The 144,179-nt window shown below is 38.9% G+C and overlaps 9 protein-coding genes, 2 long non-coding RNA genes and 2 pseudogenes across 11 annotated transcripts; 3 read left to right on the top strand and 10 right to left on the bottom strand.

Moving 5' to 3' along the window:
* The first annotated feature begins 1,330 nt into the window (after positions 1 to 1,330).
* Positions 1,331 to 2,410, top strand: LOC137938523 (gibberellin 20-oxidase-like protein). Its single transcript, XM_068783476.1, has 2 exons — positions 1,331 to 1,686; positions 1,780 to 2,410. The coding sequence occupies exons 1-2, from the start codon at positions 1,331 to 1,333 to the stop codon at positions 2,408 to 2,410; spliced, it is 987 nt and encodes a 328-aa protein (XP_068639577.1).
* Positions 2,411 to 6,836: 4,426 nt separating this feature from the next.
* LOC137938955 (transcription factor EGL1-like) lies at positions 6,837 to 12,706 on the bottom strand. Its single transcript, XM_068784087.1, is given in 10 exon segments — positions 6,837 to 7,502; positions 7,971 to 8,405; positions 8,880 to 9,296; positions 9,298 to 9,768; positions 9,873 to 9,929; positions 10,326 to 10,340; positions 10,490 to 10,586; positions 11,083 to 11,337; positions 11,875 to 12,156; positions 12,280 to 12,706. Coding segments are annotated over 9 exon segments (1,959 nt in total). The 5' UTR covers positions 12,015 to 12,156; positions 12,280 to 12,706; the 3' UTR covers positions 6,837 to 7,430.
* Positions 12,707 to 20,681: 7,975 nt separating this feature from the next.
* Positions 20,682 to 23,350, bottom strand: LOC137938522 (receptor-like protein EIX2). The gene has a single exon (XM_068783475.1). The coding sequence runs from the start codon at positions 23,348 to 23,350 to the stop codon at positions 20,720 to 20,722; it is 2,631 nt and encodes an 876-aa protein (XP_068639576.1). The 3' UTR covers positions 20,682 to 20,719.
* Positions 23,351 to 26,198: 2,848 nt separating this feature from the next.
* Positions 26,199 to 36,007, bottom strand: LOC137938521 (putative receptor like protein 25). The gene is made up of 2 exons (XM_068783474.1): positions 35,312 to 36,007; positions 26,199 to 26,294 (listed from the first exon to the last, which is right to left on the bottom strand). Exons 1-2 carry the CDS (start codon positions 36,005 to 36,007, stop codon positions 26,199 to 26,201), a joined length of 792 nt encoding a protein of 263 aa, XP_068639575.1.
* Positions 36,008 to 43,779: 7,772 nt separating this feature from the next.
* Positions 43,780 to 46,287, bottom strand: LOC137938520 (receptor-like protein EIX2). Its single transcript, XM_068783473.1, has one exon. The coding sequence runs from the start codon at positions 46,285 to 46,287 to the stop codon at positions 43,780 to 43,782; it is 2,508 nt and encodes an 835-aa protein (XP_068639574.1).
* A 5,951-nt stretch (positions 46,288 to 52,238) lies between these two features.
* Positions 52,239 to 56,620, bottom strand: LOC137938710 (transcription factor EGL1-like; annotated as a pseudogene).
* Positions 56,621 to 65,142: 8,522 nt separating this feature from the next.
* LOC137938519 (putative receptor like protein 25) lies at positions 65,143 to 67,865 on the bottom strand. The gene is made up of 2 exons (XM_068783472.1): positions 67,739 to 67,865; positions 65,143 to 65,681 (listed from the first exon to the last, which is right to left on the bottom strand). The coding sequence occupies exons 1-2, from the start codon at positions 67,863 to 67,865 to the stop codon at positions 65,143 to 65,145; spliced, it is 666 nt and encodes a 221-aa protein (XP_068639573.1).
* Positions 67,866 to 74,465: 6,600 nt separating this feature from the next.
* On the bottom strand, positions 74,466 to 77,673 carry LOC137939540 (uncharacterized). Its single transcript, XR_011109952.1, has 4 exons — positions 77,347 to 77,673; positions 76,121 to 76,165; positions 75,180 to 75,231; positions 74,466 to 74,984 (listed from the first exon to the last, which is right to left on the bottom strand). It is a non-coding gene; the product is annotated as an uncharacterized lncRNA (long non-coding RNA).
* A 2,522-nt stretch (positions 77,674 to 80,195) lies between these two features.
* LOC137938518 (uncharacterized) lies at positions 80,196 to 82,835 on the top strand. Its single transcript, XM_068783469.1, has 3 exons — positions 80,196 to 80,611; positions 80,696 to 80,779; positions 80,867 to 82,835. Exons 1-3 carry the CDS (start codon positions 80,196 to 80,198, stop codon positions 82,833 to 82,835), a joined length of 2,469 nt encoding a protein of 822 aa, XP_068639570.1.
* A 348-nt stretch (positions 82,836 to 83,183) lies between these two features.
* Positions 83,184 to 83,612, top strand: LOC137939541 (uncharacterized). Its single transcript, XR_011109953.1, has 3 exons — positions 83,184 to 83,254; positions 83,393 to 83,417; positions 83,567 to 83,612. It is a non-coding gene; the product is annotated as an uncharacterized lncRNA (long non-coding RNA).
* A 3,373-nt stretch (positions 83,613 to 86,985) lies between these two features.
* LOC137938517 (receptor-like protein EIX2) lies at positions 86,986 to 97,444 on the bottom strand. Its single transcript, XM_068783468.1, has 5 exons — positions 95,012 to 97,444; positions 94,857 to 94,947; positions 87,388 to 87,443; positions 87,212 to 87,268; positions 86,986 to 87,114 (listed from the first exon to the last, which is right to left on the bottom strand). Exons 1-5 carry the CDS (start codon positions 97,442 to 97,444, stop codon positions 86,986 to 86,988), a joined length of 2,766 nt encoding a protein of 921 aa, XP_068639569.1.
* A 15,363-nt stretch (positions 97,445 to 112,807) lies between these two features.
* Positions 112,808 to 121,113, bottom strand: LOC137938516 (receptor-like protein 49). Its single transcript, XM_068783467.1, has 5 exons — positions 120,948 to 121,113; positions 118,536 to 120,859; positions 118,394 to 118,471; positions 113,692 to 113,806; positions 112,808 to 113,517 (listed from the first exon to the last, which is right to left on the bottom strand). Exons 1-5 carry the CDS (start codon positions 121,111 to 121,113, stop codon positions 112,808 to 112,810), a joined length of 3,393 nt encoding a protein of 1,130 aa, XP_068639568.1.
* Positions 121,114 to 130,793: 9,680 nt separating this feature from the next.
* Positions 130,794 to 138,414, bottom strand: LOC137938515 (putative wall-associated receptor kinase-like 16; annotated as a pseudogene).
* Between the last annotated feature and the right edge of the window lie 5,765 nt (positions 138,415 to 144,179).

Below are 144,179 nucleotides of genomic sequence, written 5' to 3'. Positions count from 1 at the left end.
TCCTAGTTGATAAGATGAATAATCCATTCATCTTAGTTGACTTCACACGAAACATTTAGAATCTCTCTCTCTCTCTATTGACTTATTCCTCTATATTTTACACATTGATCTGCAGAATTTTCAGTGCAGGAAACAGAAATGGGAAACACCTTCGATAAAGGAAAATAAAATGACAGAAGAATCATTTACCCTTGAATCAATTCATTTGACAAAATTTCCTGTTATTCTGGCCTTGGTGCGTTCTGGGTTACTTTTTCTACTGTTCCTAGTCACAGGAAATTCGTTTCCTATTTCCTCTAACTTTTTTCTGTACGATAAGTGGAATCGAATAAAAAATTCCCCATATCCTAAAACCAGCACAAGAACTAGAAGATTTTTAGAAAAAAACTCTTGTTTATACTTCTCTTTGGTTTTAACTTTCTGTGGGAAATAATTCAATTTCTTGTGCCAAAAGCAGAGAAGAAAATATCACCATCATGGAGTTGGGGGTCAGAACTTCCTTTTCCTGGTTTTCTGCATCATATTATGATCAGGGCTCCTTATCCTCCATGGATGGGTTATAGCACAGAAGCAAGTCAGTCAGAGATGGCCCATCAAGGCTGCACAGAGACTGATACATTATTAAAAGGATCCAAAAGTTGATTCATTCTGATCCAAAGTATGGATCCATTCTCATAAAGAGTAAAAAGGGTAGGTTAATTTATTGTTTGATCTGTGGATAGTTGAAAAAATTTAGAGTTTCTGTCAGGAGGAGGCTGCAATTTCTAGAAGAATCTAAGCTCAATGCCCCATGCAAATATCAGCATTTAACAAAACCAGCAAACTTCCTTCATTCCTGCCTTCCTGCCCCTCATTTTACCTGCAAGTTAAATCAATCAATTCCGCTTCTTTTGACTCTCTTTCCCGACCAAACACAACCCCCCTCCAATCTCTCTCTCTCTCTCTCTCTCTCTCTCTCTCTCTCTCTCTCTCTCTCTCTCTCTCTCTCTCTCTCTCTATTATAAAGAATGCCAGGAGGTAAGTGTTATATCTTCTCTAGGCTTCACTGTCTTCATGGTTGTGATTCAAAACTACAGGAAAGGGTGAATTTGGTTTTCATAACCTCCCTTGAAGGGAGTAAAAAATCCAAACATGGGCTATTTTTTATTAAACATTCCCAAATGGAAAAAGTACAATTTGATCAGATCTTAATTTTTTTTTTCTTCTTACACTGTCTTTTATGACACGGTTCTCTCTCTCTCTTCTCTCTCAGCCATCTCTCTCTTCTTCCCATATATATGGCATCTCCCATCTGAAGAAACCAACCAACTTTCCTTCTCTGTGATCAACAATGACTGAACCAGAAAACTCCCTCCAGCTCCCCACATTGGACCTCTCCCAGCCCTTGCATTCCGCGCTCTCTTCCCTCTGTGAAGCCTGCCAAGAATGGGGCTTCTTCAACATCATCAACCATGGCATCTCAAAGCACCTTCTTACCAACCTCTACTCTCTCTCCAAACATCTCTTCACCCTTCCCATGGAGTCAAAACAGAAGCTCGGCCCTTCATCAACTCTCAAGACCTACACTCCCCATTTCATTGCCTCCCCCTTCTTTGAAAGCCTCAGAGTCTCCGGGCCGGACTTCTTTGCCTCTGCAAAGGGCTCCATTGATATCCTCCTCTCCGACCCACCATATCTTGAATTCTGGTAACACGCTTCCCTGTGCACTTCACCTCTGCGCGTTGCTTCCCATCAATCGCTGTGCTGAAAATCTTCCTCTTCTCTTTTTGTTTTTTGTAGTGACCTGTTAGAAGAATACTGTACCGGGATGACAGAATTGTCAAAGCGAGTAATGGGGATTGTTCTGAGATGTTTAGGTGATGGATTTGAGAAGAAGTTTTCTAAGTCTGAATTTGGTTGCTGCCAAGGATACTTGAGAATAGTTCATTACACGCCACCGATTAACGTGGAGAATGAAGAGGTTGAAGGGCTTGGGATGCACACTGACATGAGCTGCATAACAATTCTCAACCAAGATGAGATTGGTGGCCTACAAGTGAGATCTAAGGAAGGCAAATGGATGGACATCAAACCCAAAGAAGGGACTCTAGTCGTGAACATCGGTGATTTGCTGCAAGCTTGGAGCAATGGGAGACTAAGGTCATCTGCACACAGGGTTGTGTTGAAGCACTCAGTGACTCGTCTCTCTCTTGCTTTCTTCTGGTGTTTTGAGGATGACAAAGTGATCTGGGCGCCTGAGGAAGTTCTGGGTGAAGGGAAAGAAAGACTGTATCTCAAATTTTTCTGTTCAGATTATGTGAAATTCAGAGAAAACTCAGAGAGAGGAAGATTTGACAAAGTTGGCTATACCGTGGATGATTTTGCATCAATTGTGACTTCTGAGCTGATTGAACCCCCCGATGATTCATGAGATAATTCAGTTCATGTTGATTGAGGATAACCCTTCTTGGGTTAATTTTGTATTGATTTTGATGTTGTACTGTATTGTTTTTGTGATGTTTGAGGCCCCTGGTGATGGAAAGAAAAGCTATGCTGAGAGTGGAGAGTAGAGGAAATTAAGAGAGGGAGGTTGAGGTTGGTAGAGAGGGAAATTGCATTATGAGTCATGTTGGTCTCTGGTGAAGAGATTGATGATATTCTTTTATTGCACAAAATAAAAAAACTAAGAGCAACTGTAATATAGTTGAACTTCATCATTCAACTTGTACATGCATTTATCTATTACATTATTTATTGGTCTGGGCTGTCATTCCCAGTGTTTGGTTTGTTTATTTTTTTGGTCAACACTCCTCTCTCTCTCTCTCTCTCTCTCTCTCTCTTTTAGTTAGGAAAAGAAAAGAGCATTGCTCACTCAAGAACTAAGAGAGAAAGAAAGAACAAGGAGAACAAGAGAAGAAAGAAGAAAAGATAAATCAATATCCAAACATATATTTCCATAAATTCTTGTAGTTGACATTCTTTTAATTATACAAGTAATGCCATGCCACTCCCTTGATCAAACACAAGTTAAAAATTTCCAAAGTCTATTATCCAATTAGCATGTTTGAGATTCTTGTAGGAGAAAGGCTTTGTCCTTAGGTGGGAATCTAAGCTTTGTACATCATCATAGTGTTTTCTATTTGAAAATGTCTTCTTCTTCCCAATCATTGTAGACTACACTTGTATTTTCATACTTTTATTTCAATAATTCTTAATGAGTTCATATTTTCCACCCATTTACATGTATAGATCTTAATGACTTACAAGTTAGTTGAAGTGCAAGTTGAGAGTGGTAGTGTCCTCTTTTAAGTGCAAACAAGCCATACCATCCTCTATTCAAAAGCATACTTGAGCTCTTGGTGAGAATTAAAGTCGATGCAATTAATGTATATGTAACACCATACTTTGCTAAGTATACATTTTTTATGGTGTTAAAAATCAATGTTATAAAATCCAACCCATCATTCACCTCACAAGTTGTAGGTCATATTGAACTGGATTAGTTATACTTGGGTCAATCGGGTTTGACTATCGGTTGACCACAAATATGATGTCATCTAACATCGTAAGTTTGTTTTAAAATTTTCTTAAAAAGATAAAAAAAAACTCTCATAGGTAGAGCTATTCCCTTGATTTGCATGAGAAAGAGGCAGTTGCCCTAGCCTCGCCTCGATCATGCATGACAAAGAGAAGGGTGGGAGCCCTTCCCCACCAACAAAAGATGGAGAGAGAGAGAGGGGAAGAGTTTGAGCATCTTTCATAGACAGCTTATTAATTTATTTGTCATAATCAAACTCTTTAAGCATTATTAACACATATCTAATGCAACAAAAAGTCGAAAGAAGTGTAATTAAGTTCTTAACCAAAAGCAGTTGAGTAAGGAGTTTCTCTTTAACATCCATTAAGACTGAAGATGTTTAGAATGATCAACAATAGTCTTTGGTAAAAAAGAATTAGCTTAATATAAACACTAGATTTAGGTATATTTAAAATAATGGATTCATTAGAGAGAAATGTCATGAAAAAATAGGTAAAAAAAGAGAAAAAAATAGAGAACCATCCTTTCGTCTCCCTATTAATCGATATTAAATTCCATAACTTCTAATTTTGTGTGTAGAATGCTCAAGATAACATCAAATACATCTGCCTTATTTATCAAAGGATTAGAAAAAATCGGTCGGAATCTCTTGTGGGAATAATTTGGAAGATAATCCAAAACCAAAAGTATTGGTATATTTTTCATAGAAAAGAAAGAAAGTAAACACCAAGAACAAGAAAATGGCTTTCCAATGAACCCCTTGTCAACTTTTTATGCTGCTTCATAGCTTCAAAAACAATCATAAAGGTTTCCTACTTCATGGCCTAGCAACATAAGTCATGGATGTATTTAAAAGCTTGTCAAAGCTGGCCATTTGCTATTTTTGAACTATACAAATGCAATAAACAAATACAAGTGCACCCACAAGTTGCTAAGCTTAGGTTGTTGCATTTAATAGCTCCAACCCCATCTCATGAAGACAAAAAATACTTTTTTTTTTAAGCTGAAGATTATTTTATGAAGATGTTAATGAGGCATCTCTAACCTGTGAGATTATAAGTGAGCCCTTGAGAACTCTTCCATGTATGCTACAACTTATATTGAATCCCTAGCTTACAACACTTTCATTCTCTTTGGTTTGTTAGAGAATCTCTCCTTGTTTTAAGGGTCCTAAAACCCTAAAGCTTAAATTAATAAATGAGGTTCATCTTATTTCGATTGTGATCCATATCGAATTTGCAGGTGAAATGTAACAGATTTTGGCGACAATCGATATAGACGATGTATTATTTGATACAAGTTGTTGGAAGTTTACTATTGGACATTTGGGTACCAGGTATCGAAATTGGCTTAGGTGAGGATATTAGGGTTTAAGATAAAACCCATTTTCACAAAGGCAACATCTCGAATCAAATGAAAACAACCTTATCCTTATACAAGTGAAAATCACTTGATCCCATTTCTCCTCACGTGGGAGAAGAAGTGAGTTTATTAAGAAACAAGAAAGATAGATATTAGACTAACAAATTGCATTTCATGATGGACAAGTGTGAATTTTCAATTGGTGTGATAGCCTTATGTGGGTCTGACATGGCGATTACATGGCATCCACGTCAATAACAATCTGAAAATCTTTTTTTTTTTCTTTTTTCTTTCCTTCTTAGAGAAGAACAAAGAGTGTGATGGTAGTGTAATGCATGGGGAGGGAGGAAGGAAGGGACGAAAATGAAGAAGTAAAAAAAGAATTTAGTTTTTGCTTCGAAACTAAGGTATATATCAATTGTTACCGAAGTTAAGGGGCCTATTGAAGGAACCTCTTCTTGGCATATAAAGAGAACGAGAGCGCTCTTTCCATTTTTTTGCAAGGGTTCGATGCTCCCCCACCTCCAAGGGGGCCTTCTTCCTCACCAATATATGAAAAATAAGGAGAATTTTGCACCTAATGGGAAGTACCTTATGCCTTGCAATGTTAAGGTCTGTTTGGTACCCCCTAGAAAAGAAAAGAAAATAAATGAAAATGATATTTTGACCATTAAAAAGGATAATTTGATAATTATCTCATTTTTACTAATTATTTTTGAGAATAATAATGGTCAAATTCTCATTTTCTCTTTGCTTGTCGAAAACATTCCTTCCTTTTTGCTCGCAAGGGGTCAATGATCAAACATTCGCCTCATGGGGAGATAAAATTAGATAAAAATAAGGAGAGAAGTAGGGGTAGCGATCTAATTCCTAATAATGTAGAGGATAGGTGGGTAACCCCCACCTTCCTCTCTTCCCCCAATTTTTGTACCGACATGCGAGATACCTTGCCTTGTCCATTACCAGCCCGATATACAGGCATAAACTCGTAATGGAGTACATAACATACAAACTCGCATTCACTCAATGAAGCACAACTATGTTTTAGTCTAGAGACATATATTCTCTAATACCATCATTAGACCATAATGACTAGCTATTAAGGAGGCTATTGTTTAAGTTATAACCCATTACTATTTCCTCACATCTATCCATATGAGAATTTTTATTATTCAACTAATGATGGGGACCCTTGTTTTGCTACTTGCCATGTTCTATGGGAACAAAAATTTTATGTCCCAACTTACAAATTGTTGGAAGAAGTATTGAGTTTGTTAATTAACATGCGATACATATACGATAAAAGATCGTATTGTCGTTTATTTTAACAACATTTTACAGCCAATTGTGTACAATACATGCCACATTTGGGACAAATATCCTTTATGCTTGTATGATGTTGTAAGATGTTACGGCCTCAAAATCCAAAACCCTAATATATACATCAATTGCCAAATCCTCTCCACAGGCTCTTTCTGCAGGTTTCTTTGCTGATATCTCATTTTTCACTGGGTTCTGAAAGACAGTTCAAGAATTGCTTCAGTCAGAGCTGAAGGAAGTTTGGCACGTGCATAGTCTCCATCACTTCCTTCTGAGGTCATAATTGAAGGCTTTCCAGTAGGGTAGAGATGGAGGAACATCAAGTAAGGCAGAGATGGGGAAAGGAATTAGCAGTAGCAGCAGGCACCAGGAAACAAGCAAGGCCAGTCCCAGCTGCCACCAAGGAGGCCCCAGTGATATCGAGGGTGAAGAGAAGATGAAGCAATCCTCACTGGTGAAGAAGAGAAAAATAATAGACAAAATTTTGGTGCACTTTGCATGAATGAAATTTACTAAATGATGCCCAATGAGTACTTGTATCAGTGCTATGTGAGCAGGTGGTCAACCAGAGGTTCTCAATTCATGAATAGTCTTGTAGATCCTTAAGAAAACATTTCAACTATCTGACCCAAAAATAAAGAAACAAGTAATTCAGTTTCTCCCCAAGTACATTCTACCATCTTGTTCATGGTTTGTGATGCTACATGTTCATTGCAGAGAATCCAAGCGTTTTTATCATACAAAACGTCAAACAACAGCCACAAACTTTCTTTAAGAGAGTCGCTGCAACTCTCCCACTGATAATAGAGGACTTTCATCAGTAACTAAATCGAACCCCTTGACCTCACATCTTCCTACCTCTCATTCTTCAACATGTACAGTCCAAAAAACCTTTGGTATTTGGTCCAATTACCAATGATGATAACAATATGATGAGATAAATAATTATACATCCCTTATAGCACATTAGTCACAGCAAATACAGGTGACTATGTATTGAGTTTGGTGTGGCAACTGAACTTTCATTTTCAAATGTCCGGAATTGCTGTGTAAAGACTTCTTAGACTCGAAAGTAACCCTCGTACACTCAAATGGAACAGAAAGAACAAAGAAGTCTGAAATTATTTTAATATGCGATATGGCAATCAGGACAAGGTAGCTAGAATTGTAATACACCATGCAACCTTAGCAGCATTACTTCATTGGCAGTCCCTGTAGAACATACTGAACATCAAAACTTACCGATTACTCTCTGTAGGGCTTGTTTTATCATCCATGCTGATTCCACTGCTGCTCCTCTGAACTGGATGGAAGAAAATTTGTGTTACTCGATAAAAAAAAACACAAAATGAAAAACCAAATGATGCCATTAACAAGCCACTAAGTGAGAAGCTCATGAGGTGATTCAACCAGGCAAACATATTGTACAATGATAACCAGACAGCTCTGGGAAAAACTCAGCCTACTACTTGAATTGAAACATCAGACTTTTAAGTAGTTCTTGTCTTTTCACCACTAAATGGTTTATCTTTTGACATTTTGTCTTTTCCACCCTCAACAGTTCAGGTCTTTTGGAATTCCATCTTTTTTTACCCCTGAACAGTTCCAGGTTTTTTGAAGGTTTAATTTGGAGTAATTGTAGGCACACATTAACAGTTTATTGAGTTGCCCTGGATGAAGTCTTTCATGGGCTTCTCTAAAAAGAGCGACTTGACATCTTTCTTTCAAAGGTAAACAGGAAAACTTGGGCTTTGCTCTCAAATATTCAGACCTTAGATTTGAGCATCAGAGCAAGAATCCCATCAGTAGTTGATGACTGGACTGAGTGAGCATCCAAATGAAGACTGCTTATTGCATCGACTATTTCGAGTAACAAACAATCCCTCCATGGACATCTTAGTTCAACTGAGACCTCTTTGTCAACTATTGTAACTGTTACGTCAGCCAAGCCATCTTTAGATACCACCCAATTGAGTTCTGCATCTGCTTCATCAATGTCAGAGGCCTTTCTCTTGTTTATGAGATTCCTTTTTTCATTAGCATTATGTCCACAGTTGTCAGATGTTCTCTCAACTACATCAGGGTGTTTCCTTCTTTCTCTCGGTTCAGAGGCTGCAAAATCCTTGAAAGCTTCCAACTCGTTGACCCTTCTTTCAAGCTCTCTAAGGTACTCAATAGTGTCCCCAAGGATGGATGCCTTATCAATCTGAAAAATAAATAAATAAATATAAAAATAAAAATATGATAATAAAAAATATATTAGCCTATTTGCTCTTTTGGTGCAGGATCTTGAGCTGGTTGAAGTGAAACAAGGACAGATCTGTTTCAATGTCCAGCTAACACCATCTAGGATTACTAACCTAAGGTTAGAAGTATCCCAAGTTCAAGTTTCATCTGCATTTTTGAGTCATCACAAAAAGGGTACTTGTTAAGAACTATCCATGATGGAAGAAGTGGGCTCTCCAGGATATGAAATATATCCTGTAAACTGGGTATGGCAACAATATGCCACCACTTGAATCCCACAATAGAAATCACTGTTGATCTCCTAGTAACATTCCACAACTTCTGATAAAAGAATAAATACACTCTAAAAGACTTCTGCTAAAAATATCCAATACATGAATGCTGAGAGCAAACATTAATCTAACATAGGACAAGAGATGTCAGTTTCAATTACCTTGCTAATAGAAGGAATCAGTGACAGGAGAATCAGAAATTTTTCGTTCAACTTCTCTCTTCTCTTCCTCTCAGACAAAACATGGTTACCACTGTAACCATACCCTGTGGCACCATTCTCATGCTGAGACAATAGGGACTTGCCATGCATCCATGAAACTTCAACTAAAACCCTTTTCAGTATCTTCTGTGATGTATTACTACAAATCTGCAGCACAGGGCCGTCTAAGTCTTTCCTCCAGTATGTCAAGCTTGAAGAACTAGAAACATTTAAAAGGGCAGGCTTAACAACCAAGTGTTCAGAGTTTCTGAAAATGACTGCCAGAGTCTTTGAATAGTGATAGTCATTTGTTTCAAGATCCAACAAGCTAAATCTAGTGTGGTTGCACTCTTGAAGTTCTTGTAAAAGAGCATTAGATGTTTTCGCAGGAGGCAGCTTTTTCAACAGCAGCAAAGGATTGAGATATGCAATCACTTGAGTTTATATTGCTAAAGTCATCATCCATGTATTGCGAACTTTGGACTTGAGAATGTCCCTTTATACCCTCTGCCATAAAAGAATCTTCGGTGTCTACATTAGCTCCACAATCAGTAGAAATATCCTCTGATGAACCAGTTTTTAACTCATCATTCTGTATTTCTTCAATTGGATTCAATTCTACTTCTTCTTTAGGTGTGAACTGATGAGAAAAAGTTGACGGATAATCCTTGGACTCCATACCACATCCAGGTACTGAATTAAGCTTCCCATGGTCAACTTCAGCATATATCTGGTTGTCTTCTTTCTCAACATTCCTGGGGCTGAATGTAGATTGCTCATAGCAGAGAAGCTTTGGAAACTCTAGAAATGTGGTGGTGATTTGTTGAACGAGAGCAGGATCCCCTGAGAACTTTACAGAGACAATTACAATCAGATAAGACCATTTACAAGACCCAAAAAATGACACTCACTAAAGATCACTAACCATCTAGATGGAGTGTATAGTCTTCTCACCAGTTCAGTCACACCTAGTTCCAGAACACCACCCATAAGAGGAAAGCATGCAACCGTCTTCAAATTGTGGAAATAATAGTTACAGAAGATATATTCACAACATGAAATGGAAAATACGAATGCCACTAAAACTCTTTAGATTGTATGACATATTTCCACAACCAGAACAGAGTGCAGTCATCTCTCTCTCTCTCTCACTCAGATAATGCATCGTTTATTGGTGTAGGTACAAATACTAGGTTGAAGCTAACAATGAACTCACCAATCGGACAATCCTAGTCACAAAATGAGACACCAATGAAACATAGTACTTCAAATACTGAATTCATTATTCTATTCAGTTCAAAATTGCATCAGCTGTGTATTGCATGATTTGACTCAAACTCATCTATAAGTGCTCATGAACTCTTTAAAATTTACATTTAAAACTTCCTAATTTAGAAGAGTAAATACCTGAATAGATGCACTCTGAGGGTGAAATTGAGAGCCAATGGATCATTCAAGACAAAGAAAGACCACGATAAGATTAGATTCCTCTGCCATTTTTCAAGAAGAAAATGTTTTCACTCAAGACATTCACTAAAATTAAAAATGTAACTGTGCTGACGGATCTCCACCTTTGCTAGAAGGGAGCGTGAGAAGACTTTGCTTTCTGCTAAGTGGGCATTGCATAGCCAGATGTGTTGACCGTTTGCTAATGCTCTTCCTGGCAATCTTTTTGGAGGAATAAAAAATATGTATAAAAAGTTACTCAATGGAATGAAAAAGAATTTCATAAGAATAAGGCCTGAAAACAACAGAAAATATATAATGTAAATGAACAGATAAAACAACACAAACAGAACAAGACAAAACAGAGTCGCTGTTGTTATAATTAACAGAAGCAGGAAACAGCAGTAGTATCCCTCAAATACTAAAGCATCTGAACTACTATAGTCATATAAATCAGATGCTGCATTACAACCAAATAGATATGCATTAGAGCTCATTCCCACGACCCTAATACTAATCAGGAGCAAGAAACAGCAGCAGCTGTTGGTCAGTCTCCCTCAAATAACTATGCACTTGAACTATTATAGCTCTATAAATCAGATGTCATGCCACCCATAAAATAGATAAGCATTTGACCTTTTGTCCAAGATTTTATCAAATACCAAATAAATGGGTTCAAATTTAACCAGCAGAGACCAAAAATGGAAGAGAAGATTACCCTTGTCCAGGATTAAATGTGAAGGACATGCAGACCAAATAATACCACTCCGAGTCAGTAAGATCCTCAGGGGATAAAGCAGTAGAAGGCCTCTTGGCTTCTTGATTGTTGTCACCAGCTGAAAGAGACCGATAAAGTTCCCTCAGTTGCTCACATCTCTGTAAACCTATTTGGTCAACATTTAGTTCCATTGGTTGAAATGTTTTTCTCGTCTTGATGTCCCCATTATAGTACCCATCACTCCATTCTAGCATCCTATAAGATCTCATTGTAAACAAAAACAAGTCAAGAAGAGAAATACCCAGAACCTCGTCACAATGATAGCAAATGTTTAATTTTTATAGAAACAGGAGAGAAAGCAAAGTGGCTTTCGTGGTATCTCACAGAGTGGCTGAAAATACAAGAAAACTAAACTTAACAGCAAAACGTGAAATTTAAAAAAAGAAAGAAAGAAAGAATGTGCTAGTCCAAAGGGAACTCATTTTTTTTTTCCTGAAATAAATCATTACAGAAATAATTGATGCATTGGGCTGAGAATCATTTCCACCTCATCAGTTCACATTCATTACACATTCTCTAGTCCAAGTCTGTGTTATTTAAGTACCAAAAGAAATTAAAAAAGAAAAGAAAAACGAGATCAAGAACAAACACTACTCACATTATATAATTCACCTCTAACTAATATACACCAACACCGAACCAGCGTCAGTGATTAAAGACTGAAACCGAAGAACACAAAAGGAAAAAAAAAAAAAAGGACTATTAAACCTTAAAATTTTAAGGATTGCATACCCCTGCTGTCTTGCAGAAATCGACCAGAAAATTGCATAACTCCACTGGACACTCCTAACGGCAGCTGCAAGCTTTCTCCTGAAGTGATCTTCTGGCACTTCTTCGTGGTTCTGGAGTCCAGCAGCCATTCCCCAACACATAATAGTCTTTAAGTAAACCAAGAGAATCTATACTCCCCCACGAAATGGTAGCAGCAACAATAGCAGGGAAAAATTCATTTCACATTACCACAAACCAAAACCCAGATATGATATCTTGCGACGGAGGTCAATGGTTGCAAGTCTGGAAGCAGTATATTGGTTCAAGCTAATAGGTTAAATTGACTCAAAACAGTCTGAAGACATAAGGGAATGAAATGGAGTTTCATCGGCTAAATAATAGAAGATCTGTAATTTCGATGCTTACTTGTTTGCTCTTCGTTCCGCTCTGAAATGGGTCTCAACTATTCCTCCAAAAGAATGGAGCCCGCAAAAAAAAAAAAAAAAAAAATCTGTTTCCAGAAACGGGAACGGAGCAAAAGATCCTACTCATAAAGGACCATCTTCATTAATCACAAGAAAACTGTAATATTTATGACGAAAATCTAAACATTCAAGAAGCACCAATGGTCTCTGTTTACGATCTTCACAAGGGAGGACCCATAATGAAATGCTGTTTTTTTCTTTTCTTTTGGTGGTTGTTAATTGAAGATAAGTGGAAGAAATAATGCTAAAACAGATTAGATTAGCTAAAACTGTAGCAAAGAGAATTATATTCGTCCTGAAAGGCTGAAAAAGAGGATCGTGCCTTGCATGTGGGATGACACGAGAGGAAGGGTGGCCGCCGCCAGCCCCTAGCCGCAGCGAATTTCAAAATTTTGAGCTGTTAATTTCAGCGGCAGCAGTAGGGGTAGTAAAATGATGAATTAATTGAAGACGGTGAAATTTCGTCAGAAGAGAGACATTCTTGAACCCCCGTTGATGAGAGGGTCCCCGAAGAGGCACGTGAGGATCTCCTCTGTAAAAATCCTTGAATCCCTTGGCCTGAGCACCATCAAAAGTTTTCTGATTAGGTACTCACTAACCAATGTACACCGGGAGAACATAAAAGTTTTATATTCCAAGCACAGAATATAAAAGGTCCAGTTTTCAGACCATACAGGCACCTAGCAATGCAAAAACGAAACATGACAAACTCCATGGGAGAAGCTCTTTTACAGATTTTCATGCTGAGGAATTCTCACTGTACAGCATCCCTCTGTAGCCTTTTCATTATTTGCACGAATTGAGTAACTAGCTCGTCGGATTTAATGCCTCACCTCCCAAAAAAACAAAAGAAGCTCGCACAGTCAACAGCAGACAAAGAAAGGGCGATTGCGACTTCCGACTTTTAAGAGCTTGGCACTTTCTGGCGTGGCTGAAAAGAGCCGCCGATCACTCCTCTCCCTCGCTCTGTTTTTTCCACTCTTGCCCACGTGCTCTGCTCTTGTTCATCTGTGTGAATTCGCAAGAATTTCAATGAATAGGAAGTTGCTTTTGTCCACAACACTCAGAGTAGATGGGTACCGTAGATGGGCACCGTCAGAGAGGTGGGCCCAATCTTCCGTTGCATTTACTGCACTTTAATCAAATAAATGGATGCCTTCCATTTCTGTTGATATTTTTCTCTTTTCGGGACCCGAGGCCGTTAGGTATATGACCAAATTCCTAAATTGGTTAGAAATAGGGAGGATTTTGGATATATAAGTGTGTACACTATCTTTATTGGTATGAGGCCTTTTGGGGGGAAAACCTAAGAGCAAATCCATGAGGGCTTAGGCCCAAAGTGGACAATATCATGCCAATGTGGAGATAAATAGTGTCCATATGGACGTGTCTTGATCCCAACACGGTGAAGAGGAGTTGATCTGGATAGAGCATACTCTCGAAACAGGTGGTACTCCATATAAGGCGTGTGTTTCTAACACATTGGAGTGGAAAATCCAGGTTGGTAGAGAGTAGACGAATGGATGATTATTTAAGGGGAGGTTCGGTGGTCCTTTGTTCGAGGGGAGTATTGTTAGGTATACGACCAAAAGTCTCATATTGGTTAAAAGTGGGGAGGATCTTGGATATATAAGTGTGGACACTATTTCCATTGGTATGAGGCCTTTTAGGGGTAAAGCCCAAGAGCAAATCCATGAGGGCTTAGGCCCAAAGTGGACAATATCATACCAATGTGGAGATAGGTAGTGTCCATAGACCTTACAAGTGGTATCAGAGCTATGCCCTAGAGTTAGCCATGGTGGATGAGATCCTTTGAATGTCGAACGAAGGTGGTGGGCCTCAATTTAGATTGTGAAGGGATCCGTAGATGTATTCTATTAGACAAGTGGTGTGCTCTGGATTCTTCATGGACAAGTCTTGGTACCAACACAGTGAAGAGGAGTTGATCTAGATATAACAAACTCTCGAGACAGGTGGTACTCCATGTAAAGCGTGTGTTTCAAAAGCATTGGAGTGGAAAAATCCTGGTTGGTAGAGAGTGGACGGATGGATGATTGTTTGAGGGGAGGGGAGGTGGTCTTTTGTTCTAGGGGAGGATTGTTGGGTATACGACTAAAGTCCCACATTGGTTAGAAGTAGGGAGGATCTTGGATATATTAGTGTGGACACTATCTCTATTGGTATGAGGCTTTTTGGGGAAAAACCCCAAGAGCAAATCCACGAGGTTTTAGGCCCAAAGTGGATAATATCATACCAATGTAGAGATAAGTAGTATCCATATGGACGTGTCTTGATCCCAACACGGTGAAAGGAGTTGATCTGGATAGAGCATACTCTCGAGATAGGTGGTACTCCATATAAGGGGTGTGCTTCCAACACATTGGAGTGAAATATCCGGGTGGTACTCCATATAAGGCGTGTGCTTCCAACACATTGGAGTGAAAAATTCGGGTTGGTAGAGAGTAGACGGATGGATGATTGTTTGAGGGGAGGTTCGGTGGTCCTTTGTTCGAGGGGAGGATTGTTAGGTATACGACCAAAAGTCCCACATTGGTTAAAAGTGGTGAGGATCTTGGATGTATAAGTGTAGACACTATTTTCATTGGTATGAGGCCTTTTGGGGGTAAAACCCAAGAGCAAATCCATGAGGATTTAGGCCCAAAGGGACAATATCATACCAATGTGGAGATAGGTAGTGTCCATAGTCCTTACAAGTTAAAAGTGGGGAGGATCTTGGATATAAGTATGGACACTATCTCTATTGGTATGAGGCATTTTGGGGGTAAAGCCCAAGAGCAAATCCATGAGGGCTTCGGCCCAAAGTGGACAATATCATACCAATGTAGAGATAGGTAGTGTCCATACTTATATATCCAAGATCCTCCCCACTTTTAACCAATGTGGGACTTTTGGTCGTATACCTAACAGAGGCTACACGGAGAGTGTAAGCTGCTGTGAGTTACAGAAAGAGTAAGCTCGGAACTCTCAGCGCCGAGAGAAAAACAGAGATGCTCGGGACTCTCGGCGCCGTGAGAAAAAATGAGAAGCTTCGGTCTTCTCGAAAGTCGGCGCCATTGCCGGAAGAGAGGGTGTTGTTGTGCAACACCGTTGCCAGAAGAGAGGAGCTCTGAGACTCGCTGTTGTTGCTGGAAGAACTCAGGACTCTACCTATCAGAGAACAGAGTTGTTGTTCGCTATTGTTGCCGGAAGAACTCGGGACTCGACCGATCAGAGAACAGAGTTGTTGTTCGCTACTGTTGCTGGAAGAACAAATCTCTCGGGACTTGAGGCTACGGCGAGAAACAAAGAGTGTGAGCTATTGTGAGTTACAGAAAGGGTATGCTTGGGACTCTCGGCGCCGGGAGAAAAGCAGAGAAGCTCGGGACTCTCGTCGTCGTGAGAAAAAAAGAGAAGCTTCGGTCTCGTCAGAACTCGGCGTCGTTGCCGGAAGAGAAGGCGTTGCTGTGCGACGCCGTTGCCGAAAGAGAGGAGCTCTGAGACTCGCTGATGTTGCCGAAAGAACTCGGGACTCGACCGATCAAAGAATAGAGCTATTGTTCGCTGTTGTTGTCAAAAGAATAGATCTCTCAGGCTTGCTGGAACAGTGTATTGTTGTGCGCTGTGTGAGCGGAAGAAGAGAGAGTCTATGAAGGGCAACACATTTTCTGAACAGAGAAGGCTCGAGAAGGCTCAAGCGACACCAACGCTGTCGCCGGAGAAGAGAGAGCTGTGGAGGCTCAGGACTACGGATCTCTATGTTGGTGTGTGAGGCAAGTGGGAGAAAGCTTGGGACTCAAATACAAGAGCTTTCTCACTGTTGCAAGGTTCGGCGATGTGCTGGAAGAGATTGGCTCGGGTTTCAGCACTATTGTCAGAAGAGAAGCTCTCTAGACTTGGAAGAGTGAGGGCTTGGACTGGTGTTGTTGTCGGAAGAGAAACTCTCTGGACTCGGAAGAGTGAGAGCTCGGACTCGGTGCCGTTGTTGAAAGAGAAGCTCTCTCGACTCCGAAGAGTGAGAGCTCGGACTCAGCGCTGTTGCCGGAAGAGAAGCTCTCTTGACTCCGAAGAGTGAGAACTCAGACTTGACGTTGTTACCGGAAGAGGTCAGGTCGGGACTCAGCGATGCTGCTAGCAAAGGCAGCACGGAGGCGTTCAGGTGCTGCTGGTAGAGGTAGCAGGGAGGCGTTCTGGTGCAGCTGGTAGAGGCAGCTGAGAGGCATTTCAGTTACTGCTGGTAGAGGCAACAAGGAGGTGTTTTGGTGCTACTGGTAGAGGCATCATGGAGACGTTTCGGTGCTGCTGGTAGAGGCAGCAGGGAGGCATTCCAGGTGCTACTGGTAGAGGCTGCATGGAGGCTTCCTGGTGCTGCTGGTAGAGGCAGCAGGGAGGCATTCCAGGTGCTGCTGGTAGAGGCTGCATGGAGGCTTCCTGGTGCTGCTGGTAGAGGCAGCAAGGAGGCGTTCCAGGTACTGTAGGGAGGTGTTCCAAATGCTGCTAATAGAGGCTGCAGGGAGTCGTTGCTATGAGAGACAATGGGACGACGTTGTTACTGTAACTAAGAAGCATCTCTATTGTATTGTGATTCTTCAAGAAGTAATAAAATCCTCTACAGCTCCTGTGGATGTAGGCAATTTGTCGAACCACGAAGAAAAAATCTGTCGTGCGTGATTACCGTTTATTCGTCTTATTATCGTCAGTTTTTTTCCCCTAACAACTGGTATCAGAGTTGAGGTTCGGGTATAAGGAAAAACGATGGCTGGAGAGAGATGAGAAGATTGTGTACAAGGACAAATCCAGTACAGTTGCTGAAGCAACTTCTCAACAGTCCGAGTACGTGAGATTGGATCACCTACCAGAGGCCACCATGTAGTGCAGAGAAGTGAGTGACGGGGAGAGTGGGTCCAGTGCACCCACTCTTATTATTCCGTAGTCAGATCCAGAGTCATCCACTCCTGCAGCTACAATTCGAAGAGTTACGAAGAAACCTTGCAAGATGAAAATTCCAGTAAGTGGGAGCTGGCCAAGAAGGGTGTTACCCTTGAGAAATTGAAGTTTTGTGTAACTTCAGTTAGTCTTATAGCATGAAGTCCGGGGCAGTGAGTTACAGAGGTGGAGGATATCATATCTGAGGAAGAGGGCGATGCAGTTGGTGTACCAGTCTCCAAGTGGAAGAATTGTTGAGTGGTGGAGTCTGGGTCCAAAACACTCGAGTAGATGGGCACAGTCAGAGAGGTGGGCCCAAGGGACCCTGAGGGTCATTCTTCTCTTCCATTGCTTGTGCTGCACTTAATCAAAGAAAGGAATGCCTTTCGTTTCTGTTGATATTTTTCTCCTCTCGGGACTTGAGGCTACGACGAGAAACAGAGAGTGTGAGCTGGTGTGAGTTACAGAAAGGGTAAGCTCGAGACTCTCGGCGTCAGGAGAAAAACAGAGAAGCTCATGACTCTCAGCGTTGTGAGAAAAAAAAGAGGCTTCGGTCTCGTCAAAACTCGGTGTTGTTGGCGGAAGAGAGGGCGTTGATGTGCGATGTCGTTGCCAGAAGAGAGGAGCTCTGAAACTCACTGCTATTGCCGGAAGTACTCCGGACTCGACCGTTCAGAGAACAAAGCTGATGCTCGCTATTATTGCCGGAAGAACAGATCTCTCGGGCTTGCTGTAACAATGCGTCGTTGTGCGCTGTGTGAGTGGAAGAAGAGAGAGGTTGTCAAGGGTGGCGCTATTTTTGAACAGAAAAGGCTCGAGAAGGCTCGAGCGACGCCGACGTTGTTGCTGGAGAAGAGAGAGCCGCGGAAGTTCGGGACTTCAGATCTCTATGTTGGTGTGTGCGGCAAGTGGGAGAAAGCTCAGGACTCAGATACAGATGAACTTTCTCACTGTCGCGAGGTTCGGCGCTGTTGCCGGAAGTGAAACTCTCTGGACTCGGAAGAGTGAGAGCTCGGACTCGGTGTTGTTGCCGGAAGAGAAGCTCTCTGGACTCGAAAGAGTGAGACCTCGGACTCGGCGCTATTGCTGGAAGAGAAGCTCTCTGGACTCGAAAGAGTGAGAGCTCGGACTCGGCGCTGTTGCCGGAAGAGGTCAGGTCGGGACTCGACGGTGTTGCTGGCAGAGGCCGCAGGGAGGCGTTCAGATGCTGTTGGTAGATGCAGAAGGGAGGCGTTCTGGTACTACTGGTAGAGGCAGCGGGGAGGCATTCTGATGCTGATGGTAGAAGCAACAGATAGGCGTTCTGGTGCTGCTAGTAGAGGCAGTAGGGAGGCGTTTCAGTGTTGCTGGTAGAGGCAGCAGGGAGGCATTCCAGGTGTTGCTGGTAGAGGCAGCAGGGAGGCATTCCAGGTGTTGCTGGTAGAGGCAACAAGGAGGCGTTCCAGGTGCTGTTGGTATAGGTAGCAAGGTGGCATTCCGATGTTGTTGGTAGAGGTAGCAAGGAGGCGTTCCAGAACGAATAAAAAAACGTATTTATCATCGGCAACTCCAGTCTTCCCACAACGAATTCTCCATAAAAAACAGCAAGAACATGGTCTTAGATAAGCAGAAGAAAAATATAAAAAGAGGGGAGATAACGAGGATCGGTTTCAAGATCTCTATGGGAATGCCTGATTAATAGCGGAGAAGAGATCATGCGCTTCCTATTCGTGGATTCATTCTTGGCCGGGGCACGGTGGAGAAGCTCCGTTCTGCCCAATTTCCTCAAAGTCGTCCTCAATGATATCGAATGAATTTGCCAGGAGGAATCCGCCAATGAGACCGAGAAAGAGAAATGTTTCGATGGGTCTGCCCGATTGTTGACGAGAGTATCCATCTCCCTTGTTAATTTATTTATTAATTAATTTAATAAAAAAAATTCTTAAATGATTTTATAAAAATCAACCCAATCATTAAATGCTAGATGGGGATCCCACTTGCCCATAATTGAGTCTAGTTAAACCCGGGTTGGAGAAATGGGGTGGGGTCCTTCCAATTAAACATAGTTAATTAATATTTTGATCGTATTTATTAGTAAATGTAATTTCCACAAAAGATTAAACAAATTGAAAATAAATTCCACCATGATGGTTTCAATTATTTTTATTTAGAAATTCGACAAAAATTGTTTCCACCAAATTTTGTTTTGGTGGACAATATTTTTTTGTCAAAACAATATTTCTCAAAAATACTTTCTTTTGTTAAAAATATTATTTCAATCGAAAAGTAATTCTACCGAAAGAAAGTATTTCTTGCCATGTACTTGTCATAACTCTACTACCAAAAAATAAATTTTCAATGATAGAGTTTTCTTTTATTTTTTAGTTACTCTACCAATGAAATATTATTTATGCTGGATATGGTGACATCTATCGAAGAAAAAAAAAACTCTTTTTCTTGTAGTGTTATATTTAATTATGTAATTAATTATTTTAGGTTTTAGTTACAAAGCTTTGCTAAAAACTAGACTTGGTCAAGGTACATTGCATGGTTGAATCAGAATCAATTGACCTATCCAATCACGATTTTACAATAAAACATTTAACAACATCTCATAGGGCAATTGGTTAGTCTAAACTAGATTTATTATAGAGCATTCAACATCTTCCTTTTAATTGATTGTTGATTTTCGTCATTGGCATGGACTATGTGGCCATGGACTCGTCTAATAATCACCTATATTTTAATTATACATGCTCCATATTTCTTCCATGGAATATCACCATACGCTCTCTTGGGTGTTGTATCTTTACTTTGCTTGGTATTCCTTCTTCCCTTAGGCTCCATCAGAAATAAACTCACTTTTGGGTTGCTCAAATCTCTACTATTAGAAGAAGAATAATATTTATAATTGTCATTATTTCGATACCAAAGAAGACTTACATTATTACATTTTGTCTTTTAAAAATTTCACTAATATTTTAATAAAGAAAAAACCAAAAAATGTCACTGTATTTTGAAAAACCCTACTAAATTATAATGATAAATATATAATTGAATGACATTTGCATATGAAAAAGGATGAGTTACAAAGAAAAGAAAACAAAACCACATCCTATGAAAAAAAATTTAGCTTTGACAATATTATGTTTATTTCCAACAAAACTAAACTTACATACCATTTACAAATCGAAAATACATAATTCTCCAAGACCTTTTGAATAGTAAAATTCCAAACACACTTACGAAGTCAATTGCAAATCCAAGAGCAATGCCAACATAGATCCATCTCATATCAGACCCGTCTCACAATATTCCAACAAAACCAATCTTGCAAACCATCTACAAATCGAAAATATATAATTCTCCAAGACCTTTTGAATAGTAAAATTCCAAACACACTTACCAAGCCAATTGCAAATCCAGGAACAATGCCAACATAGATCCATCTCATTTCAGACTCATCTTCAAACTCTTCATCACCAAGGTTGGACAGGAATTTGATCCCTCCCATCACTTTTACATTCTTTTCTCAATGGTTGTCCACAAAGACCTTCATTACCCATATAATTCGATTCATCAAGGGTATCAAGTTGATTACCCCTTGGAATTATTCCAGACAAATTATTGTATGAAAGGTTGAGATGACTCAAAAATGTCAGACTAACAATAGCTGGAGGAATCGATCCAGAAAGATGGTTTCTTGACAAATCCAGATTTTGTAATTGATATAGCTTCCCAATGCTCTGTGGGATCTTCCCGAAAAATTGATTCCCCGACAAGTTCAAAGCAATCAAACCAATAAGGTTTCCAACTTCTTCTGGGATTGTTCCTGACAAATTGTTGTTTGAGATATCTAAAGCAATAACCAATGAAAGAGTGCTAGTGAATTCATACACAAACCCATTGTACGACACATCAACATTTTCTTTGTAATAGTTGCTCCCATAGCCAAGTGTATTATTTGTAACATGATTGGTTCTCATGGCTGCTAAATTTGTTATACCTCTAGGAATGGCTCCTGTCAGACGATTATGTGACACATCAAGGACTTGCAAATAACCCAAATTCCATAGTTCCGGGATAGTTCCACTAAACATGTTGGACCTTAGTTGGAGTATTCGAAGGTTAGACAACCTTACTCCAATCCATCTCGGCAAGCTTCCACTAAATTCATTCCCACTAAGGTCAAGAATTTGCAAATCAGTACAATTTTTCAAAAACGAAGGAAATTCTCCCGATAACTTATTCTTCTCAAGGTGCAAGTTTTCTATATTCACAAATTGAACAGAAGACCATGGAATATTGCCAGATAAATGGTTTGCCTTCAAATCAAGCACCTTGAGAGATCCACAATTAGCCAAAGTTGGGGGCACGCCTCCAGTGAGATTGTTATGGGAAAGATTAAGAATTTCTAAGCTCTCCAACATACCAAATAAAGGAGGAATGACCCCAGAGAATTGATTATATGAGATATCAAGAAATTGGACAGGGTTTGTGAGAAAAGGTATGGGACCTGTGATCTTGTTGTAGCTCAGATCAATATATGCAAATGTATAATTGTGAAGTGTAATGTATGGAAGTGAACCTGAAATATTGTTCATACTGAGGTTCAAATAATAAAGTGGAGAAGTGATGTTCCAAAACCACAACGGTATATTACCAACAGATGTTCGGGAGAGATCTAGGTAATCCATGTTTTTTTGAGTTTGAAGCCATAGAGGAAATTGTGGGCCAAGATGACAAGATTGAAGGTAGAATTCTCGAACTTGAAATGGAGGAAGCCAATCTATAGGAAGACGAAACTCTAATGAATTTTGCGACAGGTCTAGGACGATTAAGTTGCTCAGATTTTGGAAATGATTTTCAAGTACAACACCTTCCAACATACTATTTACAATGCCAATCTCTTTCAGAGGTGACAGTTCTCCCAAGCATGCAGGAAGGGGTCCAGGAAATCTACTGTTAATGATGTGTAACTCAGTTAGATTTGTTAAGGAGCATAACCAATCAAGCTTTGGCGCAATTGAATCTTCAAAACCTTGTAAGAACAAAGTTTGCAGGTTGTGTAAGTTTCCCATTGGGCTTAGAAAACCCTTCGTGATTCGATTCCCTCCCAAGTGAAGACTAGTAAGAGTAGTCATATTACCAATAGAGTTTGGGATTTCTCCGTATAGCTCAACCCCATATATAACCATCTTCTTAATATTCTTCCAACTGCCACTGAATAGATTTGAGCAATTTACTGTGAGGTTATAATTATACAACAAAGAGAGCTCCTCCAAGTGAGGCAACACTGCAAACTCTGAAGAAATATCACCGTAGAAGTCATTAACACCGAGATCAATTGACACAAGTGCCGTAATATTAACTAACCAATTAGGAAATTTTGAATGGAACTGATTTGAAGAAAGATCCAAATGACGCAGTTGGGTAAGATTGAGAAATGAGGGCGTTGGGGGGAAAGTTGAAAGAGAAGCACTCCACATTTCGAGTATTTGTAGGGAAGAAAGTGAGTTAATTACATGAAACCAGCGAGAACCTACCATGGAAAGATTAACACCATCCATCCCTACGTGCTTCAAAGATGGCATATTTACTATCCAGTCAAGACTATCTGCATACAACGTTGATCTCAGGCCGGAAGAAACACCCAAAGACTCCAGATAAGAAAGATTTCCAAGATGGAAAGGAATTTTCCCGCTGAAGTCTGCATAGGACAGGTTCAAATGCCTCAACTCTTTTAAGGAACCGATAAAGTCCGGAATTTTAACTCCATCGAAAGAGTTATCACTCAAGTCAAGCTGTCGGAGATGTTTTAGTTGCAGCAACACTGCATCGATCTGGCCACTGTATGGACCGTGAGAAAGATTAAGTTGGATCACGTACCCTGTTTCAATGTGGCATGTAACACCTTTCCAGTTGCAGCAATCCTGAGTAGCATCCCATGAGGCAAGAAGATTGGATGGATCGATGAGCTTGCTTCTGAATTTGGTAAGAGCCTCTCTCTCCACATCGAAGCAACCCACTTGCGAAGAACTGATCCCCTTGCATAAGATACCCAGCAAGAGAAACCCAACAAACAAATTCACAATTAAAGCCGCCCTCATCTCTTCGACACTAACTCCCTTCCCCAGCTGCTTCTTTCTCCTGTCATCTCTTTATAGTTTGTATAGAGAAGGTTTCTGTTTCCGAACACGAGGTTCAGCCGATCAGATTTCTGTGGTAGGGAACGTGTTGCACACTCTGCTGTCCCCTCCTTTCTCCATATGACGACTTTGACAAGTTAATGCTGAATAGTCTTGAAAGGAACAGAGAGGAAGCGACTGAAGGAAGTTGAATCCATTAAATGGGTGTCCAAAAGGTAGATTTGCGTTTTATTTTATTTTATGTTTTTTATTTCATGACGAAGATGAAAAGAAAGAATCCAGCGGCTATTAGACTTCTTGATAGAAAGACCGCAGTGTTCTAAAAACATAAATGTGGAGTAAAACGAAATCCATTTTAGTTGCCTCTAACGTATCCATATAAAAAATTCAAATATCTTTATTAGATTAAGAAAACATTCAAATAAGTTATAATCAAATCTTGGTTCCTGGTTCAAGGATATTGTACTTTTAGTATATTTAATAGGATTTACGAATTTTGGTCATTCACTTGTGAAAATGTATCTTTTATAAAAATTCTATTTTTAAAATTTTAGTTTTGGAATATAACTAGTACCAAAAGAGATAAATAAGTGGAAACATAAGACTAGTTATCATATGAAATGGAACAATTGGCTCATGTAAGACTATCAAATTAAAACAAACATTCAGAGTATTTTGTGACTCAAAGTTACAAAATAGAATAGATAAAAAAAAAAAGTAATATAAAAAAATAAGCCCTTCAGGTAATTATAATTTTCATTACATAATTACATAATATTGTTTTTTGTAAACATAATTTTTAACAAAAAATACTTAAAACTAATAGGGAAGAAACAACATAATTTTACTCTAAGATTGGTTATTAGCGGTCATTTTTTTCCTTCGTTGCTCCATGAGGTAAGAGAAAAGTTATGGACCCGAAGGGAAGAACACACACCAAATGTTTTGGATTTTTTGAAATGTGTCACCTAGTTCAAACTTTGAGATATATCATTTTGCCCCCTATAAAATATATGATCGATCACATATATAAGGCCACTAATGACGACTCAACCCCATCGAAATCGAATTTAATAGGGATAGAACTAGGCTAGACTCGAAAGTCTGATATGTATCGATTACCCAAAAATCCAATTCATACTATTGATATATGGGAAATTTACAGCCCTTGATATCTCAACATATATGTATCTATTACCTAAAAATCTAATTCATATTATTGATATATGGGAGATTTATCGCCTATGACTGTCTCAATGGACCTGACAATACTCTCATACTTTTTTTAAATTAAAATTCTTAAAAACTCATTATTTCCAATATATTCTAATAAAAATCTACATACACCATTTTGAATACGATAAGTATATAAGTGTTTGTTTGAATTAGGGTAGAACTTGAGAATTTTATCTCAGAAAACTTTAAAAAACATGTGCATTAGTTTAGAACATCCACATTAACCTCTAGATTTATGTGGTAGAGAACATGTAGTTGACAGAACAGTCTAATGGTAAAATAAATAAAAAAAGCCCGTAAATCTCTCTCTCTCTTCCTTTTATCCTTCACCCAAAGCGAAGACGACTTGACAAGTTGGGGCTGAAGTCTTGCAAGGAATAGATTCGAAGTGACTGCATGTAGTTGATAGAACAGTCTGTAAATCCCTCTCGTGCTTCCAAACGACGATGATGATAAGAAAGAATCCTCATAAGTCTGATTCGGCTATTATAACTGGAGACTTTATGGCGTTTTAGTCGCCCTAGGGAGAAGTTAGACTTGACTAACTTATTGAAAAAGCATAATTATAGACTCCGAGAAGAGATTGCGGTCCACCAAAACCATACATCTAAGTCTTCCAAGACTTACTAACGTGTAGAAAAAATGCATAACGAAGACTTTGGAGTCAAAGCTATTTGATCTCTCTCTCTCTCAACCGTTTGCAATACGTTCACCAAAACCATACATCTAAGTCTTCCAAGACTTACTAACGTGTAGAAAAAATGCATAATGAAGACTTTGGAGTCAAGCTATTTGATCTCTCTCTCTCTCAACCGTTTGCAATACGTTCACCAAAACCATACATCTAAGTCTTCCAAGACTTACTAACGTGTAGAAAAAATGCATAACGAAGACTTCTGAGTCAAGCTATTTGATCTCTCTCTCTCTCAACCGTTTGCAATACGTTCACCAAAACCATACATCTAAGTCTTCCAAGACTTACTAACGTGTAGAAACAATGCATAACGAAGACTTCTGAGTCAAGCTATTCTCTCTCTCTCTCTCTCTCAACCGTTTGCAATACGTTTACTTCCTATACTAAGTAAGATTTGTTTCTCTTTCGATCTCTCTCTCTCAATCACACTCCAAATCGAAATCAAATTTAATAGGGATAGAACTGGGGTGGGTTCGAAAGTCTGATATGTATCGATTACCCAAAAATCCAATTCATATTATTGATATAAGGGAGATTTACCGTCTATGATGACTCAATCAACTTGACAATACTCTCATACTTTTTAAAAAATAATTTTTTTAAAAATTCATTATTTCCAACATATTGTAATAAAAATCGACATACACCATTTATACATCACTAGAAAATGTGCATTAGAAGAAGTTCAGATCATACACATTTGAAAGTTCATTGAGACCGTGTTGGACACTGGTGTCCCTCCTTTCTTCAAATGAACGTGTTGAATAGTCGACGTGTTGGACACTGGTGTCCCTCCTTTCTTCAAATGAACGTGTTGAATAGTCGACTGCATGTAGTTGACAGATGTAGTTGACAGAACAGTTTAATCTCTCTCCTCCTTTATCCTTCACCCAAAGCGATGACGACTTGAGAAGTTGGTGCTGAAGTCTTGAAAGGAGCAGATTCAAAGTGACTGCATCTAGTTGACAGAACAGTCTGTAAATACACAATTATACATCACTAGAAAATGTGCATTAGAAGTCAAGTCCAGAGCATACACATTAGAAAGTTGATTACCTCTAGATTTCTGTGTAGAGACCGTGTTGGACACTCTCGTGTCCCCTCCTTTCTTCGAATGAACGTGTTGAATAGTCGACTGCATGTAGCTGACAGAACAGTCTAATCTCTGTCCTCCTGTATCTTTCACCCAAAGCGATGACGACTTGACAAGTAGGGGCTGAAGGCTTGAAAGGAGCAGATTCGAAGTGACTGCATGTAGTTGACAGATAGAACAGTGTAAATGCCTCTCTCTGCTCCCTCTCCTGCTTCCAAACGACGATGAGATGATAAGAAAGAATCCTGATAAAGAATTCTGATTCGAGTATTATAACTTGAGACTTTATATGGCCTTTTAGTCGCCGTAGGGAGAAGTTAGACTTGACTAACTTATTAGAGATTGCAGTCCACCAAAACCATACATCCAAGTCTTCGAAGACTTACTAACGTTTAGAAAAACATGCATAACGAAGACTTTGGAGTCACCCCAGGTCTTCCATACAAAGACTTTGTGGTCACTGTTTTCAGGTAAGAGAAAGGTTATGGACCCGAATGAAAGAACTCACCCCAAATATTGCTTTAAATTGACATGGAAGTTTTGGATTTTTTGAAATATGTCACCTAGATCAAACTTTGAGATATATCATTTTGCCCCCTATAAAATATATGATCGATCCCATGATGTATAAGGTATGCATCCAGCCCTGGTTTCATAAAGACACCAGTGCAAGGATTCTCTCTCGGAGAATCCTATAAAGGGTATGACGATGAAACTTCCACTCGGGATGGAAAACAGACAACAGCAGTGGCAGCTTTCGGCAAAAAAGTTCTCACGCCTACAATGCCAAAGATTTTGTGATAACTGTTGCATTCTTCTAAAAATAAATCTTCCAACTGCTGTTAATAGATTCAGAAAATCAAATGTTGGAACTAGAGATTGAAATTAATCCCTCCAGCAGGTTTCCAGCTACGTTTTTTTAAACAGAGGATCCAACTAGCGATGAAGGAAATCTTGATATTGAAGGGCCCTGGATTGAGCGAAAACATGAACGACCCGATCGAGAACAGAGTAGTGGGCAGAACCTTGACCACGAATTGCTCGAGAGGTAACACGGCCACCTGGGTAGTCACATGCGAGATCATGAGTGGCTAGCAGGTGCAGGCTCTACACTTCAAACAATTCCACTTGCCATAACAGGCCTTCGCAAGGCCATGAGCCTGGTAACTTATCAGATGATGTCAGACACGGTAACAACCACCTTTCAAGATGCCGTCGTGAATGCCTTTGCAACATCCTTCATTCGGATATCTTCGTCGACAAGGGTCGATCGGGTAGGCAGAGGCGGGTAGCACAATTGCCAAATTGTGTCTCACTAGAGGAGAGAAAGTTTGTTTGATCTTCAAGAACATAGCAGAGAGAAGCAAACACTAGATCAGCAACAATCTTCTTCTCTTCTGGTGACAAGGGACTCACTCGTAGGAGTGCTACGAACCAAGCCGGCTCGTGAGCGGCTCGAGTTCGGCTCGGTCCCGGATTCCTTATCTCGAGAAATCGGCTCGTTTAAATTAATGAGCCAAACTTTGAACATAGCCAGGTTCAGCTCGTTAATTTAACGAGAGGCAGGAATCGGGGTGATTTGGAAGTTTGTCTCGGGAGGGGGGGGGGAGGCGATTCGGGATTCGGGGGGATTTGCAAGTCTGTCTCGGGACCGGACGCCGACCGCTCCCGTCTGTTGGTGCCACCGCCACCCCCCACACCACCCGTCTCGGTAGCACCGAGACAACCTAAGTTCAAGGGGGAAAATTATTTCCCCCCTTGGACGCGTCATCCCCGTGCAGCGTCCGTGCGAACTTGCACGTGGGCTTTAACACGGAAATTTTTTATTAAAAAAAAAAAAAAACTCTTCGTCCTATCCAAACTATGTCATTCCATCCAACCCAGCCGCTACCCTACCCTTCCTTCGGACGATGCAATTCCGTCCACCTTTAGTGTCGTTGCTCTTCCATCGGACGAGGCAATTCCGTCTACACTAATCGTTTTCAGTGCCATTGCTCTGCCACCTAACGATGAAATTCCGTCCGTACCAACTGCCTTCAATGCAACTGCTCTTCCACCTAACGATGAAATTCCGTCCGCACTAGTTGCCTCCCATGCCACTGCTCTGCCACCTGACGATGAAATAATTTTAATATTTTTAACGACATTAAGTAACTAGTAGTGAAAGAATATTTTTTTATCTGACAATAACTAATTTTATTTTTTTGTTTTTATCATAGGTGGAGATTTTGCTCATGTAGGGATGTATATTATTTTCTAGCATGAAGAGAAATAACTATAGTTAGTAAATTTATAATGGATTTATAGATTTTATTTGGGTGAATGTAAATTGATAGTGATATTTCATTTAATTTTGTTGTGTTTGATTATTGTATGGAGTTTATTCATAATGTTATGCAATGTATGGAGTGTTTAGATTGTTTTATGGAGTGTATGGAGTGTATAAAAAATTTCATGGAGTGTTTATGGAATGTATAGACATTTTTATGGAGTGTTTATGCGGGTATTATGTATATAGATTATGCCCAATTTGAAGTAGAGGTCATGCCAAATTTTATACAGGTATTATATATATAGATTATGCTCAATTTTAAGTAGAGGTCATGCCCCATCTTATACCCAATTTTATGTAGAGGTCATGCCCAATTTTATGTAAAATGTATGCATAATTTTATATATAATTTATTTGATATATATTTTTTGAAAAGTTTTAAATATATGTTGAAGCTCAAGCTCGGCTCGAACTCGATTAAATTTTTTGGGCTCGAGCTAGATAACAATTGTAGGTTCGAGACGAGGTTCGGCTAGAAGCTCGGCTAGAACATAGGCAGGTTCCGGCTCGACTCGACTCAATGCCACCCCTACTCACTAGATCATAGAACCAAGCAAAAACAAGGGCACGAGACAAAGAGATAAAAGAAAAAAAAATTGAAATTCTAAAACACCATAACTACGGATTAGCTCATGGAGAAAGTATAGACAGATATTGGGGAGAAAACTGGAAGAAGAAAAGGGTTATGGATTTATATCCTAACCCTCCCCCCTAGGGCTCAATTTATAGATGAATAAAGCTACAATATTATAATTATACCCATAAAACAAATTAATTACATCAATGTCATTTTTATGACATTACTCTTTATTTACCATCATGCCTCCACATGTGGGCCTTCTCCTTGGTATGTGGGTTTTGAGCCCATCTTCTAACACAATTGCATGTGTGGGCCTTCCTTGGATGTGTAGGCCTTCCTTGGTTGTGTGGGCTTGGACATACCCATCTTCCAACACAAAGCTTTGTTCATTAGCACCAAGTTGAATGTTTGTCCAGCCTCCAAGTTCAGCTTGAGGGGGGATGAGAAGACACATGCACATCCACCGGTTTCTATGCACAAGAAGTCTCATGAACGTCCTCCATATTCCATGCACAAGATTCTCAACCTCCATGATGGACGGAAGTCAGTTGTCATGATTAAATGTATGAGTTTTTTATCATCAAAATTAAGCCACTTAGAGGGATCTTTTGAGTACTTATTCCAACTTAAACATCCAATAGTTTCATTAATCTATAAATTAAGCTTCAGATGGAGGGTTAGGAAATCAAGTCCATAACCCTTCTTTCTCTAGTTTTCTCCCAATGGTTCTCTCTCCCTTTTCTCCATGAGCTAATTTCATGAAGTCCTAAAAATGAACATGGTATCAGAGCTTTGATTTTTAGGACTCGTAGTTATGGTTTCTTTTTAGAATTCCAAATCTTTTTTTTCCTTTTTTTGTTATTTTCTTCCCCAAACTATAGCCTTTGATTTTTCAAGTAGGTTCAATTTTTTTTTTTTGAAACTTTTTGCATGCCATCTTTGCTCGATAATCCTTTGGAAAAACATAAAGCACGTTGTTGTTGCTTCTTGATAAAATCCCACTTTGTTTGCTTCACAAGGAGGCCCATCATTTCACAGATTGAGACGCAATGAGTCAACGTTTATTTATGGAAGTCGTATTGATCTACATCGCCGGAGAAGACTGGTTTTTGTTTCTCGTGTAGAGACGAAAAAATATTGCTACCGTCAGGAGTCATATTGTGTTCTTGAGTTTGTTTGGCCGACGTCCGACTACCCCAGTCTCCACCGAGTTACTGAGTTGTTGTCCATTACAACTTCCGCTGCAAGGAGAGAAAGAAAGTTTAATTTGCCTCTGTTCAGCGCCGTGGGGAAGAAGAACACTCTGTTTCCGTTTTATTAAATCCGTCGAGCATTCGAGAGTATCTCTTCGTTTCTGTTCTCTGGTTTTCCGGGTTGGTTGTCATCTCTGTTTGGAAGGTTCTGCATTGCTGGTTTTCAAATATTGCCGACGTCGTCAAAATCTTACCTTCGACGTTGTCGGGCTATCATGTTCATGATATCACGTTCTACTTGATTCTCGGTGATGTCTCTTATTTTGGAAAGTTCTCTGGTTCCTCGGATATATATTCCAATCTCTCTGCTCAAGTTCTGGAAAGTTGCCTTCCAAAGACGTCTCTGGTTTTCCGCTCTTTTCGGTCGAGAGGAAGAAGAAGATATTGATGAAAGATTTAATGTTTCCTAAGTTAGGAAACGTATTAAATCCGGGTTGAGCGCCTGCTTCAACCCAGCAATCAGATCGCTTTTGCACCAGTATTTCGAGTTAAATCGGACTGAGTCAACCCGGTTCGGGTCAACTCAGTGAGTCAACTCATACTCAACCCACTTATTTTCCTACCTCGATATACGTGTCCAATTTTATACATATTTTGGCATGACTCAGTAATTTTCTGGCTAGATTATTATTTTGAAGAATTGACAGATTATTCCTTGGTCAACATATTATTTGGTACAAATATTTGCCTTAGATTATTTCATGGGTCAATTTCACAAGGATTATTTTGGTTCGTATTATATAGGCCCAAGCCCATTACAACTGCTGTTATTGTGTCTCTTTGGATAAAACATTATTATTGAAGGAGAGGTGGCCTAAGTATCTTTCTCATACCATAATTTATTTGACTCTAAAAAATATTGCGGTTGGGACACCATGAGAGTCGGTGCCCGGATTGGGACACCATCATTTTTTTTTTTACTCTAAAAAATATTGCGGTTGCGACACCATGAGAGTTGGTGGCCGAATTGGAACACCATGATGGATGAGTTTATTACAACATATCATTTTACTTCCCCCCATTAATGTCTTTTATTACTCCTACCACTTGAGAGACGTTGTCCTGTGGAGTGACAGGGTGATGGAGGAGTTTTTTTTACCCTTCAGCATATAGACCCACAACCTACATTAATAGGAGTGGCACTACCTATAGAAGATAGGAGTTTGTCGAACATCCATCATGAATTATTTGACTGGATTAAAGAGCAATGTCATACGACTTAAAGTGATGCTACTCTCATTTTTCTTATGCCAATTGGGCCTCATAAACGAGAGCCCCAACGTGAGGGGAAGTGTTGGAAGATATTGAGGACTGTCATTTTATAAAAAAAAAAAAAATTTATACATCATTTGCAGCAAACTAGGAGTTCATGATGTTCTCTCACCCCAACTTGAGGGGGAGTGTTGGAAGAGGGCCCAAACACATACAACCAAGGAAAGCCCACATATCTAAGTGTGTTGGAAGATGGGCCCAAGCCCATAAGACCAAGGAAGACCCACACAACCAAGAGATGTAAAATTATGACCCATAGATCAAGGAGAAGGCACATAGGCCCACATACAAATTCTTGGCCGGGGCACGGTGGAGAAGCTCCGTTCTGCCCAATTTCCTCAAAGTCATCCTCAATGATATCGAATGAATTTTCCAGGAGGAATCCGCCAATGAGACCGAGAAAGAGAAATGTTTCGATGGGTCTGCCCGATTGCTGACGAGAGTATCCATCTCCCTTGTTAATTTATTTATTAATTAATTTAATAAAAAAATCTTAAATAATATTATAAAAATCAACCCAATCATTAAATGCTAGATGGGGATCACACTTTCCCATAATTGAGTCTAGTTAAACTCGGGTTGGAGAAATGGGGTGGGGTCCTTCCAATTAAACCTCGACCCTTCTCCTTTCCCACACGTGCGTGATTACTGACCGCATCAAGGTCTATTTGAAACCTCAAGAAAAGAAAAACAAAAAAATAAAAATTTAATTATTATTTTCATAAAAATAATTAGTGAAAATAAAAAAATTACTTTTTTTACAAACTATTTTTAATAATAATAAAAAAATTCTTTTAATAAAACATTCAAAAACATCTCATGGGCCAATTAGTTAGTTTGATCCAGATTTATAATAGAGTATTGAACATCTTCCTTTTAACTGGTTATTGATTTTCATGACTGGCATGGACTATGTGACCATGGACTCGTCTTATAATCACCTATATTTTAACTATACAAGTTCGATCTTTCTTCCATGGAATATCACTATACGCTCTCTTAGGTGTTGTATCTTTACTTTGCTTGGTATTCCTTATTGTCTTAGGCTCTATTGGAAATAAACTCACTTTAGGGTTACTCAATTCTCTACTATTAGAAGAAGAACAATATTTATATCTGTCATTATTTCGATACCAAAGAAGATATACATTATTATTTTTTGTCTTTTGAAAATTTCAATAATACTTTAATAATGAAAAAATAAAAAGAATATCACTATATTTTGAAAAGCCCTACTAAATTATTATGGGAGAGATATTATTGAATGATATTTACATTTGAAAAAGGATGAGACACAAAGAAAAGAAAAAAAAGCCATATCCCATGAACATTTTGTAAGTTTTTACTATTTACAACAAAACAAATCTTGCAACCCATCTACAAATCAAAAATACATAATTCTCCAAGACCTTTTGAATAGTAAAATTCCAAACACACATACGAAGCCAACTACAAATTGAAGAGCAATGCCACCATAGATCCATCTCATTTAAGATCCGTCTGATAATAGTTATTGAGAGAAGTCAAAAACTCGATCCATGTAAGAGTATTGAGGACACAAAAGAACAATTTTGTGTTTAATTTGTCCTACTGAACACTTTGTTCAAGTGTTTTTCATTAGAAATTATAGTAGTTTTCAGTCCATTCGTCATCTATTTTCTTTCATAAGAAAGAATTGGACATATTATGTGTTTTTATGGTGGTATCGAACAGAACCGATTCTCGAATAACTCAATCTTTGCTTGGAGCCAACTCAGTTTGATTCGAATAAATCCGAACTCGAATCAAATTCGAGATCGGTTTTCGATTTGTTTAAGTAAACAAGTCAAACTCGAACTAGCGGCGATTCAATTTGCAAACTCACAAAAAAATGGAGAGCTTCTGAGTTTCATTGTAACCCTAGCTTCTATCTATTGAAAACAATATGTTTCCACAATCATATTTAAGAGATGTATCCAACCCCAGTATTCATAGTCATAGTGCCATGAGATCTTAACTTCATCAACCAACTAGAGGTCAAATTGTTTTTTATTTAAAAATTGGATTAAAAAATTAGGACTATTTAGATGTCAATTGTTAGCCTTCAAGAACTTGTGTTTGCAATATTTAATATCATTTTTAAAACATAGTTACATAATATTTTGATCGTATTTATTAGTAAATTTAATTTCCACAAAAGATTAAACAAATTGAAAATAAATTCCACCATGATGGTTTCAATTATTTTTATTAAAAAATTCGACAGAAATTGTTTCCACCAAATTTTGTTTTGGTGGACAATATTTTTTGTCAAAACAATATTTCTCAAAAATACTTTCTTTTGTTAAAAAGATTATTTCAATCGAAAAGTAATTCTACCGAAAGAAAGTATTTCTTGCCATGTACTTGTCATAACTCTACTACCAAAAAATAAATTTTCGATGATAGAGTTTTCTTTTATTTTTTAGTTACTTTACCAATGAAATATTATTTATGCTGGATATGGTGACTTCTATCGAAGAAAAAAAAAACTCTTTTTCTTGTAGTGTTATATTTAATTATGTAATTAATTATTTTAGGTTTTAGTTACAAAGCTTTGCTAAAAACTAAACTTGGTCAAGGTACATTGCATGGTTGAATCAGAATCAATTGACCTATCCAATCACGATTTTACAATAAAACATTTAACAACATCTCATAGGGCAATTGGTTAGTCTGAACTAAATTTATTATAGAGCATTCAACATCTTCCTTTTAATTGATTGTTGATTTTCGTCATTGGCATGGACTATGTGGCCATGGACTCGTCTAATAATCACCTATATTTTATATGCTCCATATTTCTTCCATGGAATATCACCATACGCTCTCTTGGGTATTGTATCTTTACTTTGCTTGGTATTCCTTCTTCCCTTAGGCTCCATCAGAAATAAACTCACTTTTGGGTTGTTCAAATCTCTACTATTAGAAGAAGAACAATATTTATAATTGTCATTATTTCGATACCAAAGAAGACTTACATTATTACATTTTGTCTTTTAAAAATTTCACTAATATTTTAATAAAGAAAAAACAAAAAAATGTCACTATATTTTGAAAAACCCTACTAAATTATAATGATAAAGATATTATTGAATGACATTTGCATATGAAAAAGGATGAGTTACAAAGAAAAGAAAAGAAAACCACATCCTATGAAAAAAAATTTAGCTTTGACAATATTATGTTTATTTCCAACAAAACTAAACTTACACACCATTTACAAATCGAAAATACATAATTCTCCAAGACCTTTTGAATAGTAAAATTCCAAACACACTTACGAAGTTAATTGCAAATCCAAGAGCAATGCCAACATAGATCCATCTCATATTAGACCCGTCTCACAATATTCCAACAAAACCAATCTTGCAAACCATCTACAAATCGAAAATATATAATTCTCCAAGACCTTTTGAATAGTAAAATTCCAAACACACTTACCAAGCCAAATGCAAATCCAGGAGCAATGCCAGCATAGATCCATCTCATTTCAGACTCATCTTCAAACTCTTCATCACCAAGAGGTTGGACCGGAATTTGATCCCTCCCATCACTTTTACATTCTTTTCTCAATGGTTGTCCACAAAGATCTTCATTACCCATATAATTCGATTCATCAAGGGTATCAAGTTGATTACCCCTTGGAATTATTCCAGACAAATTATTGTATGAAAGGTTGAGATGACTCAAAAATGTCAGACTAACAATAGCTGGAGGAATCGATCCAGAAAGATGGTTTCTTGACAAATCCAGATTTTGTAATTGATACAGCTTCCCAATGCTCTGTGGGATCTTCCCGAAAAATTGATTCCCCGACAAGTTCAAAGCAATCAAACCAATAAGGTTTCCAACTTCTTCTGGGATTGTTCCTGACAAATTGTTGTTTGAGATATCTAAAGCAATAACTAATGAAAGAGTGCTAGTGAATTCATACACAAACCCATTGTACGACACATCAACATTTTCTTTGTAATAGTTGCTCTCATAGCCAAGTGTATTATTTGTAACATGATTGGTTCTCATGGCTGCTAAATTTGTTATACCTCTAGGAATGGCTCCTGTCAGACGATTATGTGACACATCAAGGACTTGCAAATAACCCAAATTCCTTAGTTCCGGGATAGTTCCACTAAACATGTTGGACCTTAGTTGGAGTATTCGAAGGTTAGACAACCTTACTCCAATTCATCTCGGCAAGCTTCCACTAAATTCATTCCCACTAAGGTCAAGAATTTGCAGATCAGTACAATTTTTCAAAAATGAAGGAAATTCTCCCGATAACTTATTCTTCTCAAAGTGCAAGTTTTTTATATTCACAAATTGAACGGAAGACCATGTAATATTGCCAGATAAATGGTTTGCCTTCAAATCAAGCACCTTAAGAGATCCACAATTAGCCAAAGTTGGGGGCACGCTTCCGGTGAGATTGTTATGGGAAAGATTAAGAATTTGTAAGCTTTTCATCTTACCAAATAGAGGAGGAATGACCCCAGAGAATTGATTGTATGAGATATCAAAAAATGTGAAAGAGCTAGTGAGAAAAGGTACAAGACCTGTGAACTTGTTGTAGCTCAGATCAATATACACATCTTCTGTATAATTGGCAAGTGTAATGTTTCGAAGTGAACCTGAAATATTATTCATACTGAGGTTCAAATATTGAAGCTCAGAAGTGATGTTCCAAAACCACAATGGTATGCTATCCACAGATGTTTGGGAGAGATCTAGGTAAACCATGTTTTTTTGAGTTTGAAGCCATAGAGGAAATTGTGGGCCAAGATGACAAGATTGAAGGTAGAATTGTCGAACTTGAAATGGAGGAAGCCAATCTATAGGAAGATGAAACTCTAATGAATTTTGCGATAGGTCTAGGAGGATTAAGTTTCTTAGATTTTGGAAATGATTTTCAAGTACAACTCCTTCCAACATACTATTTACAATTCTAATCACTTCCAGAGGTGAGAGTTCTCCCAAGCATGCAGGAAGGGGTCCAGGAAATCTACTGCACACTCCTAAAGCGCAGCGAAGGTTTCCCGGGTCTCGTCTCAGTGAGCTGCGAGGGGATCTGATTCAAATCGATGAGATTTGCGTTTTTTTATTTATTTCATGACGATGATGACAAGAAAGCCTCGTGTATCTCGATTTTGCTTTATGGCCAAATGTCTCTCTCCAATATTGTGATCAATCAGAACTTTAGCTCTCTTTCCTTCTCTCTCTACTTCAAATTGACAACGATCACAAATATTCAATAATTTTCAATAAACATGACCATTTACCCTCTTCTTAGTTTGACCATTACATGTTATCCATACATATGTTGTGGTCCAACCTTACAACGATCTTTAAGACAAGTACTCATTCCTACCCTTAGACCCCTCACCTTCACTTTTCCTATCAGTTCCATTATTTTCTTTAGACAATGACACACCATATGCAATCCTCATAAATACTAATGAGGTTAGTGCAAATTGACATGGAGAAGACAACCTTGATTATTTTCTTATAGACTATGGACCACTAGCTTTGAGAATATCAACTTGTTTCACACACAAATAAATAGTTCATGTATAAAGATTGAATAATTGATGAACATATTAGTCTCAATATCTTCATTCTCATGGTTTTGATGATAATAAATAAATTATAAACTAATAATATGCATTAAAAACAATTTAATACAACAAAAAATACAAATAAAAATCCTCAACAACACCATTATTCAAATAGAGAGTCTACTCTACCAAAGCACATATAATAAAATATAAAAAGAAATAAGACTTTTTGAACATAGGGATTGTTCAAACAAGGATATTTTTCGAACAAAGTGAAAAATAAAATGTTAAAGGAGGTTGTGGGAATTTCACTGAGGGTAGTTTGGGAATTTCACTCTTGTAAAATGGTTGCCCTAGTTTTCTCTTTATAATGGAGGGCGTCGCTATTAGGGTGTTATGATCATCATCCGAGGAGCATCCCGAGTTGCAGCCAAAGTGATTAGAGAGTGGTTGATATTATACCTCCAGGACCAGAACTTCTTGTTTCGGAGGGTGAATCCATCAAGCTTGATCAACCATTAACAAGTAATCCTAATGTGGGGGGGTTTGGTCAGGGAGATGCAGAAATAGTACTTCAAGATCCATTACGTGTCCAAGGTTTGTTGTTCTTCTTGGCATCTGTTACTCTGGCACAAATCTTTTTGGTTCTTAAAAAGAAACAGTTTGAGAAGGTTCAAACACCTATAAGTGTCCGTGATTTCTCTTTGTAAACTATTTCATCTTCATAGTGGATTACTGCAACGGCGGAAGATAGGACATAGTATCACCTTAAGGCAAACCTGTATAAATCTTGTTGTTTTATTCTTGTCTTTGTTTTTCCTTCTTCCGCGTTTATTATTGTTACTCTCATTAGTTTGGAATTAAGGCATCTAGTTCCTAACATTCTTAACATAATCCTGTAGTTAATTGTAATGTTTTCCTAAAAGAAAACTATTTAGAGGTGTTATTACCTGAATAAAGGAAAACCAGTTTTAGGACTAATAATATGAAGGCCCAATTATCTTGGGAGAAAATCACTAGACAAAGATTATCACGTCTTTTAAAAAAGAGGAAAAATTATCATGTATCAATGAATTAAAGAATAATGGGAATGACTTGAGAAATGCAAGCACATGGTGTTTTATTCATAATCTAATAGTCAATTTAAGCCATTAACATTACTTTTATAGTGCTCCTACACTAAAAAAGAAATAAAGAATGTTGGCTCACATTCATTTGGACCTTAATATAAAAGAACGGACTAAGCTTACCTACCGGTCAATCAATCAAACTTTATCTCTCTTTCCTTCTCTCTCTACGGAACTACTGGACTTGCTACCATTCAAACTCTCTCCTCTCTCTTTCTCTCTCAACCATTAGCAATACGTTTCAAATATGACTTCCTATACTAAGTAAGATTTTTTTCTCTTTCAATCTCTCTCTCAATCAAACTCCAAATCGAAATCAAATTTGTTGAATTTATTTAAAAGAGAAATACTTCATTGACTTATTATAATAAGAGTACATGAACCTCTATTTATAATAGAGGAAGGTAGTAGAATCCAATTACAATTAAACTACAGTTGTTCCAATTACACCCAAACTCTAACACTTAAAGATAAGTCCTAGCATAATTAAATAACCCAATATAAATAGAAGACTAACATGACTAAAACACCATTAAATTGAAACTTATCTGTGAGACCAACTTCCATAATAATTTTAGCTCTGTAAAACTTCTTATTGTGTAGGACTCATCATGCCATCTCGCGTGATCATGGTGGGTCCCACCAACTCATGTGATCGTGGTGGATCCATATCTTATGGGCTTGGGTCCATCTTCCAATACACTTGGATATGTGGACCTTCCTTGCTCGTGTAGGTCTGAGCCCATTTTCCCAAAGAATTTAATAGGCGTAAAACTGGGGTAGGCACGAAAGTTTGATATGTATCGATTACCCAAAAATCCAATTCATATTATTGATAAATGGGAGATTTATAGCCTATGATATCTCAATGGACTTTATAGGACAATCCTCTCATACTTTTTAAAAATTAAAATTCCTAAAAACACATTATTTCCAACATATTTGTATAAAAATCGATGTACACCAATTTTGAATACGATAACTATAGAAATCTTTGTTTGAATTAGAGTAGACCTTGAGAATTTTATCTCACAAAGATTTTTTTTATTAAAATTAAAAAAAAAAGTGCATTAGAAGTTCATAACATACACTTTTATACATCACTAGAAAATAAAAATTTAGAGACACCCAACTCGTAAAAATAACTAAAAGAAGTAATAATAATATCAAAGACTCAAAAGAAAGCAGAGTACTAATGGGAATGAGCTGGTCTTATCATGGTTTCCACCTAAAGTGTCATTATAATCATCTAGACTTTAAAACTATGTTGCCATTCACAAAAGAGACTTTCTCATCCAAATTAGAATTCCACCATCGTAGATTATTTTTCATAGCGGAATTATATTTCTATGGAAAAATAAATTTAAAAAATATTTTGAATATCATATAATTTCTCTAGTATAAATAAAGTTTTGGTAGAAACGTTTTTCTTTACCAAAATCATAAAATTTTTGTGGTGGAAAATAAATTCCACCATTATAGTTTCAATTATTTTTATTAAAAAAATTCGATGGAAATTGTTTCCACCAACATTTTTTTGGTGGACAATATTTTTTGTCAAAAAAATATTTATGAAAAAGACTTTCTTTTCCTAAAAAGCTTAATTCAATAGAAAAGTAATTCTACTAAAAGAAAGAATTTCTTACCATGTACTTATCATAACTCTACTATCGGAAAATCAATTTTTGATGGTAGAGTTTTCTTTTCTTTTTTAGTTACTCTACCAATGAAATATTATTTATGCTAGATAAGGTGACTTCAATTGAAGAAAGCAAAAACTCTTTTTATTGAAGTATTATATTTAATTATATAATTAATTATTTTAGGTTTTAGTTACAAACCTTTGCAAAAAACCTAACTTGGTCAAGGTACATGGCATGGTTGAACCAAATTCAATTGACCTATTAAATTCTGACTTTATAATAAAACATTCAAAAACATCTCATGGGCCAATTGGTTAGTCTAATCCAAATTTATAATAGAGTATTCAACATCTTCCTTTTAACTGATTATTGATTTTCGTGACTAGCATGTACTATGTGGCCATGGACTTGTCTTATAATCACCTATATTTTAACTATACAGGTTCGATATTTCTTCCATGGAATATCACCATACGCTCTCTTGGGTGTTGTATCTTTACTTTGCTTGGTATTCCTTCTTGTCTCAGGCTCCATTGGAAATAAACTCACTTTTGGTTTGCTCAATTCTCTACTATAAGAATAAGAACAATATTTATATTTGTCATTATTTCGATACCAAAGAAGACATACATTATTAACTTTTCGTCTTTTGAAAAATTCACTAATATTGTAATAAAGAAAAAAATAAAAAGAATATCACTGTATTTCGAAAAGCCCTCTAAATTATTATGGGAGAGATATTATTGGATGACATTTGCATTTGAAAAAGGATGAGTCACAATGAAAAGAAAAAAAGCCATATCCCTTGAAAATTTTGTAAGTTTTGACTATATTATGTCTATTTCCAACAAAACCAATCTTGCAGACCATCTACAAATAAAAAATACATAATTCTCCAAGACCTTTTGAATAGTAAAATTCCAAACACACTTATGAAGCTAACTGCAAATCGAAGAGCAATGCCACTATAGATCCATCTCATTTAAGAATAATCTGATAATAGTTACTGAGAGAAGTCAAAAACTCAATCTATGTAAGAGAGTAGTTTTATTGTTTTCTTGATCCTTGAGGCTGAACACTATGTTCAAGTGTTTTTCATTGGGAATTGTAGTAGTTTTCAGTCCATTTGTCATCTATTTTCTTTCATAAGAAAGAATTGGACATATTATGTGTTTTTAGGGTGGTATCGAACAGAACCAGTTCGCGAATAACTCAATCTTCGCTTGAAGCCAACTCAGTTCGATTCAAATAAATCCCATCTAGAATCATATTTGAGATCGGTTTCGATTTTTTTAAGTAAACGAGTCAAACTTGAATGAGCGGCGATTCGATTTGCAAGCTCACGAAAAAAAAATGGAGAGCTTCTTAGTTTCACTGTAACCATAACTTCTATCTATTGAAAACAATATGTTTCCACTGTCATATATAAGAGATGTATCCAACCCTGGTATTCATAGACATAGGGCCACTGAGATCTTAACTTCATCAACCAAGTAGGGGTCAAATTGTTTTTTATTCAAAAATCGGATTAAAAAATCAGAACTATCTAGGTGTCAATTGTAAGTTTTCAGGAACTTGTGTTTGTAATATTTAATATCATTTTTAATACATAGTTACATAATATTTTAATCGTATTTTTAGTGAATGCAATTTTTCACAAAAGATTAAACAAATCGAAAATAAATTCCACATGATGGTTTCAATTATTTTTATTTAAAAATTTGACATAAATTGTTCCCCCAAATTTTATTTTGGAGGACAATATTTTTTGTCAAAACAATATTTTTCAAAAAGACTTTCTTTTCCTAAAAAGATTATTTCAATTGAAAAGTAATTCTACCGAAAGAAAGTATTTCTTGCCATGTACTTGTCATAACTCTACTACCAAAAAATCAATTTTCGATGATAGAGTTTTCTTTTATTTTTTAGTTTCTCTACTAATGAAATATTATTTATACTGGATATGGTGACTTCTATCGAAGAAAGCAAAAGTTCTTTTTCTTGTAGTGTTATATTTAATTATGTAATTAATTATATTAGGTTTTAGTTACAAAGCTTCGCTAAAAACTTGACGTGGTCAAGGTACATGGCATGGTCGAACCAGATTCAATTGACCTATCCAATCCTTTTATTATAATAAAATATTTAACAACATCTCATGGGTCAATCGGTTAGGCTAATCCCGATTTTATAATAAAATATTTAATAACATCTCATGAGGCAATTGGCTAGTCTGATCCAGATTTATAATAGAGCATTCAAGATCTTTCTTTTAACTAATTATTGATTTTCGTGACTGGCATGGACTATGTGGCCACAATCTCGTCTTATAATCACCTATATTTTAACTATACAAGTTCAATCTTTCTTCCATGGAATATCACCATACACTCTCTTGGGTGTTGTATCTTTACTTTATTTGGTATACCTTCTTCCCTTAGGCTCCATTGGAAATAAACTCACTTTTGGGTTGCTCAATTCTTTACTATTAGAAGAAGAACGATATTTATAGTTGTCATTGTCAGAGTGGTTTCGTCTACTCTTGTAGGCAGTAACTTTCCTCACCTAACAGATCGATCTGTTGGGTTGTATTGGCTAGCCGCTGTTATGGTATCAGAGCTGGGCATGCCACGTCCCACGTTCAAATCCCGTGAGAGGCGGTAGAGAATGGGCGGGGTGGGTGCCAGAGTGGTTCCGTACACTCTTGTAGGCGGTAGGTTTCCGCACCTAACAGATCGGTCTGCTGGGTTGTATTGGCTAGCCGCTGTCATGGTATCAGAGCTGGGCACGCCACGTCCTGCATTCGAATCCTGTGAGAGGCGGTCAAGAATGGGCGGGGTGGGTGTCTGTAGGTGGTAGTTTTCCTCACCTAACAGATCGATCTTTTGGGTGTATTGAATAGCCGTTGTCATGGTATCAGAGCTGGGCACACCACATCCATCGTTCGAATCTCGTGAGAGGCGGTAGAGAATGGGCAGGGTGGGTGTCAAGGTGGTTCCGTCCACTCTTGTAGGCGGTAGCTTTCTGCACCTAACAGATCGGTCTTTTGGGTCTATTGGCTAGCCGCTGTCATGCTATCAGAGTTGGGCACGCCACATCCCGCATTTGAATCCTATGAGAGGCGGTAAAGAATGGGCGGGGTGGGTGTCAGAGTGGTTTTGTCCACTCTTATAGGCGGTAGCTTTTCGCACCTAACAAATTGGTCTTTGGTTGCATTGGCTAGCCACTATCAGTTATTATTTCAATACCAAAGATGACATACATTATTACATTTTGTCACTGTATACCAAAAACAAAAAAATGTCACTGTATTTTGAAAAACCCGACTAAATTATAATGAGAAAGATATTATTGAATGACATTTGCATTTGAAAAAGGATGAGTTACAATGAAAAGAAAAAAATATCATATCCTATGAACAATTTTTGAGCTTTGACAATATTATATTTATTTCCAACAAAATTAATCTTACAAACTATTTAAAAATCAAAAATACATAATTCTCCAAAACTTTTTGAATAGTAAATTTCCAAACACACTTACAAAGCAAACTGCAAAGAGCAATGCCAACATAGGTCCATCTCATTTCAGACCCATCTGACAATATTCCAACAAAACCAATCTTGCAAACCATCTACAAATCGAAAATATATAATTCTCCAAGACCTTTTGAATAGTAAAATTCCAAACACACTTACCAAGCCAAATGTAAATCCAGGAGCAATGCCAGCATAGATCCATCTCATTTCAAATTTGTCTTCAAATTCTTCATCACCAAGAAGTTGGGCCGGAATTTGATCTCTCCCATCACTTTTACAATCTTTTCTCAATGGATATCCACAAAGACCTTCATTACCCACATAAATCGATTCTTCATTGAGAGTATCAAGTTGATTACCAGATGGAATTATTCCAAACAAATTGTTGTATGAAAGGTTGAGATGATTCAAAAATGTCAAACTAGCAATAGCTAGAGGAATCGACCCAGAAAGATGGTTTCTTGACAAATCCAGATTTATTAATCGATGCAACTTCCCAATGCTCTCTGGGATCTTCCCGAAAAATTGATTCCCCGACAAGTTCAAAGCAATCAAACCAATAAGGTTTCCCACTTCTTCTGGGATTGTTCCTGACAAATTGTTGCTTGAGAGATCTAAAGTAATAACCAAAAAAAGAGTGGTAGTGAATTCATACACAATCCCATTGTATGCCACATCAGCATTTTCTTGGTAATAGTTGCCCCCATGGTTAAGTGTATTGTTTGTAATAAGATTGATTCTCATGGCTGTTAAATTTGTTATACCTCTAGGAATGGCTCCTGTCAGACGATTATGTGACACATCAAGGATTTGCAAATAACCCAAATTCCATAGTTCCGGGATAGTTCCAATAAACATGTTGGACCTCAGTTGGAGTATTCGAAGGCTAGACAACCTTACTCTAATCCAACGTGGAAGGCTTCCACTAAATTCGTTCCCACTAAGGTCAAGAATTTTCAAATCAGTACAATTTTTCAAAAATGAAGGAAACTCTCCCGATAATTTATTCTTCTCAAGGTGCAAACATTGTATATTCACAAACTGAATGGAAGACCATGAAATATTGCCAGATAAATAGTTTGCCTTCAAATCAAGCACCTTGAGAGATCCACAGTTAGCCAAGGTTGGGGGCACACCTCCAGTGAGATTGTTATGGGAAAGATTAAGAATTTCTAATCCCTTCATCTTACCAAACTGAGAAGGAATGACCCCACAAAATTGATTGTATGAGATATCAAAAAATGTGAAAGAGTTTGTGAGAAAAGGTATAAGACCTGTGAACTTGTTGTGGCTCAGATCAATATACACATCTGTATAATTGGCAAGTGTAATGTTTGCAAGTGAACCTGAAATATTATTCATACTGAGGTTCAAATATTGAAGCTCAGAAGTGATGTTCCAAAGCCATGATGGTATGCTATCCACGGATGTGTGGGAGAGATCTAGGTATTTGAGTTGTCTTTGAGTTTGAAGCCAAAGAGGAAATTGTGGACCAAGACGACAAGATCCAAGATCGAGGTATCCAAGTTGAAACAGAGGAACCCAATCTATAGGAAGACGAAACTCTAGGGAATTTAGTGACAGTTCTAGGGAGATTAGTTTGCTCAGATTTTGAAAATGCTTTTCAAGTACAAAACCTTGGAGCATACTATTTCTAATTGTAAGATGGCGAAGAGACGAGAGTTCTCCTAAGCATGTAGGAACATGTCCCGAAAATCTACAGTCCGTGATGGATAGGTTGGTTAAATTTGTTAAGGAGCATAACCAATTAAGCTTGGACAGAATCGAATCTTCAAAACCGGTTAAGGACAGAAATTCCAGGTTGTGTAGGTTTCCCATTTGGCTTAGAAAGCCCTTCATGGTTCGATTCCCTCTCTCGACTCCCAATTTAAGACTAGTAAGAGTGGTCATATTACCAATAGACTTTGGGATTTCTCCGTATAGTTGAACCCCTGCTAGATCCATCACCTTAATATTCTTCCAACTACCACCGAATAGATTTGAGCAATTTACTCTGAGGTCTTCGTTAAAAGACAAATAGAACTCCTCCAAGTGTGGCAAAGCTGTAAACTCTGAAGAAATTTCGCCATACAAGTCATTACCACGGAGGTCAATTGACACAAGTGCGGTAATATTTGCAAGATGGAAAGGAAATTTTCCGCTGAATCCTGCAGATGACAAGTCCAAATACCTCAACTCCATGAAGGAACCAAAAAAATCCGGAATTTTAACTCCATAGAAAGAGTTCCAACTCAAGTCAAGGTGTCGGAGATGTTTTAGTTGCAGCAACGCTGCATCGATCTGGCCACTGCATCCACCGGGAAAAAGACTAAGTTGGATCACGTACCCTGTTTCACTGTCGCATGTAACACCATCCCATTTGCAGCAATCTGGGGAGTCATCCCAGGAGGTAAGAAGATTGGATGGATCGATGAGCTTGCTTCTGAATTTGGTAAGAGCCTCTCTCTCCACATCGAAGCAACCCACTTGCGAAGAACTGATCCCCTTGCATAAGATACCCAGCAAGAGAAACCCAACAATTGAAGCCGCCCTCATCTCTTCGACACTTAACTCCCTTCCCCTGCTGCTTCATTCTCCCCTTTCATCTGTTTATAGTTTGTACAGAGGAGGTTCTGTTTCAGAAAACGAGGTTCAGCCGTGTTGCAGACTCTGCTGTCTCCTCCTTCCTCCTTTACCCAAAGGGATGACGACTTGAACTTCTTTAATTCTGGACGCATTGAATACATCAAATAGGTGTCCAAATGGTAAGCAAGAGAAACACAAGAGATTTGCTTTTACTTATTTTTTATTTATTTCATGACGATGATGATAAGAAAGAATCTGGCGAGACTTGTTGATGGAAAGACTCGTCTATCTCGATTTTGCTTTTTGAGAGTTCTCTTTAAAGAAAAACCGAGGTTCATCCGAATCAGATTTCAGTGGTAGAGACTTGTGTTACACACTCTCTGCTGTCTCCTCCTTTCTCCTTCACCCAAAGCCATGACGACTTACTAAGTAGGTGTCCAAATGGTAAGCGAGGGACACAAAGAGATTTGCGTTTTTTATTTTTTATTTATTTCGTGAGGATGATGACTCGATTTTGCTTTATGGCCTAATGTCTCTCTCCAATATTTGTGATCAATCTAGAGCCAATCTTGGTTCCTCGTTCAGGGCCACTGAGATCTCTGCTTCATCAATCAAACAGGGGTCAAATTTTTTTTATTCAACAATCGGATTTCTACAGTAGAGAACGTCTCTGCTCTCCTTCACCCAAAAGCCACTGCATGTAGTTGACAGAACCGTCTGGTGGTAAGCGAGGGTCGTTCCCTCTCTCTTCAAAGGAAGCCACTGCATGTAGTTGACAGAACCGTCTGGTGGTAAGCGAGGGTAGTTCCCTCTCTCTTCAAAGGAAGCCACTGCATGTAGTTGACAGAACCGTCTGGTGGTAAGCGAGGGTAGTTCCCTCTCTCTTCTCTCTGTCATGCTTCACTTCTTTAATTCATGACGATGATGATAAGAAAGAATCTGGCAGCTATTAATCTCGATTTTGCGTTAAGAGACTTTATGGGAGGATTATAAAGTCTCAATGCCTTGAGAATGTCCCTTTATACCCTCTGCCATAAAAGAATCTTCGGTGTCTAGATTAGCTCCACAATCAGTAGAAATATCATCTCATGAACCAGTTTTTAACTCATCTTTCTGTTTTCTTCAATTGGATTCAATTCTACTTCTTCTTTAGGTGTGGACTGATGAGAAAAAGTTGACGGATAATCCTTGGACTCCATCCCACATCCAGGCACTGAATTAAGCTTCCCATGATCAACTTCAGTATATAACTGGTTGTCTTCTTTCTCAACATTCCTGGAGCCGAATGTAGATTGGTCATAGCAGAGAAGCTTTGGAAACTCTAGAAATGTGGTGATAAATTGTTGAATGAGAGCAGGATCCTCTGAGAACTTTACAGAGACAATTATAATCAGATAAGACCATTTACAAGACTCAAAAAATGACACTCACTAAAGATCACATATCCATCTCGATGGAGTCTATATAGTCTTCTCACCAGTTCAGTCACACCAAGCTCCAGAACACCAGCCATAAGAGGAAATAATAGAAAAGTGCAAGTAAATGTGCAGATGTTAAGCTGAACAAACACTACTCACATTATATAACTCACCTCTAACTACTATACACCAACACTGAACCAGCGTCAGTGATTAAAGACAGAAACCGAAGAACACAAAAGGAAAAAAAAAGGACTATTGTACGTTTTAAGGATTGCATACCCCTGCTGTCTGGCAGAAATCAACCAGTGTTAGGATTTTCTGGGTTGAGAATCTCTAGATTGAGAATAGGACGAAAGGGGGAAAGGAGAAGACGAGAGCGCAGCGTGATTTCCCCAAAATTTCTTGATTCATTTACTGTTCCCTAACTTAGGGTTACATGAGAGGAATGTATAAAATTACATGGGCCCACTGGGCCCCACACAACAATTTGGTCAAACATAACAATCTCCACCTTGAACCAAATTGTATCTAAAACAAACATAACCTAAACAAAAACAAATATAAAGATACACTAGCAACATGCTAGAAACAAACTGACACCAAACTTGAACAAAACTTGAATTTTGCAATTGGAAGAGGCTTTGTGAGTATATCGGCTGGATTTGACTCGGTACCAATCTTCTTCACGACAACCTTACCATCTGAGATCACATCTTGAACAAAATGATAACGAATATCAATATGCTTCGTCTTCTCATGATACATGCGGTCCTTTGTCAAATGAATGACGCTTTGGCTGTCACAATGCACTGTAATAGGACCTTCGATAGAAGATATCTCACTAACAAACGCCTTGAGCCAAATAGCTTCCTTGATAGCCTCTGTGATTGCCATGTATTTGGCCTCGGTACTTGAGAGTGCATTGGTGGCTTGAAGTGTAGACTTCCAACTAATTACACAATCTCCAAAAGTAAAAATATATCATGTCAAAGAACGCCTCTTGTCTAAATCACCCGCAAAATCCGCATCCACAAAACCCATTAGTGCCTTGTTACCATTTCCAAATTCCAAACGAGCATCAATCGTACCTTTCAAATAGCAAAAAATCCACTTCACTGCTGCCCAGTGCCCTTTTCCAGGACAAGAGAGATATCTACTTACCACACTAACAGCTTGAGCAATGTCGGGTCGAGTACACACCATCAAGTACATGAGACTCTAGACCGCACTCGAATATGGAACCTTCTCCATATATTTCTTCTCATCATCAGATTGTGGGCTTAAATCAGCCGAAAGCTTGAAATGCACCGCAAGAGGAGTTGAAACAACCTTAACTTTCTCCATGCCAAACCGACAAAACTCTTTTGTGAAAGGAACAATTTTCTATTGGGCCGATCCCTTGTGATCTCCATCCCGAGAATCCTTTTGGCAGCCCCCAAATCTTTCATCTCAAATGCCGAACTCAATTGCTCTTTCAACCTCCTAACTTCTTTCAAGTTGGAGGATGCAATCACATGTCATCCACATTGAGCAACAAGTAGATGAACTCACCATCATTCAACTTCTTGAAATAGACACAACTATCATAATTGGAACGGTGAAAATCAATACTCACCATGAATGAGTCGAACTTCTTGTACCATTGCCGCGGTGATTGCTTAAGGCCATAAAGGAACTTCTTCAATAGACACACACGGTCCTCCTTTCCCGCCACCTTAAAACCCTCTGGTTGACTCATGTAAATTTGTTTCTCTAAATCACCATACAAGAAAGCAGTTTTCACATCCATTTGCTCCAACTCCAAATCCTGCATTACCACCAAAGAGAGCAAAACTCGAATGGAGGTATGTCTTACCACGGGAGAGAATACATCATTGAAGTCCACGCTTTGGACTTGGCTATAGCCTTTAGCCACAAGCCTTGCCTTGTATCAAAAATCCGCGGGATTTGAACCATCAATCTTCCTCTTGTACACCCACTTGCAACCCACAATCCTCTTATCACTAGGAGGCTTCACAAGAGACCAAGTCTCATTTTGTTGCAGTGATTGTATCGCGGCAACCCACTCGGCCGAATTTGTAGAAGAAATGACTTCCTTGTAAGAAGATGGCTCACTATACTCCACATCTCCGACAACTGCCAAACAATAAGCAAAATCAGATTGTCCATACCTAGTGGGTGTTCGAATTTCTCTTCTAGCTCGGTCCCTTGCCAATAAATATGGTTGTGCATCTTCTTGGCCTGCCTCATCATCATGTAACGTTGCCTCATCACCTTCTTGGACCGACACTTTGAACTCCACCTTCTTTGCAACTGTCTCATTTTCCTGAATAGTCGGCTCGAGTGCAACATCTTTTGCTTTCAACATTGCCAACTCGTTGAAAATGACATCTCTAGATATGAGAAACTTGGATGATTCAGGACACCACAATCTATACCCCTTCACATTTTCAGGATACCCAAGAAAAACACATTTCTTCGATCTAGGCTCCAAATTTCCTTCATTCACATGAGCATATGCGGGACAACCAAACACCCTCAAACTGGAATAATCGGCCGGCTTACCCGACCACACTTCCTCGGGCGTTTTGCACTCAATTGAAGTGGTAAGAGATCGATTCACCAAATGGTATGTTGTGTTGACAGCTTCCGCCCAAAACTCCTTACCCATACCCGCAGTGGAAAGCATACTCCTAGCTCTCTCAAGTAGTGTCCTATTCATCCTCTCTGCAACACCATTTTGTTGTGGAGTATTGACCATTGTCTTGTGCCGAACAATTCCTTCGGTCTTGCAAAAATTATCAAACTCCCGGTTGCAAAACTCTAAGCCATTATCGGTTCTCAACCTCTTTACTTTCTTTCCCGTTTGGTTTTCCAAAAGTGATTTCTATTCTCCGAATATGCGGAACACTTCACTTTTCTCTTTCAAAAAATAGACGCAAACCTTCATTGAAAAATCATCAATGAAAGTAAGCATGTAACGAGAACCATTACCTCTGGATGGTTCACGAGAAGGTCCCCAAAGATCCGAATGAATATAGTCCAATGTTCCCTTGGTCGAATGAATGTAGTCCAACCCTAAACCCTAAAGCCTAAATGGCCGTGGAGAAGCCCAACCTCTTATGCTTGCCAAAAACACAATGCTCACAAAACCCTAAACCCTACACCATAATTCCAGACCCTAAACCCAAAATACCCTAGAGCTTAAAAACACAAAACCCCCAAAACCTTAAAAACCCTAATCCCTAAAATACCCTAAATCCTTAACCATAAACCCTAAACCCTAATTACAAGACCCTTAAATACCGAGCAGCAAACCCTAAAAATAATCTATACACGAATCAAGAATTTAGACTATAAACCGTAACCCTAAATCCCCCAATAATGCACAAATAACCACCAATTAGGCACTGAAAATAAATTTAAATCAAATAAAACACTAATTTAATGAAAAAAAATTAGGGTTTAGGCATACCTTCTAAAATTTGGGGAAAACCGAAGCCGAAGGGTGAAATCGATGCCGAATGGGAAAATCGATGCCTAATCGAAGTAGAAATTAAGCAATCAATGCCCAAATGTCCAAAATTGAAGAAAATCGAAATGGAAATGAGGAAATCAAACGAAATCAGAAGGTATTTTCGGGGAAAGGAGAATAGCCAGAGAGGGAAGGGAGTGGGAGGCCGAAGGGGAGAAGAGAGGGAGAAGACAGAGAAGAAAGGGAGATCGGAGGGATAAGAGAGAGAAACGAGAGAGAGCGAGTCCGAGAGAAGAGAGGGAGTCACGGAGACGAGCGAGGGGGTGCGAGAGAGAGGGCGAGGCTGAGAGAAGACCGAGAGACGAGGCCGGAGATGAGAGGGAGCTGAGACGGTGGCCGGATACTAAAATACAATCGATTTTATGGCAGCAACAACGTTGGGGGCGCAGGGAGACGAGAGAGGGAGTACGAGAGAGAGGAAGAAAAAACGAGTAATGACGACGAGCAAGGGTGGGTGAGAGGAGAGAGGGGGAAAAGCCAGTGTCATGCGTCCTTCGACTCAAAGAAGATCAAACAAGGTCTTCTTTGAGATGAAAAAATTAAACCGTGGAAATGCAGGACCCCGTCATCGAGATGAAACTTCGTCGGCACTCCATCGACGACTTCAAGTATTAAAAGACATTATACCACTAACATCCTCCCTCCCCCCCCAACTCCCTTCCCCTGCTACTTCGTCCTCCTTTCGTCTCTTACAGCCGAATGAGATGGCTGCTGTCTCCTCCTTTGTCCTTCACCCAAAGTGATGACGACTTGACAAGTTAAGGGACTTCGTAGTCTTGAAAGTCACAGAAAGGAAGTGACTCCATAGATTCTTCTCTCTCTCGTACATCACTTCTTTAATTATTGATGCATTGAATATACTTCTTTAATTATTGACGCATTGAATACATTAAATAGGTGCCTAAATGATGCCATTAACAAGCCACTAAGTGAGAAGCTCATGAGGTGATTCAACCAGGCAAACATATTGTACAATGATAACCAGACAGCTCTGGGAAAAACTCAGCCTACTACTTGAATTGAAACATCAGACTTTTAAGTAGTTCTTGTCTTTTCACCACTAAATGGTTTATCTTTTGACATTTTGTCTTTTCCACCCTCAACAGTTCAGGTCTTTTGGAATTCCATCTTTTTTTACCCCTGAACAGTTCCAGGTTTTTTGAAGGTTTAATTTGGAGTAATTGTAGGCACACATTAACAGTTTATTGAGTTGCCCTGGATGAAGTCTTTCATGGGCTTCTCTAAAAAGAGCGACTTGACATCTTTCTTTCAAAGATAAACAGGAAAACTTGGGCTTTGCTCTCAAATATTCAGACCTTAGATTTGAGCATCAGAGCAAGAATCCCATCAGTAGTTGATGACTGGACTGAGTGAGCATCCAAATGAAGACTGCTTATTGCATCGACTATTTCGAGTAACAAACAATCCCTCCATGGACATCTTAGTTCGACTGAGACCTCTTTGTCAACTATTGTAACTGTTACGTCAGCCAAGCCATCTTTAGATACCACCCAATTGAGTTCTGCATCTGCTTCATCAATGTCAGAGGCCTTTCTCTTGTTTATGAGATTCCTTTTTTCATTAGCATTATGTCCACAGTTGTCAGATGTTCTCTCAACTACATCAGGGTGTTTCCTTCTTTCTCTCGGTTCAGAGGCTGCAAAATCCTTGAAAGCTTCCAACTCGTTGACCCTTCTTTCAAGCTCTCTAAGGTACTCAATAGTGTCCCCAAGGATGGATGCCTTATCAATCTGAAAAATAAATAAATAAATATAAAAATAAAAATATGATAATAAAAAATATATTAGCCTATTTGCTCTTTTGGTGCAGGATCTTGAGCTGGTTGAAGTGAAACAAGGACAGATCTGTTTCAATGTCCAGCTAACACCATCTAGGATTACTAACCCAAGGTTAGAAGTATCCCAAGTTCAAGTTTCATCTGCATTTTTGAGTCATCACAAAAAGGGTCCTTGTTAAGAACTATCCATGATGGAAGAAGTGGGCTCTCCAAGATATGAAATATATCCTGTAAACTGGGGTATGGCAACAATATGCCACCACTTGAATCCCACAATAAGCAGAAATCACTGTTGATCTCCTAGTAACATTCCACAACTTCTGATAAAGAATAAATACACTCTAAAAGACTTCTGCTAAAAATATCCAATACATGAATGCTGAGAGCAAACATTAATCTAACATAGGACAAGAGATGTCAGTTTCAATTACCTTGCTAATAGAAGGAATCAGTGACAGGAGAATCAGAAATTTTTCGTTCAACTTCTCTCTTCTCTTCCTCTCAGACAAAACATGGTTACCACTGTAACCATACCCTGTGGCACCATTCTCATGCTGAGACAATAGGGACCTGCCATGCATCCATGAAACTTCAACTAAAACCCTTTTCAGTATCTTCTGTGATGTATTACTACAAATCTGCAGCACAGGGCCGTCTAAGTCTTTCCTCCAGTATGTCAAGCTTGAAGAACTAGAAACATTTAAAAGGGCAGTCTTAACAACCAAGTGTTCAGAGTTTCTGAAAATGACTGCCAGAGTCTTTGAATAGTGATAGTCATTTGTTTCAAGATCCAACAAGCTAAATCTAGTGTGGTTGCACTCTTGAAGTTCTTGTAAAAGAGCATTAGATTTTTCGCAGGAGGCAGCTTTTTCAACAGCAGCAAAGGATTGAGATATGCAATCACTTGAGTTTATATTGCTAAAGTCATCATCCATGTATTGCGAACTTTGGACTTGAGAATGTCCCTTTATACCCTCTGCCATAAAAGAATCTTCGGTGTCTACATTAGCTCCACAATCAGTAGAAATATCCTCTGATGAACCAGTTTTTAACTCATCATTCTGTATTTCTTCAATTGGATTCAATTCTACTTCTTTAGGTGTGAACTGATGAGAAAAAGTTGACGGATAATCCTTGGACTCCATACCACATCCAGGTACTGAATTAAGCTTCCCATGGTCAACTTCAGCATATATCTGGTTGTCTTCTTTCTCAACATTCCTGGGGCTGAATGTAGATTGCTCATAGCAGCGAATCTTTGGAAACTCTAGAAATGTGGTGGTGATTTGTTGAACGAGAGCAGGATCCCCTGAGAACTTTACAGAGACAATTACAATCAGATAAGACCATTTACAAGACCCAAAAAATGACACTCACTAAAGATCACTAACCATCTAGATGGAGTGTATAGTCTTCTCACCAGTTCAGTCACACCTAGCTCCAGAACACCACCCATTAGAGGAAAGCATGCAACCGTCTTCAAATTGTGGAAATAATAGTAACAGAAGATATATTCACAACATGAAATGGAAAATACGAATGCCACTAAAACTCTTTAGATTGTATGACATATTTCCACAACCAGAACAGAGTGCAGTCATCTCTCTCTCTCTCACTCAGATAATGCATCGTTTATTGGTGTAGGTACAAATACTTGGTTGAAACTAACAATGAACTCACCAATTGGACAATCCTAGTCACAAAATGAGACACCAATGAAACATAGTACTTCAAATACTGAATTCATTATTCTATTCAGTTCAAAATTGCATCAGCTGTGTATTGCATGATTTGACTCAAACTCATCTATAAGTGCTCATGAACTCTTTAAAATTTACATTTAAAACTTCCTAATTTAGAAGAGTAAATACCTGAATAGATGCACTCTGAGGGTGAAATTGAGAGCCAATGGATCATTCAAGACAAAGAAAGACCACGATAAGATTAGATTCCTCTGCCATTTTTCAAGAAGAAAATGTTTTAACTCAAGACATTCACTAAAATTAAAAATGTAACTGTGCTGACGGATCTCCACCTTTGCTAGAAGGGAGGGTGAGAAGACTTTGCTTTCTGCTATGTGGGCATTGCATAGCCAGATGTGTTGACCGTTTGCTAATGCTCTTCCTGGCAATCATTTTGGAGGAATAAAAAATATGTATAAAAAGTTACTCAATGGAATGAAAAAGAATTTCATAAGAATAAGGCCTGAAAACAACAGAAAATATATAATGTAAATGAACAGATAAAACAACACAAACAGAACAAGACAAAACAGAGTCGCTGTTGTTATAATTAACAGAAGCAGGAAACAGCAGTAGTATCCCTCAAATACTAAAGCATCTGAACTACTATAGTCATATAAATCAGATGCTGCATTACAACCAAATAGATATGCATTAGAGCTCATTCCCACGACCCTAATACTAATCAGGAGCAAGAAACAGCAGCAGCTGTTGGTCACTCTCCCTCAAATAACTATGCATTTGAACTATTATAGCTCTATAAATCAGATGTCATGCCACCCATAAAATAGATATGCATTTGACCTTTTGTCCAAGATTTTATCAAATACCAAATAAATGGGTTCGAATTTAACCAGCAGAGACCAAAAATGGAAGAGAAGATTACCCTTGTCCAGGATTAAATGTGAAGGACATGCAGACCAAATAATACTACTTCGAGTCAGTAAGATCCTCAGGGGATAAAGCAGCAGAAGGCCTCTTGGCTTCTTGATTGCTGTCACCAGCTGAAAGAGACCGATAAAGTTCCCTCAGTTGCTCACATCTCTGTAAACCTATTTGGTCAGCATTTAGTTCCATTGGTTGAAATGTCTTTCTTGTCTTGATGTCCCCATTATAGTACCCATCACTCCATTCTAGCATCCTATAAGATCTCATTGTAAACAAAAACAAGTCAAGAAGAGAAATACCCAGAACCTCGTCACAATGATAGCAAATGTTTAATTTTTATAGAAACTGGAGAGAAAGCAAAGTGGCTTTCGTGGTATCTCACAGAGTGGCTGAAAATACAAGAAAACTAAACTTAACAGCAAAACGTGAAATTTAAAAAAAGAAAGAAAGAAAGAATGTGCTAGTCCAAAGGGAACTCATTTTTTTTTTCCTGAAATAAATCATTACAGAAATAATTGATGCATTGGGCTGAGAATCATTTCCACCTCATCGGTTCACATTCATTACACATTCTCTAGTCCAAGTCTGTGTTATTTAAGTACCAAAAGAAATTAAAAAAGAAAAGAAAAACGAGATCAAGAACAAACACTACTCACATTATATAACTCACCTCTAACTAATATACACCAACACCGAACCAGCGTCAGTGATTAAAGACAGAAACCGAAGAACACAAAAGAAAAAAAAAAGGACTATTGTACGTTTTAAGGATTGCATACCCCTGCTGTCTTGAAGAAATCGACCAGAAAATTGCATAACTCCACTGGACACTCCTAACGGCAGCTGCAAGCTTTCTCCTGAAGTGATCTTCTGGCACTTCTTCGTGGTTCTGGAGCCCAGCAGCCATTCCCCAACACATAATAGTCTTTAAGTAAACCAAGAGAATCTATACTCCCCCACGAAATGGTAGCAGCAACAATAGCAGGGAAAAATTCATTTCACATGACCACAAACCAAAACCCAGATATGATATCTTGCGACGGAGGTCAATGGTTGCAAGTCTGGAAGCAGTATATTGGTTCAAGCTAATAGGTTAAATTGACTCAAAACAGTCTGAAGACAATAAGGGAATGAAATGGAGTTTCATCGGCTAAATAATAGAAGATCTGTAATTTCGATGCTTACTTGTTTGCTCTTCGTTCCGCTCTGAAATGGGTCTCAACTATTCCTCCAAAAGGATGGAGCCCACAAAAAAAAAAAAAAAAAAAAATCTGTTTCCAGAAACGGGAACGGAGCAAAAGATCCTACTCATAAAGGACCATCTTCATTAATCACAAGAAAACTGTAATATTTATGACGAAAATCTAGACATTCAAGAAGCACCAATGGTCTCTGTTTACGATCTTCACAAGGGAGGACCCATAATGAAATGCTGTTTTTTTCTTTTCTTTTGGTGGTTGTTAATCGAAGATAAGTCGAAGAAATAATGCTAAAACAGATTAGATTAGCTAAAACTGTAGCAAAGAGAATTATATTCGTCCTGAAAGGCTGAAAAAGAGGATCGTGCCTTGCATGTGGGATGACACGAGAGGAAGGGTGGCCGCCGCCAGCCCCTAGCCGCAGCGAATTTCAAAATTTTGAGCTGTTAATTTCAGCGGCAGCAGTAGGGGTAGTAAAATGATGAATTAATTGAAGACGGTGAAATTTCGTCAGAAGAGAGACATTCTTGAACCCCCGTTGATGAGAGGGTCCCCGAAGAGGCACGTGAGGATCTCCTCTGTAAAAATCCTTCAATCCCTTGGCCTGAGCACCATCAAAAGTTTTCTGATTAGGTACTCACTAACCAATGTACACCGGGAGAACATAAAAGTTTTATATTCCAAGCACAGAATATAAAAGGTCCAGTTTTCAGACCATACAGGCACCTAGCAATGCAAAAACGAAACATGACAAACTCCATGGGAGAAGCTCTTTTACAGATTTTCATGCTGAGGAATTCTCACTGTACAGCATCCCTCTGTAGCCTTTTCATTATTTGCACGAATTGAGTAACTAGCTCGTCGGATTTAATGCCTCACCTCCCAAAAAAACAAAAGAAGCTCGCACAGTCAACAGCAGACAAAGAAAGGGCGATTGCGACTTCCGACTTTTAAGAGCTTGGCACTTTCTGGCGTGGCTGAAAAGAGCCGCCGATCACTCCTCTCCCTCGCTCTGTTTTTTCCACTCTTGCCCACGTGCTCTGCTCTTGTTCATCTGTGTGAATTCGCAAGAATTTCAATGAATAGGAAGTTGCTTTTGTCCACAACACTCAGAGTAGATGGGTACCGTAGATGGGCACCGTCAGAGAGGTGGGCCCAATCTTCCGTTGCATTTGCTGCACTTTAATCAAATAAATGGATGCCTTCCATTTCTGTTGATATTTTTCTCTTTTCGGGACCCGAGGCCGTTAGGTATATGACCAAATTCCTAAATTGGTTAGAAATAGGGAGGATTTTGGATATATAAGTGTGTACACTATCTTTATTGGTATGAGGCCTTTTGGGGGGAAAACCTAAGAGCAAATCCATGAGGGCTTAGGCCCAAAGTGGACAATATCATGCCAATGTGGAGATAAATAGTGTCCATATGGACGTGTCTTGATCCCAACACGGTGAAGAGGAGTTGATCTGGATAGAGCATACTCTCGAAACAGGTGGTACTCCATATAAGGCGTGTGTTTCTAACACATTGGAGTGGAAAATCCAGGTTGGTAGAGAGTAGACGAATGGATGATTATTTAAGGGGAGGTTCGGTGGTCCTTTGTTCGAGGGGAGTATTGTTAGGTATACGACCAAAAGTCTCATATTGGTTAAAAGTGGGGAGGATCTTGGATATATAAGTGTGGACACTATTTCCATTGGTATGAGGCCTTTTAGGGGTAAAGCCCAAGAGCAAATCCATGAGGGCTTAGGCCCAAAGTGGACAATATCATACCAATGTGGAGATAGGTAGTGTCCATAGACCTTACAAGTGGTATCAGAGCTATGCCCTAGAGTTAGCCATGGTGGATGAGATCCTTTGAATGTCGAACGAAGGTGGTGGGCCTCAATTTAGATTGTGAAGGGATCCGTAGATGTATTCTATTAGACAAGTGGTGTGCTCTGGATTCTTCATGGACAAGTCTTGGTACCAACACAGTGAAGAGGAGTTGATCTAGATATAACAAACTCTCGAGACAGGTGGTACTCCATGTAAAGCGTGTGTTTCAAAAGCATTGGAGTGGAAAAATCCTGGTTGGTAGAGAGTGGACGGATGGATGATTGTTTGAGGGGAGGGGAGGTGGTCTTTTGTTCTAGGGGAGGATTGTTGGGTATACGACTAAAGTCCCACATTGGTTAGAAGTAGGGAGGATCTTGGATATATTAGTGTGGACACTATCTCTATTGGTATGAGGCTTTTTGGGGGAAAACCCCAAGAGCAAATCCACGAGGTTTTAGGCCCAAAGTGGATAATATCATACCAATGTAGAGATAAGTAGTATCCATATGGACGTGTCTTGATCCCAACACGGTGAAAGGAGTTGATCTGGATAGAGCATACTCTCGAGATAGGTGGTACTCCATATAAGGGGTGTGCTTCCAACACATTGGAGTGAAATATCCGGGTGGTACTCCAAATAAGGCGTGTGCTTCCAACACATTGGAGTGAAAAATTCGGGTTGGTAGAGAGTAGACGGATGGATGATTGTTTGAGGAGAGGTTCGGTGGTCCTTTGTTCGAGGGGAGGATTGTTAGGTATACGACCAAAAGTCCCACATTGGTTAAAAGTGGTGAGGATCTTGGATGTATAAGTGTAGACACTATTTTCATTGGTATGAGGCCTTTTGGGGGTAAAACCCAAGAGCAAATCCATGAGGATTTAGGCCCAAAGGGACAATATCATACCAATGTGGAGATAGGTAGTGTCCATAGTCCTTACAAGTTAAAAGTGGGGAGGATCTTGGATATAAGTATGGACACTATCTCTATTGGTATGAGGCATTTTGGGGGTAAAGCCCAAGAGCAAATCCATGAGGGCTTCGGCCCAAAGTGGACAATATCATACCAATGTAGAGATAGGTAGTGTCCATACTTATATATCCAAGATCCTCCCCACTTTTAACCAATGTGGGACTTTTGGTCGTATACCTAACAGAGGCTACACGGAGAGTGTAAGCTGCTGTGAGTTACAGAAAGAGTAAGCTCGGAACTCTCAGCGCCGAGAGAAAAACAGAGATGCTCGGGACTCTCGGCGCCGTGAGAAAAAATGAGAAGCTTCGGTCTTCTCGAAAGTCGGCGCCATTGCCGGAAGAGAGGGTGTTGTTGTGCAACACCGTTGCCAGAAGAGAGGAGCTCTGAGACTCGCTGTTGTTGCTGGAAGAACTCAGGACTCTACCTATCAGAGAACAGAGTTGTTGTTCGCTATTGTTGCCGGAAGAACTCGGGACTCGACCGATCAGAGAACAGAGTTGTTGTTCGCTACTGTTGCTGGAAGAACAAATCTCTCGGGACTTGAGGCTACGGCGAGAAACAAAGAGTGTGAGCTATTGTGAGTTACAGAAAGGGTATGCTTGGGACTCTCGGCGCCGGGAGAAAAGCAGAGAAGCTCGGGACTCTCGTCGTCGTGAGAAAAAAAGAGAAGCTTCGGTCTCGTCAGAACTCGGCGTCGTTGCCGGAAGAGAAGGCGTTGCTGTGCGACGCCATTGCCGAAAGAGAGGAGCTCTGAGACTCGCTGATGTTGCCGAAAGAACTCGGGACTCGACCGATCAAAGAATAGAGCTATTGTTCGCTGTTGTTGTCAAAAGAATAGATCTCTCAGGCTTGCTGGAACAGTGTATTGTTGTGCGCTGTGTGAGCGGAAGAAGAGAGAGTCTATGAAGGGCAACACATTTTCTGAACAGAGAAGGCTCGAGAAGGCTCAAGCGACACCAACGCTGTTGCCGGAGAAGAGAGAGCTGTGGAGGCTCAGGACTTCGGATCTCTATGTTGGTGTGTGAGGCAAGTGGGAGAAAGCTTGGGACTCAAATACAAGAGCTTTCTCACTGTTGCAAGGTTCGGCGATGTGCTGGAAGAGATTGGCTCGGGTTTCAGCACTATTGTCAGAAGAGAAGCTCTCTAGACTTGGAAGAGTGAGGGCTTGGACTGGTGTTGTTGTCGGAAGAGAAACTCTCTGGACTCGGAAGAGTGAGAGCTCGGACTCGGTGCCGTTGTTGAAAGAGAAGCTCTCTCGACTCCGAAGAGTGAGAGCTCGGACTCAGCGCTGTTACCGGAAGAGAAGCTCTCTTGACTCCGAAGAGTGAGAACTCAGACTTGACGTTGTTGCCGGAAGAGGTCAGGTCGGGACTCAGCGATGCTGCTAGCAAAGGCAGCACGGAGGCGTTCAGGTGCTGCTGGTAGAGGTAGCAGGGAGGCGTTCTGGTGCAGCTGGTAGAGGCAGCTGAGAGGCATTTCAGTTACTGCTGGTAGAGGCAACAAGGAGGTGTTTTGGTGCTACTGGTAGAGGCATCATGGAGACGTTTCGGTGCTGCTGGTAGAGGCAGCAGGGAGGCATTCCAGGTGCTACTGGTAGAGGCTGCATGGAGGCTTCCTGGTGCTGCTGGTAGAGGCAGCAGGGAGGCATTCCAGGTGCTGCTGGTAGAGGCTGCATGGAGGCTTCCTGGTGCTGCTGGTAGAGGCAGCAAGGAGGCGTTCCAGGTACTGTAGGGAGGTGTTCCAAATGCTGCTAATAGAGGCTGCAGGGAGTCGTTGCTATGAGAGACAATGGGACGACGTTGTTACTGTAACTAAGAAGCATCTCTATTGTATTGTGATTCTTCAAGAAGTAATAAAATCCTCTACAGCTCCTGTGGATGTAGGCAATTTGTCGAACCACGAAGAAAAAATCTGTCGTGCGTGATTACCGTTTATTCGTCTTATTATCGTCAGTTTTTTTCCCCTAACAACTGGTATCAGAGTTGAGGTTCGGGTATAAGGAAAAACGATGGCTGGAGAGAGATGAGAAGATTGTGTACAAGGACAAATCCAGTACAGTTGCTGAAGCAACTTCTCAACAGTTCGAGTACGTGAGATTGGATCACCTACCAGAGGCCACCATGTAGTGCAGAGAAGTGAGTGACGGGGAGAGTGGGTCCAGTGCACCCACTCTTATTATTCCGTAGTCAGATCCAGAGTCGTCCACTCCTGCAGCTACAATTCGAAGAGTTACGAAGAAACCTTGCAAGCTGAAAATTCCAGTAAGTGGGAGCTGGCCAAGAAGGGTGTTACCCTTGAGAAATTGAAGTTTTGTGTAACTTCAGTTAGTCTTCTAGCATGAAGTCCGGGGCAGTGAGTTACAGAGGTGGAGGATATCATATCTGAGGAAGAGGGCGATGCAGTTGGTGTACCAGTCTCCAAGTGGAAGAATTGTTGAGTGGTGGAGTCTGGGTCCAAAACACTCGAGTAGATGGGCACAGTCAGAGAGGTGGGCCCAAGGGACCCTGAGGGTCATTCTTCTCTTCCATTGCTTGTGCTGCACTTAATCAAAGAAAGGAATGCCTTTCGTTTCTGTTGATATTTTTCTCCTCTCGGGACTTGAGGCTACGACGAGAAACAGAGAGTGTGAGCTGGTGTGAGTTACAGAAAGGGTAAGCTCGAGACTCTCGGCGTCAGGAGAAAAACAGAGAAGCTCATGACTCTCAGCGTTGTGAGAAAAAAAAGAGGCTTCGGTCTCATCAGAACTCGGTGTTGTTGGCGGAAGAGAGGGCGTTGATGTGCGATGTCGTTGCTAGAAGAGAGGAGCTTTGAAACTCACTGCTATTGCCGGAAGTACTCCGGACTCGACCGTTCAGAGAACAAAGCTGATGTTCGCTATTATTGCCGGAAGAACAGATCTCTCGGGCTTGCTGTAACAGTGCGTCGTTGTGCGCTGTGTGAGTGGAAGAAGAGAGAGGTTGTCAAGGGTGGCGCTATTTTTGAACAGAAAAGGCTCGAGAAGGCTCGAGCGACGCCGATGTTGTTGCTGGAGAAGAGAGAGCCGTGGAAGTTCGGCACTTCAGATCTCTATGTTGGTGTGTGCGGCAAGTGGGAGAAAGCTCAGGACTCAGATACAGATGAACTTTCTCACTGTCGCGAGGTTCGGCGCTGTTGCCGGAAGTGAAACTCTCTGGACTCGGAAGAGTGAGAGCTCGGACTCGGTGTTGTTGCCGGAAGAGAAGCTCTCTGGACTCGAAAGAGTGAGAGCTCGGACTCGGCGCTATTGCTGGAAGAGAAGCTCTCTGGACTCGAAAGAGTGAGAGCTCGGACTCGGCGCTGTTGCCGGAAGAGGTCAGGTCGGGACTCGACGGTGTTGCTGGCAGAGGCCGCAGGGAGGCGTTCAGATGCTGTTGGTAGATGCAGAAGGGAGGCGTTCTGGTACTACTGGTAGAGGCAGCGGGGAGGCATTCTGATGCTGATGGTAGAAGCAACAGATAGGCGTTCTGGTGCTGCTAGTAGAGGCAGTAGGGAGGCGTTTCAGTGTTGCTGGTAGAGGCAGCAGGGAGGCATTCCAGGTGTTGCTGGTAGAGGCAGCAGGGAGGCATTCCAGGTGTTGCTGGTAGAGGCAACAAGGAGGCGTTCCAGGTGCTGTTGGTATAGGTAGCAAGGTGGCATTCCGATCTTGTTGGTAGAGGTAGCAAGGAGGCGTTCCAGAACGAATAAAAAAACGTATTTATCATCGGCAACTCCAGTCTTCCCACAACGAATTCTCCATAAAAAACAGCAAGAACATGGTCTTAGATAAGCAGAAGAAAAATATAAAAAGAGGGGAGATAACGAGGATCGGTTTCAAGATCTCTATGGGAATGCCTGATTAATAGCGGAGAAGAGATCATGCGCTTCCTATTTGTGGATTCATTCTTGGCCGGGGCACGGTGGAGAAGCTCCGTTCTGCCCAATTTCCTCAAAGTCGTCCTCAATGATATCGAATGAATTTGCCAGGAGGAATCCGCCAATGAGACCGAGAAAGAGAAATGTTTCGATGGGTCTGCCCGATTGCTGACGAGAGTATCCATCTCCCTTGTTAATTTATTTATTAATTAATTTAATAAAAAAAATTCTTAAATGATTTTATAAAAATCAACCCAATCATTAAATGCTAGATGGGGATCCCACTTGCCCATAATTGAGTCTAGTTAAACCCGGGTTGGAGAAATGGGGTGGGGTCCTTCCAATTAAACATAGTTAATTAATATTTTGATCGTATTTATTAGTAAATGTAATTTCCACAAAAGATTAAACAAATTGAAAATAAATTCCACCATGATGGTTGCAATTATTTTTATTTAGAAATTCGACAAAAATTGTTTCCACCAAATTTTGTTTTGGTGGACAATATTTTTTGTCAAAACAATATTTCTCAAAAATACTTTCTTTTGTTAAAAATATTATTTCAATCGAAAAGTAATTCTACCGAAAGAAAGTATTTCTTGCCATGTACTTGTCATAACTCTACTACCAAAAAATAAATTTTCGATGATAGAGTTTTCTTTTATTTTTTAGTTATTCTACCAATGAAATATTATTTATGCTGGATATGGTGACATCTATCGAAGAAAAAAAAAACTCTTTTTCTTGTAGTGTTATATTTAATTATGTAATTAATTATTTTAGGTTTTAGTTACAAAGCTTTGCTAAAAACTAGACTTGGTCAAGGTACATTGCATGGTTGAATCAGAATCAATTGACCTATCCAATCACGATTTTACAATAAAACATTTAACAACATCTCATAGGGCAATTGGTTAGTCTGAACTAAATTTATTATAGAGCATTCAACATCTTCCTTTTAATTGATTGTTGATTTTCGTCATTGGCATGGACTATGTGGCCATGGACTCGTCTAATAATCACCTATATTTTAATTATATATGCTCCATATTTCTTCCATGGAATATCACCATACGCTCTCTTGGGTGTTGTATCTTTACTTTACTTGGTATTCCTTCTTCCCTTAGGCTCCATCAGAAATAAACTCACTTTTGGGTTGCTCAAATCTCTACTATTAGAAGAAGAATAATATTTATAATTGTCATTATTTCGATACCAAAGAAGACTTACATTATTACATTTTGTCTTTTAAAAATTTCACTAATATTTTAATAAAGAAAAAACCAAAAAATGTCACTGTATTTTGAAAAACCCTACTAAATTATAATGATAAAGATATTATTGAATGACATTTGCATATGAAAAAGGATGAGTTACAAAGAAAAGAAAACAAAACCACATCCTATGAAAAAAAATTTAGCTTTGACAATATTATGTTTATTTCCAACAAAACTAAACTTACATACCATTTACAAATCGAAAATACATAATTCTCCAAGACCTTTTGAATAGTAAAATTCCAAACACACTTACGAAGTCAATTGCAAATCCAAGAGCAATGCCAACATAGATCCATTTCATATCAGACCCGTCTCACAATATTCCAACAAAACCAATCTTGCAAACCATCTACAAATCGAAAATATATAATTCTCCAAGACCTTTTGAATAGTAAAATTCCAAACACACTTACCAAGCCAATTGCAAATCCAGGAACAATGCCAACATAGATCCATCTCATTTCAGACTCATCTTCAAACTCTTCATCACCAAGAGGTTGGACAGGAATTTGATCCCTCCCATCACTTTTACATTCTTTTCTCAATGGTTGTCCACAAAGACCTTCATTACCCATATAATTCGATTCATCAAGGGTATCAAGTTGATTACCCCTTGGAATTATTCCAGACAAATTATTGTATGAAAGGTTGAGATGACTCAAAAATGTCAGACTAACAATAGCTAGAGGAATCGATCCAGAAAGATGGTTTCTTGACAAATCCAGATTTTGTAATTGATATAGCTTCCCAATGCTCTGTGGGATCTTCCCGAAAAATTGATTCCCCGACAAGTTCAAAGCAATCAAACCAATAAGGTTTCCAACTTCTTCTGGGATTGTTCCTGACAAATTGTTGTTTGAGATATCTAAAGCAATAACCAATGAAAGAGTGCTAGTGAATTCATACACAATCCCATTGTACGACACATCAACATTTTCTTTGTAATAGTTGCTCCCATAGCCAAGTGTATTATTTGTAACATGATTGGTTCTCATGGCTACTAAATTTGTTATACCTCTAGGAATGGCTCCTGTCAGACGATTATGTGACACATCAAGGACTTGCAAATAACCCAAATTCCATAGTTCCGGGATAGTTCCACTAAACATGTTGGACCTTAGTTGGAGTATTCGAAGGTTAGACAACCTTACTCCAATCCATCTCGGCAAGCTTCCACTAAATTCATTCCCACTAAGGTCAAGAATTTGCAAATCAGTACAATTTTTAAAAAACGAAGGAAATTCTCCCGATAACTTATTCTTCTCAAGGTGCAAGTTTTCTATATTCACAAATTGAACAGAAGACCATGGAATATTGCCAGATAAATGGTTTGCCTTCAAATCAAGCACCTTGAGAGATCCACAATTAGCCAAAGTTGGGGGCACGCCTCCAGTGAGATTGTAATGGGAAAGATTAAGAATTTCTAAGCTCTCCATCATACCAAATAGAGGAGGAATGACCCCAGAGAATTGATTGTATGAGATATCAAGAAATTGGACGGGGTTTGTGAGAAAAGGTATGGGACCTGTGATCTTGTTGTAGCTCAGATCAATATTTGTAAATGTATAATTGCCAAGTGTAATGTATGGAAGTGAACCTGAAATATTGTTCATACTGAGGTTCAAATAATAAAGTTGAGAAGTGATGTTCCAAGACCACAACGGTATATTACCAACAGATGTTCGGGAGAGATCTAGGTAAAACATATTTTTTTGAGTTTGAAGCCATTGAGGAAATTGTGGGCCAAGATGACAAGATCGAAGGTGGAATTCTTCAACTTGAAATGGAGGAAGCCAATCTATAGGAAGACGAAACTCTAATGAATTTTGCGACAGGTCTAGGACGATTAAGTTGCTCAAATTTTGGAAATGATTTTCAAGTACAACACCTTCCAACATACTATTTACAATTCTAATCACTTTCAGAGGTGAGAGTTCTCCCAAGCATGCAGGAAGGGGTCCAGGAAATCTACTGTTGAAGATGTATAAGTGAGTTAGATTTGTTAAGGAGCATAACCAATCAAGCTTTGGCGCAATTGAATCTTCGAAACCTTGTAAGAACAAAGTTTGCAGGTTGTGTAAGTTTCCCATTGGGCTTAGAAAACCCTTCGTGATTCGATTCCCTCCCAAGCGAAGACTAGTAAGAGTAGTGATATTACCAATAGAGTTTGGGATTTCTCCGTATAGCTCAACCCCATCTATAACCATCTCCTTAATATTCTTCCAACTGCCACTGAATAGATTTGAGCAATTTACTGTGATGTTATAATTATACCACAAAGAGAGCTCCTCCAAGTGAGGCAACACTGCAAACTCTGAAGAAATATCACCGTAGAAGTCATTATCACCGAGATGAATTGACACAAGTGCCGTAATATTAACTAACCAATTAGGAAATTTTGAATGGAACTGATTTGAAGAAAGATCCACATGACGTAGTTGTGTAAGATTGAGAAATGAGGGCGTTGGGGGGAAAGTTGAAAGAGAAGCACTCCACATTTCGAGTATTTGTAGGGAAGAAAGTGAGTTAATTACATGAAACCAGCGAGAACCTACCATGGAAAGATTAACACCATTCATCCCTACGTGCTTCAGAGATGGCATATTTACCATCCAGTCAAGACTATCTGCATACAACGGTGGTCTTAAGAAGGAAGAAACATCCAAAGACTCCAGATAAGAAAGATTTCCAAGATGGAAAGGAATTTTCCCGCTGAAGTCCGCATACGACAGGTCCAAATGCCTCAACTCTTTTAAGGAACCGAGAAAGTCTGGGATTTTAACTCCATAGAAAGAGTTATAACTCAAGTCAAGCTGTCGGAGATGTTTTAGTTGCAGCAACGCTGCATCGATCTGGCCACTGTATGGACCGTGAGAAAGATTAAGTTGGATCACGTACCCTGTTTCAATGTGGCATGTAACACCTTTCCAGTTGCAGCAATCCTGAGTAGCATCCCATGAGGCAAGAAGATTGGATGGATCGATGAGCTTGCTTCTGAATTTGGTAAGAGCCTCTCTCTCCACATCGAAGCAAGCCACTTGCGAAGAACTGATCCCCTTGCATAAGATACCCAGCAAGAGAAACCCAACAAACGAATTCACAATTGAAGCCACCCTCATCTCTTCGACACTAACTCCCTTCCCCTGCTGCTTCTTTCTCCCGTCATCTCTTTATAGTTTGTATAGAGAAGGTTTCTGTTTCGGAACACGAGGTTCAACCGATCAGATTTCTGTGGTAGGGAACGTGTTGCACACTCTGCTGTCCCCTCCTTTCTCCATATGACGACTTTGACAAGTTAATGCTGAATAGTCTTGAAAGGAACAGAAAGGAAGCGATTGAAGGAAGTTGAATCCATTAAATGGGTGTCCAAATGGTAGATTTGCGTTTTTTTTATTTGTTTTCTTTATTTCATGACGAAGATGAAAAGAAAGAATTCAGCGGCTATTAGACTTCTTGATAGAAAGACGGCAGTGTTCTAAAAACATAAATGTGGAGTAAAACGAAATCCATTTTAGTTGCCTCTAACGTATCCATATAAAAAATTCAAATATCTTTATTAGATTAAGAAAACATTCAAATAAGTTATAATCAAATCTTGGTTCCTGGTTCAAGGATATTGTACTTTTAGTATATTTAATAGGATTTACGAATTTTGGTCATTCACTTGTGAAAATGTATCTTTTATAAAAATTCTATTTTTAAAATTTTAGTTTTGGAATGTAATCTCTCTCTCCTCCTTTATCCATTCACCCAAAGCGACGACGACCTGAGAAGTTGGGGCAGAAGTCTTGAAAGGAACAGATTCGAAGTGACTGCATGTAGTTGACAGAACAGTCTGTAAATCCCTCTCGTGCTTCCAAACGACGATGATGAAAAGAAAGAATCCTCATAAAGAAATTTTAAGGCCATAAAGTCTGATTCGGCTATTATAACTGGAGACCTTATGGTCCACCAAAACCATACATCTAAGTCTTCCAAGACTTACTAACGTGTAGAAAAAATGCATAACGAAGACTTTGGAGTCAAGCTATTTGATCTCTCTCTCTCTCTCTCAACCGTTTGCAACACGTTCACCAAAACCATACATCTAAGTCTTCCAAGACTTACTAACGTGTAGAAAAAATGCATAATGAAGACTTTGGAGTCAATCTCTCTCTCTCTCTCAACCGTTTGCGATACGTTTACTTCTTATACTAAGTAAGATTTCTCTCTTTCAATCACACTCCAAATCGAAATCAAATTTAATAGGGATAAAATTGGGGTGGATTCGAAAGTTTGATATGTATTGATTACCCAAAAATCCAATTCATATTATTGATATATGGGAGATTTACAGTCTATGATGACTCAATGGACTTGACAATACTCTCATACTTTTTAAAAAATAAATTACTTAAAAACTCATTATTTCCAACATCTTGTAATAAAAATCGACATACACCATTTTGAATACGATAAGTATATAAGTGTTTGTTTGAATTAGGGTAGAACTTGAGAATTAGAAGTTGAGAACATACACATTTATACATCACTAGAAAATGTGCATTAGAAGAAGTTCAGATAATACACATTAGAAAGTCCATTACCGCAAGATTTATGTGGTAGAGAACGTGTTGGACACTGGTATCCCTCCTTTCTTCAACTGAACGTGTTGAATAGTCGACTGCATTAGTTGACAGATGTAGTTGACAGAACAGTCTAATCTCTCTCCTCCTTCACCCAAAGCGATGACGACTTGAGAAGTTGAGGCTGAAGTCTTGAAAGGAACAGATTCGAAGTGACTGCATGTAGTTGACAGAACAGTCTGTAAATACACATTAATACATCACTAGAAAATGTGCATTAGAAGTCAAGTCCAGAGCATACACATTAGAAAGTTGATTACCTCTAGATTTCTGTGTAGAGACCGTGTTGGACACTCTCGTGTCCCCTCCTTTCTTCAAATGAACGTGTTGAGTAGTCGACTGCATGTAGCTGACAGAACAGTCTAATCTCTCTGTCCTCCTGTATCTTTCACCCAAAGCGATGACGACTTGACAAGTAGGGGCTGAAGGCTTGAAAGGAGCAGATTCGAAGTGACTGCATGTAGTTGAGAGATAGAACAGTGTAAATGCCTCTCTCTGCTCCCTCTCCTGCTTCCAAACGACGATGAGATGATAAGAAAGAATCCTGATAAAGAATTCTGATTCGAGTATTATAACTTGAGACTTTATATGGCCTTTTAGTCGCCGTAGGGAGAAGTTAGACTTGACTAACTTATTAGAGATCGCAGTCCACCAAAACCATACATCCAAGTCTTCGAAGACTTACTAACGTTTAGAAAAACATGCATAACGAAGACTTTGGAGTCACCCCAGGTCTTCCATACAAAGACTTTGTGGTCACTGTTTTCAGGTAAGAGAAAGGTTATGGACCCGAATGAAAGAACTCACCCCAAATATTGCTTTAAATTGACATGGGAGTTTTGGATTTTTCTAAATATGTCACCTAGATCAAACTTTGAGATATATCATTTTGCCCCCTATAAAATATATGATCGATCCCATGATGTATAAGGTATGCATCCAGCCCTGGTTTCATAAAGACACCAGTGCAAGGATTCTCTCTCGGAGAATCCTATAAAGGGTATGACGATGAAACTTCCACTCGGGATGGAAAACAGACAACAGCAGTGGCAGCTTTCGGCAAAAAAGTTCTCACGCCTACAATGCCAAAGATTTTGTGATAACTGTTGCATTCTTCTAAAAATAAATCTTCCAACTGCTGTTAATAGATTCAGAAAATCAAACGTTGGAACTAGAGATTGAAATTAATCCCTCCAGCAGGTTTCCAGCTACGTTTTTTTAAACAGAGGATCCAACTAGCGATGAAGGAAATCTTGATATTGAAGGGCCCTGGATTGAGCGAAAACATGAACGACCCGATCGAGAACAGAGTAGTGGGCAGAACCTTGACCACGAATTGCTCGAGAGGTAACACGGCCACCTGGGTAGTCACATGCGAGATCATGAGTGGCTAGTAGTGGGCTCTACACTTTAGAAAAACATGCATAACGAAGACTTTGGAGTCACCCCAGGTCTTCCATACAAAGACTTTGTGGTCACTGTTTTCAGGTAAGAGAAAGGTTATGGACCCGTATGAAAGAACACACCCAAATATTGCTTTAAATTGACATGGGAGTTTTGGATTTTTCAAAATATGTCACTTAGATCAAACTTTGAGATATATCATTTTGCCCCCTATAAAATATATGATTGATCCCATGATGTATAAAGACACTAGTGCAAGGATTCTCTCTCTCTCTTACATAGTTTGGACCACTAGGGCCACTCTATCAGGACCAATGGTTCATCTACCAAGTAGGGTCCAAATTATTATTTTTTTTAATTCACAATATCGAATTTAACTCTTGTGAATTGGCACTAATGACGACTCAACCCCATCTTCACAACATGTGTAATAGGATGGTAGGACGAGGTCCAATGTGCCCTAATTTGAGAACCCCAATTTAAATAGTTGTCAATTAGAATATTTCTCTAATTACACCTGAATTCAGTATTTGATTAATTGTAAATTTAAATTTAAAAAATAAAATAAAATGACATAGGCATTGTATTTTTTTCTCTCAATGCACCTTATTATTTGTTTTATTAGTAAAATGTATATAGGTAAATGGGTAATCTTACATAAATTCATAAAATGAGTAAATTACTTTCCTAAATACTTGGATATTACACAATGAAATTATCATTACCTTGATTTATTTTTTTAGAATAAAACTATTTAGAAGTCTTATTACCTGAATAAATGTAAACATATTTTAGGATCGACATTATGAAGACCCAATTATTTTGGAAGAGAATAACTAGATAATTTTAATTTTTTTAAGAACAATATAATACACTATCCATCAGAAGGTTATGCACCAAATAATACATTGACCAAGGAAATAAGTTGTCAATTAATTCAAGATAATATCACGTCGGAGCCAAGGGACCGAGTCGAGCCGAGTTAAGAGGTAGACCAATATAGCCAAGTCGCGGAAGAAATCGGTATAGAACTCAGGACTTGGACCTATATAATAGAGGCAATAAGCAAGAAATTGGGTTGACCCGACAAGTTCTGATCTGAGTTGGGGTGAATCGGCGCTCGATTAAAAACAACCTACCTAACTTGGCAGATTAAATCTGAATATATTACTTCGTCTTCCTCCCCGCGACGCTGACTTTTGAATAGAGTGGGACATTAGCAATTCGAGGTAAACTCAGATTCAGTAAGCCAGATCAGATCGAAATGTAATCCCGTGAAACTAGACGTAATCCCAGCAAGTTACGATAATCAACAACAAAGATATAATAGAAGATTCTCAAATGGTTATTTACCAAAGTTTTTGGCAAAGGAAATAATCCAGCGAACAGAAGATCTTCGGCAAATAAATCAGATTAAATTCATAACTCAGAATGATGGCAGAAATCACAGACCAACTCACATGGTAGAGTGCTTGCTAGTTTGCTGGTTTGTCGCCAAAACTCCTGAGTGAAGACGCTAGAGGTATAATCTTTCGATCGAATACAATTACGTCGAGATAGCAGACTTCTGAGCAATCAACAACACTTTTTCAAACAATTCCACTTGCCATAACGGGCCTTCGCAAGACCTCAAATTTTTTCAGGTTTAACTGATATGCATTTGAGGTCAACTCAGTCACTCAACCCGGTTCGGGTCAACTCAGTGAGTCAACTCATGCATGGCCCACGTATTTTCCTGCCTCGGTATACATGTCCAAGTTTATACATATTTTGGCACGACTCAGTAATTTTCTGGCTGGATTATTATTTTGAAGAATTGACAGATTATTTCTTGGTCAACATATTATTTGGTACAAATATTTGCCTTAGATTATTTCATGGGTCAATTTCACAAGGATTATTTTGGTTTGTGTTATATAGGCCCATGCCCATTACAACTGCTGCTATTGTATCTCTTTGGATAAACCATTATTATTGAAGGAGGTGGCCTAAGTATCTTTCTCATACCATAATTTATTTGACTCTAAAAAATATTGCGATTGGGACGCCATGAGAGTCGATGCCCGAATTGGGACACCATCATTTTTTTTTACTCTAAAAAATATTGCGGTTGCGACACCATGAGAGTTGGTGGCCGAATTGGAACACCATGATGGATGAGTTTATTACAACATATCATTTTACTTCCCCCCTCCCTCTCCATTAATGTCTTTTATTACTCCTACCACTTAAGAGACGTTGTCCTATGGAGGGACACGGTGATGGAGGAGTTTTTTTTACCCTTCAGTATATAGATCCACTACCTACAGAAGATAGGAGTTTGTCGAACATTCATCATGAATTATTTGACTGGATTAAAAAGCAATGTCATACGACTTAAAGTGATGTTACTCTCATTTTTCTTATGCCAACTGGGCCTCATGAACGAGAGCCCCAACGTGAGGGGAAGTGTTGGAAGATATGGAGGACTGTCATTTTATAAAAATAAAAAAAATTATACATCATTTGCAGTAAACTAGGAATTCATGATGTTCTCTCACCCCCAACTTGAGGGGGAGTATTGGAAGAGAGCCCAAACACATATCCAAGTGTGTTGGAAGATGGGCCCAAGCCCATAAGACCAAGGAAAACCCACACAACCAAAATATGTAAAATTATGGCCCATAGATCAAGGAGAAGGCACATAGGCCCACATACAATGATGGCAGGATGGTAAATAAAGAATCATCTCATAGAGATGGCATTGATATAATAAGGTTAAAGTTCCATGGTTAAAACCCTAAGTTCAGAGGTGTGTTATTGTAATACAATAGTTTCATTAATCTATAAATTGAGCTTCAGGGGGAGGGTTAGGAAATCAAGTCCATAACCATTCTTCCTCTGGTTTTCTCTCAATGGGTCTCTCTCCCTTTTTCTCTATTAGTTAATTTCATGGAGTCTTGAAAAATCAACATAACCCAAAAAATAAGGAAATTTAACTAGAAAAGTGTTTTCACTCAAGCCAAGGTGCTTGAGACGTTTCAACTCTATCAATACCGCACCAATTTGGGCACTTAAAGATTCTTGAAATGGAGGCCAAGCTGGATCACAAATCTTGTTTCAATTTGACCAAAGATTGACCTAAGATTGGGTCAATTTGATCTATATGTAAGGGAATATTCTCAATGGAATCAATAAGGGTCATGCTACAGAACGAAACAAATCAAGCGATCATAACAAATTCAATAATGAAACTTTTTTTGTCAAATGGGGTATCAAATTAAAACTCTTTGAGTCTATTTTCTTGATAAACAAACCATTTGTAATTTTGAGTTATATTGTTGGAGGTATTTATATAAAAAATACAAACATCGGTTTTGTATAAAAAAAATCCTTTTACTATTCTATATCTTATTACCTCACAGTGCATTAACATGAATTGAGTTTTCTTTTCTCCTAGAGTCCTCGTACTTTAGCACTTTTTCACTTAAAGAGTTCCTTTAGCCTATGTTAACTTGCAAAAGAGCTGAATAGTAAGGTGATATGGACTCACCAAAAGCAAGTTATTGGCCCAGTCACAAAACCAATGATTGGGAACATGTTTTCTATAACGGCGTCATACAACTCAATAACAGAGGCTTACCAGTTTTTCACGAAGAGCATGATAGGATGGAAACTCACAGAATATCGAGAAAAATCCCACATTGGCTATAATATAATCCATGACTTAGTACAAGAACTTGAATTAGATCTCCCCATTCTAAGTTAAAAAAAATTGAGTCAGATGCCTTTCTGCAATTTATTCTGGCCAAAAAACAGAGTATAGTTAGAGACGGTCTGCACACATGAAGGGATAAGTTCAATGGAGACTTAGCAATAGTGCAAAATTGCAATGGTTTTAACAGTATTAGCTTTGGGAGTGACAATTAAGAGCAGAAGGCTTAAAATGCTGCGCTGAGAGAGAAGAAAAAATTCACAAAGAAGGCCATCAAAGAATGGAGCTAGCAAGTGATATCACAAAATAGAGAAGGAAGATTCATACAGCTGACCGTGACATAGCCGCATCAAGTCTTCGATAATGATGACAATGAAGATTGAAGATGATGGATAGCAATGGAATGCCCAGAAAAATCAACCTTTTGAATGAAAAGAAGAAAAGTTAAAGAAATAAAAGTATCATGATCATTTTACATTATTCTTTGAATGCCTGAATTCTGAGATGTGACTCACAACAAATAGACTTAGGATACCAAGGAGTTTACTAATTCATAAAAATTTATAAAGTTTTCAGTAATATAACAAAAAAAAATTCAAGATGGAAGCAGACTTACTATCTTAAACAGGAATTTATAAAATGGTTTCCTTTGGTCGCTGCATCAAGAGCTACATGCAAAAAGAAAGCAGTGAAGGACGACATTCAAAAGATGATGGTCAGAATATTATGTTCTAACAGAGTAATATAATAGAATTAAATATATTTATATGACTCTAACATGACATAATCAGCTTGTTACTCTCATTACAATTTGTTAAAACCACAATAACTGTTGGACAAAGAATCAAACTCATGACCTTTGAACAATTAATAAAGCATGAAATCCGAAATATAAGCATTTGAAAAATGTCCAGATAAAGCTTCAAAACTACTATAAAGCAGTAGCTGATATGCAATTGCAGTAACAGTACACTTCCATTGAGGTTTGATATATGTATGATAGGAGATTGAAAGTTCCAGCATATCCTATTACCTCACAGTGCATTAACATGAATTGAGTTTTCTTTTCTCCTAGAGTCCTCGTACTTTAGGCACTTTTTCACTTAAAGAGTTCCTTTAGCCTATGTTAACTTGCAAAAGAGCTGAACAGTAAGATGATATGGACTCACCAAAAGCAAGTTATTGGCCCAGTCACAAAACCAATGATTGGGAACATGTTTTCTATAACGGCGTCATACAACTCAATAACAGAGGCTTACCAGTTTTTCACGAAGAGCATGATAGGATGAAAACTCGCCTGATTCGGCACAAAGATATGATAAGAGAAGGCCTCCAAATTATGAAAAATGCAAAATTTGGTTTATAGAAGAGTCCAGAGCATCCACACTCCTCTTAAGAATCTTTCTACAACATGTATTAAGAAGCACAAACCAAAAAATGATTTTCGCTACTCTAAGAGACCATGAATGCAATGAAGATGCAAGATTAGCCATTGACAAACTTTTTGGCATGTTAGAAACCAAGTCCTGAAGTAAACTATATATAATGGAAGGATACAATTGCATAGCTAGATTTTCAATGCCCTTCATTTCCTGATTCAACCTGCAGGAAACAGGCAAAACTGCCTCTTAGAAATAAGAAGGTTAATAAAGAAAGCATGAGTGGCCAAAAAATACCAGCTCACTCCCCAGAAAAACTTAGAAGTAGAGAAAGAAAGGACAGGAAAAATCATAAAAGTGACCAATTGTACAAATATGCCCAACATCTTTATATTATATTCAGAAAAGAAATAGGAGTTATCTCCAACTTCGTATTAGCATTTGGGTTGTGTGTCTCTTCATTTTAAACTTGAACTTTGGATGTTATGATGACAGAAACGGGTTGTTGTGAAGGAGGACAGGAAAAATCATAAAAGTGACCAATTGCACAAATATGACCAACATCCTTATTTTATATTCAAAAAAGAAATCCCATCAGTATGTGAAGACTGAAGTCATCTACAATTTCGTATTAGCATTTGGGTTGTGCCTCTCTTAATTTTAAACTTGAACTTTGGACGTTATGATGGAAGAAAAGGGTTGTTGGGCCTTCACATGAGTAGGAATATCGAGAAAAATCCCACATTGGCTATAATATAATCCATGACTTAGTACAAGAACTTGAATTAGATCTCCCCATTCTAAGTTAAAAAAATTTGAGTCAGATGCCTTTCTGCAATTTATTCTGGCCAAAAAACAGAGTATAGTTAGAGACAGTCTGCACACATGAAGTATAAGTTCAATGGAGACTTAGCAGTAGTGCAAAAATTACAATTCAGTATTAGTTTTGGGAGTGACAACTAACAGCAGATGGCTGAAAATGCTGTGCTGAGAGAGATGAAAAAATTCACAAAGAAGGCCATCAAAGAATGGAGCTAGCAAGTGATATCACAAAATAGAGAAGGAAGATTCATACAGCTGACCGTGACATAGCTGCATCAAGTCTTCGATAATGATGACAATGAAGATTGAAGATGATGGATAGCAATGGAATGCCCAGAAAAATCAAACTTATGAATGAAAAGAAAAAAAAATTAAAGAAAAAAATCCGGAAGTATAATTTCACCTCACATTTTTATAACCTTATTTCTGTGGCTACGAATATCCGCAAAAGACACAGAGAGCGATGAATGGTGAAGACCTCCAAAAATCAAAACTTTCAGTAGACATATCAAAGCTTCGACCACCCATCATCAAATTTAAGACATAAAGAGATACCAATTGGGTAATTTACAGCAAGCCAACCTCTGACAGCGCCAACCGAAGCGAGGAGAACAGAGAGTTGAAACTCTCAGCAATGGCGACCGAATCCCTCTCCACGATCTCCAGAGCTCCCAGAATCTGTCGAGGATTGACGGTGGGCTTTTTTCATCGGAGCAACCGTCATTTGAATCCATCGGGCTCCCATGTCGGCAGAATTCTGAAGCCAGGGCGTCGACTGTCGTCTCGTCCACTTCAGACGGTTCATCTATTGCTTCAAACTACTGCTTCCACGGCTCCCGAGCGGAGCATATATTTATGCCAGATTCGCTCGTTCCATATCGTCCAGTGGAAGAGCAAGGGGCTGGGGTCGACAGAATCGCATTGTCAGGTGGAAGAGCAGGTGCTTGAGCAGAATCGCATCGTCCGATGGACGAGAGGCAACTGGGGTGGACAAAATTACATCGTCCGACTGGGAATTAGAGGCTATGCCGGGAGAGTTATATTTCAGTTCTTTTTTATTTGTCGCACATGCGAAACTCACAAGTGTGAAATTCACTTGAGGTTTGCATGCTGCGCACATACGTGATTATTTACCCCTGGACTTAGGTCTCGCTCTCTGAGACGACACGGGTGGGGGTTGTTTGGTGCGGCGCCGACGAGGTACATTGGTTACAGGCAGGCGAGGCAGCGGGGCGACAACGAGAACGACGTCGGACCACACTGACGACAGAAGCGTCGAGGAAGGGGCAACGAGAGAGACGGAGATAGAAAAGAGGGAGAGAAAGCTGCGGGGCGTTCTTCCAACCATCGGACACAAGCGCGCGAAAGGATATAGAACTTTAAAGGGAATTTTACCAAAATACCTATTTAAATTAACTTATTTATAATAATAACGAAGACCAGAAAATATTTACAAAACTACCGAACTTTGACCGGTCCACTGTATATGTGGACAGTCAAAGTCGACACGTAAACAGTCAAAGCTTACGTGTCGCCCCGTCATCAAAATAAAAATTCAGAGTCTGCCACGTCATCATTATTGACACATAATCTGCCACGTAGTTTACCATGTCATTTTTATTATTTTCTTTTAGCCATGTCATCAATGGCCACGTAAGCACGCGCCACGTCAGCCCTCAAGTTTTTTTCATTCTAAACTCTTCGGCGCTGTCTCCTCGCCTCTCGTCTCAAAATTTTTCATTCTAAACTCTTCAGCGCTGTCTCCTCGCCTATCGTCTCGGCTGCTCTGCTGCCGCTCGCTCCCCTGCTGCCGCCTCCTCTCGTCGCTCCCCTGTTGCCGCTCGCTCTGCTGCTGCCGCCGCTCGACCTTGGCCGCTCCCCTGCTGCTGCTGCTGCCTCGGCCTCGCCCTCGACGACGCCCCCCTCTCAACAGCTCTCTCTTCGCCTCAACCTAGACTCTCATTCTTCTTCTCCGTTCCCCTCTGTTCATCCTCTCACCACCCCTCTCTCAAAACCGAAAATTATCATTTCTATCTCTTCGTCGCCCCCTCTCTCAAAACCGAAAACTATCATTTCATCTCTTCGTCGCCCCCTCTCTCAAAACCGAACCCAATAATTTCCTCTCTACGTCCCCTCTCTTAATACCCTATTATTTCACTCTCTCGCCACCCCTTCTCTCGAGACCGAAGACCCGAATTTCAATTTCAGAAGCCGAATCAGGGTGATTTTTTAGGGCGTTTTTTAATTGAATCTAATTACTGTGTTTAATTATAATGTTGATTTGAATTTAGGTGTTTAATTACAGTATTTTTTTTTTGTGATTTATTGTTTAATTTCTGATTTTATATTAATGAAATTTCTGTCAATTGCAGATAAATTAAAATTATTGCAAAGTTTAATTTTAGTTAATGGATTTTCTGTATAATTTGTTGTATTTTTTGAAGTTGCTAGTTTAATTTTAGTTAATTTCGTTTAATTTTCTGATTTATGAAGTTGCATTTTACTCTATTGAGATAAGATTTGCAGGATTTTTAGTTGCTAGTTGTTAAATAAATTTGAAGTGTCATGGAATGATCATATTGCTAGTTGTTAAATAAATTTGAAGTGTCATGGAATGATCATACCATGTGGTGAGGAGCTTTGGGTGTTATAAATATCCACCACATGGGTTTTTTTATTTTGTTTTTGTTTTATTATGTTTGCCCTAGTTACTAGGATGGGTAATGGAAAGTGGGTTGTCTATGTTTTATTGAGTTTCCATGTGTTCCTAGGGATGGGTAGAGAATCTAAGTAAGAGTAGGTTGGGTCCAGTTCAAACTAGGCTGAGTTGCCTGCACGGGCGTCCATTAGCCAACGAAGCCCGACCCCCATCACTGACGAGGTACGGTTCATAGTGACTGCGAAGTCATATGGGGCTCTACCAGGGGTGTTCGGTGAATTTGGACTTAGGTGTGTTTTTGCATTGTTAGGACTAGTCATCTGTTATAGAATTAGTTCGATTGATTTTTAAATGTTGTAGAATGTTGTTGAATAATTATGAAGTGTTATGGAATGATTTTGCCATGTGGTGAGGAGATTCGGGTGTTATACATAACCACCACATGGTATTTTTTTTGTCTATGTTTTATTTAGTTTCCACGTGTCCCTAGGGATGGGTAGAGAATCTGATTAAGAGTAGGTTGGGTCCAGTTCAAACTAGGCTGAGTTGCCTGCATGGGCATCCATTAGCCAACGAAGTTCAACCCCCATCACTGACGAGGTACGGTTCGTAGTGACTGCGAAGTCATATGGGGTTCTACCAGGGGTGTTCGGTGAATTTGGACTTAGGTGTGTTTTTGCATTGTTAGGACTAATCATAAAAATTAAAACTTAAACTTAGATAATTTTTTGCATAAATAAACTCTTACTAATGTATGGTTTTTATAGATAATATGGCGTCAGTTGTTGGGTTCTTCTGTCGATACAATGGAAAATTGAAGGAGAGGTCTGGATATTTTGATAGTTATGATGGAGGTGAATCACAAATGAAAAGGATTGCAGTTTCGACTAAGTTTAGTGAATTCTTAGTAATGATGTACAGATTCACGGGGTGGGATGGTGATACTCATCAAATGTTTATTAAGGCCAAAATTCCATTTTCTGACGGGGTTTTTGTTATCTCAAAGGTGGAAAATGATAATGATTTGATTGAATTATTTGAGATGGCTTCAAGTAATCGATCTATGGTTGAGATTTTCTTAGAAAAGGTCCTAAGACAAAGGGCCCATGGAAGGGAAGGTACGAGGAATCGAAACTTTATTGGTGAAACATCTTGTCCCCAAGAACAAGAATTACCACGTACACAGGAGTAAGTATTTATGTTCGTATATTTATGATATGAATAGTTAAGTTTACGTGACTTGTTTTTAAGTACAAACTATTATCTATATAGGTTTAATACACAAGGGCGTGAAGTGGGGTTTTTGAACCCCTCGTCTATTGCATCACTGTCTGAGTGTGGAACGTCTTCTCCCTTGTAAGTTTTTTACCCTTTCATTGTTAAATGTGTGATATTTATGTTATCCCTACTCGGATTTTTATGTTTATTGTTGTGTTTATTCAGGGTGGTTAATGATGATGATAGTGATAGTTTTAGTGATTATGATATTGGTTCAGAAGATAGTGAAGGGGATGGGGATGAGATATTCGAAGCCGGGGTTCATAGAAATAGAGTTGAAACAACAGATTCAATTGGGTACCCGGATATATATGAAGATGCCTGGGAGGTTAATACTAGATGTATCAAAGATGATTCTAGAATAATAAATGTTTTAGACTCAACATCAAATAATATCAGCGTGGGTCAAATATTTGAGGATAAGTCCCAAATGGTAGATTTTTTGAAAAAATACTCGATTGAAAGACATGTTAAGTATAAGACATTAAGGTCTAGCAGTTGTGATTATAAAATTGAATGTGGTGAAGATGGATGTCCTTGGAGTGTTTTTGCATCATGTGATCAAAGGATTCGTCAATTTAAGATAAGAAAGTATGGTGGAGATCACACTTGTGTTAATAGTATTATTCGTGAAGATAATCCAGTGTGTACATCATCTTTCATTTGTCAAGTCATTATGCCAACAGTGAGGACGAATTTTACTTTGAGTCCTAATGATATACAGCAGATCATGAAAGATAAGTATCATATCTCTGTCCGGTATGCGAAAGCATGGAGAGCAAAATGCAAGGCTATAAAAGCAATTTATGGTGATTGGGATGAATCATATAATCTTTTGCCACGGTTTTTAGATGCAATAAAAGAGGCGAATCCAGCTAATGAATTTATACTGTGTTCTGAAGAATTTGGCCATGAAAGGATGTTTAAGTGTGTTTTTTGGGCATTTGGGCCTTCCATTGCTGGATTCCAATATTGTAGACCCCTTATTAGTGTTGATGGAACACATTTATATGGGAAGTATCCTCATTGTTTGTTAATTGCTACTACTCTTGATGGGAACAATGGTCTTTTTCCTCTAGCTTTTGCTATTGTTGAATCAGAAAATCAAAAAAGTTGGGAATGGTTTTTAGCTTGTCTAGATCGTTTTGTTATTAAAGGAAAAAAACCATTTACTCTGATCTCAGATCGTCAAAAGGGTTTATTAATGGCGGTCCAGAAAATTTTTTTACCTTCAGAATGTTTTCATCGTTTTTGTGTGCATCATTTAGTTGCCAATTTCAAGAAGACGTTCAAAAATGATACATTGAATGCTCTCATATGGTCTGCAGCAAGGAAGACAAATATTATTGAATTTGATCGTACGATGGAGTTGATTGAGCAACAAAGTGAGAGAGCAAAAGAATTATTGACAGAAGGACCATTGAGACCTGAGTTTTGGTCATTGGCACACGATGGCAATGTTCGCTTTGGTGTGTTGACCACCAATATGTCTGAGAGCTTTAATAATGTTCTAAGAGGTGCTAGAAGGCTTCCAATTCAAGCATTGGTGGCAGCAACTTTTCATAGATTGAATAAATATTTTGTGGAAAGACATGAATTTGCAAGAAAGATGACATCATTTTGTACTCCCTCTGTTGATGTTTCTCTGAAAAATAAGAGGGATAAAGCAAGAGCATGTCGTGTACAACAGTATACGAATAATATGTACGAAATTTCTATGGATGATGGAAGGTTGTATCAGGTTGATTTGGTGAATATGACATGTACGTGCAACCATTTTCAAATGGAACAAATTCCTTGTACCCATGCCATTGCAGTGTGTGCAAAAATCAATTATGATTTCAATCAATTGTGTAGTCGTTGGTATACAACAGAGGCATATAGAGGAACATATGCAATTGGATTCTATCCTCATAAAGATAAACTTTATTGGCCTAATACGGGTGTTCGAGTTGTTCCACCAATTGCAAGGAAGCAACCAGGTCGTCCACGTTCAGTTCGTATACGTACAGAAATGGATAAAGGAGAACGTGGTACCTATTTTTGTGGTACATGTAAACAATCGGGGCATAACTCTAGAAAATGTCGAAACCCGCCAGTTAACGCTCGCCCCGATAAACACTCCAGGAAGTAGCAATCCAAGGTGAACATTTACATTACTCATGAAATTTAAGTATTACTATTGATAACTGTCGTTTATATTGTGGTATTCTATATGTATTAATCAGTCATTTTAAAATTTTATATTTTGTAGCCATTCTTAGTGGGTGGAAGTTGTGGTTAGTGCCCATTTGGTAACCCTCATTTGAAGATGAGGGCACGTCAGTGGTTGAGTTTCTTGATGATTTACCATTCGTGTAAAGACTGGTAATAATTCTATCGTTTCCATTGTATTTTTTGTTTCATTTCAATATATAGAGTACTTAGTTGAATGCATTAAGGTTTATTTTTCCTCGTTTCATGTAGGTTCAAGATTTGATCTTCCCATCTAGAAATAATCAATCAAAAACTTGGATGGGTCCTCCGGATTTGTTTGTAGAACTTGTCCAGCAGGTAAGAACTTGTCAACTTTTGAGATAATTCACTTTTAAACAGCTACATCCAATGTCTTTTCAAATCAGGTCAAGCTGCTTCTTGAAATGCTTATAAAGAAATGTGGTCTTAATGCTTGTAAGGTTTGTCTTGTTTCAGGAAATGTGGTCTTAATGCTTGAAAGGTTTGTCTTTTAAACAGCTACATCTAATGTCTTTTCAACCCTTTTGGTTTCTATTGTAATTATAGGTCCAAATTATTTAATTCTCCATGTTGGAACTAACTTGTCCTTTTATCCTTGTTTGTGTCTTTTGGCTTTTATTATTTACATAGGCATCCATTTGATTTCACGAAATGGGGTCGCATATGTCAATTTCTCATGGAATATGGTGTCTTCGACAAGAAGAAGATAGTAGAACTAGTAGAAGCTTTAGAGGAGGAGGATCTTCTAGTGGTAACTACAATACGTACTGACCTTTTGGGCCACTGGGTGTAGGATTGCACATGTTATGGTTGTGAATATTATTCCCTTGATCTGTAAAGTACTTTTGAATAATGCTAGCTTTTGTACCTTTTGTTTTAATTTTGGTGAATATGCCATGAATGATCTGAGAGAAGGTTACTAGAATAGGTTTGTAGATATAAGAGACTAGGATTACTATTTGGAAGCTTGATCAGATGACTTAGAACTCTTTTAATATTATTTAACAAGCTCAGTTTGTTGTTGAGTTGTGTAAAATCATTTCATCCTTGCTCTTGTTGAATGCTGATCCATTTTTCTATGGCTGCCCACATAGGAACGTGGGCAGCCATAAATGCTGGTGGAGGGTTTCATCTCTTCTCTACAGAAAGGGGAGGATTCTGTGTATGCAGATGTCTCACTTTGTTCGCCAAATTGTTTTTGCTGTATATGAATTGTGCAGGGTGTTGATGCCCATCAAGGAGATGGGCATGAAAGGAATTTCTCAAATGACAATTAAGTCTCAACATGCCGATGAGTTTCATTGCGATAACACTGTAAAAGGTGAGTACTCTCTCTCCCTCTTTAACTTTTTTTTGTAATGAAAGTCGCACTAGTTTCATGGTCCCTCACTTTCATGCCTCAATGTGCTTTTCTTTGTTCAGAATAGAGAAGGAAGTTGTTTTGACAAAGACCGATATGTTTATCTAAATGAAGAAATTTCAGGCAAGGCCCTCTTATTGATGAAACTACTTAGCAGAAGGATGACTCTGATGATGAGGAAAAGGAGCATTATGATGATGAATGAACAGTTTGAGTCTATTTAGTTCGTCCTCTATGAAGTTTGTTAGAAAAATTGGGTGTATTATAACTTGGTTCAAGAAATGTAATTTGAGTCTTTTGAAACTATGTCAAATATGTTGGGATGCCATGACTCCCATTAACAATCTCTTGTACCTTGACCACAATTTAACATTTTTTGTTTCAATGTTTCTATCATATTTTTAAATATTCATATTTTTTTAGTTTATAAATATTTTAAATCGATAATATATGGGTAAAACTTAAGAGTAAGATTTTTTAAATTTATAAATATTTTAAATCCATAATAAATGGGTAAGAGGTAGATTTTTTCTATTTATAAATATTTAAATTTATAAATATTATTATTTTTTAAATAAGGTAATAAAAGTATACAAATAAATTGTATTTTTTAACTCTAAAATAATTTTTTTGTATATTTTTTTAGTTTATAAATATTTTAAATCGATAATATATGGGTAAAACTTAAGAGTAAGATTTTTTAAATTTATAAATATTTTAAATCCATAATAAATGGGTAAGAGGTAGATTTTTTCTATTTATAAATATTATTATTTTTTAAATAAGGTAATAAAAGTATACAAATAAATTGTATTTTTTAACTCTAAAATAATTTTTTTGTATATTTTTTTAGTTTATAAATATTTTAAATCGATAATATATGGGTAAAACTTAAGAGTAAGATTTTTTAAATTTATAAATATTTTAAATCCATAATAAATGGGTAAGAGGTAGATTTTTTCTATTTATAAATATTTAAATTTATAAATATTATTATTTTTTAAATAAGGTAATAAAAGTATACAAATAAATTGTATTTTTTAACTCTAAAATAATTTTTTTGTATATTTTTTTAGTTTATAAATATTTTAAATCGATAATATATGGGTAAAACTTAAGAGTAAGATTTTTTAAATTTATAAATATTTTAAATCCATAATAAATGGGTAAGAGGTAGATTTTTTCTATTTATAAATATTATTATTTTTTAAATAAGGTAATAAAAGTATACAAATAAATTGTATTTTTAAACTCTAAAATAATTTTTTTGTATATTTTTTTAGTTTATAAATATTTTAAATCAATAATATATGGGTAAAACTTAAGAGTAAGATTTTTTAAATTTATAAATATTTTAAATCCATAATAAATGGGTAAGAGGTAGATTTTTTCTATTTATAAATATTTAAATTTATAAATATTATTATTTTTTAAATAAGGTAATAAAAGTATACAAATAAATTGTATTTTTAAACTCTAAAATAATTGTTTTGTATATTTTTTTAGTTTATAAATATTTTAAATCAATAATATATGGGTAAAACTTAAGAGTAAGATTTTTTAAATTTATAAATATTTTAAATCCATAATAAATGGGTAAGAGGTAGATTTTTTCTATTTATAAATATTATTATTTTTTAAATAAGGTAATAAAAGTATACAAATAAATTGTATTTTTTAACTCTAAAATAATTTTTTTGTATATTTTGTTTAATTTATAAATATTTTAAATCGATAATATATGGGTAAAACTTCAGAGTAAGATTTTTTAAATTTATAAATATTTTAAATTCATAATAAATGGGTAAGAGCTAGATTTTTTCTATTTATAAATATTTAAATTTGTAAACATTATTATTTTTTAAATAAAGTGATAAAAAGTATACAAATAAATTGTATTTTTAAACTCTAAAATAACTTTTTGTATATTTTTTTAATTTATAAATATTTTATATCAATAATATGTGGTAAGACTTAAGAGTAAGATTTTTTTTCTTTATAAATATTTTAAATCTAATATTTTACTTTTTTTATTTTATTTTTTAAAATATAAAGTAATAAAAAGTATAACGATAACTTTTTTAATTAATAAATATTTTTATTGATATTAAATGGTGTTAAATAAGTAAGAGTTATTTTTTTAATTGTTTATTTAAAAAATAATTTTTTATTTCAGATATTAGGTAATAAAAAGTGTATTTGATTTTTTAATTTTTTAAAAATTTATTCAAAATTTTATCATGACGTGGCGGATGACATGTCAATAATAACGACGTGGCAGCCTATGTGTTCATCTACGTTGCCGCTGTGATGACGGGGCGACACGTAAGCAGTCAAAGCTTACGTGTCGACTTTGACTGTCCACATATACAGTGGACCGGTCAAAGTTCGGTAGTTTTGTAAATATTTTCTGGTCTTCGTTATTATTATAAATAAGTTAATTTAAATAGGTATTTTGGTAAAATTCCCAACTTTAAATTATTGCCCATTTAGGAAATGAGTCGATTAATTTTGTTGATTATGTGCATGTGCGCAGCACAGGATTGTCTAAGTCTTTCCTCCAGCATGTAAAGCTTGAAGAACTAGAAACATTTAAACGGGCAGGCTTAACAACCAAGAGTTCAGAGTTTCTAAAAATGACTGCCAGAGTCTTTGAGATATGCAATCACTTGAGTTTATATTGCTAATGTCATCGTCTCTGGTTGTCTTCTTTCTCAACATTCCTGGGGCTGAATGTAGATTGCTCATAGCAGAGAAGCTTTGGAAACTCTAGAAATGCGGTGGTGATTTGTTGAATGAGAGCAAGATCCTCTGAGAACTTTACAGAGACAATTATAATCAGATAAGACCATTTACAAGACACAAAAAATGACAAAGATCACTATCCATCTAGATGAAGTCGATAGTCTTCTCACCAGTTCAGTCACACCAAGCTCCAGAACACCACCCATAAGAGGAAAGCATGCAACCGTCTGCAAATTGTTGAAATAGTAGTTACAGAAGATATATTCACAACATGAAATGGGAAATTACGAATGCCACTAAGACTCTTTGTGTACAAATACTAGGTTGAAACTACCAATGAACTCACCAATTGGACAATCCTAGTCACAAAATGAGACACCATGAAACGTAGTACTGCAAATACTGAATCCATAATTCTATTCAGTTCAAAATTGCATCAGTTGTCTATTGCATGATTTGACTCAAACTCATCGATAAGTGCTCGTGAACTCTTTAAAATTTGCATTTAAAAACTTCCTAATTTAGAAGAGAAAATACCTGAATAGATACACTCTGAGGGTGAAATTGAGAACCAATGGATCATTCAAGACAAAGAAAGACCAACATAAGATTAGATTCCTCTGCCATTTTTCAAGAAGAAAATGTTTTAACTCAAGCCATTTACTAAAATTAAAAATGTAACTGTGCTGACGGATCTCCACCTTTGCTAGAAGGGAGCATGAGAAGACTTTGCTTTCTGCTAAGTGGGCATTGCATAGCCAGATGTGTCGACTGTTTGCTAATGCTCTTCCTGGCAATCTTTTTGGAGGAATAAAAAATACAAGTATAAAAGGTTACTCAATGGAATGAAAAAGAGTTTCATAAGAGTAAGGCCCGAAAGCAACAGTACTATCCCTCAAATACTAAAGCATCTGAACTACTATAGTCGTATAAATCAGATGCTACATTAAAACCAAATAGATATGCATTTATAGTAGTTGATGAATTTCATCTCTTCTACACTGTTGCTGCTTCATTCTCCTCTCATCCCTGTATAGTTTGTATAGAGGAGGTTCTGTTTCAGAACGTGTTGCACACTTTCCTGTCTCCTCCTTTCTCCTTCACCCAAAGCGATGACAGGAAAAGTTAAGGCGGAATAGTCTGAAAAGAACTGAAAGGTAGACCCAAGCGACTGCGGGGGACGGTGAAAAGTGACTGCACACTCCTAAAGCGCAGCGAAGGTTTCCCGGGTCTCGTCTCAGTGAGCTGCGAGGGATCTGATTCAAATCGATGAGATTTGCGTTTTTTTATTTATTTCATGACGATGATGACAAGAAAGCCTCGTGTATCTCGATTTTGCTTTATGGCCAAATGTCTCTCTCCAATATTGTGATCAATCAGAACTTTAGCTCTCTTTCCTTCTCTCTCTACTTCAAATTGACAACGATCACAAATATTCAATAATTTTCAATAAACATGACCATTTACCCTCTTCTTAGTTTGACCATTACATGTTATCCATACATATGTTGTGGTCCAACCTTACAACGATCTTTAAGACAAGTACTCATTCCTACCCTTAGACCCTCACCATCACTTTTCCTATCAGTTCCATTATTTTCTTTAGACAATGACACACCATATGCAATCCTCATAAATACTAATGAGGTTAGTGCAAATTGACATGGGGAAGACAACCTTGATTATTTTCTTATAGACTATGGACCACTAGCTTTGAGAATATCAACTTGTTTCACACACAAATAAATAGTTCATGTATAAAGATTGAATAATTGATGAACATATTAGTCTCAATATCTTCATTCTCATGGTTTTGATGATAATAAATAAATTATAAACTAATAATATACATTAAAAACAAAAAATACAAATAAAAATCCTCAACAACACCATTATTCAAATAGAGAGTCTACTCTACCAAAGCGCATACAATAAAATATAAAAAGAAATAAGACTTTTTGAACATAGGGATTGTTCAAAAAAGGATATTTTTCGAACAAAGTGAAAAATAAAATGTTAAAGGAGGTTCTGGGAATTTCACTGAGGGCAGTTTGGGAATTTCACTCTTGTAAAGTGGTTACCCTAGTTTTCTCTTTATAATGGAGGGCGTCGCTATTAGGGTGTTATGATCATCATCCGAGGAGCATCTCGAGTTGCAGCCAATGTGATTAGAGAGAAACACCTATAAGTGTGCGTGATTTCTCTTTGTAAACTATTTCATCTTCATAGTGGATTACTGCAACGGCGGAAGATAGGACATAGTATCACCTTAAGGCAAACCTGTATAAATCTTGTTGTTTTATTCTTGTCTTTGTTTTTCCTTCTTCCGCGTTTATTATTGTTACTCTCATTAGTTTGGAATTAAGGCATCTAGTTTCTAACATTCTTAACATAATCCTGTAGTTAATTGTAATGTTTTCCTAAAAGAAAACTATTTAGAGGTGTTATTACCTGAATAAAGGAAAACCAGTTTTAGGACTGATAATATGAAGGCCCAATTATCTTGGGAGAAAATCACTAGACAAAGATTATCACGTCTTTTAAAAAAGAGGAAAAATTATCATGTATCAATGAATTAAAGAATAATGGGAATGACTTGAGAAATGCAAGCACATGGTATTTTATTCATAATCTAATAGTCAATTTAAGCCATTAACATTACTTTTATAGTGCTCCTACACTAAAAAAGAAATAAAGAATGTTGGCTCACATTCATTTGGACCTTAATATAAAAGAACGGACTAAGCTTACCTACCAGTCAATCAATCAAACTTTATCTCTCTTTCCTTCTCTCTCTACGGAACTACTGGACTTGCTACCATTCAAACTCTCTCCTCTCTCTTTCTCTCTCAACCATTAGCAATACGTTTCAAATATGACTTCCTATACTAAGTAAGATTTTTTTCTCTTTCAATCTCTCTCTCAATCAAACTCCAAATCGAAATCGAATTTGTTGAATTTATTTAAAAGAGAAATACTTCATTGACTTATTATAATAAGAGTACATGAACCTCTATTTATAATAGAGGAAGGTAGTAGAGTCCAATTACAATTAAACTACAGTTGTTCCAATTACACCCAAACTCTAACACTTAAAGATAAGTCCTAGCATAATTAAATAACCCAATATAAATAGAAGACTAACATGACTAAAACACCATTAAATTGAAACTTATCTGTGAGACCAACTTCCATAATAATTCTAGCTCTGTAAGACTTCTAATTGTGTAGGACTCATCATGCCATCTCGCGTGATCATGGTGGGTCCCACCAACTCATGTGATCGTGGTGGATCCATATCTTATGGGCTTGGGTCCATCTTCCAATACACTTGGATATGTGGACCTTCCTTGCTCGTGTAGGTCTGGGCCCATTTTCCCAAAGAATTTAATAGGCGTAAAACTGGGGTAGGCACGAAAGTTTGATATGTATCGATTACCCAAAAATCCAATTCATATTATTGATAAATGGGAGATTTATAGCCTATGATATCTCAATGGACTTTATAGGACAATCCTCTCATACTTTTTAAAAATTAAAATTCCTAAAAACACATTATTTCCAACATATTTGTATAAAAATCGATGTACACCAATTTTGAATACGATAACTATAGAAATCTTTGTTTGAATTAGAGTAGACCTTGAGAATTTTATCTCACAAAGCTTTTTTTTATTAAAATTAAAAAAAAAAGTGCATTAGAAGTTCATAACATACACTTTTATACATCACTAGAAAATAAAAATTTAGAGACACCCAACTCGTAAAAATAACTAAAAGAAGTAATAATAATATCAAAGACTCAAAAGAAAGCAGAGTACTAATGGGAATGAGCTGGTCTTATCATGGTTTCCACCTAAAGTGTCATTATAATCATTTAGACTTTAAAACTATGTTGCCATTCACAAAAGAGACTTTCTCATCCAAATTAGAATTCCACCATCGTAGATTATTTTTCATAGCGGAATTATATTTCTATGAAAAAATAAATTTAAAAAATATTTTGAATATCATATAATTTCTCTAGTATAAAGAAAGTTTTGGTAGAAACGTTTTTCTTTACCAAAATCATAAAATTTTTGTGGTGGAAAATAAATTCCACCATTATAGTTTCAATTATTTTTATTAAAAAAATTCGATGGAAATTGTTTCCACCAACATTTTTTTGGTGGACAATATTTTTTGTCAAAAAAATATTTATGAAAAAGACTTTCTTTTCCTAAAAAGCTTAATTCAATAGAAAAGTAATTCTACTAAAAGAAAGAATTTCTTACCATGTACTTATCATAACTCTACTATCGGAAAATCAATTTTTGATGGTAGAGTTTTCTTTTCTTTTTTAGTTACTCTACCAATGAAATATTATTTATGCTAGATAAGGTGACTTCAATTGAAGAAAGCAAAAACTCTTTTTCTTGAAGTATTATATTTAATTATATAATTAATTATTTTAGGTTTTAGTTACAAACCTTTGCAAAAAACCTGACTTGGTCAAGGTACATGGCATGGTTGAACCAAATTCAATTGACCTATTAAATTCTGACTTTATAATAAAACATTCAAAAACATCTCATGGGCCAATTGGTTAGTCTAATCCAAATTTATAATAGAGTATTCAACATCTTCCTTTTAACTGATTATTGATTTTCGTGACTAGCATGTACTATGTGGCCATGGACTTGTCTTATAATCACCTATATTTTAACTATACAGGTTCGATATTTCTTCCATGGAATATCACCATACGCTCTCTTGGGTGTTGTATCTTTACTTTGCTTGGTATTCCTTCTTGTCTCAGGCTCCATTGGAAATAAACTCACTTTTGGTTTGCTCAATTCTCTACTATAAGAATAAGAACAATATTTATATTTGTCATTATTTCGATACCAAAGAAGACATACATTATTAACTTTTCGTCTTTTGAAAAATTCACTAATATTGTAATAAAGAAAAAAATAAAAAGAATATCACTGTATTTCGAAAAGCCCTCTAAATTATTATGGGAGAGATATTATTGGATGACATTTGCATTTGAAAAAGGATGAGTCACAATGAAAAGAAAAAAAGCCATATCCCTTGAAAATTTTGTAAGTTTTGACTATATTATGTCTATTTCCAACAAAACCAATCTTGCAGACCATCTACAAATAAAAAATACATAATTCTCCAAGACCTTTTGAATAGTAAAATTCCAAACACACTTATGAAGCTAACTGCAAATCGAAGAGCAATGCCACTATAGATCCATCTCATTTAAGAATAATCTGATAATAGTTACTGAGAGAAGTCAAAAACTCAATCTATGTAAGAGAGTAGTTTTATTGTTTTCTTGATCCTTGAGGCTGAACACTATGTTCAAGTGTTTTTCATTGGGAATTGTAGTAGTTTGCAGTCCATTTGTCATCTATTTTCTTTCATAAGAAAGAATTGGACATATTATGTGTTTTTAGGGTGGTATCGAACAGAACCAGTTCGCGAATAACTCAATCTTCGTTTGAAGCCAACTCAGTTCGATTCAAATAAATCCCATCTAGAATCATATTTGAGATCGGTTTCGATTTGTTTAAGTAAACGAGTCAAACTTGAATGAGCGGCGATTCGATTTGCAAGCTCACAAAAAAAAAATGGAGAGCTTCTTAGTTTCACTGTAACCATAACTTCTATCTATTGAAAACAATATGTTTCCACTGTCATATATAAGAGATGTATCCAACCCTGGTATTCATAGACATAGGGCCACTGAGATCTTAACTTCATCAACCAAGTAGGGGTCAAATTTTTTTTTATTCAAAAATCGGATTAAAAAATCAGAACTATCTAGGTGTCAATTGTTAGTTTTCAGGAACTTGTGTTTGTAATATTTAATATCATTTTTAATACATAGTTACATAATATTTTAATCGTATTTTTAGTGAATGCAATTTTTCACAAAAGATTAAACAAATCGAAAATAAATTCCACATGATGGTTTCAATTATTTTTATTTAAAAATTTGACATAAATTGTTTCCCCCAAATTTTATTTTGGAGGACAATATTTTTTGTCAAAACAATATTTTTCAAAAAGACTTTCTTTTCCTAAAAAGATTATTTCAATTGAAAAGTAATTCTACCGAAAGAAAGTATTTCTTGCCATGTACTTGTCATAACTCTACTACCAAAAAATCAATTTTCGATGATAGAGTTTTCTTTTATTTTTTAGTTTCTCTACTAATGAAATATTATTTATGCTGGATATGGTGACTTCTATCGAAGAAAGCAAAAGTTCTTTTTCTTGTAGTGTTATATTTAATTATGTAATTAATTATTTTAGGTTTTAGTTACAAAGCTTTGCTAAAAACTTGACGTGGTCAAGGTACATGGCATGGTCGAACCAGATTCAATTGACCTATCCAATCCCGATATTATAATAAAATATTTAACAACATCTCATGGGTCAATCGGTTAGGCTAATCCCGATTTTATAATAAAATATTTAATAACATCTCATGAGGCAATTGGCTAGTCTGATCCAGATTTATAATAGAGCATTCAAGATCTTTCTTTTAACTAATTATTGATTTTCGTGACTGGCATGGACTATGTGGCCACAATCTCGTCTTATAATCACCTATATTTTAACTATACAAGTTCAATCTTTCTTCCATGGAATATCACCATACACTCTCTTGGGTGTTGTATCTTTACTTTATTTGGTATACCTTCTTCCCTTAGGCTCCATTGGAAATAAACTCACTTTTGGGTTGCTCAATTCTTTGCTATTAGAAGAAGAACGATATTTATAGTTGTCATTGTCAGAGTGGTTTCGTCTACTCTTGTAGGCAGTAACTTTCCTCACCTAACAGATCGATCTGTTGGGTTGTATTGGCTAGCCGCTGTTATGGTATCAGAGCTGGGCACGCCACGTCCCACGTTCAAATCCCGTGAGAGGCGGTAGAGAATGGGCGGGGTGGGTGCCAGAGTGGTTCTGTACACTCTTGTAGGCGGTAGGTTTCCGCACCTAACAGATCTGTCTGCTGGGTTGTATTGGCTAGCCGCTGTCATGGTATCAGAGCTGGGCACGCCACGTCCTGCATTCGAATCCTGTGAGAGGCGGTCAAGAATGGGCGGGGTGGGTGTCTGTAGGTGGTAGTTTTCCTCACCTAACAGATCGATCTTTTGGGTGTATTGAATAGCCGTTGTCATGGTATCAGAGCTGGGCACGTCACATCCATCGTTCGAATCCCGTGAAGAGGCGGTAGAGAATGGGCGGGGTGGGTGTCAGGGTGGTTCCGTCCACTCTTGTAGGCGGTAGCTTTCTGCACCTAACAGATCGGTCTTTTGGGTCTATTGGCTAGCCGCTGTCATGCTATCAGAGTTGGGCACGCCACATCCCGCATTTGAATCCTATGAGAGGCGGTAAAGAATGGGCGGGTGGGTGTCAGAGTGGTTTTGTCCACTCTTATAGGCGGTAGCTTTTCGCACCTAACACATTGGTCTTTGGTTGCATTGGCTAGCCACTATCATTTATTATTTCAATAGCAAAGACGACATACATTATTACATTTTGTCACTGTATACCAAAAACAAAAAAATGTCACTGTATTTTGAAAAACCCGACTAAATTATAATGAGAAAGATATTATTGAATAACATTTGCATTTGAAAAAGGATGAGTTACAATGAAAAGAAAAAAATATCATATCTTATGAACAATTTTTGAGCTTTGACAATATTATATTTATTTCCAACAAAATTAATCTTACAAACTATTTAAAAATAAAAAATACATAATTCTCCAAAACTTTTTGAATAGTAAATTTCCAAACACACTTACAAAGCAAACTGCAAAGAGCAATGCCAACATAGGTCCATCTCATTTCAGACCCATCTGACAATATTCCAACAAAACCAATCTTGCAAACCATCTACAAATCGAAAATATATAATTCTCCAAGACCTTTTGAATAGTAAAATTCCAAACACACTTACCAAGCCAAATGTAAATCCAGGAGCAATGCCAGCATAGATCCATCTCATTTCAGATTTGTCTTCAAATTCTTCATCACCAAGAAGTTGGGCCGGAATTTGATCTCTCCCATCACTTTTACAATCTTTTCTCAATGGATATCCACAAAGACCTTCATTACCCACATAAATCGATTCTTCATTGAGAGTATCAAGTTGATTACCAGATGGAATTATTCCAAACAAATTGTTGTATGAAAGGTTGAGATGATTCAAAAATGTCAAACTAGCAATAGCTAGAGGAATCGACCCAGAAAGATGGTTTCTTGACAAATCCAGATTTATTAATCGATGCAACTTCCCAATGCTCTCTGGGATCTTCCCGAAAAATTGATTCCCCGACAAGTTCAAAGCAATCAAACCAATAAGGTTTCCCACTTCTTCTAGGATTGTTCCTGACAAATTGTTGCTTGAGAGATCTAAAGTAATAACCAAAAAAAGAGTGGTAGTGAATTCATACACAATCCCATTGTACGCCACATCAGCATTTTCTTGGTAATAGTTGCCCCCATGGTTAAGTGTATTGTTTGTAATAAGATTGATTCTCATGGCTGTTAAATTTGTTATACCTCTAGGAATAGCTCCTGTCAGACGATTATGTGACACATCAAGGATTTGCAAATAACCCAAATTCCATAGTTCCGGGATAGTTCCAATAAACATGTTGGACCTCAGTTGGAGTATTCGAAGGCTAGACAACCTTACTCCAATCCAACTTGGAAGGCTTCCACTAAATTCGTTCCCACTAAGGTCAAGAATTTGCAAATCAGTACAATTTTTCAAAAATGAAGGAAACTCTCCCGATAATTTATTCTTCTCAAGGTGCAAACATTGTATATTCACAAACTGAATGGAAGACCATGAAATATTGCCAGATAAATAGTTTGCCTTCAAATCAAGCACCTTGAGAGATCCACAGTTAGCCAAGGTTGGGGGCACACCTCCAGTGAGATTGTTATGGGAAAGATTAAGAATTTCTAATCCCTTCATCTTACCAAACTGAGAAGGAATGACCCCACAAAATTGATTGTATGAGATATCAAAAAATGTGAAGGAGTTTGTGAGAAAAGGTATAAGACCTGTGAACTTGTTGTGGCTCAGATCAATATACACATCTGTATAATTGGCAAGTGTAATGTTTGCAAGTGAACCTGAAATATTATTCATACTGAGGTTCAAATATTGAAGCTCAGAAGTGATGTTCCAAAGCCATGATGGTATGCTATGCACGGATGTGTGGGAGAGATCTAGGTATTTGAGTTGTCTTTGAGTTTGAAGCCAAAGAGGAAATTGTGGACCAAGACGACAAGATCCAAGATCGAGGTATCCAAGTTGAAACAGAGGAACCCAATCTATAGGAAGACGAAACTCTAGGGAATTTAGTGACAGTTCTAGGGAGATTAGTTTGCTCAGATTTTGAAAATGCTTTTCAAGTACAAAACCTTGGAGCATACTATTTCTAATTGTAAGATGGCGAAGAGACGAGAGTTCTCCTAAGCATGTAGGAACATGTCCCGAAAATCTACTGTCCGTGATGGATAGGTTGGTTAAATTTGTTAAGGAGCATAACCAATTAAGCTTGGACAGAATCGAATCTTCAAAACCGGTTAAGGACAGAAATTCCAGGTTGTGTAGGTTTCCCATTTGGCTTAGAAAGCCCTTCATGGTTCGATTCCCTCTCTCGACTCCCAATTTAAGACTAGTAAGAGTGGTCATATTACCAATAGACTTTGGGATTTCTCCGTATAGTTGAACCCCTGCTAGATCCATCACCTTAATATTCTTCCAACTACCACCGAATAGATTTGAGCAATTTACTCTGAGGTCTTCGTTAAAAGACAAATAGAACTCCTCCAAGTGTGGCAAAGCTGTAAACTCTGAAGAAATTTCGCCATACAAGTCATTACCACGGAGGTCAATTGACACAAGTGCGGTAATATTTGCAAGATGGAAAGGAAATTTTCCGCTGAATCCTGCAGATGACAAGTCCAAATACCTCAACTCCATGAAGGAACAAAAAAAATCCGGAATTTTAACTCCATAGAAAGAGTTCCAACTCAAGTCAAGGTGTCGGAGATGTTTTAGTTGCAGCAACGCTGCATCGATCTGGCCACTGCATCCACCGGGAAAAAGACTAAGTTGGATCACGTACCCTGTTTCACTGTCGCATGTAACACCATCCCATTTGCAGCAATCTGGGGAGTCATCCCAGGAGGTAAGAAGATTGGATGGATCGATGAGCTTGCTTCTGAATTTGGTAAGAGCCTCTCTCTCCACATCGAAGCAACCCACTTGCGAAGAACTGATCCCCTTGCATAAGATACCCAGCAAGAGAAACCCAACAATTGAAGCCGCCCTCATCTCTTCGACACTAACTCCCTTCCCCTGCTGCTTCATTCTCCCCTTTCATCTGTTTATAGTTTGTACAGAGGAGGTTCTGTTTCAGAAAACGAGGTTCAGCCGTGTTGCAGACTCTGCTGTCTCCTCCTTCCTCCTTTACCCAAAGGGATGACGACTTGAACTTCTTTAATTCTGGACGCATTGAATACATCAAATAGGTGTCCAAATGGTAAGCAAGAGAAACACAAGAGATTTGCTTTTACTTATTTTTTATTTATTTCATGACGATGATGATAAGAAAGAATCTGGCGAGACTTGTTGATGGAAAGACTCGTCTATCTCGATTTTGCTTTTTGAGAGTTCTCTTTAAAGAAAAACCGAGGTTCATCCGAATCAGATTTCAGTGGTAGAGACTTGTGTTACACACTCTCTGCTGTCTCCTCCTTTCTCCTTCACCCAAAGCCATGACGACTTACTAAGTAGGTGTCCAAATGGTAAGCGAGGGACACAAAGAGATTTGCGTTTTTTATTTTTTATTTATTTCGTGAGGATGATGACAAGAAAGACTCGTGTATCTCGATTTTGCTTTATGGCCTAATGTCTCTCTCCAATATTTGTGATCAATCTAGAGCCAATCTTGGTTCCTCGTTCAGGGCCACTGAGATCTCTGCTTCATCAATCAAACAGGGGTCAAATTTTTTTTATTCAACAATCGGATTTCTACAGTAGAGAACGTCTCTGCTCTCCTTCACCCAAAAGCGATGACGACTTTGACAAGTTAAAGGCTGAATACTCTTCAAAGGAAGCCACTGCATGTAGTTGACAGAACCGTCTGGTGGTAAGCGAGGGTCGTTCCCTCTCTCTTCAAAGGAAGCCACTGCATGTAGTTGACAGAACCGTCCGGTGGTAAGCGAGGGTAGTTCCCTCTCTCTTCAAAGGAAGCCACTGCATGTAGTTGACAGAACCGTCTGGTGGTAAGCGAGGGTCGTTCCCTCTCTCTTCAAAGGAAGCCACTGCATGTAGTTGACAGAACCGTCTGGTGGTAAGCGAGGGTCGTTCCCTCTCTCTTCAAAGGAAGCCACTGCATGTAGTTGACAGAATCGTCTGGTGGTAAGCGAGGGTAGTTCCCTCTCTCTTCAAAGGAAGCCACTGCATGTAGTTGACAGAACCGTCTGGTGGTAAGCGAGGGTAGTTCCCTCTCTCTTCAAAGGAAGCCACTGCATGTAGTTGACAGAACCGTCTGGTGGTAAGCGAGGGTAGTTCCCTCTCACTTCAAAGGAAGCCACTGCATGTAGTTGACAGAACCGTCTGGTGGTAAGCGAGGGTAGTTCCCTCTCTCTTCTCTCTGTCATGCTTCACTTCTTTAATTCATGACGATGATGATAAGAAAGAATCTGGCAGCTATTAATCTCGATTTTGCGTTAAGAGACTTTATGGGCGGATTATAAAGTCTCATTGACTTGAGAATGTCCCTTTATACCCTCTGCCATAAAAGAATCTTCGGTGTCTAGATTAGCTCCACAATCAGTAGAAATATCATCTCATGAACCAGTTTTTAACTCATCTTTCTGTTTTCTTCAATTGGATTCAATTCTACTTCTTCTTTAGGTGTGGACTGATGAGAAAAAGTTGACGGATAATCCTTGGACTCCGTCCCAATTCTACTGGTCGTCTTCTTTCTCAACATTCCTGGAGCCGAAAGTAGATTGGTCATAGCAGAGAAGCTTTGGAAACTCTAGAAATGTGGCGATAATTTGTTGAATGAGAGCAGGATCCTCTGAGAACTTTACAGAGACAATTATAATCAGATAAGACCATTTACAAGACTCAAAAAATGACACTCATTAAAGATCACATATCCATCTAGATGGAGTCTATATAGTCTTTCTCACCAGTTCAGTCACACCAAGCTCCAGAACACCAGCCATAAGAGGAAATAATAGAAAAGTGCAAGTAAATGTGCAGATGTTAAGCTGAACAAACACTACTCACATTATATAACTCACCTCTAACTACTATACACCAACACCGAACCAGCGTCAGTGATTAAAGACATAAACCGAAGAACACAAAAGGAAAAAAAAGGACTATTGTACGTTTTAAGGATTGCATACCCCTGCTGTCTGGCAGAAATCAACCAGTGTTAGGATTTTCTGGGTTGAGAATCTCTGGATTGAGAAGAGGACGAAAGGGAGAAAGGAGAAGACGAGAGCGACGACATGATTTCCCCAAAATTTCTTGATTCATTTACTGTTCCCTAACTTAGGGTTACATAAGAGGAATGTATAAAATTACATGGGCCCACTGGGCCCCACACAACAATTTGGTCAAACATAATAATCTCCACTTTGAACCAAATTGCATCTAAAACAAACATAACCTAAATAAAAACAAACATAAAGATACACTAGCAACATGCTAGAAACAAACCGGCACCAAACTTGAACAAAACTTGAATTTTGCAATTGGAAGAGGTTTTGTGAGCATATCGGCTGGATTTGACTCGGTACCAATCTTCTTCACGACAACCTTACCATCTGAGATCACATCTCGAACAAAATGATACCGAATATCAATGTGCTTCGTCTTCCCATGATACATACGGTCCTTTGTCAAATGAATGACGCTTTGGTTGTCACAATGCACTGTAATAGGACTTCGATAGAAGATATCTCACCAACAAATGCCTTGAGCCAAATAGCTTCCTTGATAGCCTCTGTGATTGCCATGTATTCGGCCTCGGTACTTGAGAGTGCAACGGTGGCTTGAAGCGTAGACTTCCAACTAATTACACAATCTCCAAAAGTAAAAATATATCCTATTAAGGAACGCCTCTTGTCTAAATCACCTGCAAAATCCGCATCCACAAAACCCATTAGTGCCTTGTTACCATTTCCAAATTCCAAACGAGCATCAATCGTACGTTTCAAATAGCGAAAAATCCACTTCACTGCTGCCCAGTGCCCTTTTCCAGGACAAGAGAGATATCTACTTACCACACTAACAGCTTGAGCAATGTTGGGTCGAGTACACACCATCAAGTACATGAGATTCCCGCCCACACTCGAATATAGAACCTTCTCTATATATTTCTTCTCATCATCGGATTGTGGGCTTAAATCAGTCGAAAGCTTGAAATGCACCGCAAGAGGAGTTAAAACAACCTTAGCTTTCTCCATGCCAAGTCCGACAAAACTCTTTTGTGAAAGGAACAATTTTCTATTGGGCCGATCCCTTGTGATCTCCATCCCGAGAATCCTTTTGGCAGCCCCCAAATCTTTCATCTCAAATGCTGAACTCAATTGCTCTTTCAACCTCCTAAATTTTTTCAAGTTGGAGGATGCAATCAACATGTCCTCGACATAGAGTAACAAGTAGATGAACTCACCATCATTCAACTTCTTGAAATAGACACAATTATCATAATTGGAATGGTGAAAATCAATATTCACCAAGAATGAGTCGAACTTCTTGTACCATTGCCGCGGTGATTGCTTAAGGCCATAAAGGAACTTCTTCAATAGACACACATGGTCCTCCTTTCCCGCCACCTTAAAACCCTCGGGTTGACTCATGTAAATTTGCTCCTCCAAATCACCATGCAAGAAAACAGTTTTCACATCCATTTGCTCCAACTCCAAATCCTGCATTGCCACCAAAGAGAGCAAAACTCGAATGGAGGTATGTCTTACCACGGGAGAGAATACATAATTGAAGTCCATGCCTTGGACTTGGCTATAGCCTTTAGCCACAAGCCTTGCCTTGTATAGAAAATCTACAGGATTTGAACCATCAATCTTCCTCTTGTACACCCACTTGCAACCCACAATCTTCTTATCACTAGGAGGCTTCACAAGAGACCAACTCTCATTTTGTTGCAGTGATTGTAACTCTTCATTCATCTCGGCAACCCACTCGGTCGAATTCGTAGAAGAAATGGCTTCCTTGTAAGAAGATGGTTCACTATACTCTACAGCTTCGGTAACTGCCAAACAATAAGCAAAATCAGAGTGTCCATACCTAGTGGGTGATCGAATTTCTCTTCTAGCTCGGTCCGTTGCCAATAAATATGGTTGTGCATCTTCTTGGCCTGCCTCATCATCATGTGACATTGCCTCATCACCTTCTTGGACCGACACTTTGAACTCCACCTTCTTTGCAACTGTCTCATTTTCCTGAACAGTCGGCTCGAGTGCAACATCTTTTGCTTTCAACATTGCCAACTCGTTGAAAATGACATCTCTAGATATGAGAAACTTGGATGATTCGGAACACCATAATCTATACCCCTTCACATTTTCAGGATACCCAAGAAAAACACATTTCTTCGATCTAGGCTCCAAATTTCCTTCATTCACATGAGCATATGCGGGACAACCAAACACCCTCAAACTGGAATAATCGGTCGGCTTACCCGACCACACCTCCTTGGGCGTTTTGCACTCAATTGAAGTGGTAAGAGATCGATTCACCAAATGGTATGTTGTGTTGACAGCTTACGCCCAAAACTCCTTACCTATACCCGCATTGGAAAGCATACTCCTAGCTCTCTCAAGTAGTGTCCTATTCATCCTCTCTGCAACACCATTTTGTTGTGGAGTATTGATCACTGTCTTGTGCCGAACAATTCCTTCGGTCTTGTAAAAATTATCAAACTCCCGGTTGCAAAACTCTAAGCCATTATTGGTTCTCAACCTCTTTACTTTCTTTCCCGTTTGGTTTTCCAAAAGTGATTTCCATTCTCCGAATGTGCGAAACACTTCACTTTTCTCTTTAAAAAAATAGACGCAAACCTTCATTGAAAAATCATCAATGAAAGTAAGCATGTAACGAGAACCATTACCTCTGGATGGTTCACGAGAAAGTCTCCAAAGATCTGAATGAATGTAGTCCAATATTCCCTTGGTCGAATGAATGTAGTCCAACCCTAAACCCTAAACCCTAAATGGTCGTGGAGAAGCCCAACCTCTTATGCTTGCCAAAAACACAATGCTCACAAAACCCTAAACCCTACACCATAATTCAAGACCCTAAACCCAAAAAACCCTAGAGCTTAAAAACACAAAACCCCCAAAACCTTAAAAACCCTAAACCATCAAACCCTAAACCCTATCACCCACTAAACTCTAAACTCTAAACACTAATGCCAGAACTTAATACCTTAAAAGCCCTAAACCCTACACCCTAATTCCAGACCCTAAACCCAAAAAACCCTAGAGCTTAAAAACACAAAACCCCCATAACCTTAAAAACCCCAAACCCCCTAAACCTTAAAAACCCTAATCCCTAAAATATCCTAAATCCTTAACCATAAACCCTAAACCCTAATTACAGGACCCTTAAATACCGAGCAGCAAACCCTAAAAATAATCCATACACGAATCAAGAATTTAGACTATAAACCGTGACCCTAAATCCCACAATAATGCACAAATAACCCCCAATTAGGCACTGAAAATAAATTTAAATCAAATAAAACACTAATTTAATGAAAAAAAATTGGGTTTAGGCATACCTTCTGAAATTTGGGGAAAACAGAAGCCGAAGGGTGAAATCGATGCCTAATCGAAGTAGAAATTAAGCAATCGAAGTAGAAATTAAGCAATTGATGCCCAATTATAAAATATCGAAGAAAATCAAAATGGAAATGGGGAAATCGAACAAAATCGGAAGGTATTTTTGGGGGAAAGGAGAATAGCCAGAGAGAGAAGGGAGTGGGAGGCCGAAAGGGAGAAGAGAGGGAGAAGACAGAGAAGAAAGTGAGGTCGGGAGGGATAAGAGAGAGAGAAGAGAGGGAACGAGTCCGAGAGAAGAGAGGGAGTCACGGAGACGAGCGAGAGGGTGCGAGAGAGAGGGCAAGGCCGAGAGAAGACCGAGAGACGAGGCCGGAGATGAGAGGGAGTTGAGACGGTGGCCGGAGACGAAAATTCGATCGATTTTATGGCAGCAACGACGTCGGGGGCGCAGGGAGACGAGAGAAGGAGTACGAGAGAGAGGAAGAAAAAATGAGAAATGACGACACACGAGGGAGGGTGCAAGGAGAGAGAGGGAAAAAAGCCAACGTCGCGCGTCCTTCGACTCAAAGAAGATCAAACAAGGTCTTCTTTGAGATGAAGGAAATTAAACAATAGCGATGAAGGACCCCTTCATCCCCTGCATCGAAATGAAGCTTTGTTTGCACTCCACTAACAATTTCAAGTATTAAAAGACATTATACGATTGAATATCATCTCTGTCCTTCAAGTTTGACTAACCCCCTCTAACTCCCTTTCTCCTTTCGTCTCTTTACAGCCCAAAGAGATGCCTAGTGTCTCCTCCTTTGTCCACACCCAAAGTGATGACGACTTGACAAGTTAAAGAAAGTGACTGCATAGTCTTGAAAGGCACAGAAAGGAAGTGACTCCATAGATTTTTCTCTCTCTCGTACATCACTTCTTTAATTATTGATGCATTGAATATACTTCTTTAATTATTGACGCATTGAATACATTAAATAGGTGCCTAAATGGTAAGCCAGGGAAACAAACACAAGAACAAACGGATAATGTTATAATGGCCATAAAGAATTTTCAGGCCATAAAATCTGATTCAGAGAGGACGCGGGGAGTACAAAGACTCAAAATCCCTCTCTTCTCTCTCATGCTTCACTTTCTTTAATTCTAGACGCGTTGATAAAGAATTTTCAGGCCATAAAATCTGATTCAGAGACGACGCGGGGAGTACAAAGGCCATAAAATCTGATTCAGAGACGACGCGGGAAGTACAAAGACTCAAAATCCTTCTCTTCTCTCTCATGCTTCACTTTCTTTAATTCTAGACGCGTTGAATATATTAAATAGGTGTCCAAATGGTAAGCAATGGAAACCCAAGAGATTTGCATTTTTTATTTTTGTATTTATTTCATGACGATAATGACAAGAAAGACTTTATGGCGGCTATTAGTCTTCTTGATACAAAGAAAAAAGATTTTATGGAATATACGAGTTGTTATGGATAAAGAATATACAGAGGGACTTAGGAATTGAATACGCTAAACCTATGAATCTCTATTGTGATACAAGGTAGTCATCGTAATTGCACAAAATCCTGTTCAACATGATCGCACTAAACATGTTGAAGTTGATCGTTATTTCATCAAGGAGACCTCGATGCAAAGATTATACAATTCCCTTTTATTCAATCTGAGAGTCAGTTGGCTGATATGCTCATGAAGGCAGTATTAGGAAAGGCATTTCATAGTATAATTGATAAGTTGGGCATGACCGAAATCTATGCACCAACTTGAGGGGGAGTGTGTGCAAAGCTATAATTATAAATTTGTGATTGTGGCTAGATTGTAAGAAACATACTATTTTCGTAATTTTTTCTCCTGATTTTTGGATCTAAAATTAGATTGAATGTATGTTAAATAGCCTCCACCGTTGTGGAAAAGAATGAACCATCAAAAAACATATTATTTGAAACCTCTGTTTGAAAAATTCAAAATGCTTTTTGAAGCTCCATGAGCTTGACTTGCCCAGACGACGATGCAATAATGTTGGTGAAGATGTGTGGTTAATCCTACTTCCACCAACAATGTAATGTTGGTGACATATGTGGCTGAGGGTGGTTTTTCATACTTTGTATCGTTATACGGCTGTCCATTTCTTTAAAAAAGGAAGCCGAGACTGAGATGTTGCATAAAAAAGGATTGGTGCGACAGACAAAAATAAGCCAACTAAAGTAAATTTAAGCTAAAATTTTTTAGTTTCTCTACCAATGAAATATTATTTATGCAGGATATGGTGACTTCTATCGAAGAAAGCAAAAACTCTTTTTCTTGTAGTGTTATATTTAATTATGTAATTAATTATTTTAGGTTTTAGTTACAAAGCTTTGCTAAAAACTTGACGTGGTCAAGGTACATGGCATGGTTGAACCAGATTTAATTCACCTATCCAATCCCGATTTTATAATAAAATATTTAACAACATCTCATGGGCCAATCGGTTAGTCTAATCCCGATTTTATAATAAAATATTTAATAACATCTCATGAGGCAATTGGCTAGTCTGATCCAGATTTATAATAGAGCATTCAACATCTTTCTTTTAACTAATTATTGATTTTCATGACTGGCATGGACTATGTGGCCACAATCTCGTTTTATAATCACCTATATTTTAACTATACAAGTTCAATCTTTCTTCCATGGAATATCACCATACACTCTCTTGGGTGTTGTATCTTTACTTTATTTGGTATACCTTCTTCCCTTAGGCTCCATTGGAAATAAACTCACTTTTGGGTTGCTCAATTCTTTACTATTAGAAGAACAACGATATTTATAGTTATCATTGTCAGAGTGGTTTCGTCCACTCTTGTAGGCAGTAACTTTCCTCACCTAACAGATCGGTTTGTTGGGTTGTATTGGCTAGTCGCTGTTATGGTATCAGAGCAGGGCACGCCCCCGCTTTCAAATCCCGTGAGAAGCAGTAGAGAATGGGCGGGGTGGGTGTCAGAGTGGTTCCGTACACTCTTGTAGGCAGTAGCTTTCCGCACCTAACAGATCGGTCTGCTGGGTTGTATTGGCTAGCCGCTGTCATGGTATTAGAGCTGGGCACGCCACGTCCTACGTTCGAATCTCGTGAGAGGCAATCAGAATGGGCGGGGTGGGTGTCAGAGTGGTTCCGCCCACTCTTGTAGGCGGTAGTTTTCCTCACCTAACAGATCGGTCTTTTGGGTGTATTGGATAGCCGTTGTCATGGTATCAGAGCTAGGCACGCCACATCCCGTGTTCGAATCCCATGAGAGGCGGTAGAGAATGGGCAGGGTGGGTGTCAAAGTGGTTCCGTCCACTCTTGTAGGCGGTAGCTTTCCGCACCTAACATATCGGTCTTTTGGTATATTTGCTAGCCGTTGTCATGGTATCAGAGTTGGGCACGCCACATCCTACATTCGAATCCCATGAGAGGCGGTAGAGAATGGGCGGGGTGGATGTCAGAGTGGTTTTGTCCACTCTTATAGGCGGTAGCTTTCCGCACCTAACAGATTGGTCTTTTGGTTGTATTGGCTAGCCGCTATCAGTTATTATTTCAATACCAAAGACGACATACATTATTACATTTTATCACTGTATACAAAAAACAAAAAAATGTCACTGTATTTTGAAAAACCCTACTAAATTATAATGAGAAAGATATTATTGAATGACATTTGCATTTGAAAAAGGATGAGTTACAATGAAAAGAAAAAAAACCATATCCTATGAACAATTTTTGAGCTTTGACAATATTATGTTTATTTCCAACAAAATTAATCTTACAAACTATTTAAAAAGAAAAAATACATAATTCTCCAAAACTTTTTGAATAGTAAATTCCAAACACACTTACAAAGCCAATGCCAACATAGGTCCATCTCATTTCAGACCCATCTGACAATATTCCAACAAAACCAACCTTGCAAACCATCTACAAATCGAAAATATATAATTCTCCAAGACCTTTCGAATAGTAAAATTCCAAACACACTTACCAAGCCAAATGCAAATCCAGGAGCAATGCCAGCATAGATCCATCTCATTTCAGACTCGTCTTCAAATTCTTCATCACCAAGAGGTTGGACCGGAATTTGATCTCTCCCATCACTTTTACATTCTTTTCTCAATGGATATCCACAAAGACCTTCATTACCCACATAAATCGATTCATCATTGAGGGTATCAAGTTGATTACCAGATGGAATTATTCCAAACTAATTGTTGTATGAGAGGTTGAGATGATTCAAAAATGTCAAACTAGCAATAGCTAGAGGAATCGACCCAGAAAGATGGTTTCTTGACAAATCCAGATTTATTAATCGATGCAACTTCCCAATGCTCTTTGGGATCTTCCCGAAAAATTGATTCCCCGACAAATTCAAAGCAATTAAACCAATAAGGTTTCCCACTTCTTCTAGGATTGTTCCTGACAAATTGTTGTTTGAGAGATCTAAAGTAATAACCAAAAAAAGAGTGGTAGTGAATTCATACACGATCCCATTGTACGTCACATCAACCTTTTCTTGGTAATAGTTTCCCCCATGGGTAAGTATATTGTTTGTAACAAGATTGATTCTCATTGCTGTTAAATTTGTTATACCTCTAGGAATGGCTCCCGTCAGACGATTATGTGACACATCAAGGACTTGCAAATAACCCAAATTCCATAGTGTCGGGATAGTTCCAATAAACATGTTGGACCTCAGTTGGAGTATTCGAAGGCTAGACAACCTTACTCCAATCCAACTTGGAAGGCTTCCACTAAATTCATTCCCACTAAGGTCAAGAATTTGCAAATCAGTACAATTTTTCAAAAATGAAGGAAACTCTCCCGATAATTTATTCTTCTCAAGGTGCAAACTTTGTATATTCACAAACTGAACGGAAGACCATGGAATATTGCCAGATAAATGGTTTGCCTTCAAATCAAGCACCTCGAGAGATCCACAGTTTGCCAAGGTTGGGGGCACGCCTCCAGTGAGATTGTTATGGGAAAGATTAAGGATTTCTAATCCCTTCATCTTACCAAACAAAGAAGGAATGATACCAGAAAATTGATTGTATGAGATATCAAAAAACCTGAAGGAGCTTGTGAGAAAAGGTACAAGACCTGTGAACTTGTTATGGCTTAGATCAATATACACATCTGTATAATTGGCAAGTGTAATGTTCGGAAGTGAACCTGAAATATTATTCATACTGAGGTTCAAATATTGAAGCTTAGAAGTGATGTTCCAAAGCCATGATGGTATGCTATCCACGGATGTGTGGGAGAGATCTAGGTATTTGAGTTGTTTTTGAGTTTGAAGCCAAAGAGGAAATTGTGGGCCAAGACGACAAGATCCAAGATCGAGGTATCCAACTTGAAACAGAGGAACCCAATCTATAGGAAGACGAAACTCTAGGGAATTTAGTGACAGTTCTAGGGAGATTAGTTTGCTCAGATTTTGAAAATGCTTTTCAAGTACAAAACCTTGGAACATACTATTTCTAATTGTAAGATGGCGAAGAGACGAGAGTTCTCCTAAGCACGTAGGAACATGTCCCGAAAATCTACTATCCGTGATGGATAGGTTGGTTAAATTTGTTAAGGAGCATAACCAATTAAGCTTAGACGGAATCGAATCATCAAAACCAGTTAAGGACAGAAATTCTAGGTTGTGTAGGTTTCCCATTTGGCTTAGAAAGCCCTTCATGGTTCGATTCCCTCTCTCGACTCCCAAGTTAAGACTAGTAAGAGTGGTCATATTACCAATAGACTTTGAGATTTCTCCGTATAGTTGAACCCCTGCTAGATCCATCACCTTAATATTCTTCCAACTACCACCGAATAGATTTGAGCAATTTACTCTGACGTCTTCGTTAAAAGACAAATATAACTCCTCCAAGTGAGGCAAAGCTGTAAACTCTGAAGAAATTTCGCCATAGAAGTCATTAACACGGAGGTCAATTGACACAAGTGAGGTAATATTTGCAAGATGGAAAGGAAATTTTCCGCTGAATCCTGCAGATGACAAGTCCAAATACCTCAACTCCTTGAAGGAACCAAAAAAATCCGGAATTTTAACTCCATAGAAAGAGTTCCCACTCAAGCCAAGGTGTCGGAGATGTTTTAGTTGCAGCAACGCTGCATCGATCTGGCCACTGTATCCACCGGGAAAAAGACTAAGTTGGATCACGTACCCTGTTTCACTGTCGCATGTAACACTATCCCATTTGCAGCAATCTGGAGAGTTATCCCAGGAGGTAAGAAGATTGGATGGATCGATGAGCTTGATTCTGAATTTGGTAAGAGCCTCTCTCTCCACATCGAAGCAACCTACTTACGAAGAACTGATCCCCTTGCATAAGATACCCAGCAAGAGAAACCCAACAATTGAAGCCGCCCTCATCTCTTCGACACTAACTCCCTTCCCCTGCTGCTTCATTCTCCCCTTTCATCTGTTTATAGTTTGTACAGAGGAGGTTCTGTTTCAGAAAACGAGGTTCAGCCGTGTTGCAGGCTCTGCTGTCTCCTCCTTCCTCCTTTACCCAAAGGGTTGACGACTTGAACTTCTTTAATTCTGGACGCATTGAATACATCAAATAGGTGTCCAAATGGTAAGCAAGAGAAACACAAGAGATTTGCTTTTACTTATTTTTTATTTATTTCATGACGATGATGATAAGAAAGAATCTGGCGAGACTTGTTGATGGAAAGACTCGTCTCTCTCGATTTTGCTTTTTGAGAGTTCTCTTTAAAGAAAAACCGAGGTTCATCCGAATCAGATTTCAGTGGTAGAGACTTGTGTTACACACTCTCTGCTGTCTCCTCCTTTCTCCTTCACCCAAAGCCATGACGACTTACTAAGTAGGTGTCCAAATGGTAAGCGAGGGACACAGAGAGATTTGCGTTTTTTATTTTTTATTTATTTCGTGAGGATGATGACAAGAAAGACTCGTGTATTTCGATTTTGCTTTATGGCCTAATGTCTCTCTCCAATATTTGTGATCAATCTAGAGCCAATCTTGGTTCCTCGTTCAGGGCCACTGAGATCTCTGCTTCATCAACCAAACAGGGGTCAAATTTTTTTTATTCAACAATCGGATTTCTACAGTAGAGAACGTCTCTGCTGTCTCCTTCACCCAAAAGCGATGACGACTTTGACAAGTTAAAGGCTGAATACTCTTCAAAGGAAGCCACTGCATGTAGTTGACAGAACCGTCTGGTGGTAAGCGAGGGTAGTTTCCCTCTCTCTTCAAAGGAAGCCACTGCATGTAGTTGACAGAACCGTCTGGTGGTAAGCGAGGGTAGTTCCCTCTCTCTTCAAAGGAAGCCACTGCATGTAGTTGACAGAACCGTCTGGAGGTAAGCGAGGGTCGTTCCCTCTCTCTTCAAAGGAAGCCACTGCATGTAGTTGACAGAACCGTCTGGTGGTAAGCGAGGGTAGTTCCCTCTCTCTTCAAAGGAAGCCACTGCATGTAGTTGACAGAACCGTCTGGTGGTAAGCGAGGGCAGTTCCCTCTCTCTTCAAAGGATGCCACAGCATGTAGTTGACAGAACCCTCTCTCTTCTCTCTGTCATGCTTCACTTCTTTAATTCATGACGATGATGATAAGAAAGAATCTGACAGCTATTAATCTCGATTTTGCGTTAAGAGACTTTATGGGCGGATTATAAAGTCTCAATGCCTTGAGAATGTCCCTTTATACCCTCAGCCATAAAAGAATCTTCGGTCTCTAGATTAGCTCCACAATCAGTAGAAATATCATCTCATGAACCAGTTTTTAACTCATCTTTCTGTTTTCTTCAATTGGATTCAATTCTACTTCTTCTTTAGGTGTGGACTGATGAGAAAAAGTTGACGGATAATCCTTGGACTCCATCCCACATCCAGGCACTGAATTAAGCTTCCCATGATCAACTTCAGCATATAACTGGTTGTCTTCTTTGTCAACATTCCTGGGGCCGAATGTAGATTGGTCATAGCAGAGAAGCTTTGGAAACTCTAGAAATGTGGTGATAATTTGTTGAATGAGAGCAGGATCCTCTGAGAACTTTACAGAGACAATTATAATCAGATAAGACCATTTACAAGACCCAAAAAATGACACTCACTAAAGATCACATATCCATCTAGATGGAGTCTATGTAGTCTTCTCACCAGTTCAGTCACACCAAGCTCCAGAACACCAGCCATAAGAGGAAATAATAGAAAAGTGCAAGTAAATGTGCAGATGTTACGCTGAACAAATACTACTCACATTATATAACTCACCTCTAACTACTATACACCAACACTGAACTAGCGTCAGTGATTAAAGACAGAAAGCGAAGAACACAAAAGGAAAAAAAAAGGACTATTGTACGTTTTAAGGATTGCATACCCCTGTTGTCCCTGCTGTCCGGCAGAAATCAACTAGTGTTAGGATTTTTTGGGTTGAGAATCTCTAGATTGAGAAGAGGACGAAAGGGGGAAAGGAGAAGACAGAGCGACGACATGATTTCCCCAAAATTTCTTGATTCATTTACTGTTCCCCAACTTAGGGTTACATAAGAGGAATGTATAAAATTACATGGGCCCACTGGGCCTCACACAACAATGTAGTCAAACATAACAATCTCCACCTTGAACCAAATTGCATCTAAAACAAACATAACCTAAACAAAAACAAACATAAAAATACACTAGCAACATGCTAGAAACAAACCGATACCAAACTTGAACAAAACTTGAATTTTGCAATTGGAAGAGGCTTTGTGAGCATATCGGCTGGATTTGACTCGGTACCAATCTTCTTCATGACAACCTTACCATCTGAGATCACATCTCGAACAAAATGATACCGAATATCAATGTGCTTCATCTTCTCATGATACATGCGGTCTTTTGTCAAATGAATGACATTTTGGTTGTCACAATGCACTGTAATAGGACCTTCGATAGAAGACATCTCACCAACATACTCCTTGAGCCAAATAACTTCCTTGATAGCCTCTGTGATTGCCATGTATTCGGCCTCGGTACTTGAGAGTGCAACGGTGGCTTGAAGTATAGACTTCCAACTAATTACACAATCTCCAAAAGTAAAAATATATCCTGTCAAGGAACGCCTCTTGTCTAAATCACCCGCAAAATCCACATCCACAAAACCCATTAGTGCCTTGTTACCATTTCCAAATTCCAAACGAACATCAATCGTACCTTTCAAATAGCGAAAAATTCACTTCACTGCTGCCCAGTGCCCTTTTCCAAGACAAGAGAGATATCTACTTACCACACTAACTACTTGAGCAATGTCAGGTCGAGTACACACCATCAAGTACATGAGACTCCCGACCGCACTCGAATATGGAACCTTCTCCATATATTTCTTCTCATCATCGGATTGTGGGTTTAAATCAGCTGAAATCTTGAAATGCACTGCAAGAGGAGTTGAAACAACCTTAGCTTTCTCCATGCCAAACCGGCAAAACTCTTTTGTGAAAGGAACAATTTTCTATTGGGCCGATCCCTTGTGATCTCCATCCCGATAATCCTTTTGGCAACCCCCAAATCTTTCATCTTAAATGCTGAACTCAATTGCTCTTTCAACCTCCTAACTTCTTTCAAGTTGGAGGATGCAATCAACATATCATCCACATAGAGCAACAAGTAGATGAACTCACCACCATTCAACTTCTTGAATTAGACACAACTATCATAATTGGAACGGTGAAAATCAATACTCACCATGAAAGAGTCGAACTTTTTGTACCATTACCGCGGTGATTGCTTAAGGTCATAAAGGGACTTCTTCAATAGACACACACGGTCCTCCTTTTCCCTCACCTTAAAATCCTCCGGTTGACTCATGTAAATTTGCTCCTCCAAATCACCATGCAAGAAAGCAGTTTTCACATCCATTTGCTCCAACTCCTAATCCTGTATTGCCACCAAAGAGAGCAAAACTCGAATGGAGGTATGTCTTACCACGGGAGAGAATACATCATTGAATTCCATGTCTTGGACTTGGCTATAGCCTTTAGCCACAAGTCTTGCCTTGTATCGGAAATCCACGGGATTTGAACCATCAATCTTCGTCTTGTACACCCACTTGCAACCCACAATCCTCTTATCACTAGGGGGCTTCACAAGAGACCAAGTCTCATTTTGTTGCAGTGATTGTAACTCTTCATTCATCGCGGCAACCCACTCGGCCGAATTCGTAGAAGAAATGGCTTCCTTGTAAGAAGATGGCTCACTATACTCCATATCTTCGGCAATTGCCAAACAATAAGCAAAATCAGAGTGTCCATACCTAGTGGGTGATCGAATTTCTCTTCTAGCGCGGTCCCTTGCCAATAAATATGGTTGTGCATCTTCTTGGCTTGCCTCATCATCATGTGATGTTGCCTCATCACCTTCTTGGACCGACACTTTGAAATCCACCTTCTTTGCAACTATCTCATTTTCCTGAATAGTCAGTTCGAGTGCAACATCTTTTGCTTTCAACATTGCCAACTCGTTGAAAATGACATCTCCAGATATGAGAAACTTAGATGATTCGTGACACCACAATCTATAACCTTTCCCATTTTTGGGATACCCAAGAAAAACACATTTCTTCGATCTTGGCTCCAACTTTCCTTCATTCACATGAGCATATGCGGGACAACCAAACACCCTCAAACTGGAATAATCGGCCGGTTTACCTGACTACACCTCCTCGGGCGTTTTGCACTCAATTGAAGTAGTAAGAGATCGATTCACCAAATGGCATGCTGTGTTGACAGCTTCCACCCAAAACTCCTTACCCATACCCGCATTGGAAAGCATACTCCTAGCTCTCTCAAGTAGTGTCCTATTCATCATCTCTGCAACACCATTTTGTTGTGGAGTGTTGACCACTATCTTGTGCCGAACAATTCCTTCGGTCTTACAAAAATTATCAAACTCCCAGTTGCAAAACTTTAAGCCATTATCGGTTCTCAACCTCTTTACTTTTTTTCCCGTTCGGTTTTCCAAAAGTGATTTCTATTCTCCGAATGTGCGGAATTCTCTTTAAAAAAATAAACCCAAACCTTCCTTGAAAAATCATCAATGAAAGTAAGCATGTAACGAGAACTATTACCTCTGGATAGTTCACGAGAAGGTCCCAAAAAATCCGAATGAATGTAGTCCAACCCTAAACCCTAAACCCTAAATGGCCGTGGAGAAGCTCAACCTCTTATGTTTGCCAAAAACACAATGCTCACAAAACCCTAAACCCTACACCATAATTCCATACCCTACACCCAAAAAACCCTAGAGCTTAAAAACACAAAACCCCCAAAATCTTAAAAACCCTAAACCATCAAACCCTAAAGCCTATCACTTACTAAACTCTAAACCCTAAACACTAATGCCAAAACTTAATACCTTAAAAGTCCTAAACCATACACCCTAATTCCAGTCCCTAAACCCAAAAAAACCCTAGATCTTAAAAACACAACCCCCAAAACCTTAAAAACCCTAATCCCTAAAATACCCTAAATCCTTAACCATAAACCCTAAACCCTAATTACAGGACCCTTAAATACCGAGCAGCAAACCCTAAAAATAATCCATACACGAATCAAGAATTTAGACTATAAACTGTAACCCTAAATCCTACAATAATGCACAAATAACCCCCAAGTAGGCACTGAAAATAAATTTAAATAAAACAAAACACTAATTTAATGAAAAAAAATTAGGGTTTAGGCATACCTTTTGAAATTTGGGGAAAACCAAAATCGAAGGGTGAAATCGATGCCGAATGGGGAAATTGATACCTAATCGAAGTAGAAATTAAGCAATCGATGCCCAAATGTCCAAAATCGAAGAAAATCGAAATGGAAATGGGGAAATCGAACGAAATTGGAAGGTATTTTCGGGGGAAAGGAGAATAGCCAGAGAGAGAAGGGAGTGGGAGGCCGAAGGGGAGAAGAGAGGGAGAAGACAGAGAAGAAAGGGAGGTCGGGAGGGATAAGAGAGAGAGAAACGAGAGAGATCGAGTCCGAGAGAAGAGAAGGAGTCATGGAGACGAGCGAGGGGGTGCAAGAGAGAGGGCGAGGCCGAGAGAAGACCGAGAGACGAAGCCAGAGACGAGAGGGAGCTGAGACGGTGGCTGGAGACGAAAATTCGATCGATTTTATGGCAGCAACGACGTCGGGGTCGCAGGGAGACGAGAGAGGGAGTACGAGAGAGAGGAAGAAAAAATGAGTAATGACAACGCGCAAGGGTGGGTGCAAGGAGAGAGAGGGGAAAAGCCAGTGTCATGCGTCCTTCAACTCAAAGAAGATCAAACAAGGTCTTATTTGAGACGAAAGAAATTAAACCGTAAAGATGAAGACCCCTTTATCCCCTACATCGAGATGAAGTTTCGTCTGTACTCCACGAACGACTTCAAGTATTAAAAGATATTATACAATTGAATATCACTCTAGTCCTTCAAGTTGACTAACGCCCCCTTCCTCCCTTCCCTTGCTACTTTCCCTCCTATTTCAACTTCGTTCCTTCTTCTTTACAGCCGAATGAGATGCCGGCAGTCTCCTCTTTTGTCCTTCACCCAAAGTGATGACGACATGATAAGTTAAAGTGACTCGACTTGACAAGTTAAAGTGACTGCGTAGTCTTAAAAGGCATCGAAAGGAAGTGACTCCATAGATTCTTCTCTCTCTCATACATCACTTCTTTATTTATTGATGCATTGAATATACTTCTTTAATTATTGACGCATTGAATACATTAAATAGGTGTCTAAATGTTGAGCCAGGGAAACAAACACAAGAACAAACGGATAATGTTATAATGGCCATAAATGGCCATAAAGAATTTTAGGGCCATAAAATCTGATTCTTTTGCAAGCCCACTCAGAGACGACGCGGGGAGACACAAGAGATTTGCATTTTTTATTTTTTATTTATTTCATGACGATAAAGACAAGAAAGACTTTATGGCGGCTATTAGTCTTGTTGATACAACGAAAAAAAGATTTTATTACAGCTATTACTTTACTTTTGTGGAAAAGAATCTTATCACTTAAAAAAATAAAAAATAGAAGGTAAGTGTTGAAGTTGAATTTCGAGACATGACTCATGGTGTATGCGAGTTGTTATAGATAAGGAATATACTGAGGAACTTAGGAATTGAATATGCTAAACCTATGAATCTCTATTGTGATACAAGGTAGCCATTGTAATTGCACAAAATCCTATTCAACATGATCGCACTAAACATGTTGAAGTTGATCGTTATTTCATCAAGGAGACCTCGATGCAAAGATTATATAATTCCCTTTTATTCAATCTGAGAGTCAGTTGGCTGATATGCTCATGAAGGCAGTATTAGGAAAGGCATTTCATAGTATAATTGATAAGTTGGGCATGACCGAAATCTATGCACCAACTTGAGGGGGAGTGTGTGCAAAGCTATAATTATAAATTTGTGATTGTGGCTAGATTGTAAGAAACATACTATTTTCGTAATTTTTTCTCCTGATTTTTGGATCTAACATTAGATTGAATGTATGTTAAATAGCCTCCACCGTTGTGGAAAAGAATGAACCATCAAAAAACATATTATTTGAAACCTCTGTTTGAAAAATTCAAAATGCTTTTTGAAGCTCCATGAGCTTGACTTGCCCAGACGACGATGAAATAATGTTGGTGAAGATGTGTGGTTAATCCTACTTCCACCAACAATGTAATGTTGGTGACATATGTGGCTGAGGGTGGTTTTTCATACTTTGTATCGTTATACGGCTGTCCATTTCTTTAAAAAAGGAAGCCGAGACTGAGATGTTGCATAAAAAAGGATTGGTGCGACAGACAAAAGTAAGCCAACTAAAGTAAATTTAAGCCAAAATTTTTTAGTTTCTCTACCAATGAAATATTATTTATGCAGGATATGGTGACTTCTATCGAAGAAAGCAAAAACTCTTTTTCTTGTAGTGTTATATTTAATTATGTAATTAATTATTTTAGGTTTTAGTTACAAAGCTTTGCTAAAAACTTGACGTGGTCAAGGTACATGGCATGGTTGAACCAGATTTAATTCACCTATCCAATCCCGATTTTATAATAAAATATTTAACAACATCTCATGGGCCAATCGGTTAGTCTAATCCCGATTTTATAATAAAATATTTAATAACATCTCATGAGGCAATTGGCTAGTCTGATCCAGATTTATAATAGAGCATTCAACATCTTTCTTTTAACTAATTATTGATTTTCATGACTGGCATGGACTATGTGGCCACAATCTCGTTTTATAATCACCTATATTTTAACTATACAAGTTCAATCTTTCTTCCATGGAATATCACCATACACTCTCTTGGGTGTTGTATCTTTACTTTATTTGGTATACCTTCTTCCCTTAGGCTCCATTGGAAATAAACTCACTTTTGGGTTGCTCAATTCTTTACTATTAGAAGAACAACGATATTTATAGTTATCATTGTCAGAGTGGTTTCGTCCACTCTTGTAGGCAGTAACTTTCCTCACCTAACAGATCGGTTTGTTGGGTTGTATTGGCTAGTCGCTGTTATGGTATCAGAGCAGGGCACGCCCCCGCTTTCAAATCCCGTGAGAAGCAGTAGAGAATGGGCGGGGTGGGTGTCAGAGTGGTTCCGTACACTCTTGTAGGCAGTAGCTTTCCGCACCTAACAGATCGGTCTGCTGGGTTGTATTGGCTAGCCGCTGTCATGGTATTAGAGCTGGGCACGCCACGTCCTACGTTCGAATCTCGTGAGAGGCGATCAGAATGGGCGAGGTGGGTGTCAGAGTGGTTCCGCCCACTCTTGTAGGCGGTAGTTTTCCTCACCTAACAGATCGGTCTTTTGGGTGTATTGGATAGCCGTTGTCATGGTATCAGAGCTAGGCACGCCACATCCCGTGTTCGAATCCCATGAGAGGCGGTAGAGAATGGGCAGGGTGGGTGTCAAAGTGGTTCCGTCCACTCTTGTAGGCGGTAGCTTTCCGCACCTAACAGATCGGTCTTTTGGTATATTTGCTAGCCGTTGTCATGGTATCAGAGTTGGGCACGCCACATCCTACATTCGAATCCCATGAGAGGCGGTAGAGAATGGGCGGGGTGGATGTCAGAGTGGTTTTGTCCACTCTTATAGGCGGTAGCTTTCCGCACCTAACAGATTGGTCTTTTGGTTGTATTGGCTAGCCGCTATCAGTTATTATTTCAATACCAAAGACGACATACATTATTACATTTTATCACTGTATACAAAAAACAAAAAAATGTCACTGTATTTTGAAAAACCCTACTACATTATAATGAGAAAGATATTATTGAATGACATTTGCATTTGAAAAAGGATGAGTTACAATGAAAAGAAAAAAAACCATATCCTATGAACAATTTTTGAGCTTTGACAATATTATGTTTATTTCCAACAAAATTAATCTTACAAACTATTTAAAAAGAAAAAATACATAATTCTCCAAAACTTTTTGAATAGTAAATTCCAAACACACTTACAAAGCCAATGCCAACATAGGTCCATCTCATTTCAGACCCATCTGACAATATTCCAACAAAACCAACCTTGCAAACCATCTACAAATCGAAAATATATAATTCTCCAAGACCTTTTGAATAGTAAAATTCCAAACACACTTACCAAGCCAAATGCAAATCCAGGAGCAATGCCAGCATAGATCCATCTCATTTCAGACTCGTCTTCAAATTCTTCATCACCAAGAGGTTGGACCGGAATTTGATCTCTCCCATCACTTTTACATTCTTTTCTCAATGGATATCCACAAAGACCTTCATTACCCACATAAATCGATTCATCATTGAGGGTATCAAGTTGATTACCAGATGGAATTATTCCAAACAAATTGTTGTATGAGAGGTTGAGATGATTCAAAAATGTCAAACTAGCAATAGCTAGAGGAATCGACCCAGAAAGATGGTTTCTTGACAAATCCAGATTTATTAATCGATGCAACTTCCCAATGCTCTCTGGGATCTTCCCGAAAAATTGATTCCCCGACAAATTCAAAGCAATCAAACCAATAAGGTATCCCACTTCTTCTAGGATTGTTCCTGACAAATTGTTGTTTGAGAGATCTAAAGTAATAACCAAAAAAAGAGTGGTAGTGAATTCATACACGATCCCATTGTACGTCACATCAACCTTTTCTTGGTAATAGTTTCCCCCATGGGTAAGTATATTGTTTGTAACAAGATTGATTCTCATTGCTGTTAAATTTGTTATACCTCTAGGAATGGCTCCCGTCAGACGATTATGTGACACATCAAGGACTTGCAAATAACCCAAATTCCATAGTGTCGGGATAGTTCCAATAAACATGTTGGACCTCAGTTGGAGTATTCGAAGGCTAGACAACCTTACTCCAATCCAACTTGGAAGGCTTCCACTAAATTCATTCCCACTAAGGTCAAGAATTTGCAAATCAGTACAATTTTTCAAAAATGAAGGAAACTCTCCCGATAATTTATTCTTCTCAAGGTGCAAACTTTGTATATTCACAAACTGAACGGAAGACCATGGAATATTGCCAGATAAATGGTTTGCCTTCAAATCAAGCACCTCGAGAGATCCACAGTTTGCCAAGGTTGGGGGCACGCCTCCAGTGAGATTGTTATGGGAAAGATTAAGGATTTCTAATCCCTTCATCTTACCAAACAAAGAAGGAATGATACCAGAAAATTGATTGTATGAGATATCAAAAAACCTGAAGGAGCTTGTGAGAAAAGGTACAAGACCTGTGAACTTGTTATGGCTTAGATCAATATACACATCTGTATAATTGGCAAGTGTAATGTTCGGAAGTGAACCTGAAATATTATTCATACTGAGGTTCAAATATTGAAGCTTAGAAGTGATGTTCCAAAGCCATGATGGTATGCTATCCACGGATGTGTGGGAGAGATCTAGGTATTTGAGTTGTTTTTGAGTTTGAAGCCAAAGAGGAAATTGTGGGCCAAGACGACAAGATCCAAGATCGAGGTATCCAACTTGAAACAGAGGAACCCAATCTATAGGAAGACGAAACTCTAGGGAATTTAGTGACAGTTCTAGGGAGATTAGTTTGCTCAGATTTTGAAAATGCTTTTCAAGTACAAAACCTTGGAACATACTATTTCTAATTGTAAGATGGCGAAGAGACGAGAGTTCTCCTAAGCACGTAGGAACATGTCCCGAAAATCTACTATCCGTGATGGATAGGTTGGTTAAATTTGTTAAGGAGCATAACCAATTAAGCTTAGACGGAATCGAATCATCAAAACCAGTTAAGGACAGAAATTCTAGGTTGTGTAGGTTTCCCATTTGGCTTAGAAAGCCCTTCATGGTTCGATTCCCTCTCTCGACTCCCAAGTTAAGACTAGTAAGAGTGGTCATATTACCAATAGACTTTGAGATTTCTCCGTATAGTTGAACCCCTGCTAGATCCATCACCTTAATATTCTTCCAACTACCACCGAATAGATTTGAGCAATTTACTCTGACGTCTTCGTTAAAAGACAAATATAACTCCTCCAAGTGAGGCAAAGCTGTAAACTCTGAAGAAATTTCGCCATAGAAGTCATTAACACGGAGGTCAATTGACACAAGTGAGGTAATATTTGCAAGATGGAAAGGAAATTTTCCGCTGAATCCTGCAGATGACAAGTCCAAATACCTCAACTCCTTGAAGGAACCAAAAAAATCCGGAATTTTAACTCCATAGAAAGAGTTCCCACTCAAGCCAAGGTGTCGGAGATGTTTTAGTTGCAGCAACGCTGCATCGATCTGGCCACTGTATCCACCGGGAAAAAGACTAAGTTGGATCACGTACCCTGTTTCACTGTCGCATGTAACACTATCCCATTTGCAGCAATCTGGAGAGTTATCCCAGGAGGTAAGAAGATTGGATGGATCGATGAGCTTGATTCTGAATTTGGTAAGAGCCTCTCTCTCCACATCGAAGCAACCTACTTACGAAGAACTGATCCCCTTGCATAAGATACCCAGCAAGAGAAACCCAACAATTGAAGCCGCCCTCATCTCTTCGACACTAACTCCCTTCCCCTGCTGCTTCATTCTCCCCTTTCATCTGTTTATAGTTTGTACAGAGGAGGTTCTGTTTCAGAAAACGAGGTTCAGCCGTGTTGCAGGCTCTGCTGTCTCCTCCTTCCTCCTTTACCCAAAGGGTTGACGACTTGAACTTCTTTAATTCTGGACGCATTGAATACATCAAATAGGTGTCCAAATGGTAAGCAAGAGAAACACAAGAGATTTGCTTTTACTTATTTTTTATTTATTTCATGACGATGATGATAAGAAAGAATCTGGCGAGAGTTGTTGATGGAAAGACTCGTCTCTCTCGATTTTGCTTTTTGAGAGTTCTCTTTAAAGAAAAACCGAGGTTCATCCGAATCAGATTTCAGTGGTAGAGACTTGTGTTACACACTCTCTGCTGTCTCCTCCTTTCTCCTTCACCCAAAGCCATGACGACTTACTAAGTAGGTGTCCAAATGGTAAGCGAGGGACACAGAGAGATTTGCGTTTTTTATTTTTTATTTATTTCGTGAGGACGATGACAAGAAAGACTCGTGTATTTCGATTTTGCTTTATGGCCTAATGTCTCTCTCCAATATTTGTGATCAATCTAGAGCCAATCTTGGTTCCTCGTTCAGGGCCACTGAGATCTCTGCTTCATCAACCAAACAGGGGTCAAATTATTTTTATTCAACAATCGGATTTCTACAGTAGAGAACGTCTCTGCTGTCTCCTTCACCCAAAAGCGATGACGACTTTGACAAGTTAAAGGCTGAATACTCTTCAAAGGAAGCCACTGCATGTAGTTGACAGAACCGTCTGGTGGTAAGCGAGGGTAGTTTCCCTCTCTCTTCAAAGGAAGCCACTGCATGTAGTTGACAGAACCGTCTGGTGGTAAGCGAGGGTAGTTCCCTCTCTCTTCAAAGGAAGCCACTGCATGTAGTTGACAGAACCGTCTGGAGGTAAGCGAGGGTCGTTCCCTCTCTCTTCAAAGGAAGCCACTGCATGTAGTTGACAGAACCGTCTGGTGGTAAGCGAGGGTAGTTCCCTCTCTCTTCAAAGGAAGCCACTGCATGTAGTTGACAGAACCGTCTGGTGGTAAGCGAGGGCAGTTCCCTCTCTCTTCAAAGGAAGCCACTGCATGTAGTTGACAGAACCCTCTCTCTTCTCTCTGTCATGCTTCACTTCTTTAATTCATGACGATGATGATAAGAAAGAATCTGACATCTATTAATCTCGATTTTGCGTTAAGAGACTTTATGGGCGGATTATAAAGTCTCAATGCCTTGAGAATGTCCCTTTTAACTCATCTTTCTGTTTTCTTCAATTGGATTCAATTCTACTTCTTCTTTAGGTGTGGACTGATGAGAAAAAGTTGACGGATAATCCTTGGACTCCATCCCACATCCAGGCACTGAATTAAGCTTCCCATGATCAACTTCAGCATATAACTGGTTGTCTTCTTTGTCAACATTCCTGGGGCCGAATGTAGATTGGTCATAGCAGAGAACCTTTGGAAACTCTAGAAATGTGGTGATAATTTGTTGAATGAGAGCAGGATCCTCTGAGAACTTTACAGAGACAATTATAATCAGATAAGACCATTTACAAGACTCAAAAAATGACACTCATTAAAGATCACATATCCATCTAGATGGGGTCTATATAGTCTTCTCACCAGTTCAGTCACACCAAGCTCCAGAACACCAGCCATAAGAGGAAATAATAGAAAAGTGCAAGTAAATGTGCAGATGTTAAGCTGAACAAACACTACTCACATTATATAACTCACCTCTAACTACTATGCACCAACACCGAACCAGCGTCAGTGATTAAAGACAGAAACCGAAGAACACAAAAGGAAAAAAAAGGACTATTGTACATTTTAAGGATTGCATACCCCTGCTGTCCGGCAGAAATCAACCAGTGTTAGGATTTTTTGGGTTGAGAATCTCTGGATTGAGAAGAGGACGAAAGGGAGAAAGGAGAAGACGAGAGCGACGACATGATTTCCCCAAAATTTCTTGATTCATTTACTGTTCCCTAACTTAGGGTTACATAAGATGAATGTATAAAATTACATGGGCCCACTGGGCCCCACACAACAATTTGGTCAAACATAACAATCTCCACTTTGAACCAAATTGCATCTAAAACAAACATAACCTAAACAAAAACAAACATAAAGATACACTAGCAACATGCTAGAAACAAACCGGCACCAAACTTGAACAAAACTTAAATTTTGCAATTGGAAGAGGTTTTGTGAGCATATCGGGTGGATTTGACTCGGTACCAATCTTCTTCACGACAACCTTACCATCTGAGATCACATCTCGAACAAAATGATACCGAATATCAATGTGCTTCGTCTTCCCATGATACATGCGGTCCTTTGTCAAATGAATGACGTTTTGGTTGTCACAATGCACTGTAATAGGACCTTCGATAGAAGACATCTCACCAACAAATGCCTTGAGCCAAATAGCTTCCTTGATAGCCTCTGTGATTGCCATGTATTCGGCCTCGGTACTTGAGAGTGCAACGGTGGCTTGAAGTGTAGACTTCTAACTTATTACACAATCTCCAAAAGTAAAAATATATCCTGTTAAGGAACGCCTCTTGTCTAAATCACCTGCAAAATCCGCATCCACAAAACCCATTAGTGCCTTGTTACCATTTCCAAATTCCAAACGAGCATCAATCGTACGTTTCAAATAGCGAAAAATCCACTTCACTGCTGCCCTGTGCCCTTTTCCAGGACAAGAGAGATATCTACTTACCACACTAACAGCTTGAGCAATGTCGGGTCAAGTACACACCATCAAGTACATGAGACTCCTGCCCGCACTCGAATATAGAACCTTCTCTTTATATTTCTTCTCATCATCGGATTGTGGGCTTAAATCAGCTGAAAGTTTGAAATACACCGCAAGTGGAGTTGAAACAACCTTAGCTTTCTCCATGCCAAGTCCGGCAAAACTCTTTTGTGAAAGGAACAATTTTCTACTGGGCCGATCCCTTGTGATCTCCATCCCGAGAATCCTTTTGGCAGCCCCCAAATCTTTCATCTCAAATGCTGAACTCAATTGCTCTTTCAACCTCCTAACTTCTTTCAAGTTGGAGGATGCAATCAACATGTCATCTACATAGAGCAACAAGTAGATGAACTCACCATCATTCAACTTCTTGAAATAGACACAACTATCATAATTGGAACGGTGAAAATCAATACTCACCATGAATGAGTCGAACTTCTTGTACCATTGCCGCGGTGATTGCTTAAGGCCATAAAGGAACTTCTTCAATAGACACACACGGTCCTCCTTTCCCGCCACCTTAAAACCCTCTGGTTGACTCATGTAAATTTGCTTCTCTAAATCACCATGCAAGAAAGCAGTTTTCACATCCATTTGCTCCAACTCCAAATCCTGCATTGCCACCAAAGATAGCAAAACTCGAATGGAGGTATGTCTTACCACGGGAGAGAATACATCATTGAAGTCCACGCCTTGGACTTGGCTATAACCTTTAGCCACAAGCCTTGCCTTGTATCGAAAATCCACGGGATTTGAACCATCAATCTTCCTCTTGTACACCCACATGCAACCCACAATCCTCTTATCACTAGGAGGCTTCACAAGAGACCAAGTCTCATTTTGTTGCAGTGATTGTAACTCTTCATTCATCGCGGCGACCCACTCGGCCGAATTTGTAGAAGAAATGGCTTCCTTGTAAGAAGATGGTTCACTATACTCCACATCTCCGACAACTGCCAAACAATAAGCAAAATCAGAGTGTCCATACCTAGTGGGTGTTCGAATTTCTCTTCTAGCTAGGTCCCTTGCCAATAAATATGGTTGTGCATCTTCTTGGCCTGCATCATCATCATGTGACGTTGCCTCATCACCTTCTTGGACCGACACTTTGAACTCCACCTTCTTTGCAACTGTCTCATTTTCCTGAATAGTCGGCTCGAGTGCAACATCTTTGGCTTTCAACATTGCCAACTCGTTGAAAATGACATCTCTAGATATGAGAAACTTGGATGATTCGGGACACCACAATCTATACCCCTTCACATTTTCAGGATACCCAAGAAAAATACATTTCTTCGATCTAGGCTCCAAATTTCCTTCATTCACATGAGTATATGCAGGACAACCAAATACCCTCAAACTGGAATAATCGGCTGGCTTACCCGACCACACCTCCTTGGGCGTTTTGCACTCAATTGAAGTGGTAAGAGATCAATTCACCAAATGGTATGCTGTGTTGACAGCTTCCGCCCAAAACTCCTTACCCATACCCTCATTGGAAAGCATACTCCTAGCTCTCTCAAGTAGTGTCCTATTCATCATCTATGCAACACCATTTTGTTGTGGAGTATTGACCATTGTCTTGTGCCGAACAATTCCTTCGGTCTTGCAAAAATTATCAAACTCCCGGTTGCAAAACTCTAAGCCATTATCGGTTCTCAACCTCTTTACTTTCTTTCTCGTTTGGTTTTCCAAAAGTGATTTCTATTCTCCGAATGTGCGGAACACTTCACTTTTCTCTTTCAAAAAATAGACGCAAACCTTCATTGAAAAATCATCAATGAAAGTAAGCATGTAACGAGAACCATTACCTCTGGATGGTTCACGAGAAGGTCCCCAAAGATCCGAATGAATATAGTCCAATGTTCCCTTGGTCGAATGAATGTAGTCCAACCCTAAACCCTAAACCCTAAATGGCCGTGGAGAAGGCCAACCTCTTATGCTTGCCAAAAACACAATGCTCACAAAACCCTAAACCCTACACCATAATTCCAAACCCTAAACCCAAAAAACCCTAGAGCTTAAAAACACAAAACCCCCAAAACCTTAAAAACCCTAATCCCTAAAATACCCTAAATCCTTAACCATAAACCCTAAACCCTAATTACAGGACCCTTAAATACCGAGCAGTAAACCCTAAAAATAATCCATTCACGAATCAAGAATTTAGACTATAAACCGTAACCCTAAACCCACAATAATGCACAAATAACCCCCAATTAGGCACTGAAAATAAATTTAAATCAAATAAAACACTAATTTAATGAAAATAATTAGGGTTTAGGCATACCTTCTAAAATTTGGGGAAAACTGAAGCCAAAGGGTGAAATCGATGCCTAATTGAAGTAGAAATTAAGCAATCGATGCCCAAATGTCCAAAATCGAAGAAAATCGAAGAAAATCGAAATGGAAATGGGGGAAATTGAACGAAATCGGAAGGTATTTTCGGGGGAAAGGAGAATAGCCAGAGTGAGAAGGGAGTGGGAGGCCAAAGGGGAGAAGAGAGGGAGAAGACAGAGAAGAAAGGGAGGTCGGCCAAAGGGGAGAAGAGAGGGAGAAGACAGAGAAGAAAGGGAGGTCGGCCAAAGGGGAGAAGAGAGGGAGAAGACAGAGAAGAAAGGGAGGTCGGGAGGGATAAGAGAGAGAGAAACGAGAGAGAGCGAGTCCGAGAGAAGAGAGGGAGTCACGGAGACGAGTGAGGGGGTGCGAGAGAGAGGGCGAGGCTGAGAGAAGACCGAGAGACAAGGCCGGAGACGAGAGGGAGCTGAGACGGTGGCCGGATACGAAAATACAATCAATTTTATGGCAGCAACGACGTTGGGGGCGCAGGGAGACGAGAGAGAGGAAGAAAAAACGAGTAATGACGACGAGCGAGAGTGGGTGCTAGGAGAGAGGGGGAAAAGCCAGTGTCATGCGTCCTTCAACTCAAAGAAGATCAAACAAGGTCTTCTTTAAGATAAAAAAAAATTAAACCGTGGAGATGAAGGACCCCTTCATCGAGATGAAACTTTGTCTGCACCCCACTAACGACTTTAAGTATTAAAAGACATTATACAATTGAATATACTCTTGTCCATCAAGATAACCCCCCCCCCCCCCCCCCCCCCCCCCCCCCCCCCCCCCGGCGCCGTAAGTCCCTTTCCCTGCGACTTCGTTCTCCTTTCGTCTCTTTACAGCCGAATGAGATAGCCTACTGTCTCTTCCTTTGTCCTTCACCCAACTTGACAAGTTAAAGTGACTGCATAGTCTTGAAAGGCACAGAAAGGAAGTGACTCCATAGATTCTTCTCTCTCTCGTACATCACTTCTTTAATTATTGATGCATTGAATATACTTCTTTAATTATTGACGCATTGAATACATTAAATAGGTGCCTAAATGGTAAGCCAGGGAAACAAACACAAGAACAAATGGATAATGTTATAATGGCCATAAAGAATTTTCAGGCCATAAAATCTGATTCAGAGACGACGCGGGGAGTACAAAGACTCAAAATCCCTCTCTTCTCTCTCATGCTTCACTTTCTTTAATTCTAGACGCGTTGAATATATTAAATAGGTGTCCAAATGGTAAGCAAGGGAAACACAAGAGATTTGCATTTTTTATTTTTGTATTTATTTCATAACGATAATGACAAGAAAGACTTTATGGCGGCTATTAGTCTTCTTGATACATAGAAAAAAGATTTTATGGAATATACGAGTTGTTATAGATAAAGAATATACATAGGGACTTAGGAATTGAATACGCTAAACCTATGAATCTCTATTATGATAACAAGGTAGCCATCGTAATTACACAAAATCTTGTTCAACATGATCGCACTAAACATGTTGAAGTTGATCGTTATTTCGTCAGGGAGAACCTCGATGCAAAGATTATACAATTCCCTTTTATTCAATCTGAGAGTCAGCTGGCTAATATGCTCACGAAGTCAGTATTAGAGAAGACATTTCATAATATAATTGACAAGTTGGGCATGATCGATATCTATACACCAACTTGAGGGGGAATGTGTGTAAAGCTATAATTATAAATTTGTGATTGTGGCTAGATTGTAAGAAACAAATTATTTTCGTAATTTTTTCTCCTGATTTTTTTATCTAAAATTAGATAAATATATGTTAAATAGCCTCCACCGCGGTGGAAAAGAATGAATCATCAAAAAACATATTATTTGAAACCTCTGTTTGAAAACTTCAAAATGCTTTTTGAAGCTCCATGAGCTTGACTTGCCCAGACGACGATGCAATAATGTTGGTGAAGATGTGTGGTTAATGCTACTTCCACCAACCATGTTGGTGACAGATGTGGCTGACTGAGGGTGGTTTTTCATACTTTGTATCGTTATACGGAGGGACACCCCTGTCCATTTCTTTAAAAAAGGAAGCCGAGACTGAGATGTTGCATCAAAAGGATTGGTGCTACAGACAAAAGTAAGCCAACTAAAGTAAATTTAGACCAAAATTTTTTCTGTCGGATCAGATTCTTGTGGCAGAGAACGTTTTGTATGAGTCTCTGTTGTCTCCTCCTTTTGCTTTATGGCCTAATGTCTCTCTCCAATATTCTCTTCATCAACCAAGCACTGTGTCAAACTTTTTTTTATTCAACAATCGGATTCCTACAGTAGAGAACGTCTCTGTTGTCTCCTCTTTTCTCCTTCACCCAAAGCAATGACAACTTGACAAGTTAAAGGCTGAATACACCGAAAGGAATCCACTGCATGGTTTCTTTAATTCATGACGATGATGATAAGACAAAATCTGGCCGCTATTAGACTTCTTTATAGAAAGAAGTTCTTTCTCCTTTACCCAAAGCCATGACGACTTGAACTTCCTTTCTCCTTTACCCAAAGCCATGACGACTTGAACTTCCTTTCTCCTTTATCCAAAGCCACGACGACTTGAACTTCCTTTCTTCTATTAATTTTGATGATTATGTGAACGTGTGTGTGTGTGTCTATGTGTTTGTTTAAACTAGCATGGGTGTTTTGGATTTTTTGAAATGTGTCACCTAGATCAAACTTTGAAATATATTATTTTGTTCCCTTGAATATATATGATCCCATTTATAAGGCATGCATCCATCCCTGGTTTCATAAAGACACCAATGCAAGGATCCTCATACTCCTTCCTACCAGCTTGTACATGTGTGGCTCAGACTAGATGAAGAAGACCAGGTGTTCCAACCTTGAGGAAAATGCAAATGCAGGGGAAGGGGGACCTTCGTGGAAGAAAATAATATGGTAAGTTTGCACGACCAAAATCTTCACCTATTATAGAAACAATTGAATTTTATGATATGACCCAATTTTTTTTAACATAATAACACAAATAACCAATTTTTTAACTTATTTGCACAAATACCCAACTTTGATTGGTCAAATTCACATGTGTAAAGTCAAATAAGACATATAAGCTTTGACCGATTACATGGTGCCATGTCATCATGGCACATCAGCACCAAAAAAGTCTTACACCATGTCACCCACCACGTCACCCCGTAGAATGCGATGTTCTTCACCATTCGAGTGATGGTGGTCAATTTGCGGAAGTTAGGGACATTGATGGAGATGTTTTTCAAGTCCAGAATGCTCCAAGAATACTCTGGGAGTTTTAGCCATGCAGATCAGAGGCTTTTGCTACAGATGCATCCCTCATAGGCTCCATTAAAATATTTAGTTTGGAGGAGCACCAATAAAACAACTTCCATGTAATATACTACTAATATACAAGCTCAAAATAGAATAGAGATACAAAAAAAAGAAGGATCTTCATGGAACAACAAAATATAACATGGATGGGAACTATGAAGAAAAACAAACACAATTTTTTCCGTTACAATCAAATACTCAAGAATTGTACCTGCCAACGAGAACAACTAAAGAATTGTAGCCAAATGTCAATCATTTATTGGAGTAGAACCAACAACCAAGAGTTCCTTTTCCCACTAAGGGTTTCACTTGTTTGAGTTAGTTATGACTAGTAGTTTCATCTTGGCCATCTTAAACAACTACAAGCCTTTCTTTGAGCTCCTAGTCACAAATAAACTCAATTCTACTCTTGAGTGAAATAATCCTAGTTGATTAAGAAGTTTCTCAAATAATGCTACAAATACGGTTGTTGACTTAAAGGAAAATATCAGTCAAGCCTTTTCCAAAATCTCTCTTGCCTCCCTTTCTCCTTTCGACTTCATACCCTCTCCTTTATCCTCTCATCTTCTCCCTTTTCTGTAAACAAAGACATAGGATATCACCTATCTTAACACTACAATAGCCCAAACCTTTGCCACACACCAAAACACTTAATCTCACTTTCACTCACAATTTGGCCATCCTCTAAAAAACCCTTAAATCCAATCATGCACACTACATTGAACTCAAGAAAATATTCAATCCTTCTCACTCAAATCCTTGCAGATTTCCAATGTCGTATCGGCATACAACTCACCCAACTCCCTCATATTTTCCATCCATCTCAGCCCAAAGAGAAGTTTTAAGGTAGGAAAGTTAAACCAAAAAAGTTGACTAGGTCATCCTGGTTGTTTCCTATTCCCGTGTCTTCCAATTATAACCCGGATAGGGGACTAGGTCCTAATCGACCTTGTTATAACTATGCTTTAGATAGTATTGTATTAATTACTGAGCATATACTATGACATTATAATTATATATTATAGTATTTTATAATATTATTTTTTTATAATTTATTTCAATTCTAATTTATTTTATATTATATATATCATAAATATAATATTAGTCGAGTGTCGTATGTTATGTATACATTTTTATTTTTATCATTACTTTATATTATATTACTTTTTACAATATATTATCATGAGCCAAATGACTAACTCTTATTAAGAAAAATATTGTCTGACATAGAAAAATATTGGTATTTGAGCTTCGTCTACAGTTCTGTCATGGTATATTCTGCCATGGAAGCTTTAAATGTACTCTTCCTCTGTACATTACCTAAAATACTTAACTGACATGAACAGTGAAGACAGATTAACAGTGAAGACAGAAATTTGCTCTCTCGGTTTAACAATTAACGTGGAGCTTCAAGGCTGGTGGTTATCACGCAGCTATTTAAGCTATAATCTCCGGGGTAAGATGGTTCAAGCGGCAGGCTCTTTGCCTCTTCGTGCTCCAGTGGAACCCATGGATGACTACTTTTGGTTAAGAGACCCTCGAGCAGTGATGCCACTTCCTTCATTGTAGGTCGTTCTTCCCCCTTAAGTCTTAAGCACCTCTCGGCAACCTCAGCTACTGCCAGCACTTCCACTCTCCCTCCTTCCTCTAAAGCCCTGGGCTCAACAATTTGAAACAGCTGGTCATTTTTCATAGCAGAAAGGAAGTATATTGAAAGACTTCTCGCTTCTTGGGACCTCTTGAAACAGAGAGGCATCTCCCCTGTTAGCAGCTCCACGAGCACCACCCCGAAGCTGTAGACATCACTCTTATCAGTTAATTGGCTTGTCTGCATATACTCGGGATCCAAATAACCCAAAGTCCCTTGCACTAGGGTAGTGATTTGAGTTTTGTCAATCGGAACCAGTCTCGATGCTCCAAAGTCTGACACTTTTGCTGTGTAGTTGCTATCCAAGAGTATGTTTGTGGATTTGACATCTCTATGGAAGATAGGTACAGAAGCCGCAGAGTGGAGATAAGCAAGTGCACCGGCAGTCTCAACAGCAATCCTCAGGCGGGTCTTCCATGAGAGTGAGCCCTCATAGCCCTTGCCGTGAATATACTGTTTAAGATATCTCGCCTTGATTCAAGGCTCTAATTCTGTATAACCGTTGAGGATAATTAGCCCTGATTACAGGCTAATTCTTTGTATAATTTCCATTCTAGATTGATTGTAATATTCTGTATATGGAATTGTAAAGCTTATAAATTGATCATCAACTCCACCTTCGGAGTGTGGTGGTTTTTATCAAATCCTCTCATGGTATCAGAGCAGGCGTTCTACCCTGTCTCTGCCGAGCTATTCTAAATTTTTCTTTTTCTCTCCGCCGAGTTTCACTACCTCTTTATTTTATTTTCACGGCGTCCCTGTTCATCGTCTCTGTCATCGTCGCCGTTGCAGAAAGACGACAACTTCGCTTTCTTGGCTGAGCCAGTGGCGGTGCATCCCGTCGCTGTTCATCTCCCCTGTTCGTCGTCTGCTCACTGCTATCCGACGCGAACCTCCAGCCGAACGCGAACCAATCTACCGTCGCTCGCTGTCCGATCGCCGATTGTCGGTTTCTCCTTCACCGATTTTTGGCTTTGCTGTTTCTCGCATCGGTTTTTACAGAAGACGTCGCCGCTCCTCCTAGTAAGTCAGCTATCATCCTTCGTATCCTTCTTCGTCCAAATTTATTTTTCTTTGCTTCGTTGCTTCGTCCACATTTATTCGCTTTGCCGTTTTGCCCAACTTTTTTGTTTTCCTTTTTTTCTCGCTTCGCTGCTTCTTCCACGTTTGTTCGTTTCGCCGCTTTGCCTAAAATTTTTTTTTTCCGCTTCGCTGCTTCTTTCCTCTCTTACCTCTTTGATTAAATTCAACGTCAAAGTCAAAGTCAAAATCAAAGTTAAAAAAAAAAAAAAAAAAAAAATATCGCTCGGCTTCTCCCATGGCTTCCGAATCTTCTTCTCATCTTCTCCCTTTTAACACTCTAATCCACATGATCACCATCAAGCTTTCTTCCTCTAATTATCTTCTCTGGAAAAGCCAATTTCTTCCTCTCCTTGAGAGTCAAGAACTGTTAGTGTACGTCGATGGTACTCTTGTCCCGCCACCTCGATTTGCACCAGCCACCTCTACCACACTCAACCCCACATTTCTTGCATGGAAATCAGCCGATCAAAGACTTCTCAGTTTACTGCTATCCTCTCTCACAGAGGAAGCCATGGCTGCTGTTGTTGGCCTCTCCACTTCCTGTGATGTTTGGGTTGCGTTGGAGAATACCTTCAACCATCATTCGAAAGCTCGTGAACTACGACTCAAGGATGATTTGCAACTGATGAAACGCGGCACCAAACCAGTTGCTGAGTACGCTCGTACTTTTAAAGCCCTCTGTGACCAGCTCCATGCCATTGGTAGACCTGTCGAGGATATTGACAAAGTGCATTGGTTCCTTCGTGGCCTTGGTGCTGAGTTTTCCAGTTTTTCTACCGCTCAGATGGCTCTCACCACTCTCCCCTATTTTGCAGATTTAGTTTCTAAAGCAGAAAGTTTTGAGTTGTTCCAGCGGTCCCTTGAGCCGTCTGCCACCACTGCAGCATTCACAGCCACTAATCGCAGTCGTACCAATACCCATGGAACTTCTACTGCTTCCCGTGGTAACCACCGAGGTCGTACTCATTCCCACGACCGCAACTCTTCCAACCGAGGACGCACCCACTTTGGTCAGGGTCGCCGTCCACCCCGCTGCCAAATTTGTCGCATGGAGGGCCATTATGCTGATCGTTGCAATCAGCGGTATGCTCAGACTGACTCCTCGGCTCATCTTGCTGAAGCCTTCAACACATCTTGTTCTCTCTCCAGATCCAAGGCTGCTGACTGGTTTTTGGACACTGGGGCTTCCGCCCATATGACCACCGATCCATCTACTTTGGATCAGTCCAAAAATTACACGGGTAAGGACTCTGTGATTGTAGGAAATGGTGCATCTCTACCCATTACCCACACTGGTACCTTTTCTCCTGTTCCAAATATTCACTTATTAGATGTTTTGGGTGTTCCTCATCTCACAAAAAATCTTCTTTCCATTAGCAAATTAACTTCTGATTTTCCCCTCTCTGTTACATTTAATAATGCTTCTTTCACTATTCAGAATCGTCAAACAGGAAGAGTGGTGGCAACCGGTAAAAGAGATGGAGGGCTTTATGTGCTGGAGCGCGGCAACTCTGCTTTTCTTTCTGTTCTTCGCAATAAATCTCTACGTGCTTCATATGATTTATGGCATGCTCGTCTTGGTCATGTGAATCACTCTGTTATTTCATTTTTAAATAAAAAAGGACATCTTTCTCTTACGTCTTTATTGCCTTCTCCCAAACTTTGTAGTACCTGCCAACTTGCTAAAAATCATCGTTTGCCTTATTCTCAAAATGAACGCAGGACGTCTCATGTGTTAGATCTCATTCATTGCGATCTTTGGGGTCCTTCCCCAGCCAAATCAACATCGGGTTTTCTCTACTATGTCATTTTTATTGATGATTATTCCCGATTCACCTGGTTTTATCCTCTGAAATTTAAATATGATTTCTTTGATATTTTTCTTCAATTTCAAAAATTTGTGGAAACCCAATATTCCACTCGTATCAAGATTTTTCAAAGTGATGGTGGTGCCAAATTTACTAGTAATTGCTTCAAAGCCCATCTACGTTCTTCTGGCATTCATCATCAACTCTCTTGCCCATATACTCCTGCTCAAAACGGTCGCGCTGAAAGAAAACATCGTCATCTGACTGAGACTGGCTTAGCACTTCTCTTCCACTCTCATCTTCCTTCTCACTTCTGGGTTGACGCTTTCAGCACTGCAGTTTATATCATCAACCGGTTGCCCACTCCGCTTCTTGGAGGTAAGTCACCCTTTGACCTTTTATACGGCTACTCTCCGACTTATGAAAATTTTCATCCTTTCGGTTGTCGTGTTTATCCTTGCTTGCGTGATTACATGCCTCACAAACTTTCACCCCGTAGTGTTCCCTGTCTTTTCTTAGGTTATAGTCCCTCTCACAAAGGATTTCGTTGTCTTGATCCTCTCACCTCTCTGCTATATATCACCCGTCATGCTCAATTTGATGAAACTCACTTTCCTACAATCCCTAGCTCTCAGGCCCAACCACTTTCTTCACTTCACATATCCAATTTCTTGGAACCTTGTCTTCATCATATTGAGCCACACACCCCTTCCTCTCCTCCCCATTTCCCGCACATTCCTCAATCCAGCTCCTCCCCATGTAATATTTGTTCTGACCCTTTGGATGAGTCTGTGCAGGTTGATAATTCTCTTGCAGGTGCTTCTTTGCCATCTTCGGTCTCTAGTCCGCCTTCTATTGAGACTGCTGCTCATCCGCCTTCTCCCTTGGGCTCTCATCCTATGATTACCCGCGCTAAAGTTGGTATTTTCAAGCCTCGCCATCCAGCACATCTCAGTGTCTTGGGCTCTTCTGGACTTCTTTCGGCTCTTCTTACTTCTACTGAGCCCAAAGGATTCAAATCTGCTGCTAAGAATCCTGCTTGGCTTGCTGCCATGGATGAAGAAGTTCAGGCTTTGCAACAAAATGGCACTTGGATTTTGGTTCCTCGTCCTCTCAACACCAACATAGTGGGCTCTAAATGGGTGTTTCGCACTAAATATTTGCCGGATGGTTCTGTCGAGCGTCTCAAAGCTCGCCTTGTTGCCAAAGGTTATACTCAGGTACCTGGTCTCGATTACACTGACACTTTCAGTCCGGTTGTCAAAGCTACTACTGTCCGTGTTGTGCTTTCTCTTGCTGTTACCAATAAATGGCATCTTCGGCAACTAGATGTCAAGAATGCCTTTCTCAATGGCAACCTTTCTGAACATGTTTATATGGACCAACCTCCTGGGTATATTGATCCTCGTTTTCCCACTCATGTTTGTCTGTTAAAGAAAGCTCTCTATGGCCTCAAGCAAGCGCCTCGTGCCTGGTTTCAGCGTTTCAGCTCCTTTCTTCTCACACTTGGGTTTTCTTGCAGCCGCGCCGACACCTTGCTCTTTGTCTTTCATCAACACTCTAGCCTTATATATTTGCTTCTTTATGTTGATGACATTATTGTTACTGGAAATAATCCATCTCTGCTTGATAGCTTTACTCATAAGCTTCATTCTGAGTTTGCTACCAAGGATTTGGGCTCCCTCAGCTACTTTCTTGGTCTTGAAGCTTCGCACACTTCTGATGGTCTATTTATCAGTCAGTTAAAATATGCTCGGGATATTCTCACTCGCGCTCAGTTGCTCGACAGCAAACCTGTTCAGACTCCCATGGTTGTTTCCCAACACTTGTCTGCTGATGGTTCTCCTTTCTCTGATCCTACTCTCTATCGGTCTCTGGTTGGCGCTCTTCAATATTTGACCATTTCGCGCCCAGATATTGCTCATGCTGTTAATTCTGTCAGCCAATTTTTGCACGCCCCTACTGAAGATCATTTTCTTGCTGTTAAACGTATTCTTCGCTATGTTAAGGGCACTCTCCATTTTGGCCTTAGTTTTCGTCCATCCACTGTTCCCAGTGCGCTAGTCGCTTATTCGGATGCTGACTGGGCTGGCTGCCCCGATATTCGTCGTTCCACATCAGGCTACTCCATTTATGTTGGTAACAATCTCGTTTCTTGGAGTGCAAAGAAGCAACCCACTGTCTCCCGCTCCAGTTGTGAATCTGAGTATCGCGCTCTAGCTATGACCGCTGCTGAACTTCTTTGGCTTACGCATCTTTTGCATGATCTCAAGGTCCCAGTTCCACAACCACCCCTGCTCTTATGCGACAACAAAAGTGCTATCTTCTTAAGCTCCAATCCTGTTTCCCACAAGCGGGCCAAACATGTTGAATTAGATTACCATTTTCTTCGGGAACTTGTTGTCGCTGGCAAACTTCGCACCCAGTTTGTGCCCTCTCATCTACAGGTTGCTGATATCTTCACCAAAAGTGTTTCTCGCCCTCTTTTTGAATTTTTTCGATCCAAGCTTCACGTTCGTTCCAATCCGACGCTTCGCTTGAGGGGGGGTGTTGAAGATACTGTTTAAGATATCTCGCCTTGATTCAAGGCTCTAATTCTGTATAACCGTTGAGGATAATTAGCCCTGATTACAGGCTAATTCTTTGTATAATTTCCATTCTAGATTGATTGTAATATTCTGTATATGGAATTGTAAAGCTTATAAATTGATCATCAACTCCACCTTCGGAGTGTGGTGGTTTTTATCAAATCCTCTCAAATATGGTGAAAGAGGGTCCCGTTGGGGATAAATTCATAAACCAGTAAGGGCACCTCTGTTTCTAGACAACATCCTAACAGCTTAACAACGTTTCTGTGATTGATCTGGGAGAGAATGGCGACCTCGTTTATGAACTGTTCGATTTGGCTCTCGTCCACTAACTTGGACTTCTTAATGGCGACTACTCTCTCTTCCGACAAGATGCCTTTGTATACCATGCCATATTCTCCCCGGCCGATAATATGAATCTCAGCGAAGTTTTCTGTGGCTCTTTTGAGCTCGCCGGCAGTGAATATCTTCGTTGTTTCATGGATGCTTTCGTGCTTAGATAGTTGCTGTTGCAGCAACAAGCCTCCATTCTGCTTGAAGAATTTCTCCCTGAGGTTCATGAGCCTTCTTTTTCTCCATACCCAGTATAACCAGTAGCTGACTACGAGTGCAAATAACAGGCCGAACCCAGTGCCTGCATTCATTAAGATGTATTAAGATATAATTCTTGTTTACGGAAAAGAAACTTCAATACGTTTTAAATACTCTTTCATAAACTTAAATACAGATACTGTGCGTATGATTCATACAAGTCGGAAAACAAATAACCGAATTACCTAAAAGGATCTTCTTCCATGGAACTTCTTTACTGTCGGGAATGCAACCCTGTCCATCTTTCCGGTCATCGCCATGCTTACCCTTTGGACAAGAGCAGGAAAACCCCCCCGCTAAATTATGACAAATTCCGGTGCAGTTATTTTTGCTGGGATCTTGGCACTCGTCGGTATCTGCAACCCACAGTACAAACTTAGTAAATGTTACTAGATCATCAAATGCTGAAGAGGCCGGAAAGAATTCTGGTGCACGAGCAGGTGCATACCATGGCATCCGTCGGGTAGATACGGATTTCCTTCGTAACCCTCGATGCAGTTGCAACAATACCCAGGTCCATCATCCGAGTTAGAGCAATTTGTAAGCTTGCCACAAGCATAACTTGTCGAATTCCTCCGAGCTTCCTCGCACGTTTCCTTCCCCACGGCCCAGTCGAGCACAACCGGTGTCTTCTGAATCCTGTCTAAAAAATCAAGATCCGTGAGATCCCGTTGTGAGAAGTTGTACGCTTGTTCCTCCACGATGAAGCCGTAGTTGCAGGTGGTGAAATTCCATGAGAGGTTGTGGTTATTTAATCTAGTAAACCCCACGGAATACTTCTTCAGTCCCTTGGGGATCGTCGTCTGGCAGCAGCCCACTCCAGAGCAAGAACCGTTGGTAATTTTTTCCTTGTTTGCGCAGATAGAGAGGCATCCGCTAGTGAAATCCCAGCCTTGAATCACTGCAACAGTGTCGCAACCAACGGAGGTGAATTTGTTGCGCGTAGAGAAGACGAATGGACCATCCTCGGGGAACTCGATGGAGCCGACCTCGTGACCCGATGAATTGTAACACTGCCGTGCTATCGTGTTTCCGACTTTCACTTGTGTATGATATATGAGAGATGTCCACGTTGCTTCCGCTGAAAAACAGCCTCGGAGGATTGAAGGAGCTGTTGCAGGTAAGGGCGAACCATTCGTCCCTATAGCAGCCCTCTTCGATGCCGAATGGGTAGGGAATCGTCAAGCCACCACACTCCGATCGGCAGCCAGGTTTTGTTTCAGAGGCCGAGGATGTTGTCAGGTACGCAATGTAGAACAAGAGCAGAAGAAGAATCTGTAACTTAGACATGATGCCCATTGCCTGCTCTACTTGTGGTTTTTTCCCTGTTTTGATCTTCATATAAACGGATGCGGGAAGAGTTTGTAAGAGAAGCCGTCCCTGTCAGTAGCGTCAACTAAGTATGAAACAGAGAGAACCTAAAAATAATAACAGAGATTCAAAGAATGATTTTCTGACTATCTATTCTTCTCAGTTTAGGAAGTAATTTATAATACATTACATACTGATTTTAGGATCAATTTAGATCCTAAAATCAAGGAATAAATTACAAGATCAAGGAAACAATCCGTTTCCTATAATCACGTTAATCAATTTACAACCAGCTCATTACAGGTTTGCAAACACTCCCCCTCAAGTTGGTGTATAGATATCGATCATGCCAAACTTGTCAATTATACCATGAAATGTCTTCCTTGATACTGCTTTCGTGAGCATATTAGCCAGCTGACTCTTAGATTGAATGAAGGGGAATTGTATGATTTTTGCATCGAGGTTCTCCTTGATGAAATGACAATCAACTTCAACATGTTTAGTGCGATCGTGTTGAACCGGATTCTGTGCAATGGCGATGACTGCCTTGTTATCACAGTGGAGATTCATCATTTTGGAGTATTCGATCCCTAAATCCCTCAGTATATTCTTTATCCAAGTGACTAGATTCCCTTCCACAAAAGTAAAGTAACCCGACGTGGATCTTCTGGCTGTCTGATCACCTGCCCAATCAGAATCTATATATCCTTCAATACTAGAAATACTATTTTTTAAGAATAACAAACCTTTTCCTGGAGCACTCTTTAAGTATCTCAAGATCCAATAGACTGCTTCCATATGTTTTTCACTTGGTGCATGCATGAACTGACTCACAACGCTTAATCAGGCCTTGTGTGTGACAGGTAGATTAATCTTCCAACTAATCGCTGATAACGCCCTTTGTCTGCTGGGATTTGATCTGGAAGAATTTCGAGTTTATGATGCATTTCTATGGGCGTCTCTATTGGTTTACATTCAAGCATTCCGGTTTCGGCTAGAAGATCCAACACATATTTTCGTTGTGAAAGGAAGACTCCATGTTTCGATCTTGCAATTTCAATTCCCAAAAAATATTTAAGTTGTCCGAGATCCTTCATTTCGAATTTTGTGGCAAAATACTCCTGTAAAGCTTGCATTTCACCTGGGTCATCTCCTGTCACAACCATATCATCAACGTATACAATTCAAGCTATTACCTTTCCTTCTTTGTGTTTTATAAACAAAGTATGATCTGAGTTACTTTGTTTATAACCAAACTCCTTCATTGTAGTCGAGAATCTCCCAAACCATGCTCTAGGTGACTGTTTCAGCCCATACAATGACTTTTTCAATTTACAGACTTCACCTTGAGACAAAAAACCACTTTTTACGCCGGGTGGTAGTTCCATGTAGACTTCTTCTTCTAAGTCTCCATTGAGGAAGACATTTTTAACGTTAAATTGTTGCAGAGGCCAGTCTCGATTTGTTGCTATAGATATAAGAATACGAATTGTATTGATCTTAGCTACTGGTGCAAAAATATCCTGATAGTCTATCCCATACCTTTGCATATATCCCTTTGCAACTAGCCGAGCTTTATATCTGTCAATACTTCCATCCGGTTTGAGTTTCAATGTGAACACCCATCGACATCCAATTGTTTTTACTCCTTTAGGATGGGGAACAAGTTCCCAAATGACATTTTTTTGTAGAGCCTCCATCTCTTCGTTCATCGTTTTTTTCCATTTTGGATCAGCTAATGCATCCTGCACATTACTAGGAATAGAAACCCTGGATAATTGATCAACAGTGAATGCATACGATTTAGTCAACCTATGGGAGGACACAGTTATTGATTGAGTATTTGGTCTTGGCTTCAAGATCAGGTTCATACTGTTTTTTTGGAACTCCCCTATTCAATCTTTGTGGATATCTAGGGGTTATGTTTTCTATAGGAAGACATGTTTCATTAGACTCATCAAACACATGATTCGTATTTACCTGAGGAGGAACATTCCGGGTTGATTCTTCAGTTGTTGGTGCAGACGGGGGCAACTCTGGGGGTTCTTCAGGTGAAATTACTGAATCACAGTCTTGTTACACATCATGACACTTGAAAAATTCATTCATCGCTTCTAACTCAATAAACTCAGCACCTCCATTAGTTTCATGTGGAACATTCTCTTCATTTGAAGTCTCCCCCTGAAGAGATGTCCAAGAAACTCCCCCTGAATAATAAGGTACTGATTCATGGAAGGAGACATCTAGAGTCACACGGAGCTTGTTGGTGTGTGGATCATAACACCGATATCCTTTTTGAAATTCAGAGTAGCCAACAAATACACATTGCTTGGCACATGGATCAAGTTTATTTCGCAAGATCTTTGGGATATGAACATAAGCAGTACACCCAAAAATTCTTCAAGATTCGGAAGATGGGGAATTGAAATCAGGGATTGCAGCTTACGTAGAGGAGTTTGAAAATCAAGTACTCTAGAAGGTGTTCAATTGATGAGGTAGGCAGCAAATGTGATAGCTTCACCCCAATAAAATCGAGGCATGTTCATGCCAAAGAGAGAAGCACGCACTACTTCCAAAAGTTGTCTATTCTTTCATTCTGCCAATCCATTCTGTTGGGGAGTATAGGTGCAAGAAGTCTGATGACGAATTCCATGAGTGGTCAGAAAATTTCCGAGAGAAGCATTAACAAACTCAGTACCATTGTCAGATTGCAAAACATGAATCTGCTTTTGGTATTGAGTATGTATCATTGTATGGAATTTCTGAAATGCTAGACACACATCACTCTTTTGTATAAGCAGAGATACCCAAGTCATTCTAGTACATTCATCAATAAATGTCACAAAGTAACGAGCTCTAGAAATAGAGGGAACCTTGGCTGGACCCCAAACATCAGAATGAATAACCTCAAAAGGTTCGAAACTTTTATTCAAACTCGATAAATAAGCAATACAGTGGCTCTTAGCCAATTCACATGTGTCACAATGAAAATGCACATAAGTCAATCCTGAAAATGTGTCACAATGAAAATGCACATCAGTCAAACCTGAAAATGTGTCACAATGAAAATGCACATCAGTCAACCCACTTGCGAAGAATTGATCCCCTTGCATAAGATACCCAGCAAGAGAAACCCAACAATCGAATTCAGAATTGAAGTCACCCCCATCGCTTGGACACTAGCTCCCTTCCCCTGCTGCTTCTAACTCCTTCCATCTCTTTATAGTTTGTACAGAGGAGGTTCTGTTTCGAAAAACGAGGTTCACGATCAGACGGATCAGATTCTTAAGGTAGAGAACGTGTTGCACACTTTCCTCTCCTCCTTTATCCTTCACCCAAAGTGATGAGTTGACAAGTTAAAGGCTGAATCGTCTGAAAGGTAGACCCTGCAAATCCCTCTATCTAATCTCTCTCATGCTTCGCTTCTTTAATTCTGGACACATTGAACAGAACTCAGTGTTAGGAAATTCACATTTCTTATTTTAATTTGGATAACATATTTATTATGTAATTATATTTTCTATTATTAATGGAATGGGATGAAATTAAGTGATCTGATTTTGTTAAGCCCATTAAGGAATGGGCCATGGATATGGGCCATGAATATGGGCTAATTGAGTAGATACCATAGGGAATTATGGGAACCCTATATAAGGAGACACAACATGGTTATGATCCCCAAGATACTAAATCACACACAGTTTCCCTTCGCCCCATCCAGAAGAGAGACGAAGGTCCCATTGAGGAATAAGGCGATTTAGTTGAGGAAGACCACATCCGTTCTTATCGTTCGTCACAGTAAATTCCGCATCAGAAGACGAAATTCACGAGATGGATCCATGTATGTTTTTAATCCTATTATTCTAGCATGTTGTAAATTCTGGATTAGAATTTACTATTAAGGATTCCAACACTCAGCAGATCGGCAAGCGCTTCGCAGTGAGGGTTTCCCCGCTCAGCGGTCCCAGTGAGATGCAGAGTGGATTCGATTCAAATTGAAGAGATTTGCGTTTTTTATTTTTTATTTATTTCATATCGATGATGACGAGAAAGAATCTGACGAATATTACACTTCTTGATCTCAAATGTTTTCTATTTTTATAATGTATCCATCTCAATAAATTAATTTTATTATTGGTTATATGTGTTAATTAATTTCATCTCTTCCACACTAACTCTGTTAAGCTGCTGCTTCGTTCTCCTTTCGTCTCTTTATAGTTTGTACAAAGGATGTTCTGTTTCAGAAAACGAGGTTGAGCTGATCAGATTTATGTGGTAGAGAACGTGTTGCACACTCTGCTCTCTCCTCCTTTCTCCTTCAGCCAAAGCTATGACGACTTGTCTCTCCTCCTTTCTCCTTCAGCCAAAGCTATGACGACTTGACAAGTTAAGGCTGAATAGTTTTGAAAGGAGCAGAAATAAAGCTACCTCTATTGAGCTGCTGCTTCATTCTCCTTTCATCTTTGTACAGTGGAAGTTCTGTTTCAGAAAACGAAGTTCAGCCGAATCAGATTTCTGTGGTAGAGAACGTGTTGCAGACTCTGCTGTCTCCTCCTTTCTCCTTTACCCAAAGCGATGACGACTTGAACTTCTTTAATTGCTTTCTCCTCCTTTCTCCTTTACCCAAAGCGATGACCACTCGAACTTCTTTAATTCTGGACGAATATATTAAATAGGTGTACAAATGGTAAGCAAGAGAAACACATGACAAAGAGATTTATTTATTTATTTATTTTTATTTTTTTGACGATTAACAACAAGGTTAAGTCTCCCAGCGCCAACTCAGCACTACTCAGACTTCCACTTCAGCAAAAGACACAATCACCTCCTCCAGAAGAATCCAGAACGTACAATCACAGCATGTATTCTAAAAACATCCAAAATACTGATACACGATATGTATTCTAAAAACATCCAAAATACTGATACATGACATATATTCCAGAATCATCCAGAGTATTGTCATATGTATAAATACCAGGAGAATGAAATTACAATTTCTATACTTTCTTTGTCTCTGTTTACGTTTCTAACATGGTATCCAGAGCTCTGTAAGGACCCACGTCCGTATCCATCTCTTTCCCTCCCGATCATATCTCTATTTTTCCCTCCCTTCATGACTGAATCAAACCTCCCAAAATTCTCCCTCCCATCTCCCTCCCATTTCATCACCGTAAAATTAACCCATGACAACTATCTGCAGTGGAAGGCTCAACTCATGCCTTACCTCCACAGTCAGAATGCCTTTGGATACATCGACGGCTCCATCCTTGTGCCCAAACCACCGTCCGACGACTCTCCCCCAGAAATCTCCTCTCCCTACTCGATCTGGAAGCAGCAAGACCATGCCATCATGTCCGTCCTCATCTCCTCCCTCACCGAAACCCTCATTTCCCATGTCGTCGAAGCCACCACCTCCCATGAAATTTGGCTGATTCTCGAGACACTGTTTGCGTCCAAATCTCAAACCCGTGTAATGCAACTCCAATATCAACTCACGACCCTTAAAAAAGGGTCGGAATCAATTACCAATTACTACCAAAAGGCCAAACATCTTCGTGACACCCTCGTGACGACAGGAAAAGTCCTTCCCGCTTCCGATTTCATCACCTTCCTATTGGTTGACCTCGGTTCTGATTTTGATTCCGTCGTAACCTCCATTACGACATGTCTGGAACCCCTTTGTCCCTCCCAAGTCTACAGCCACCTCCTCAGCCACGAATCCCGCCTCCTCCACCACCAAACCACCCTCC

The sequence above is a fragment of the Aristolochia californica genome, unplaced genomic scaffold (genome assembly GCF_029961685.1).
Source record: "Aristolochia californica isolate CCGP_79_NKW_82.1479 unplaced genomic scaffold, dmAriCali1.0.hap1 SCAF_8, whole genome shotgun sequence".
In the NCBI taxonomy this organism is placed as follows: domain Eukaryota; kingdom Viridiplantae; phylum Streptophyta; class Magnoliopsida; order Piperales; family Aristolochiaceae; genus Aristolochia; species Aristolochia californica.
The sequence above is the reverse complement of the archived record's forward strand: the minus strand, read 5'-3'. Positions and strand labels throughout refer to the sequence as shown.

Excerpts from the sequence above, each read along its gene's own strand:
- LOC137938523 (XM_068783476.1), top strand. The coding sequence starts at position 1,331 with ATGACTGAACCAGAAAACTCCCTCCAGCTCCCCACATTGGACCTCTCC. Across the intron at positions 1,687-1,779 it reads CCACCATATCTTGAATTCTG|TGACCTGTTAGAAGAATACT; the intron begins GTAACACGCTTC and ends TGTTTTTTGTAG.
- LOC137938522 (XM_068783475.1), bottom strand. The coding sequence starts at position 23,350 with ATGAGGGCGGCTTTAATTGTGAATTTGTTTGTTGGGTTTCTCTTGCTG.
- LOC137938521 (XM_068783474.1), bottom strand. The coding sequence starts at position 36,007 with ATGTTTAGTGGAACTATCCCGGAACTAAGGAATTTGGGTTATTTGCAA. Across the intron at positions 26,295-35,311 it reads CTGGATTTGCATTTGGCTTG|ACTGTTCTGTCAACTAGATG; the intron begins GTAAGTGTGTTT and ends GTGTATTTACAG.
- LOC137938520 (XM_068783473.1), bottom strand. The coding sequence starts at position 46,287 with ATGAGGGCGGCTTCAATTGTTGGGTTTCTCTTGCTGGGTATCTTATGC.
- LOC137938519 (XM_068783472.1), bottom strand. The coding sequence starts at position 67,865 with ATGTGGAGAGAGAGGCTCTTACCAAATTCAGAAGCAAGCTCATCGATC. Across the intron at positions 65,682-67,738 it reads ACATGCCACATTGAAACAGG|GAACAATCCCAGAAGAAGTT; the intron begins GTACGTGATCCA and ends ACAATTTGTCAG.
- LOC137938518 (XM_068783469.1), top strand. The coding sequence starts at position 80,196 with ATGGCGTCAGTTGTTGGGTTCTTCTGTCGATACAATGGAAAATTGAAG. Across the intron at positions 80,612-80,695 it reads GAATTACCACGTACACAGGA|GTTTAATACACAAGGGCGTG; the intron begins GTAAGTATTTAT and ends TTATCTATATAG. Across the intron at positions 80,780-80,866 it reads TGTGGAACGTCTTCTCCCTT|GGTGGTTAATGATGATGATA; the intron begins GTAAGTTTTTTA and ends GTGTTTATTCAG.
- LOC137938517 (XM_068783468.1), bottom strand. The coding sequence starts at position 97,444 with ATGAAGCAGCAGGGGAAGGGAGTTAGTGTCGAAGAGATGAGGGCGGCT. Across the intron at positions 94,948-95,011 it reads CTGGATTTACATTTGGCTTG|ATGGTTTGCAAGATTGGTTT; the intron begins GTAAGTGTGTTT and ends TTCGATTTGTAG. Across the intron at positions 87,444-94,856 it reads TGCTCTTTGCAGTTTGCTTT|TATTTGCAGTACTACGTTTC; the intron begins GTAAGTGTGTTT and ends TTATGGATTCAG.
- LOC137938516 (XM_068783467.1), bottom strand. The coding sequence starts at position 121,113 with ATGCGTCCAGAATTAAAGAAGTTCAAGTCGTCAACCCTTTGGGTAAAG. Across the intron at positions 120,860-120,947 it reads TGAAGCAGCAGGGGAAGGGA|GTTGCTTCGATGTGGAGAGA; the intron begins GTTAGTGTCGAA and ends CTTCGTAAGTAG. Across the intron at positions 113,518-113,691 it reads GAGTATGCTTTCCAATGCGG|GAAAGTTGGAGCCAAGATCG; the intron begins GTATGGGTAAGG and ends ATGTGAATGAAG.